Here is a 132,653-nt window from a genome sequence, read left to right as displayed (position 1 = left end):
AGATTACAGACGTGAGCCACCACGCTTGGCCAGTCCAGAGTATATTTTCTAAAGTGGGAAGCCTGGGAGGGGAATTACAACAAAATCCTTACGCACATTGATTTTTAAAGTGACGAAAGTGGATGACAGACCTTTGAGTCACCTCCCATCTCTTGATTCTACTGTCTCTCTTCTGCACCAAAGAGGAACAGGTGTGTATGTCGGTTAAAGGGTTGGTGGTGGCCTGAATGGAGTCAAGAGGGTGGGGCAGGGCAGGACCTCGTGTGGATCCTGATGTCTTGGTACAAGTGACTGTCCTCAGCCAACAAGGGACGAGTTCAGAAACTAAGTCTCAGTCTAAAAAGCCACATTGTTTCCTGCTTTGAAATGCTCTTAATTTAATAATCTAATTTAAAGACAGGGCAGGGCATCGGGGCTCACATCGGGAATCCCAGCACTTCGGGAAGCTGAGGTGGGAGGATCACTGGAGCCCAGGAGTTGAAGACCAGCCTGGTCAACATAGTGAGACCCCCATCTCTACACAAAAAGTACAAACAAATTAGCAGAGTGTGATGGCACACGCTATGGTCCCAGCTATTCGGGAGGCTGAGGTGGGAAGCACTTGAGTCTGGAATGTCGAGGTGGCAGTGAGCTGTGACTGCGCCACTGCACTCTAGCCTCTAGCCTCAGAACAGGGCAAAACCCTGTCGGAAAAAAAAAAAGTGTGTCAGTGCACATGAGTGTGTGCCTATTCCAATCGTGCACCTGTGCACCTGTGAGTGCAGGGGCTTAAGTTACAAATTCAGCATTGTCACTCAGTTACCAAAACACCCTCACACTCATTGCCCCTCTCAGCAGAAGAAAATACTCTAGGGAAAGCTTTTGCCTTCACGCTGGTACAGACTGAGAAAGCACTGTCAATATCTGGGTGGAAAATCCCAACATTCCTAGGCCTGGAGCAGGTCTCTGCTGGAATCCTGAGAACAGGCTTTGTTCCTGCATCTGGCCGGCTGCCCAAACACTGACAGTCTACTATTCTAAAATCCTCAGGTATCGCGAGGCTCTGGGTGATCAGCAGGAGTGCTCTCAGAGTTTGAGATCCCCAAAAAGGGGGCAATAAGGTCTCTTTGCAGGGCCCAGACCTGAGCACCCAGGATCCCACCAGGGCCTCCAGGCTCTCTGCTCATCCAATCCGGGCTCCACCTCCACCCTAATAGGGGAGGGCTCCTTCCCATCTCCTGGAGGTCCTGTTGCCTCCTGGTCTTACCTGCCCTCTGGCAGAGTCCTGGAGGAAAAGCCAGGAGCAGCAGTTGGGGAGGCCGAGTGCCTCCGCAGAAAACTGCAGTTGGCCTGGTGCGGTGGCTCACTCCTATAATCCCAGCACTTTGGGAGGCCAAGGCGGGTGGATCACCTGAGGTCAGGAGTTCAAGGCCAGCCTGACCAACATGGTGAAACCCTGTCTGTACCAAAAATACAAAAATTAGCCGGGCGTGGTGGTGGACGCCTGTAGTCCCAGCTATTCAGGAGACTGAGGCAGGAGAATCGCTTGAACCCAGAAGGTAGAGGTTGCAGTGGGCCAAGATAGCACCATTGTACTCCAGCTTGGGCAACAAGACCGAGACTCTGTCTCAAACAAACAAACAAACAAACAAACAAAAAACAGCAGTCATAGCAGGCAGCACCAGGAGCTGGTAGTTTGTTCCTTAAACCCAGGCAGCTCAGGGGAAGTCTGGCTCTCCAAAAGGAAGGGATTCAACATTCATTCATTCTTCCATTCTTTCATTCATTGAACACCTACTGTGTGCCAGATACTCTGGTAGCTGCTTGTATAACAGTAAATACAATTTTTTTTTTTAATGTAAAATTGGCCAAGCTCAGTGGCTCAAGCCTGTAATCCCCACACTTTGGGAGGCTGAGGCAGGCAAATCACCTGAGGTCAGGAATTTGAGACAAGCCTGGCCAACATGATGAAACCCTGTTTCTATTGAAAATACAAAAAATTAGCCGGGTATGGTGACGGGTGCCTGTAATCCCAGCTACTCTGGAGTCTGAGGCAGGAAATCTCTTGAACCCGAGAGGCAGAGGTTGCAGTGAGCCAAGATCGCACCATTGCATTCCAGCCTGGGCAACAAGAGTGAAACTGTCTCAAAAAAAAAAAAAAATTAAAATTTTCCCTGATACCAAAAGTGAAAGAGAACTTTCCTCTAGAAAACATGAAATTTTTTTCCTCTAAAAAACATGTAATTTCAGCATTTTGGGAGGCTGAACCAGGTAGATCCCTTGATACTAGGTGTTCGAGACCAACCTGGGCATCAAGATGAAACACTGTCGCTGCAAAAATTAGCCTGGTTTGGTGGTGCATACCTGTAATCCCAGCTACTCAGGAGGCTAAAGTTGGAGGACAGATCGAGCCTCAGAGGTTGAGGCTGCAGTGAGGCAAGATCGCACCATTGCACTCCAGCCTGGGCAACAGAGTGTGAGACCTTGTCTCCAGAAAAGAAAAAAAAAAAAAAAAAAAAGCCAGGTACGGTGACTCATGCCTGTAATTCCAGCACTTTAGGAGGCCGAAGCCGGTGGATCACGAGGTCAGGAGTTCAAGACTAGCCTGACCAACATGGTGAAACCCTGTCTCTACTAAAAATACAAAAATTAGCCAGGTGTGGTGGCGCATGCCTATTATCCCAGCTACTCAGGAGGCTGAGGCAGGGAAATCGCTTGAACCCGGGAGGTGGAGGTTGCAGTGAGCCAAGATTGCGCCACTGCATTCCAGCCTGGGTGACAGAACGAGACTCTGTGTCAAAAAAAAAAAAAAGTAAAGAAACACGATTGGAATGCTTTCTCTGTCTCTTTGAGGTGCATGTAAATCTCTTTTATTTTATTTTATTTTATTTTATTTTACTTTGAGATGGAGTATTGCTGTTGCCCAGGCTGGAGTGCAGTGGCGCGATCTTGGCTCACTTCAACCTCTACCTCCCGGGTTCAAGCGAATCTCGTTCCTCAGCCTCCTGAGTAGCTGGGATTATAGGTGTGCCCTACCATGTCCAGCTAATTTTTTTGTATTTTTAGTAGAGATGGGGTATCACCATGTTGACCATGCTGTTCTCAAATTCCTGGCCTCAAGTGATCTGCCTGCATCAGCCTCCCAAAGTGCTGGGGTTACAGGCATGAGCCACAGTGCCCAGTCTTTGTAAATCTTTTTAAAAGCCAAAAATGTAGGCCGGGCACGGTGTCTCATGCCTGTAATCCCAGCACTTTGGGAGGCTGAGGCAGGTAGAAAACACGGTGCTTTCTACCTTGCTATCTAACGTGTAGAATAACTTTATCAAAAACAGAATTTGGCTTCTGACTTCACAATTCCTTTGCCCATTCTTTAATTGGGTTGTCTTTTTTTTTTTTTTTTTTTTGAGACGGAGTCTCGCTCTGTCGCCCAGGCTGGAGTGCAGTGGCCAGATCTCAGCTCACTGCAAGCTCCGCCTCCCGGGTTCCCGCCATTCTCCTGCCTCAGCCTCCCGGGTAGCTGGGACCACAGGCGCCGCCACCTCGCCCGGCTAATTTTTTTTGTGTTTTTAGTAGAGACGGGGTTTCGCCGTGTTAGCCAGGATGGTCTCGATCTCCTGACCTTGTGATCCGCCCGTCTCGGCCTCCCAAAGTGCTGGGATTACAGGCTTGAGCCACCGCGCCCGGCCTGGGTTGTCTTTTTATTACTGAATTTAAAGAGTTCATTACATATTCTAGATTCTGGTCCCTTATCACATATATAATTTTCAAATATTTTCTCCCACCAGTTGGTTGTTTTTTCCTTTCTTGTTGGTATCATGAATGCTTTTAATTTGATAAAGTCCAATTTACCTATTTTTTCTTTGGTTGCTTGTGCTTTTGGTATCATACCTAAGAAACCACTCCCAAATCCAAGGTGGCAAAGATTTACCTCTAAGGTTTTTTTTTTTCCCCTAAGAATTTGTTTTAGGCCAGGTGTGGTGGTTCATGTCTGTGATCCCAGCACTTTGGGAGGCCGAAGTGGGTGGATCACTTAGGTTAGGAGTTTGAGACCGGCCTGGCCAACATGGTGAAACTCCGTCTCTACTAAAAATACAAAAATTGGCCAGGCAGGGTGGCGGGCACCTGTAATTCCAGTTACTCAGGAGGCTGAGGCAGGAGAATTGCTTGAGCCCGGGAGGCAGAGGTTGCAGTGAGCCAAGATGGCACCATTGCACTCTGGCCTGGGTGACAGAGCGAGATGCTGTCTCAAAAAAAAAAAAAAAAGAATTTGTTTTAGCTCTTACATTTTGGTCTATAATAGCTCTTACAATTAGCTTTTTGAGCTAATTTTTGTAGATGGTATGAGGAAGGTATACAACTTTATTATTATATTTTACATGTAGATATCCAGTTGTCCCAGTGCCATCTGTTGAAAAAAATATTCTTTCCCTCGCTGTTTTGGAACCCTTATCAAAAATCAATGAACTGTAAATGTGAGGGTTGATTTCTGGGTTCTTCCGTTCGATTCCACTGATCTTTATGTCCAACCTTATGCCACTACCACAATTTTGCTTACTGTTGCTTTTTAGTAAGTTTTGAAATCAGGAAGTGTGACTCCTCCAACTGTCTTCTTCTTCAGGATTGTTTTGGCTGCTGGATTATTTGATTGCTGTTGGTAACTCTGGGGACCTTGAGTTTCCACATGCATTTTAGGAGCAGCTTGTCTATTTCTGCAAAGAACCCAGCCAGAATTCTGACGGGGACTGCACTGAATCTGTAGATCAGTTTGGGGAGTCTTTCCATTTTAACGATAGTTAGGTCTTCTGATCTATGAACATAAGGTGTCTTTCCATTTATTTACATCTTTTAAATGTCCACAATATTTTGTAGTTTTAAGAGCATACATTTTTCACCTCTGTTTTTAAATTTATTCCTAGGCTTTTTTTTTTCTTTTTTTGAGATGGAGTCTCGCTCTGTCGCCCAGGATGGAGTGCAGTGAGTGGCGTGATCTCGGCTCACTGCAACCTTTGCCTCTGCCTCCCAGGTTCAAGTGATTCTCCTGCCTCAGCCTCCCAAGTAGCTGGGATTACAGGTGCCCACCACCACACCTGGCTAATTTTTGTATTTTTAGTAGAGACAGGGTTTCACCATGTTGGCCAGGCTGGTCTCGGCATTTTATTTTTTTCTTGCTATAAATGAAATCACTTGCATAATTTCATTTTCAGATTTTAGATCACAGGTGTGTAGAAATATAACTGATTTTGTATACTGATCCTGCAACTTTGCATCCTTTCACCTTGCTGAGCATGTTTTTTAGTTCTAAGAGTGTGCCATGTGTTTTTAACACTATGTATATAGAGAAGCACTGTGAGGTTGAGAAAGCTTTCTCAACCCACTTCATTCTGAAAGTTCAAGAAAATGAATTTTGTATAAAAAATGGGGAATACAAAGTACCAACATCAAATCACATCCAAGTGTCTGTGAGAATGAAAGAAAATATAGAGCAGAATAACATCCATACAATGAGTAAAACTATACTAACGATTTCAAATAAAGAAAAAAGACCTTAAAAGTATCAGAACTGGAAAAACGAAGAAATGAGATGATGGCAGCTGGGACAGATTTTGAAATAAAATGAAAAATGATTTCAGATATAAATATTAAATTAGAAGACACATAAGTGATTCAAATGATGCTTCATGAGAAACAGAATGTGAAAAGGGGGAAATTTTTTAAATAAAAAAGAAATGAACACACATAAGGAATTCAAGAAAAAAATGACAAATACTGGAAATGGTCAAAGAAAATCCAACACGTAGATAACAGGAGTCCCTGAAAATGAAAATCAAAGCAAGAGAACAGGAAAAAAAAATACTAAAAGCTATCATTTTAGGAAACTCTCTTGAAATTAAAAGGAGAAATTTTAAAAAATTTTGATACCACATTGCATTACTCAGGATCTATTCAGGAGAGAGAAACCACAAAGTAATTTGAAAGATGAATGTTTAATATAAAGAATTACTGCCAGGTACAGTGGCTTATGCCTATAATCCCAGCACTTTGGGAAGCCGAAACAGGTGGATCACCTGAGGTCAGGAGTTCGAGACCAGCCTGACCAACATGGTGAAATCCTGTCTCTACTAAAAAAATACAAAAATTAGCCAGGCATGGTGGTACACGCCTATAATTCCAGCTACTTGGGAGGAGAATCACTTGAATCTGGGAGGCAGAGGTTGCAGTGAGCTGAGATCACCCCACTGCACTTCAGCCTGGGTGACATATCGAGACTCTGTCTAAAAAAAAAAAAAAGAGAGAGAGAGAGAAAAGAACAGAACAGAACAGTATGATGAATTCATGGTTATTCTGTCTATCATTCTATGTTTGTTATTTCTGTCCACTGAAAAGGCTTCGAAACAATGACCAACCCAGTAACAGTGAGCATCCCTGGAGTTCACATGTGGTCATGAAATGTCCTTTCCACTGACAGGGCTGCAGGAAAAAACATACAAAAGGAGCTTGGAACATCTTGATTACATGATGGCACAGGAACCATCATTCTCTACTGGGCTTGTGTCAAAAGAGACAACCCAAAGAGGAGCCGGGCTTGGTGGCTCATGCCTGTAATCATGGCTCAGCATGTCAGGAGGCTGAGGCAGGTGGACCACTTGAGGTCAGGAGTTTGAGACCAGCCTGGCTAACATGGTGAAACCCCATCCCTACCAAAAAATATAAAAATTAGCCAGGCATGGTGGTATGTGCCTGTGGTCCCAGCTACTTGGGAGGCTGAGGCAGAGGAATTGCTTGAACCCAGGAGGTGGAGGTTGCAGTGAGCTGAGATCTCACCACTGGACTCCAGCCTGGGCAATAGAGTGAGACCCTGTCTCAAAAAAAAAAAAAAAAAAAAAAAAAAAGCCAACCCAAAGAGGCTTCCATTGACCAAAGACAGGACAATTTGAGCTCTGAAACAAACTGAAATCAAATATACTTAAATACATGAGTTCATAATGATATTTAGAAAAATGAATTGGTTGCCTCCAGAGGATTATAAAGAGCCAGTATATTATTTTGCAAGCTGGTAAATGTAGGGACAGAAGGAGGCATTTATCCTGCCTCTCCTATGTGAGCAGTACCACTGTGCAATCTCATTGATGAAAAGAAGCATCTGTTTATAAAGAATTCCAGCAAATAAATGAAAAAAAAAATGGAACTAAAATATCATCATTTGGTAGTGGTGGCGGCTGCAGCTCTTTCCATTACCTTATGTAAAACACTGGAGCCATCTCACTAATGTTGCCATCATCTGTCTAGCACCCGTAGTCTATTTTCTCAGTCTATTTACTTACAAATTGTGTGGAATGACAAAATTAAGAAGCAATAAAATCTGAATCATGGCACAATGAAAAAAAATATGTCACTATTTTGCAACTCCCAGTAAATTAATGGACCTAGGTATTGAGCATTGATAGTGAGAACACCACAAAAGGAAAAGCAGCTGGAAATTATGCCTCCTCAGTGAAGGAACACGTCACCACCCAGAGCTTGGCCAAAGACGTGGAAGCGGAGTCTGATCAAGCTTCTAGATCCAGCTGACACGAGCAGGAAATACAGAGAAAGGAGCATAAGTGGGCGTGAGTGGGCAGTCAGCAAAATACAGCAGAAACACCACAGTCAAATGGCCCAGGTTCTTCAACAGATAAACTGAAAGGAAAAGAAAACAATGAAGGGAGAACCCGTGGATTAACAGAGAGGTAAAAGATATATTTTCAATGGGAGGCTGAGGCGGACGGATCACCTGAGGTCAAGAGTTCGAGATCAGCCTGGCCAACATAGTGAAACCCTATCTCTACTAAAAATGCAAAAATCAGCCAGGTGGGATGACGGGTGCCTGTAGTCCCAGCTGCCGGGGAGGCTAAGGCAGAAGAATTGCTTGAACCTGGGAGGCGGAGGTTGCAGTGAGCCGAGATTGCACCACTGTATTCCAACCTGGGCGACAGAGCGAGACTCCTTCCAAAAAAAAAAAAGATATATTTTCTATATTTTCAACGTGGCAAGACTGAACTAGAGTATCTAGGGATGCCCACTTGGGTGATGAAACACAAGTAAGGAAGTGGTTACCGTGTCAGCCAGGCAGTAGTTGCTTTTGCAGGGAGGGAGGAGGCTGTGATGGGGACAAAGAACTCTCTGGCTCTTGGGCTTGGGGTGTTTGCCTTGTAATATTTATACTACTACTTTCAGCATTACATCTTCTGTATGTTTTCTGTCTTTATTTTATAATAAAAATATTTTTTAAATAAGAAATGCTTAAAAATATATATATAAATTAATGTACACTTATACATGTCTATTAAAAGAAACTATGTCACATACCACAGTAATACACATGGCATACTTTGAGTAACATTGACCTTTTCCTACACCTGAGTATCATAGGACACTAGAAGTCACCTTGGCCCAGTTCTCTCTACAGAAACCTCTGTGCCCACCTGGAATGGAAGAACTTCATGGTGGGAGTAGGGAACAGTGTGGGAATAAACTGATGTCTGTGCTGGACAGCTTGAGGACACAAGCCAGTGGGCATGGGTAGGTACAGGGCTCCTGTATAAGTACATTCTAAGCCCTACCCAGTGTATGCAGCTGCAACCCAGGAGGCTGCTTCAACCACAGCATTTCCTTGGCCGACCCCTGGGCCCCCTACAGACATGCACCAGGCCAGTAAAGACGGCTAGAGAAGCATGACCAGCTGAATGGTCTGAGGCACCTGGCAATCACAGCAGCACAGTGTCTTGGAGCCACAAACCGTTAACAGCAGTGGTGGAGACATCCTGAGATATCTGTCCAGCCATCATTACCCTCATGTGAGAACTGCACCCCCATTCCAGTAGACTTGCCTGTACTACACGATCCTGCCCTTCTTGTCGCAGCTGATTTGTTCAGCAAGGGACATATGCTGGAAAGGATACCTGTGGTTTGCCGTCCAACATCTATTTCCCCTCCATTCTGCTAATAGTACCTCAAATTTCTTTTCGGAAGCCTCCCCTCTCTCACATGGTCAGAGTGGGACAACCCCACCTCCAGCCTGAGATGAGAGTATGCCAACAAATTACCCCTGCCGCCTGAAGTTCCTGGAGACGTTGGGAGTCCAGACATGTGTCAATCAAAGTATCTCACTTTGTCTGTGATTGGTTGAGAGATGGGCACTTGACCCAGGCTGGTCCAATCACAGTGAAACTCAGGACTCCTCTAAGGAAGAACGAGAGCCCCTCCCCTGCTCCCTCTCTTGTTCTGTGGTATGTGGAGTGAAGGTGAAAGGTCCCGAATTGCCATAGTAAGTGTTGGGATCTTGAGGGAAGGGAGACCCTGAGGATAGAGTCAAAACTCAGAGGCAGGCAGAGCCATGGAAACTGCAGAGAAATGGAGCACATTCTCTGATGACCTCCTAAGCCCCTGGGGTCAGTCTGGTCATGCCTCCGAATTTTATGACATGAACCAGTCTTCCTTCCCCTCCTTTTTTATTTAAAATTGATCCAGTTTGCATTTGGTCTCTGCTCCTTGCAACTGGGTTATGTTAGGAATGTTATGGCTACAAGTAACAGAAAATCCAACTAATGATGATTTAAACAACATGAGTACACTTTTTGCTCAAACAAGAAGTCCAAAAGACGATGCCCAGGACTGCTCACATAGCTTAGCAGTATCAATAAGGATGCTAGCACTTTCCATTCTTTCACTCTACCATCCTCAACATGTTGGCTTCTTGTCCCTATGGTTGTCACGTTGTAATGTCATAGCTGCTGTAGCTCCAGAAATCACATCTGATATTAAGAAACTGAGACCTTTTCCAGGAGGCCCCCAGTAGGAACACACTGATGCCTCCTTTACCAGGACCGAATCACACAGTTGCACGGAGGCTGTGGAATCAAGTATCTGGCAAAAACAATAGAAAATAAGATTGTCTTAGACCATCACAGTCAATCACCTGGGGTGGGGCACACTGGTTGGCACCTGAAACAAAACTGGAGTTTTTCTTGACAAGAACGAAGGGGCAGGTGACTTTTAAGCAGGCAACCAGGACTGTCTGCCAGTTAGATTTCTCTCCCAAAAATGTGGAATTGGGACTCAAGGACACTAGTCAGTGGTGCAGTTAAATGCCTCTGACAAGCCCAAGGCTGGTGTCCCAGTGAAGTTAGCTTTAGGCTTGGCAGCCTGTGCCTGGAGAAGCTGGGAAGGGACCTACAGAGAGAGAAAGAGAAGACGCAGATGGACAGGAAACTGAGAGGGAAGAATAAATGGCCTCCGAGAGAATGCAAGAGACCGAGATACTTCAGTTCTGAGGTCCACCACCCCAGTTACTGGTCCTAGCCCTAGGAGGACTGCTGCACACTATGCGTAGGAGTTTCATGGGACGCATCTGTATCCTCCAAATCCTCCTCTCCCCTGCCACTCTGCCACAACTCCTCCCCTACTTTTTTTTCTCACATTAGTTGTAGAGGGTCTTGTCAATGGCAACCAAAAGTGCTTTGAGGCCAGACGCAGTGGCTCACACCTATAATCCCGGCACTTTGGGAGGCCGAGGCTGGTGGATCACTTAAGGTCAGGAGTTCGAGACCAGCCTGGCCAACATGGTGAAACCCAGTCTCTACTAAAAATACAAAAACTAGCTGGGCACGGTGGCAGATGCCTATAATCCCAGCTACTCAAGAGGCTGAGGCAGGGGAATCGCTTGAACCCAAAGGTGGAGGTTGCAGTGAGCCAAGATCACGCCACTGCACTCCAGCCTGGGTAACAGAGTGAGACTCCATCACACACACACAAAAAAAGGCCAGGCGCGGTGGCTCATGCCTATAATCCCAGCACTTTGGGAGGCCGAGGAGGGCAGATAACCTGAGGTCGGGAGTTCGGGACCAGCCTGACCAACATGGAGAAACCCAGTCTCTACTAAAAATACAAAATTAGCTGGGCGTGGTGGCACATGCCTGTAATCCCAGCTACTTGGGAGGCTGAGGCAGGAGAATCACTTGAACCTGGTGGAGGTTGCGGTGAGCTGAGATCGCATCATTGCACTCCAGCCTGGGCAACAAGAGTGAAAATCTGTCTCAAAAAAAAAAAAAAAAAAAAAGTGTTTTGAATAAGACAATGATGTCCTGAGATGCAAGAAGATCTCCAGGATAGGTCCCAGAACTATGGGGAGACCACAGACCCTGACTCTGGCTCCCTTGGGAGATAGGAACCCTGAAACTCAGATCTCCCCCAGCAGATCTGCAGAGCCATATTTTTCCTGGACAAAAGCTAATGAAGATGGTTCCAGGCCACACATGGCTTCAGCTCTGGTGCCTGGCCCCCACTCCATCAGGTCTGATCACGAGTTCTAGGTCAAGTCCCAGTTTCAGCACACTCAATTCAAGGCCTTCATGTGCAAATCCACTCGTCTGCTGCCCACCCCCTTAGACCAGTGTAATCAGATACGGAACCCACAGGGCTGCCTGATCTTCAGCCAGGATACCAGGGTCACCTGACTTCCAGGGGTGTTCACTGTAAGTAACCATGGATTGCGGTACCATTATTAGAATAATAGCAGCTAGCATTTATTTAGTACTTAGTATGTGCTATGTACTATGCTGATATGGTCAAATTGTGTCCCCCTCCTAACCCCCCTACCTCAGAATGTAACCTTATTTGGAGATAGAGTCCTTACACAGGTGATCAAGTAAAAGTGGGGTCATTAGGGTGGGCCCTAATCCAGTCTGATGGGGTCCTTATAAAAGGGGACAATCTGGACACAGAGGAAAGACGAAATGAAGATACAGGGGGAAAACCATGTGAGCATAAAGACAGCCATCCACAGGCCAGCAAGAGGCCTCCAACAGATCCTTCCCTCCAGCTCTCACAAGGAACTGACCCTCACAACACCCTGATTTTTGACTTCTAATCTCCAGAACTGTGAGACGGTAAGGTTATTTTAAGCCATCCATTTGGTGGTACAGTAAGTCCTCATTTATCGTCAGTGGGTCTTATAAACTGTGACTTCAAGTGAAACAACTTATAACGAAACCAATTTTACCACAGGCTAACTGATACAAACAAGAATTAAGTTCCTACAGCATATTTCTGGTCACAAAAGCATCACCAAACTTCAAAATAAAGACCCCAGGCACTTCTAATATTAAAAACAGAGATAGGCTGGGTGCCTTGGCTCACACCTGTAATTCCAGCACTTTGGGAGGCCAAAGGCGTGTGGATCACCTGAGGTCAGGAGTTCGAGACCAGCTTGACCAACATGGTGAAACCCCATCTCTACTAAAAATACAACATTATGCCCAGTGTGATGGCTCACACCTGTAATCCTAGCACTTTGGGAGGCCGAGGAGGACAGACCACCTGAGGTCAGGAGTTCAAGATCAGCCTGGTCAACATGGTGAAACATTGTCTCTACTAAAACTACAAAAATTAGCCAGGAGGGCCGGGCACGGTGGCTCATGCCTTTAATCCCAGCACTTTGGGAGACCAAGGTGGGCGTGTAATGAGGTCAGGAGATCGAGACCATCCTGGCTAACAAGATGAAACCCCATCTTTACTAAAAATACAAAGTATTAGCTGAGCGTGGTGGCAGGCGCCTGTAGTCCCAGCTACTCGGGAGGCTGAGGCAGAAGAATGGCGTGAACCCGGGAGGCGGAGTTTGCAGTGAGCTGAGATCTTGACACTGCACTCCAGCCAGGGCGACAGAGCGAGACTCTGTCTCAGGAAAAAAAAAAAAAAAAAAATTAGGAGTGGTGGCATGCACCTGTAGTCCCAGTTACTCAGGAGGCTGAGGCAGGAGAACCGCTTGAACCTGGGAGGTGGAGGTTGCAGTGAGCCAAGATCACGCCACGGCACTCCAGCCTGGGCTACAGAGCAAGACTCTGTCTCAAAAAATAAATAAAGAAAGAAAGAAGAAAAGAAAAAGACAAAAGAAAATTAGCTGGGCATGGCTCACGTCTGTAATCCCAGCACTTTGGGAGGCCGAGGCAGGCGGATCATGAGGTCAGGAGATCGAGATCATCCTGGCTAACATGGTGAAACCCCATCTCCACTAAAAATACATAAAACAAATTAGCCGGGCGTGGTGGCGGGCGCCTGTAGTCCCGGTTACTCAGGAGGCTGAGGCAGGAGAATGGTGTGAACCCGGGAGGCGGAGCTTGCAGTGAGCCGAGATCGCACCACTGCACTCCAGCCTGGGCAACAGAGCGAGACTCTGTCTCAAAAAAAAAAAAAAAAAAATTAGCTGGGCGTGGTGGTGTGCACCTGTAATCCGAGATACTCAGGAGGCTGAGGCAGGAGAATTGCTTGAACCCAGGAAGCAGAGGTTGCAGTGAGCCGAGACTGTACCATTGCACTCCAGCCTGGGCGACAGGAGCGAAACTCTGTCCCAAAAAATAAAATAAAATAAATGTGAGCCACACATATCTTTAAGAAAAATTAATGAAAACAAGTAAGACAATTTTCCCGTTTCTGGTTAGTCAGTGAGTGATGGTGGTCCCAGTCATGGGGGTTAAATCAAGGAATAAATGTCTGCAAAGCAAACATTGGAAGGAGCACCTCCTATCACCATGTAGTTCAGAAACAAACAATCCTGTACACCGTGAGCTCAATGGGCCCTTTCCTACCGCATCTGCTATGGCAGTGCATCTCTATGATTATTGCAGATTTTATTAATTGTTTTCTTGAGACGGAGTCGCGCTCTGTTGCCCAGACTGGAGTGCAGTGGCATGATCTAGGCGCACCGCAATCTCCACCTCCTGGGTTCAAGCGATTCTCCTGCCTCAGCCTCCCAAGTAGCTGGGATTACAGACACACACCACTACACCCAGGTAATTATTGTTTTTATTATAGAGACAAGGTTTCACCATGTTGGCCAGGCTGGCCTCAAATTCCTGGCCTCAAGTGATCCACCCACCTCAGCCTCCCAAAGTGCTGGGATTACAGGTGTCAGCCACTGTACCCGGACGATTTTATTAATTTTTATTTCACAATCAGTTGCATTCATTCATCCTTTCACCCTCCAACCTGCTGATTCTTGTTCAAGGTCTCAGGTGGCTGCAGCTCCCAGCAGCTGAGGACACAGGGCAGGAACTAGCCCTGGACAGGATGCCATCCCATTTCAGGGCCATTCACACACACTCACACTCACTCAGACCGGGGCCATATAGACACGCCCATTCACAGCTTTTGAGGTGTGGGAGGAAAGTGGAAACCCAGAGAAAACCCATGCAGACAGGGGAGGAATGGAGGTTTCTCCCCCTCATCGACATTGTAACGCAGTGACATACAGTGAAGTGACGCCCCTCAGGGACCTGCGTGCTTTGTTATGGCAGCCCTAGCAAACTAAGACACATGCTAAAGTACTTTCATTCATCATCTTAATCTTTACAATGAATCCTTACATCCTGCAGTACTATTATTATGCCCATTTAACAGATATGTGAGCTGACGTTCAGAGAGGTGAAGTAATTTGTCCAAGGTCATGTGGCACATAAATGGTAGAGCCCAGATTTGAACTGCTCTTGACCATTCTACCACCCTACTTTCCAAGACAGCATCTGTCCAGCCAACCCAGAGTAAGCAAACTTTTCTCCTAGCCATGACCTTCCTAAAAAGTCCCCTAAGGAAGTCTGTGTCAGCCAGGTATGGTGGCTCACACCTATAATCCCCGCACTTTGGAAGGGTGAGGTGGAGGGCCACTTAGGCAAGGAGTTTGAAACCAGCCTAGGCAACACAGTGAGACCCTGTCTCTTCCCTGTCTTATAAACATATCCAGGCCTTGTGGTGCACACAGTCCTAGCTACTCAGGAGGCTGAGGCAGGAGGATCACTTGAGCCCAGGAGTTCAGGGTTACAATGAGCCATGATCACACCACTGCATTCCAGCCTAGGCAACAGAGCAGATCACTTGAGCCCAGGAGTTTGGGGTTACAGTGAGCCATTATCATACCACTGCACTCCAGTCTGGGCAACAGAGCAAGACCCTGTCTCAAAAAAAAATTAGAAAAAGGAAGTTTGTACAGAGGAGATACAGTGGGATAAAATGAAGATTTCTCTTCCCATCACAGTCTTTACTCCACATCATGGGGAGCTGGGCAGGGCCCCCAGGAGGGCTCTCATTGCTGAATGTGGCAGGCCACAGGGAGGGGACCCAAATGAGGCCGAGTCTGCATTCCACTGTGTCTAAAGTTGGGGTGCTTTGGTCACTGGTAAAAGACCCAATGCTGGCCAACTTAAGCAAGAGGAAGATTGGGAGGATCCTGGGGACTCCCAGAATTGATGGCTTGAAATTGAGCAAGAAATGAGTGTATCCTGGGCTAGGGTGGGGAAGCCTGGGCCACAGCCTAAGTCCAGGGACACATGGCCACCAAGGTGGTGGCTCTGCATTAGGTCTAAGCCCCACAAGAGCTGTCGAGATGACAGCTCTGTGGCCTCCCTGCCCCATGGGGTGGGCCGAGATGGGTCTGGCTCCTAAGTTTTCAGGCTTTTGCAGCTGGAATTACCCCCTGCAAGAATATATAGATGGAAGAGAGGTAATCCCTGCAGAGGAAAATGGGGTAATGATAGAAAAAGGAGATGTGGGCCTCAGAGCCTACGGCCATGAATGGCCACACAGACTCCAACAGGAAACCTGGGAAGAGACCCATTTTTCCCACCTCAACAAGAGAGGAGCCCAGATAACAGGCAGACAGAAAGAAAAACCATCCCAGTGCACACCACAGCGCTGGTCCCCAACTCCAGCCCCAGGCCTTTCTTTTGGGGAGAGGAAGTGAAGTACCCTAAGGCTCATGCCACCTGGTTATACAGGAGAGGAGAGGACAACCAAAAGGCACGAGGTGGAGGCAGGAAGTGGTGACAGGGACTAAGGGAGATCGGCCTGGCTTTCTCCAAAAAGTGCCCCAACTCATGTGCAGAACTTTGACCAAATTTAGTGAGACATCCACCACTGATTAGTAGCCAAAAAATGTCCAGTGCCAACCATCTACCACTGTCGGCCAACTCTACTACCTTCCCATGATAATTCCATCTGCTTTCCCCACACACACATACTTACTGGACCACCAAGTACGGTCATGACTTGGGAAGCCACTTAGCATTTACAGGAAGTTGGTGCCACCAGGACACCAGCAGGCCACCCTCTGGCAAGCCATGGCTCAGCCATCCTGGCCAGCAAGCTCCCTTGCCAGAAGCACCCAAAGGTCTGGTGCTCGCCTAGTCACATCTGCAGCTCCCAAACCTCCTGCTGGCTCAAGGACTGGTTTCTGGACCTGCCTGGGTTTCTGTGACCAGCCAAGACCTTCCATGCAGACGCATCTCCCATTTCATCACTCCCGTGAAAGCAGAGGGGCGCAAAGAGAACCAGGTTCACTCCTGCTCTGCCACTTGCTGCCGTGTGGCCTCGGGCAGGTTACTTAACATCTTTGAGCCATTGGTGCCTGACACATAGTAATCATTCAACAGAGGCTGATTATGATTTCCTTACACCCAGAGAACACCTGGCACTGCTTGGCAAGAGAATAGGATCTGCTGCTGTTCAGCTTCTTGTAGAATTCACGCCACGCTCCTGAAATCTCAGCACTTTACTGTGGATGCCTTTGAGAATATGATGTGGGCTGTGGATCCCTTGTAAAAATACATATAGGGCCGGGCGTGGTGGCTCACGCCTGTAATCTCAGCACTTTGGGAGGCCGAGGCGGGCAGATCACTGGAGGTCAGGAGTTCAAGACCTACCTGGCCAACGTGGTGAAACCCCATCTCTAATAAAAATACAAAAATTAGCTGTGCGTGGTGGCACACACTTGTAATCCCAGCTACTTGGGAGGCTGAGGCAGGAGAATGGAACCTGGGAGGCAGTGGAGGTTGCGGTGAGCTGAGATCGTGCCATTGCACTCTAGTCAGGGCAACAAGAGCAAAACTCCATTTCAAAAACAAAAAACAAACAAACAAACAAAACCATACAGGTCTGGGCGCAGTGGCTCATACTTGTAATCCCAGCATTTTGGGAGGCTGAGACAGGCAGATCACTTGAGCTCAGGAATTTGAGATCCAGCCTGGCCAACATGGTGAAACCCCATCTCTATAAAAAATTTTTAAAATTAGTTGGGCGTGGTGGTGCACACCTATGGTCCTAGCTACTTGGGAGGCTGATGTGGGAGGATCACTCTAGCCTGGGAGGTGGAGGTTGCAGTGAGCCGAGATCACGCCACTGCACTTCAGCCTGGGCAACAGAGTGAGACCCTATCTCAAAAAAAAAAAAAAAATATATATATATATATATATATAACATTCTTGAAATGACAAGATAATAAGGACAGAGAAGAGATTAGTGATTGCTAGGGGCAGGGACAGGGTGGGGAGGCAAGGGTGGGTGTAAATATTAATATAAAAGGGTAGCATGAGGGATCTTTGGGGTGATGGAACAGTTCTGTATCTTGATTGTTGTGGGAGTTACACAAATCTATACATGTGATAAAACTGCATAGAACTATATGCACACACACACACATAGTGTGTGTAAAACTCTCTAAGTTCAAATAAGGCCTGGATCATACCAATGTCAATTTCCTGGTTTACCTATTGTACTTAAGTAATGTAGATGTTACCATTGGGGGGAACTGGTCAAAAGGCACACAGAGCCTTGCTACTATTTTTACAACTTCTTGTGAATCTATAATTATTTCAAAATTAGTAGTTTTTAAAATAAGCTATATAAGTGCATGCACAATTCTGCATCTGACCCCAGGGACTTCAGAACTCCCCAAGGTTCCTCTGGCTTCCTAGGGTGAAAGGAGGCCCGGGGCTGCATTCTCAGGCCCTTTGCCCACCATAGTCCACATTCCTGCATCACCACCCATGCCCTTTTTATTCAGCTGCCTCAGGTCCCCAGTAAGATGGAGAACTAGACAGCTCTAAGAGAGAGCGTGGCATACAGGAAAGATGATTCAGCTGCTTTTCTGGAGGGCGGGGTAGACATTTGTGCATGCACACACACACTCTGTGTTCTGGGGGGGTGGGCGTTTGCACACACACACACACACTCACACTCACCATGCTCTGGCGGACGGACATTTGCACGCACGCGCACATACACATACACACACACACCCTCTCATCATGCTCTGGCAATAGCCTGGGACTCGTGTGGTGCCCTGTATCTAAGCACTCTCGGAGGTCTCCCCTCAGTCAGACTTCCTCCATGCACTGGGACCACCAGTCTTGACTTTCCCAAGTCTTTTTTTTTTTTTTTTTTTTTTTTTGAGATGGAGTCTTGCTCCGTTGCCCAGGCTGGAGTGCAGTGGCACAATCTCGGCTCACTGCAACCTCTGCCTCCCGGGTTCAAGCGATTATCCTGCCTCAGCATCCTGAGTGGCTGAGATTACAGGCGCACACCACCACACTCAGCTGATTTTTATATTTTTAATACAGATGGGGTTTCACTATGTTGGCCAGGCTGGTCTCGAACTCCTGACCTCAGGTGATCTGTCCACCTTGGCCTCCCAAAGTGCTGGGATTACAGGCATGAGCCACTGCGCCTGGCCCCAAGTCATCTTCTTATTCCTAGTCCACACCATAGACTTTCAGACAACTAACTCCAATTTGGAGAGAAAACTAACCACCTTGTCTGTGTTCTAAATTCCTCCTGAGTCCACTGATGCCAGTGCCCCAGGGCCCAGGCTCTGCCTTTGCCCAGAACATACCACGAAGCCTAAGGTTCCAGCGTCATTCCTTCAGCACGCTAATGTACTGCTGCCACCTGCTGGTCATCTCAGGATAGTACTTAGAAATCAGTATTAGGCCGGGCGCGGTGGTTCAAGCCTGTAATCCCAGCACTTTGGAAGACCAAGGCAGGTGGATCACCTGATGTCAGGAGCTGGAGACTAGCCTGGCCAACATGGTGAAACCCCATCGCTATTAAAAATACCAAAAATTAGCCGGGCGTGGTGGCGGGCGCCTGTAATCCCAGCTACTTGGGAGGCTGGGGCAGGAGAATTGCTTGAACCGGGGAGGAAGAGGTTGCAGTGAGCTAAGATTGTGCCACTGCAGTCCAGACTGTCTCAAAAGGAGAGGAGAGGACAGGGGAAGGACAGGGGAAGGACAGGGGAAGGAGAGGGGAAGGACAGGGGAAGGAGAGGGGAAGGAGAGGGGAAGGAGAGGAGAAGGAGAGGAGAAGGAAGGAAAAGGAAGGGAAATCAGTATTAAAAAGCCACTGAAGCCAGGCTCACACAATGGCTCACACCTGTAATCCCAACACTTTGGGAGGCCAAGGTGGGCGGATCACTTGAGGTCAGGAGTTTGAGACTAGCCTGGCCAACATGGTGAAACCCCATCCCTACTAAAAATACAAAAATGAGTCGGGTGTAGTAGCAGGCACCTGTAATCCCAGCTACTGGGAGGCTGAGGCAGGAGGATCGCTTGAACCTGGGAGGCGGAGGTTGCAGTGAGCCGAGATCGCACACACACACACACACACACAAAAGCCATTGGCCCTAGTGGAAAAATGAGTAAGGGCAAGAACAAGAAAGCCACAAAAGAAGAAATGTAATGGGATAATCAGCACATTAAAAATAATTACCTTCATCAGTAATTTAAAAATTGCAAACTAAAACACCAAGGAAATGCTATTCCCCCTAAATCAGACTGATGAGACAGAAAAGAATGACAACGTCTAGTGCTGTCCTGGGCTGGGGACACATGACCTGTCACAATAGGGCACACAGAGAATGAACACCCAGCAGGGTACCATGGGGTCAATATGAGCCAGTTTCTATGGCCCTGGAGCAAAAAGGAACAACGCTCTTGGCACCTGGAACCCATTGGGGTCCTGATACCCCATTGTGGAAGCTCTGGCTTGCACAGCTGAGGGTAATGTAAGTTGTCTAGGCCTTTTGGAAGAGTAGTTTGGTTCTGTGTACCAACAGCCTTAAAAATTCTAATTAGTTTGACTTTCAAACATTCCATTTTTAGAAACTTTTCCTAAAGAGGTTACCAGACCATTGCAATCAGAGAATGAAATCTTCATACTGCCATCTTCTCAGGCAAGGTATCCCCGTTCTGCTCCCAGAAGCCAACCAAGCAGCCATTTCAAAATCTAAGACAATGCAGACCTGTGTGTAGCCAGAAGCTGACTTGCTTCAAACCCTTTCCCCGCTCCCCTCCACACTCCTAGCAATGGGGCCAGTTTTCAACCATTTTACTCTTCTGTTTTTCTATCTCCCCACTCAAACAAAAGCTCTACAAAGTCAGAGATGGCATCTGTTTTGTTCACGGTGTTTAGAACAGTGCCTGACATTGTAGGCACACAATACTTATTGAATGAATGAATGAATGAGCCTATGGGCTTTAGGCATGGTCTTGAGGCAAGAGGGTGAGTGAGTGATTTGCTGCTCTACATAACAATGGCAGTTGCCATCCATCCTGGAACTCTGTTGGGTTTAGGGGAGTATTTTTCTTTAGTAACAGATCTTGAAACCAACCTAACAGTCGCATAGACAGGGGTCCCAAACCCCCAGGCTGTGGACGGGTAGTGGTCTGTGACCTTTAGAAACTGGGCCGCACTGCCGGACCAGTGGCTCATGCCTATAATCCCAGCACTTTGGAAGGCTGAGGCGGGTGCATCACTTAAGGTCAGGAGTTTGAGATCAGCCTGGCCAACACTGTGAAACCCTGTCTCTACTAAAAATACAAAAATTAGCTGGGCATGGTGGCACACGCCTTTAATCCTAGCTACTCAGGAGGCTGAGGCAGAAGAATCGCTTGAACCCGGGAGGCAGAGGTTGCAGTGAGCTGAGATCGTGCCACTGCACTCCAGCCTGGGTGACAGAGCGAGACTCTGTCTCAGAAAAAAAGAAAGAAAGAAAGAAACTGGGCCGCACAAAAGGTGAGCGGAGGGAGGGTAAGTGACCATTACTGCCTGAGCTCCACCTGCTGTCAGATCAGTGGTGCATTTGACTCTCATAGGAGTACGAACTCTATTGTCAAACTGTGCATGTGAGGTTGTGTGCTCCTTATGAGAATCTAATGCCTGATGATCTGATGGAATAGTTTCATCCCAAATCATCACCTCCCACCCCATCTGTGGAAAAATTGTTTTCCAACAGTCCATGGTGGCAAAAACGTTGGGGACTGCTGCCATAGAGAGTTCTTTTGGATAAACATAGAAATGGGCCCTTCTGGTCTTAAAGCTTGAAACTTACATTTGTTTTCTCTGAGTTCCTTCCTTAGGAAAGGACCAGTAGACCTCTCAAAAAGCATCAAAGAAGTGAAACTCACCAGATCATGGCATCCAGACAATGAGATGCCAGACCCCCGATTTTGTTTCCTTACTCCTCCCTAGGTCCTATTTTCCAATACATTGTTACATTTCTTCTCTACTATGTAAACCCCTAAGTTTAGTTAGTCAGGGAGATGGGTTTGAGACTGATCTCCCATCTCCTCTGCTGCAGCACCCAAATAAACAAAGCCTTCTTCCTTGGCAATACTCATCCTCTCAGTCCCTGGCTTTCTGTGCCGCAAGCAGCAGACCTCACCCGAACCCCCGGTGTTTCAGTAACAATTTTAGGGAGGCAGTGCTGCAGATCAGGTGAGAGCAGAGACCACTTTCTAGCTGTGTCACCTTGGAAAAATCATGTCATCTCTGACCTTCAGTTTCCTCATCGTAAAAGACAGAATGATACATGTTTCCAAGGGTTACTGTGAGAACTGAAGGAAGTGATCCATGTCAAGTGTGAAGCGTGATGCCCTAAACAGAAAAGGCATTCAATGTTAGCTGCTAGTGTGGGAGTGTGTATACAGTTAAAAGAAAAAACTTTCTCCACTCACAATACTTCTGACCCAAATGTGTGGATTTTCTATGCCATAACAATTTTCCAGTTCTTGGTGGAAATCCCAACTGGGTGTCTTACAACTTAATTCAATGCTGACACTAACTACCTGGAGTTAACACAGCTCCTACAGGTTAAGGGCTCAGCCCTACAAAATTGACCCAACTTCAGATGTCAATTTTAAGTAGTGCATCCCCACGTTATCCACACTTCCACATCTGACCTAGCTACAAATTGGGGGCTTCCATATCCCCCTCATTAGGTTTGAAAATTTGCCATAACAGCTCATCTGTGAGCTCAGAGAAACACTTTACTATTACCAGTTTACTAGAAAGGATTTTTTTTTTCTTTTAGTGACAGGGTCTTGCTCTGTTGCCCAAGCTGGTGTGAAGTGGCATGATCATAGTTCACTGCAGCCTTGAAGTCCTGGGCTCCAGCGATCCTCCCACCCGAGCCTCCCACCCAGCAAGTAGCTGGGACTACAGGTGTGCACCACCACACCTGTAGGATATTATAAAGGATATAAATGAACAGCCAGATGAAGAGGTACACAGAGAGAAGAGTGCAGGGGTCCCTAAACAGCAGCTTTTGTCTCCGTGGAGCTGGGGTGCCCACCTTCCCAGCATGTGAATGTACTCACCAATTCAGAAGCTTTCTGAATCCCATCAGTTGGGGGTTTTATGGAGGTTCATTCCATTACACAGACATGATTGATTAAACCTCTGGCCAATGATTAACTCAATTCCCGGCCCCTCTCCCCTCCCTGGAGGCAGGAAAGCTGAAAGTTCCTAATCACATAGTTGATTGCTCTGGTGGCCAATCACCATCCAGAGGTGATTGAAGAGCCACTTTATTAGCATCAACTCAGGTATGTTAGCAAGGGGCTTATAATGAATACAAAAGATGCTCCTTTCACTGCTATTATTCAGGAAAGCCCAAAGGTTTTAGGAACTGTATGCCAGGAACTGGGGATGAAGACTAAATATATATTTCTTACTGTGTCACAATATTACAACAGCTGAGAGTAATAAAGGGGCTCTGCACCTCACCCAGGTAGAAGGACGTCTGAGAAGATGTAGTGTGCGGAGAGCCCTCCAGCCTGGGTCCCCTCAGGATGTCAATCTACAGTAGGGTTTCTCACCCTGGACACTATTTCTATTTTGGAGCAGATTATTCTCTGATGTGGCAGCTGGCCTGTACACTGTAGGGTTTCTAGAGCAGGGTTTCCAGAGCCTGTACACTGTAGGGTTTCTAGAGCAAGGTTTCTCACCCTGGGCACTATTTCTATTTTGGAGAAGATTATTCTCTGATGTGGTGGCTGGCCTGTACACTGTAGGATGTTTAGCAGCATTCCTGGCCTCTACCCACTAGGTGCCAGTAGCAGACCTCTTCCCACCCACCCCATGGTGATAAACAAGTATGTCTCCAGATGTGATAAAGGAATAGTACCCAGAATATATAAAGAACTCTCAAAACTCAACAGTAAATAAACAATCCAATTAGAAAATGAACAAAAGACATAAAGAGTTATTTGACCAAAGACGATTATTTCACCAAAGAGATGACAAATAGGGACATAAGATATTCAACATCATTAGCTACTAGGGAAATGCACATTAAAACTTTAATGAGGTTTTGTGATAGGTACACACCTATCAGACGAGATGTGATATGTTCAAGGTGGTATGGCTGAAGACTACACACCTATCAAATGGCTAAAATACAAAACAGTGATAACACCCAATGCCGGCAAGATGTGGAGAAACGGGATCATTCCTACACAGCTGATGGAAATGTAAGATGACGGTCACTCTGGAAAAGTTGGCAGTTCTTACAAAACTAAACATACAACTACCATACGACCCAGCAATTGCTCGCCTGGGCAATTCTCTCAGAGAAATGAAGACTGTGTTCACACCAAAACCTACACACATGTTTATTGCAGCTTTATTAATAGCCTTAAACTGGAAACCATCCAGATGTCCTTTAACAGGTGAATGGTTAAACACACTGTGGTACATCCATACTGTGGACTACTACTCGGCAACGAAAAGGAGTGAACTACTGATACACACAACCTGGATGAATCTCCAGGGAATTATGCTGAGAGAAAAAAGACAATTCCCAAAGGTGACATGTTGTATAATTCTATTTTTTTTTTTTTTTAATTTTTTGAGATGGAGTCTTGCTCTGTCCCCCAGGCTGTAATGCAGTGGCACCATCTCTGCTCACTGCAAGCTCCGCCTCCCGGGTTCACGCCATTCTCCTGCCTCAGCCTCCCGAGTAGCTGGGACTACAGGCACCCGCCACCACACCCGGCTAATTTTTTTGTATTTTTAGTAGAGACAGGGTTTCACCGTGTTGGCCAGGATGGTCTCAATCTCCTGACCTCGTGATCCGCCCACCTCGGCCTCCCAAAGTGCTGGGATTACAGGCTTGAGCCACCGCGCCCAGCCATATAATTCTATTTATATCATAATGGTGGAATGAAAAAGTCACAGAAATGGACAACTGTTTCGTGGTTGCCAGGATTATGGAGGGGGTGAGGGCAGGAGAGAAGTGGCTGTAGCTATTAAAGAGCAACAAGAGGGAGCCTTGTGGTGATGGGAATGTTCAGTATCTTGACTGTGGCGGAAGCACAAACCTGTGCAGGTGGTAAGATTGCACAGAACTTAACACACATGCACACATACACAAATAAACCAGTATCCTTGTTGTCATATGCTAGTTTTGCAAAATGTTACCATTAAGAGAAACTGAACAAAGTATACAAGGGATCCCTCTGTGTTATTTCTTACTACTGCATATGAATCTACAATTATCTCAATAAAAATTACCAATAAAAAAGTCTCCAAATATTGCCAAAGGTCCCCGCGGCAAAACCGTCCCTGGTTGAAAGCTACTGTTCTAGGCCGGGCATGATGGCTCACACCTGTAATCCCAGCACTTTGGGAGGCTGAGGCAGGCAGATCACTTGAGATCAGGAGTTCAAGACCAGCCTGGCCAACAGAGTAGTCTCTGCTAAAAATACAAAAATCAGCTAGGTGTGGTGACAGGCACCTGTAATCCCAGCTACTCAGGAGACTGAAGCAGGAGACTCGCTTGAATCCAGGAGGCGGAGGTTGCAGTGGAAGTTGCAGTGAGCCAAGATCGTGCCACTACACTCCAGCCTGGGCAAGAGCAAGAGCCCGTTTCAAAAAAAAAAAAAAAGAAAGAAAGAAAGAAAAGCTAGCTACTACTCTAGAGAGTAATCAGACTTTAACCCAGGTCAGGGAAGAGGCTGACCCAGGGTGAAGAGTACTGCACCGAAGAAGACAGTGGTCCAGCAGTTCCAAGGAGTGCCCAGTAGGAGGGGAGTGAGCTGGGGCCTGGAGGGTCCAGGACACTGCTGAGGAGCTGCAGTGCAGAGCTGACCAGCAGTGGACGTGAAACAAGGCTCTGCCCTCCCAACTATGCCAGAGGAAGGTAATAACCCTCAAAACAGCAGGCTGACAACTGGGTTACACATGTGGTAACGTTTATGTGAATTGAGATACTTTTCTCAGGGTTAGGAGAATGGCTGTACAAATTGACACATCCACATGATGGTATTAAAGAGGTAGCACCATTCTTATTGATATCAATTCTAGTTATCTCATGCAGTGTGATAAACTACTCCAAAACGTGTAGCATAAATCAGTAGCAGCGTTTATTTTCCTAAACAATCTGCAATCTAGCGGAGGGGTGGCTGGGCAGGGTTCTTCTCTGTTGTGTTTGACATCATCCTCTATGGCTGGGGCTGGAGTCGCCTGCAGGCCCGCTCACTCCCACTTGGCACCTGTACTGTGAAGATTCCTTGGGCATCTCTCCTCCCCAGCCCAACTGGACTTCTCACAAGTCAGCTCAGGGATCCCAAGTCTGGTCTCGAACTCCTAGCCTCCACTGATCCGCCTGCCTCAGCCTCACAAAGTTCTGGGATTACAGGCGTGAGCCACCCCACTCAACCTACTTTTCTTAAACTTTCTTAAGCTGTATATTTTTTAAACTTCTTTGGCTGCATCCCTAGCATATAATGTGCATGCAAAGAGTATACTGGGCCAGGCACAGTGGCTCACGCCTGTAATCCCAACACTTTGGGAGGCAGAGGTGGATCACTTGAATCCAGGAGTTTGACCCCATCCCTGCAAAAAGTAAAAAATTAGCGCCGGGCATGGTGGCTCATGCCTGTAATCCCAGCACTTTGGGAGGCAGAGGCGGGCAGATCACCTGGGGTTGAGAGTTCAAGACCACCCTGACCAACATGGAGAAACCCCGTCTCTAATAAAAATACAAAATTAGCCGGGAGTGGTGGTGCATGCCTGTAATCCCAGCTACTCAGGAGGCTGAGGCAGGATAATTGCTGGAATCCGGGAGGCAGAGGTTGCCGTGAGCGGAGATTGCACCACTGCACTCTAGCCTAGGCAACAAAAGCGAAATTCTGTCTCAAAAAAAATTTAATTAAAAATTAGCTGGGTTTGGTGATGTGTGCCTGTATTCTTAGCTTCTTGGGAGGCTGAGGTAGGAGGACTGCTTGAGCCTGGAAGGTCGAGGGGCTGCAGCGAGCTATGATCCCACCATTGCACTCCAGCCTGGGCAACAGAGCGAGATCCTGTCTCAAAAGATAAATAAAAATAAAAAGTGTACTGAATGAATAAATTGTCAAATGCTTGAGGTGGCAGAGGAGATGGAAAAAGGATGGGTTCAAACAATAATAAAATACATACACAGCTTGTTTTATTGTGCATCACTTTATTGCCTTTTGCAGATACTGCACTCTACAAATTGAAGGTTTGTGGCAACCCTTAGTCAAGCGAGTCTGTCAGCACCATTTTCCCAACAGCATGTGCTCACTTCATGTCTGTGTCACATTCTGGTAATTCTTGCAATATTTTAAACTTTTTCATTATATCTGTTATGGTGACCATGATCTTTGATGTTACTACAGTAATTGCTTTGGGATGCCTGAACCACCCCACATACGACTGCAAATTTAATCAATAAATGTATGTTTGTTCTGACTGTTCCACCAACCAGCTGTTCCATCTCTCTCCCTCTCCTTGGGCCTCTCTATTCCCTGGGACACAATATTGAAACTAGGCCACTGAATATTGAAACTAGGCCTGCAATGCTTCTACATGTTCAAGCAAAAGGAAGAGTCGCACAACTCTCACTTCAAATCAGAAACTAGAATGATTATCTGCTTAGTGAGGAAGCCATGCTGAAAGCCGAGACAGGCGAAAGCTAGGCCTCTTGCATCAGTTAGCCAAGTTGTGAATATAAAAGTTCCTGAAGTTAATTAGAAGACTACTCCAGTGAACACATGAGTAAGAGAGCAAAACAGTCTTATTGCTGATATGGAGAACGTTTCAGTGGGTCTGGATAGAAGATTAAACTACCCGCAACACTCCCTTAAGCCAAAGCCTAATCTAGGGCAAGACCTTAACTCTCTTTTATTCTACTGAAGGCTGAGAGAGGTGAGGAAGCTACAGAAGAAAAGTCCGAGACTAGTAGAGGTTTAGTTCACGGGGTTTAAGGAAAGAAGCGATCTCTGCAACATAAACAACAGACTTTCAATGGAGATGAAACAGCCTTCTACTAGAAGACAATGCCACTTAGGGCTTTCATCGCTAGAGAGAAGTCAACACTTGGCTTCAAAGCTTCAAAGGACAGGCTGATTCTCTTGTTAGGAGTTAATGCAGCTGGTGACTTTAAGTTGAGGCCAATGCTCATTCATCATTCTGAACATCCTAGGGCTCCTAAGAATTACACTAAATCTCCCCTGCCTGTGCTCTGTGAATGAAACAACAAAGCCTGAATGACAGCACATCTGTTTATAGCATGCTTTACGGAATATTTTAAGACTGCTGTTGAGAACTACTGCTCAGAAAAAGATTCCTTTCAAAATATTACTGGTCACTGACAATGCATCTGGTCATCCAAGAGCTCTGATGGAGATGTACAAAGAGATTAATGTTTTATTTATTTATTTATTCAGACAGTCTCACTCTGTCCCCCCAGGCTGGAGTGCAGTGGCGTGATCTCAGCTCACTGCAACCTCCACTTCCTGGGTTCAAGTGATTCTCGTGCCTCAGCCTCCCAAGTAGTTCGGACTACAGATGCGCACCACCATGCCTGGCTAATTTTTTGTTTTAGTAGAGACAGGGTTTCACCATCTTGCCCAGGCTGGTCTACAACTCCTGAGCTCAAGCAATCCACCCACCTCAGCCTCCCAAAGTGCTAGGATTACAGGTGTGAACCAAACCATGCCTGGCCAGATTAATGTCTTTATGCCTGCTAATACAACACCCATTCTGCAGCCCATGGGTTAAGGAGTAATTTGGACTTTCAAGTCTTATTATTAAGAAATATATTTCAAAGGCTACCGTTGCCATAGTAATTCCTCTGATTAATCTGCACAAAGTAAACTGAACAGCCTTCTGGAAAGGATTCACCATTCTAGATGTCATTAGAAACATTCTTGATTCACAGAAGGAGATAAAAATATAAACATTGGGCCGGACACGGTGGCTCAAGCCTGTAATCCCAGCACTTTGGGAGGCCGAGACGGGTGGATCACGAGGTCAGGAGATCGAGACCATCCTGGCTAACACAGTGAAACCCCGTCTCTACTAAAAAAAAAAAAAAAATACAAAAAACTAGCCGGGCGAGGTGGTGGGCGCCTGTAGTCCCAGCTACTTGGGAGGCTGAGACAGGAGAATGGCATAAACCCGGGAGGCAGAGCTTGCAGTGAGCTGAGATCCGGCCACTACACTCCAGCCTGGGCGACAGAGCGAGACTCTGTCTCAACAACAACAATAACAACAAAAATAAACATTAACAGGAGTTTGAAGGAAACTGATTTCAACTCTCATGGATAACTTCGAACGGTTCAAGACTTTAGTGGAAGTAGTAAACGCAGATATGGTGGAAACAGCAAGAGAACTAGAAGTGGAGCCTGAAGATGTGATTGAATTACTGTAATCTCATGACAAAATTTTAGCAGATGAGGAGTGCTTCTTATGGATGAGCAAAGAAAGTGGTTTCTGGCCTGTCGCAGTGGCTCGTGCCTGTACTCCTAGTACTTTGGGAGACCGAGATGTGCGGATCACTTGAGGTCAAGAGTTTGAGACCACCCTGGCCAACAGGGTGAAACCCCCTCTCTACTAAAAATACAAAAATTAGTCAGGCATGGTAGTGGGTGCCTGTAATCCAGGCTACTTGGGAGGCTGAGGCAGGAGAATCGCTGAAACCTAGGAGGCAGAGGTTGCAGTGAACCGAGATGGTGCCACTGCACCTCAGCCTGGGTGACAAGAGCAAAACTCCATCTCAAAAAAAAAAAAAAAGTAGTTTCTTAAGATGGGATCTACTCCTGGTGAAGATGCTGTGAACACTGTTGAAATGACAGCAAAGGATTTAGAATATTATACAAACTTAGTTGATAAAGCAGCAGCAGGGTTTGAGAAGACTCCAATTTTGAAATAAGTTCTACTGTGGGTAAAATGCATCAAACAGCATTACATGCTACAGAGAAATCTTTTGTGAAAGGAAGAGTCAATTAATGTGGCAAACTTCATCACTATCTTATTTTGAGAAATTGCCTCAGTCATCCTTGTCTTCAGCAACCACCACCCTGACTGGTCAGCAGATATCAACATTGAGGCAAGATCCTCCACCAGCAAAAAGATTATGACATGCTGAAGGCTCGTTCGTTAGCATTTTTTAGCAGTAAAGCATTTTCAGTTAACGTACGTACTTTTTTTATATATATAATGCTATTGGGTACTTAATAGGCTACAGTATAAACACAGCTTTTATATGCACTGGGAAATCAAAAACTTCATGTGACTTACTTTACAACACTATTTGCTTTATTGCAGTGGTCTGGAACCAAATCCACAGTATCTCCAAGGTATGCCTGTAGAATGGTCAAGATGTGGTGAATCAGATACACGACAGAGGAGTTAAGGATGAAACCCCAGTTCTTGCTCAGAAAAATGGCTGTTATGAACTGAACTGTCTCTCTCCCAAAACTCACTGTTCAAGTCCTAACCCCCAATGTGACTGTATTTAGTGACAGGGCCTTTAAAGAGGCAATTCAGGTTAAATGAGGTCCTAAGGGTGGGGCCCTAATCCAATAGGACCAATGTCCTTATAAGCCGAAGAGACACCAGACGGATGTGTGCAGAGTGAAGAGGCCTGGCCTGGTGCAGTGGCTCATGCCTATAATCCCAGCACTTTGGGAGGCCAAGGCAGGCAGATTGCTTGAGCTCAGGAGTTCCAAACCAGCCTGGGCAACATGGTGAAACCCCATCTCTACCAAAAATACAAAAAATTAGCCAGGCATGATGGCATGCACCTGTAGTCCCAGCTACTTGAGAGGCTGAGCTGGAAGGAATCGCTTGAGCCCAGGAGGTTGAAGGGGCAGTGAGCTGTCATTGTGCCACTGCACTCCAGCCTGGGTGACAGAGCAAGACCCCGTCTCACAAAAAAAAAAAAAAAGAGAGAGAGAGAGAAAAGGCCATGTGAGGACACAGCAAGACAGCCATCTGCGAGCCAAGGAGAGAGGCCTCAGGAGAAATCAAACCTCCTGACACTGTGATCTTAGACTTCAAGCCTCTAGAACTGTGAGAAAAGAAATTTCTGTTGCTTTGGCCTAGTCTGTGGCATCTTGTTATGGTAGACTTAGCAAACTAATATACTTGGTGAATGGTGGGCACCGATTACTGACTACAGGAGTGGACCTGGGAGATGGCAAGCAGAAATGTCCAGGTGGCTGCTGACTATTCATGTTGGCAGAATAAGCCAGAGGTAGAGATTTGGGCATTATAAATGAAAGTGAAACCATGGCAGTGAATCATATAACTTCTGGAGATCTATAAAAGTAAAATGAGAAGGTCACAACGGAACCGTAGAAACACCTCTGACTCCAAAGGAAGAGATGCCCCTGAAGAAATTTTAAAATAGGCCAAGGAAGACAGGAAAATCCAGAGAGACTGGAGCCATGAAAACTAAGAGAACACTTAAAGAAGTGGGCCCAACAGTGCCAAGTGTAACACAAAGATCAAGCCAGATAAAAACTAAGGATAGCAAGTTGGAGATTAATGGTCCCCTTGACAAGAAAATGATCAGCGGCTGGGTAGCAGTAGACGTCACATGTCAGTGAAGGAGAAGAGAGGGACAGAAAGGGTAGACAATTCTCAAGAAGCATGGTCATTAAAGATGAAAAAGGCAGTGGCTGGAAAGGGACATAAGGTTCAGGGAGGGTCCCTTTAAGTGTGAAATTATTCATCACCTACATCCATTAGAGGAGAGGCTAAAGACACATAAGTGAAAACTTTGGGGAGAAAAGGGTAGACTGAAAAACAGAAAACGAAATGGCACAGGGGAATGACTGATACTCACATGGAAGGACAGACGTCTTTTTCTCCCCGAGGAGGTAAGGACAGATGCAGATGAGTCTGTAGGTGGAAGATGACAAACTGAGGGTTTCTGCTTTCACCAGGAAGAAAGGATAGTCATCCAGTGAACATGAGAGGGTATGATATGGCAAACTATTTTAAGAAAATAGTGAAACTTTTTAAATGTTTTTGTTACGTTTTGTTTTTTTTTTTTCAGCAAGTCAAACCAGAGAAAATGATGAAACTTTTAACAGTGACAGCTGACTCGAGACAGATGGCCCTACAGCTGAGGACCCAGGTCAGGTTAGATGATGAATGTGTAGCGGCACCACTCCGCAGCTCTGAAACTTCTCCAGAAGTTGTTCAAGGAGGAAAGAGAAGTCATTAGAGCAGCCCACAGCGGTGTCTGCTGAGGTAAAGTCGCAGACCAATGCAAGGATGGCATAAACAACCCCAAGAAGAGCTGGGCTGCCGCCTGTCTCTGCATCCCCATCACTTCTTTCCTTGTTGGTTTCATCCTTAACCACGAAGAGCAGTTCTCACCCTTAATACTAACTCAACACTTCCTTTTGATAATAAATACTTGCTTAGCATCTACCTTTACTGCCCGACAAGTCACAGACAATCTACTTAACAGACATAAGTTTAAAAGACCCACTGAATGCTCTAAGGGTAATATAAGCTAGATATAAAATGAAATTTACAATAAAATATGCGTTTCCATCTGCATATCCCAAGCATAACTGCAAGAAACATGGAATGAAGCAGTGAGATGCTCCTGGCTATGTGCAGAATCCAGGAAGAAACAGGTACAATCACAGACTACTCAAGCCATGCTAGACTTGAAACTCAGATACCACGGGTAGTGTGATAGGTCCTTCGGGACCACCAAAAGTCAACCAATTGCCACATTTTTAAAACAGTGAAGTCTCAGTCTGCCAGAAAAACAACTTTAGTACACAAACCAAAACACTTTGGTTTCAGGCAACCCAGCACCTCAGAGGTGGAGAAAACAACAAACATGTACACATATCACCAGCAGTTTATCACTTGAGCTTGTTTGGTCGCCACCCCATTTCCTGTGACTGAAGTGGGGAGAAGAGAATCTTACTATCAATGATGACCATCTTGGATTAGGACCACAGGAACGGGCTGTCCTGGGGGCTTTGACCACCTCCCTAATGTTACCCAAATAGGAACCATAACGCCTCTCATCTGAACAGAAAGAGCAAAAAGGGTTGGAGGAGGCAGAAAGTTCAGAGGTAAAGAATGTGGCTTAAGCAAGCCCACAGGCACTGCCATCGAGGTAATTCTCTTTAATACTGTGGTGTCTCCTTCCCTAAGATGTCTCACTGTTGATGAGGACATCTCTTTGGAATGTTCTAGTTATGTATAAAACACTTCTGCACATTTTAGACCTGAGCCCAGCTGCCAGGATGCCAGACAGGAAACTGCAGAGCTTGAAGGCCAAGCCTCCCACCAGAGTCCCAGCGGAGCAATGAATATCTGGCTGGGCCACTATTCCCACAATTTCTGGAGGTCTCTATCCTATACTCTCTGCTTCCTTATTAAGTGGCTGGGTAGGTTTGGCAAGTAGAAATGAGGTGTGTGAAAAGCGAGATGGCTGCAGGGACTGGGCCCTGGCATGTCAGGTTCCAAGTTGGGGCTCTATCTGCAGCAAGAGCGCCCCCACTACAACCTCCATCACTGCCTTCACCACCTCCAAAGGGGGCCGAGTCCTAGATGTTGGCTTCGGCATGGCCACAAGAACATGGAAGGTGCAGGAGGTCTCCAACCAGGAACACTGGATCATGGAGTACAATGACAGCATCTTCCAGTGGCTCCAAGACTGGGCCGAGCAGCAGACACACAAGGTCATCCCCTTGAAAGTCCTGTGGAAGGAGGTGGCACTCACCCTGCCAGGTGGTCGCTTTGATGGGATCCTGTATGACGTGTACCCACTGTAGAAGGAGACCTGGCACACACACCAGCTCAACTTCATCGAGAACCACACTTTTCACCTGCTGAAGCTGAAAGGGGTATTGTCCTCACCTACTGCTACCTCACCTCCTAGGGGCAGCTGATGAAGTCCAAGTACTCAGATGTCACCACCATCCGAGAAGCAGGTGTCTGTGCTATTGGAGGCAGACTTCCGGGGGAAGAACATTCTCAGGGCAGTGATGGCATTGGTCCTGCATATGATTATGTTGTCCCTGGTCACCAAGCCTTCAGACCACCCAGACCTGGCCAAACAACCCTCTGCCACCCCTCCTTAGTGGCTGGGAGCCCCGGCTCTGGCCTGTCACGGCTCCATGACTGATCCTGGCTGTGTCACTGTGCAGCTTTTCTGGCCTCTACAATGGGAACACTGCTGCTTCCCTGCCAGGGTCCTTGAGAGCAAAATCAACACTAACACTGGTCTTGCCCCTCCCTCCCTCAAAATAAGGGCAAGATGAACTCTCAGAGGAACAGCAGCAGGTAGAGGGGTAGCAAGGGTCAAGTGTGGATAGCAGACTGTAGATGAGAATGTAACAGAGCAGATGACAGGATGTGCAAGTCACGAGATCTAAGAGTTCTCATTTTGCCACTTACCACCGGGACACTTCAAATCTTTGGGACTGTCTTCTCATATGCAAAGCGAGGATGGTTGCCCTTACCCACCTCAGAAGACTGTTTGGGTGGAAGGGACTGAATGACTTATTGTATGCAAACATACTTTGTAAAGCACTTTAGAGACAAGTTACTATTGTTGCCATCATTATTTTTAAGGAAGCTGAATCATGGAGAGGACCCTTAGGGCCTTGGGGCAATCAAATAAGGAATGGCCACAGACTTCATACAAGTCAAACCATGTCTCCTAGTCTACTTGCCAGTGGGAAAAACAAGGATGAAAGAAAACTTGCTGAGAGTGACTGTGCCTGTTTGAAGTCTAGAAAGAATAGCTGGGAAAACCTTTAAGGTTGAAAGGTGTTTCGTTTCTCTTAGGGTTTTTATCTTTTTCTTAGGGTTTTTATCTGTAGCAGAGACGGGATCTCACTATGTTGTGTGGGCTGGCCACAAATTCTCGGGCTCAAACGATCCTCCCACCTCAGCTTCCCAAAGTGCTGGGATTATGGGCATGAGTCACTGCACCCAGCGCTCTTAGGCTTTTTAGGAAATATACTTACCCCAAAATTTTCCTAAGATTTGTTCCACCTAGATATCACCCAAAAGGATTTGGTGGTGAAATCGGTATGGGTACAGGCTTCTTCACCAAGGAATGCTTGGACACCTGAGTAATGAATTTCCAGTGAGGACATGGGATGCAGGAAGTGCCACATTTATTTCATAACAGAACCCCTTTTCCACAGAGTATCTGACAGGAGGTTTCATGAAACATATTTTGGAAATTAAAGTGAACTCTCCACTTGGGCATAATGTTATATGGGCACATGGATTGGCTTAAAAAGGAAACAAGAATACTTCAACATTTGATCAACAGTAGGCAGTTGCTGGACATTTTAGAAAAAGGAGAAATCCATTGTTTGACCATGGCTAAACATGGGGAAACAGTATCACATTTTCCTGAACCACCCTAATCCCAGCCCTTCAAGATCTTATGCACCCCAAACCCCAGTCACATACATTAAATCTACACTTTATTTGTTTGTTGTAAAATGTGCTTTTTCCTCAATGAACTTTAATTTCAGTCCAGGATCTCCACCTCCCCTTACACACACACACACACACACACACGCACGCACGCACACGCCACCCTCCAACCATGTGAAAAATCCCCGGCGATTAGTCTATAACAAATATTGACACGAGGAGGGACAAAACCATGTTGAAATGTATTAGAATCAGAACCTGTACAAAAAAAAAATTAAAATATAACCTGAAACTGTTCAAGTTCAGAAGTCTAGTTAAGTCCTTTTCTCTTGCCAGGAGAATGCCATCATCAGAGGGCTCTGGGTCATCAGCCAAGGAGGGGTGAAAAGACAGAAGCAGCAACAGGTCCTTCAGCAGACAGAGGGGCATCGGTGCCACCATCCCTACCCAGGTGCAGCCAGGAGGAGTTAAAGATCTCGGGAGAGCAAGCATTAGCCAGCAGTTCCAGTGGGCAGCTGGGGCCTACACACCGAAAACAAGGCTGAGTAGTCAGAGGCAGCAGGAGGAGCGGCCAGAAGAGAACGCCACGCTGGAAGGAACCATTTCTGCCACCCAGCAGACCCACAGCACCCTCTGTCTGTGCTCAGATACCAGAGGTTAGTCAACCCAGCGCTCCCAACTAATTGGAGATCGGAGCTGGGCTTAAGAGGCTGAAAACCCGTGGGTTTAGTAAACATAGCCCAGCATCACGTCCCTCCACGGCCTGAACTGGAGCTGCCAAAAAAGGATGAGGCAAGAGACGGAAAGCAGCGCATATTGACGCCTGGCTAGAGATCGCTGCACCATCGTGAGGACTGTGGTACGAGGGGCTGGAGAGGAGCGCCCCCTCCTCACAAGGGGAGGGGCCTCCTTCACAATCATCCCTGGGGGCTGGTTAAAGCTGCCTCCAGCTTATAACCAGCCTGACAAAATGACATGGAGCAAAAGAAAAACTGGGAGGGACACAAGCCCTTACACAGAGACAAGAACCTCCTGGAGGGAAGCTGGGCAGTGTCTGACCCTGTTGGGATGGCATCGGTGGAGCCCCTGAGTCTGAAGGGAACAACTGGGGAAGGAGGGAGTGGGTGAGGGGGAGTTAACAGTTTTTCTGGAACAGTACCAACAGGGTGGGGAGGCGCTGGTGAGGGGACGGGCAGGTCTGGAACTCACTGTAGGTAGAGAGGGGAGGAAATGGGCCCTTGGTGTCCCCTCCCCACCTGACCCAGGCCTGGTGAGTGCCAGCTGCCCCAGCCGGCCCTAGTGGCGGCTGGAGACCAGACCTTTCACTTTGGACATCTTCTTGGTGGGCTGCCTCTGCTCAGCGTGAGGCGGACACTCCCGTTCAGCCAGCTGCTGCTCCATCTCCTGAGCCGAGGAGGATGCGGTGGCTTTGAGTGTCTTCTTGATGTTGGTAACCTGGTGGGGAGACAGAGAATTGGAGTGCTCAGCCTGTATGTGCTCACCAAAACTTGTTCTCACTATGTCTTCACTTCAGACAGGAAGCTAAAATCCTCTACAAGAAAACCTGAAATTCTCTTCAGAAATCCAGATGAGGAGAAACAAGCCTGGGCTACTCACAGCAGATCTGTGGAAATGAATCAAGCAAAAAAGTGGGACTAATGCTCTCCTGGTTGAAACAAATGGAAGGGGACCATTTAGCAAAGAGGCACAATACCAACAGTGAAACAAAGTCATGATTAAAATGTCCTCAGAAAAAGAAAGAGAGACCCAAGAATTCTGCACTCCGCTGTTATTCATGTATAAAACCACAAATAGTTTCATAAAAACTTTGGGAATACAGCTCCATGAACCCTTCTTGAATAAACCAGTAGAGGATGAACTTCAGCCAACTAAGCGAGAAATGAAGAAAATGTAATAAAAGTACTAGCAAAATGCTATGACACTACTGTGTGCAGTATACGTATCTTTCACTTAACGAAGTACAGACTGGAAATACTTAAGCAGCTCTTGAACATTTTTCCACGTCAGAACAGATATCCTCTGTGACATGTGAATCCTATTCTACTGGGAGGGTTCTCCGGTTTTTTGAATTGGTTCCTAGTTTGGGTTTCAGTGCTACTCTGAACAGCCCTCTATGTTTACGTTTGCATACTTCTGTGAACATCTATGGAAGATACTCCTAGAAGTGAGCTTTCCAGATCAAAGTGGATTTACATTTTACATTTGAATCAGTACTGCTATATTGCCTGCTGAAAGGTGGCTGCTCCAAACCTTTGCTCCTCAGTTCGTTGAGAGGAAGAAACAGCAGGAAGAGGATGGTGGTGGTAGGGAAGAACTGTGCAGTCAAATAAGTAATAGCTGTTTTAGTCTTTTTTTTTTTTTTTTTTTTGGAGACAGAGTCTTACACCGTTGTTCTGGATGGAGTATGGTGGCGCAATCACAGCTCACTGTAGCCTCAACTGCCCTGCTTAAGTGATCCTCCCACCTCAGCCTCCTGAGCAGCTTGGACCACAGGTGCTTGCCACCATGCCTGGCTAATTTTTAAAAAATTATTTGTAGAGACAAGGTTTCACCATGTTGTCCAGGCTGTTCTCAAACTCCCAGGGTCAACTGACCCTCCTACCTCAGCCTCCCAAAGTGCTGGGATTACAGGCATGAGCCACCACACCCAGCCAGTTTTCCACACAGTGAAAAGGAGCTGTCAGGGTCAAAACTTCTGAACAGTCAGAATATCTCATGAGCTTGAGAGTAAGAGACAGCCCAAATGGAAAGACAAAACAATGCTATGAGAGTGAGACAAAAATTGGGTTCCTGGAGGAGAGCCATCATCTACAGAATCCACCTTAACTAGATCATAAATTATTTTCTGTTGTCACTATTTGGAGACGGGGGGAAGAGCCATGCCCCAAACTTCTGTAACCTCAATCAACACTGTAGCCTTTCTGAAGAGAGAGTGACAGAGGACTGTGGGCTGGAACAGTCATTACAGAGGGCAGGCTGGGCATGGTGGCTCACACCTATAATCCTAGCACTTTGGGAGGCTGAGCAAAGAGGATTGCTCAAGAGCAGGTGTTCAAGACCAGCCTGGGCAACATAGTGGGAACCTTAAAAAAAAATATATATATATATATACACACACACACACACACACACACACATACACACACACATATATAATTAGCTAGGTATGGTGGCATGCACCTGTAGTCCCAGCTACTCAAGTGGCTGAGGCAGGAGGATCGCTTAAGCCCAGGAGGTAGAGGCCACAGTGAGCCATGTCTGCACCACTGCACTCCAGCCTAGGTGACATTCAAGTGAGACCTTATCTCAACAACAACAAAAAGAAATTAAAGACAAAAACAATTAGCCTGGTGTGGTGGCACACGCTTATAGTCCTAACTATTCAGCAGGCTGAGGCAGGAGGATCACTTACATCCAGGAGTTTGAGGCTGCAGTGAGCTATGATTACACCACTGTACTCCAGCCTGGGTAACACAGCAAGACCCAGTGCCTAGAAATAAATATATATATAAAATAAACAGAGAGGGGAGTCATCTCTGGGTTTATCCAGTGTCCTGCCAGACAAGAAAACACCATCTGGGAACCCAGAATCTGAGGCATCTCGCCCTCCCAGCGGCTCACTGCTGCTTTGGTGTATCTTATTCAGTGAGTCACCTGGCAAGGTGGTGAGTGAATGATCTGGAGCAAGTCAATGGCTTATCTCTTTCTCTGATAAAAGAGATATTATTTGTTTTACTTTAAGGCATTTTTTTTTAATAGAAATAGGATCTTGCTATGTTGCCCAGGCCGGCCTTAAACTTCTGGGCTCAACCAATTTGCCTACCTCAGCCTCCTAAGTAGCTGGGACTACAGACACATACTGTCATCCCAGCTAAGGCATATTTTTATGACATTGGAGGAAAAATTAAGAAATCTGATTTCTCAGGAAACACCACTTTATAAAATAACATTCTAAGGCTTCTTCAATTTGATATATTTTCGAAATATCCAGAAGATTATACGAGGTTAAAAAGGGCGTGACTTGACTTTATTTGCATGTCAGTTACCTGTGCCTTCCAAAGAAGATCCTGCAATTTAACATTACCGAGGGAATGTGTTTTAAGGTTTCCCCAAAAGCTGACAAAATTTTAATCAAGACAGACATTAGAAAACTAACAAGTTTTTGTTTCAAGGACTGTATTTCCAAAACGGTATCTTTCCAAGCAAATAATTACCTTTCCCATTTGGCAAAACAGCTTTATTAGAAATTTAAAAACAAAACCAAAAAAAATTCCTAATTTCATCTTGGCTGATAAACACTATTTAGCCTTATTTCCTCAAGTTATTTGTATAATAATTTTTACTAAACAATCAGCTTATACTACAAATAGTTTTCTACATTATTTAACATGTCTTAGATTTACTGACAGTCTCATAACCCCTGCATGAGTAAGGAAAAGACATTAATCCCCAAATAATGGTTATATTTTCAATCTGCTTCACCTGTGTTTTTGTAGCATAAAGTCATTACCGGTCTATCAGAAAGTAACACCGGCATTTATTTCTCTCTTTAGAGTGGCCCAAGGTGATCTGGACTAGGTTTGGACTCAGAGTATCTATGGCTGGGCTGAGTGATGAGTCCCTGACCTGCCAGCCAAGGAGCAAACTCTGCCTGTGGCACATTCACCAAAGGCAATGCTCCGCTGCCAGCCTCTCAGCAACTGACCAGTTCAACCGACCCCCAAAGGCTTTGCTGTTTTACTCTTTTTCTTTTCAAAGCTCGACACTTCCAATGCCTCTCCTTCACAAAGCCACGAACTCACCATTCTCACTCTGGTCCCGAGGGAGCCTGCGCATCACCCTTCTGCAGTCACAGAAGGGTAAGCCTTCTTCTTTTCTGTACTGCCACTCCTTACCATAACGCAGCCTCCCTCTCTCATGGTGACTCGATTCTGTTTAAAAGCCTTTGAGATTCAAGATCCTGTCAAAAGCTTTTGAGCAAATAAGTAGACAGAAGCATGGACGCTTTCCCCTGTCATTCAGATGCCTATTTACTTCCTCAAGCAATTTTGTCCTGTACAAACTGCTCTCTCATTCAGCTTTTTTAGGTGTCAGTAACCCTGATATGCAATAAAAAGAAATAAGACTTGGCTCAGGGAAAAACTCGGTTTTTTCTCCAATTCTGAAATACCAAGATCAGGTACCTTCCTTCCTACTCCTCAACACATGCCCCGCACTCAAGCCATCTCAGCCACACTCGTCCCCCACACCACACTTGGAAGCAGTCATTCCCCCTATGCCCTTCTGTTTTTATGTACCCTGTGGGGGGTGTTCTGCTCCTCCCCAGGTCGCCCCTCTGATCCTGCCTGGAGAGTTGAGCACCAGGTCCACACAACCTGCCCTGACTGCTGCAGCCCACACTGATCTGCCACCCTTCAACCTGTACTTGCCTGGCAGTGCCTCTCACTCTTCGATGGCCTCCCACACCACTGCATCTCCTTCGTGTTTCAGATGCATACACCTCATTCCTCCAATAAGACTGCTGACAAATCTAAGTCCTCTACAGTTGTTACCACTTTGAGGCAAAATGTAAACATCCTGCAGAGGAAAGGAGGGCTTCTTGGGCAAGTCTCTAAGCCTAGGAAATGAGCTCTTTATCCTCCACAAAGGCCCGGCCTGGGCCGGGGCAGGGCCATGGCCCTCACACTGGGATCCATTACAGAGACACTTTGCTCAAGTCAGCTTTACCGCTGCATTTATAACACACAACTCATAAATGAGACTTCTGAAGCACTGACAGACTCTCCTAGCGAAAGGGGATCTTAAAAGTCAACTAGCTTCGGGCCGGGCGCGGTGGCTCACGCCTGAAATCCCAGCACTTTGGGAGATGGGCGGATCACGAGGTCAGGAGATCGAGACCATCCTGGCTAACACGGTGAAACCCCGTCTCTACTAAAAATACAAAAAATTAGCCGGGTGCAGTGGCGGGCGCCTGTAGTCCCAGCTACATGGGAGGCTGAGCAGGAGAATGGCGTGAACCTGGGAGGCGGAGCTTGCAGTCAGCCGAGATTGCGCCACTGCACTCCAGCCTGGGCGACAGAGTGAAGACTCCGTCTCAAACACACAAAAAAAACAAAAAACAACAACAAAAAAAAGTCAACTAGTTTCTTCCAGTAGCTGGGCAGTTGTAAGTGCAGACAGCTCCTTCTAGGACTCCAAATTGGCCACTCCGGTAGGTCAACCAATTAAACGCATTTTGGCCTTGTGGACTTTCTTAAGAATTCCAATTCCTCTTCCACAGAGCCACCCTTCAACTGACAACAAATATCATCCCCACAGACTTGTCTTCTTTTATCTAAATTTGGTAGAGTCCTTAATGACTTTCTTCCTCCAGTGGCCTAGCTTACAGGCTCCTCAAAACATGAACCTCAGAAATTTTCAAGTAGGATTGCACTGCTAGCAAAAATGCAGCCTAGTTCCATCAGAGACCTTAAATATTTAGGCAAAAGGAGAAAGAGGTTCCTGTGACAGGAAACCTTCCTTCAGTTGAGGCACAAAGAAAGGCAGATGAGAGGAAATGCAGTGCACAGTTGGAAAAGTGCTACAAAGAAAAAGAGAACTGGGTGATGGAGAGAGCATCCCTCTCCAAGAGGCACCAGGAAGCATACTTTTGGTGCACTGTATAAACCTCAAGATTGTCACTAACTCCTAGGGGATTTTCTACATAATGGAAAACAGAGCTTACTTTGTCCAGTTACACTTTACAAACTCCATGACTGGAATATAGCCTACTTTGTAAACGTAGCAATAGTTATAAATTAACATTCCATATAACATCAGACATAGGCACATCCAAATATAAAGAAAAATGAGGCCGGGCGCGGTGGCTCACGCCTGTAATCCCTGCACTTTGGGAGGCCGAGGCGGGCGGATCACGAGGTCAGGAGATCGAGACCATCCTGGCTAACACGGTGAAACCCCGTCTCTACTAAAATACAAAAAATTAGCCGGGCGCGGTGGCGGGCGCCTGTAGTCCCAGCTACTCGGAAGGCTGAGGCAGGAGAATGGCGCGAACCTGGGAGGCGGAGCTTGCAGTGAGCCGAGATGGTGCCACTGCACTCCAGCCTGGGCGACAGAGTGAAGACTCCGCCTCAAAAAAAAAAAGAAAAAGAAAAAGAAAAATGAGGCCAGGTGCAGTGGTTCAGGCCTGTAATCCCAGCACTTTGGGAAGCCAAGGCAGGCGGATCACTTGAGGTCAGGAAATTAAGAACAACCTGGCCAACATGGCGAAACGCTGTCTCTACTAAAAATACAAAAATTAGCTGGGCGTGGTGGCAGGTGCCTGTAATCCCAGCTACTCAGGAGGCTGAGGCATGAGAATTGCTTGAACCCAGGAGATGGAGGTTGCAGTAGTGAGCCAAGATCATGCCACTGCACTCCACCCTAGGCAACAGAGTGAAACTCCATCTCAAAAAAAAAAAAAAAAAAAAAAAGAAAAGTGGGTTTGGCATGGTGGCTCACGCCTGTAATCCCAACAAAGAGGGAGCCAGAGGTCGGAGGATAGTTTGAGGTGAGGCGTTCAAGACCAGCCTGAACAACACAGCAAAACCCAGTTCTCCATAAAAAAAAAGAAAAGAAAAGAAAAGAAAAGAAAAGAAAAGAAAAGAAAAGAAAAATATCAGCCAGGTGTGGTAGCATACACCTGTAGTCCTAGCAACTTGGGAGGCTGAGGTGGAAAGACTGCTTGAGCCCAGGAGGTTGAGGGTGCGGCGAGCTGTGTGTGCACCACTGCACTCCAAGCACTCCAGCCTGGGTGATAGACTGAGACAGTCTCTCAAAAAGAAAATACTTTCCAAAATCAAATTTAAATGTGGAAGTGCTTTGTAATGGTCTAAGTATTACCTCCCCACCACAGTGCTTTCTCAGAAATAATGAAACAGCTCATAATGGTCCCCCAGGTATGCTGGAACTAGAACTAACATGGGTTTCCACAAAAGCCTAAACGGAGAGAATATTCTTCCACAGTCTGCAATAGGGCTGACTTCAGTAAGGAGGGCTCTTAAAGCTACAACTCACCAGAAGAAAGCTGTTGTTATAAGATTCAGGAGGGGGACTTCACGTTTTTCCCTCTGAAAACAAGCAATCTAATTTAACGACAAATAAAGAAAAGATCACCAATCAGTTGACAAAATCGGCTTTTAAAAGTTAGGCCAAGGGTAACAGAAGCATAAATACAAACAGAATACGACAGAATCACCCTGGTGCTTCGTAGACTTCTTTTTCTTTCAAGTCAGTAGCTATTTGGTGAGTACCTTCCGTGTGCCTCAAGTAGGTGGCAAGCAGCCTCCACCACTTAGCAGCGAGATCATGCATTTGCTAAATGGGAAAAATGACAAGGCCCTAAGCTTTGGCCATGCTCAGGGAACAGACCATACTGGTCTGGTTCAGATTTTCTAAAAGATTATTACGTCAATAGATTGTTTTAATTGGTGGTGGAGGTGGCCTTGGCCTTTTCCTCAGATTTCTTTTTCTCAAACTTAAATCCTTACCGCCACCTGCTAGCAGCACTAGGCTCTGCTAGTGCACACACCCATCCTCTGTGTTTAAATAACCAAAATTTAAAGAGTCTACACTGTTGTGTAACTACACGGTGTGCCTCAAACTTTAGTCAGTGTCTCAAACTTTAGCCAAGTGTCTACAATAGCTCTGTGCACACCCACCTTTCTTTTGTTGGATGCTATTTATCATGAAAATAAACGTGAACAGTTCACATTCTAAAACTAGTATCATTCACCTTCGTTAATGACCTTGATACCAAATATTCGGTAGTGTGGTTAGCCTCCCAACCTCACTTTGTACAGAGTTTGATTTATAGGGAAGAATAAACAGAAAGGAGAGAGTGGTCAGCCCTTCCTACTTTGTTCAGACCTCAATCCCAAGAGAAAAGGCACCATCATCAAGAGGGTGGTTGCACAGCTTATTAGAAAAACAGCAGGCTGATTTTCCTAATTGTCTTTGCTTTGGGCTGTTAAATGTAGTTCATACTTCCTTGCCCAGGCTGGTCTCGAACTCCTGGACTCAAGCAATCCTTCCTCCTCGGTCTCTCAAAGTGTTGGGATTACAGGTGTGAGTTACTACACCCAGCCTCATACTTCCTTGGCCAGTAGGATTAAACATGGTCTATGAATTGAACATCCACAGAGTATACGTATATAGGGTGGTGTGTGTGTGTATTCAAAAAAATTAGCTCAAGTTCATGAAAAGCAGAGTGCAGCAGTCCACTGACACACTTTCATGGTGTGCCAGAAATAGTCAGTTGAACATCTGAGTACCTACTATGGGTTAGGCATGGGACCAGAAGCTCGCCTTACAAATAGGATACAGGTTTTATTTTCAAGAAGTGCATATAACAGTACAGGGAATCACTCCAAATTTCACAAATCCCCCTTTGAAAGGCACATCTACTCATCTCTTATGCTTCTTAGCTGCAATTTCGGGTCCCACTCTGCCATACTCTTAGACACCTGATTTTCAAAATTCATTAAGCATCATTAATACTTCAAACCCCATCCACCCTAGAAAAGAACTTCCAATGCTACGGAAAATCAGTGCTTCTGATCTTCAGGGCTCCAAATAAATTCTGAAGTGAGGTCACTTCATGTGTCAGGTTACACGTACACAAATGCCCATAACGCAAAGGCTGGGGCCTACATCTGTCCAAGAAGCTAAAAGTTTCCTCAACAGCCAGGTGTCATAAAACCACACTTACATCCTTTTAACTTCACTTGCAGCTCATCTGCCAAATTTTATCCCTTTCTTCTTTCCATATGAAATATGTCACGCATTTTACACATTTATAATATATATGTACAGTTCAGACAAAAAGAATAAAATGAAACTAGGTGCCCACCACGCAACTTAAGAAGCAGAACATTCCCAGGGCCTTGAAGCCCCACATGCCCCTGCCCAGCTGTACCCCTCCCTCCACTCTACCTGGTAACTTATCACCATCCTTCTATCCATTTTTAAGATCCAGCCCCAAACTCATTTTCTTTTGCTCTACAGCTGCAAAGTACATGTGTACTGAAACTACAACATTCTCTGTTCTCAAAGCCTGATCGATCACCCTATGCTGACCAGGAATCGGAAAAAACAGAGAACACCAAGAGTAGGAGCCGTGTCACACTCATCCCTGTACCCCAGCACCTAACCCAGGCCCATTTGTTGGTGACTGCTCGTTTCATCTACAACAAGACTCGCAAAACAAAAACATAAACACTGCAAAGGAATAAACAGGTATGCCCTGGAGAGAGAAACAAACGTTCCTTTCCTTCCTTACCTCTGCTTCTACCTGCTGCTGAGTTCGGTTATGGTTCTCTTTGTACTGGTTGGCTCTCAGAACTTGCTGCTCGATGCCCAGCAGAACTGCTTCACAGCCATCACACCTACAACGGAGAACACCAGCCCTGAGCTGCAGAATGGCCTGGGAAGTCTCTTCCAGGCTCCGAAATCTTCCTCCCCAATAGCTCTCCCCAGTATCTTACAGGGACCTCCTTTAATACTCCCTCTGCCACATCTCTTGCCCATTCACACGCGCCCAAAGACAAGTACTTCTAAATACATAATGCAGGACATTAGGAGACAAATATGGTAGTCTGGGGCTAGTTTCTTAGAATACAGCTTTAATTCTCAACTGTGTATCTCATGGAAGATGGTTGTGTAGCACATACAATTAAAGAAGGTAGGACAGGCCGGGGGTAGTGGCTCCCACCTGTAATCCCAGCACTTTGGGAGGCCAGCGGAGGCGGGGGAGTGGATCACCAGGTCAGGAGTTCAAGACCAGCCTGGCCAACACAGTGAAGCCCCATCTCTACTAAAAATACAAAAATCAGCCAGGTGTGGTGGCAGGCGCCTGTAATCCCAGCTACTTGGGAGGCTGAGGCGGGAAAATCGCTTGAACCCGGGAGGCAGAGGTTGCAGTGAGCCAAGACCACACCACTACCACACTCCGGCCTGAGTGACAGAGTGAAACGCCATCTCAAAAAAAAAAAAAAAAGGTAGAATAGATTTTATAGATGGCACTGAGTAGTCCTTTTCTCAACAGTTTTCTCAACAGAAAAAAAAGATTTTCTAAAAGCATCCTGTTTTGAAGTTTCCTCCTTTTCTCAGAAGTTTAAGTTGCTTCCTAATTGCCATAACCCTATTTTATCTTCTCCACTATTAATTTTTTTAAAAACGAAAAAGTTGAAAGACTACAATGAATATCCCCATTCCCTCCACTTAAGATCCAACAGTATGAGCATTTTGCCATATATGTGGTACCCCTCAGCCTATCAATTTTGTTTCAATCTACCTCCAGCGCCTAAACATGAGTTGTAAGAGTCTCTACTAGTAAACATCCTGTGGTAACCAGTTAGTCTGGCACCTCCATGTCAAACATTTTGGGGGCTTAAAAACAGGAAACCAGACTATGGACATAAAAAGCTGTGTCAGCCATGTCAAAAACAGAATAGGACAGCCAATTTTTTGGCAGGTTCAGAAACTAGATTTCGTGTGCCAGACCATTTTCGTGTTGGGGTATTTCTAAGTTTATTTCTTATTTATCCTAAGTTTTGTAACCTATTGAAAACTTCCGCTTGTGTCAGATGTTGTACAGAGGTGTTTGGGGCTACACTTGAGACAGAAATTGGGGTGAGGAGTGAGCAACACATGTCCTGGGGTGTAAGAGTAGCTGAAGTGAGGGAAACTCAGGGGGCATCAGGCCCCAAGGAGTCAAAGTGGCACTGCTCCTCTCTGGATATGCTTCCTCGGGGATAAGCAGAGATTCTCTCTCTCCCAAACCTGTGCATGAAGCTCGCTGGCTCTGCTTCACAGCTCCCAACATGCCATGTGCATGCCTGGGAACACACTCTCCTCACCTCCAGGTATACTCTAACCCTGGTACTCCTTCAAAACTGAGCTAAAACTTCTCCAATCAGTTCATCTGACTTTATAAGCCCCAAATAATTTAAATCATTCCACAGTAAATCCTCATAGAACGTGTGACAGCTCTTGTAAATATCAAATTCCATTAAAACAGAGAAAACGCAAATGTCCCAATGCTTTTTATATACCAGAATATAGTTATCAAATATTCTTTGTATGAGTTGTATTCCAAGTTAAAATGACCTACTCCTTGTCTTCCATGTCCCTCATGGTGTTTCACAAACATTAGCCCAATATGTTATTGATTTTGAACATAAGTTCTTTTATCCAAAGAATCTTATAAACATGTTAACTTCAACAGGGATAGAAAAAATAATAATAAAAACAAAGAATTTTACAAACACTAGCCTTCCTGAGTTTGGTCAAACCTGAGTGTGAGTTTGGAAAGGGCAGGACTAGCCTCACACAGCTAGGACACACAGACTCCACCTGCTAACCCTGGGCGTTTTATAGCCCACTTTTAAATAGCTCCCAGTTGCATTTAAGGCAAGAACTATTTCACAACCAAGGCACCAGGAGGCCTGAAATGACTCCTGTTGTTGCACAGCTGTGATCACAAATGTAGCCCCACTCTCTGGCTCACTAAGCCCCAGCTCCCAGGTAGCCACAGGCCCACCCCAAACCCTCAGCTGACACCAGGAAATCACATTTTTGCAAGGAGAGGCACAAAAGACATGCTAGGTATCTCCCTCCTCCTTTCAGCCTCACCATTCATGCAGGGTCTTGACAATATTATTGATATCCTTCTTTCGGATGTCACGGCCAATGCAGAAATCCACTTCCAGCAGCTGGTTTCGCTGGTCCAGCTTGCCCTGGATGATGTCAGTGTAGACAGCCTCAATGATGAGGTCTTCTAGTTCCCGAAGATTCCGCATTTCCAGGTCTTTCAGCAACACGGAGTAGGGGATACACTGTAGATAAGGCCATGTGATCATTATAAAAACCATCTGGCAAGCATTCGCGAAAATGCAGGTATTATTCACATAGCCAACAGCTGCCTCTAGGCTCGGGAAATGCAGACTAGTGGTAATTATTAATAGCTAGGGCAACAAGAGGTGGATAAATGAACCATGAGACCTAGAAGACCCAACGACATCTAAGAAAGCAACCTCCTGGTTCTCTGCCTCCTTGGCTTTCCCCAGCCTTCAGATTTCACATGCTGCAGCATACTTGCAGAGATCCTAAAAACTTGTACCAGCGGAGAGAAAGGGAACTACTGAGTATATGCCACTCTGCCACCTTCTGGAATCTTTCAGACTTTGTCAGATCACCATAAATCTCCAGCAGATCCCAGTCACTGGAAAGAACTGGCTACTTGCCCAGCAGAGTGCAAAAACAAAAAAAAAACTTGCAGGCCAGCACATCTACCTATAGGTGGCCAACAGGTACTGCCAGCTCAGACATCATCCTGAAGTTTGTATCTGTTTTCTCAGACACTTACAACCAATACGAATTCCCCAACAATAGTTCTTTATTGGGCTGTACCAACATTCTACATGACTCCAAGACTCCAGTTTTCTGCAAATCCTTTGCCACATCACTACTAGTTTGAACATTAACACAATGATCAAATCTGTAGAAACAAACACGAGGAAGATACATACAGAGAAGAGAGCAAATATACCTAGAAGGGTTTTCTATGGCTAAAGGCACAGATATCCATGGGCGGTGGGTGGACTTACAATGACAGGTTGCAGAAATGAGGAAAAGGGTCACTATTACTTCTTTACTACACTTGAGAAGTCCACAATCAGGACAAGAAAAAAGGTCAGGTCCTCATTTCCCAACAAAATAGCCCTCCCACCTGAAATGCTAGGCTGAGAATCAGAAATGTGTCATTAGATCAGATAAAATGATTTCAGCAACCGAAATTGCAATCCAAGAACAAGACAGACCAAGTGCAGTGGCTCACACCTGTAATCCCAACACTTTGGGAGGCTGAGATGGGAGGATCACTTGAAGTCAGGAGTCTGATACCAGCCTAGGCAACATGGTGAGACCCGTGTCTCAATTTAAAATTTTTTTTTAAGTTAAAAAGGCCGGGTAGGTGGCTCATGCCTATAATCCCCACACTTTGGGAGGCCAAGGCAGGCAGATCACCTGAGGTCAGGAGTTTGAGACCAGCCTGGCCAATATAGTAAAACCCCGTCTCTACTAAAAATACAAAACTTAGCCGGGCATGGTGGCAGGTGCCTGTAATCCCAGCTACTCGGGAGGCTGAGGCAGAAGAATCGCCTGAACCCAGGAGGCAGAGGTTGCAGTGAGCCAAGATCACGCCACTGCACTCCAGCCTGGGTAATAAGAGCAAAACTCTGTCTTCCCAAAAAAAGAAAGAAAGAAAGAAAGAAATATATTTATCTCTGAAGCTCAATCATGGAGGGGAAATGCTAAAACCAAATTTTTTAAAAGGCATAGTCCCACAGAAACTTAGACACTTAGACTGGGATTAGGCAGAGAGCCAAAATCAACTATAAATTAACTAAATCTGGACCTTCATTATTAATGGCTATGAGCAGCTGGCTGTAAAGCTTCTTCTAAATCAACTGTGGGAGAGGACTTAAAGGTATAGGGGAGTGGTTGGTATCTTATACAAGGTTAGGGTCTAAAGTTAGCATATGAGGCAAAATTCCAATTAGTGTAATAAACCCTTGAAAATCCCAGAGAAAAGCAGTATATTAAAAATCTAACTGGGCATGGTGGCTCATGCTTGTAATCTCAGCACTTTGGGAGGCTGAAGTGGGTGGATCACCTGCAGTCAGGAGTTCAAGACCAGCCTGGCCAACGTGATGAAACCCTGACTCTACTAAAAAATATAAAAATTAGCTGGGCATGGTGGCAGATGCCTGTAATTCCAGCTACTCGGGAGGCTGAGGCAGGAGAATTGCTTGAACCTGGGAGGTGTAGGCTGCAGTAAGCCTAGGTTGCACCACTGCCCTCCAGCACGGGTGACAGAGCAACACACTGTCTCAAAAAAAAAAAAAAAAAAATTTAGCTGGGCAGGGTGGCCCATGCCTGTAATCCCAGCTACTTGGGGCTGAGTAGGGGAATTGTTCAAACCTGGGAGGCAGAGGTTGCAGTGAGCTGAGATCACGCCACTGCATTCCAGCCTGGGTGACAGAGTGAGACTCCATCTCAAAAAAAAAAAAAAAAAAAAAATTCTAGCTAGTCCAATATAGCAAGTTTTTCCTCCAGGATGGGCAGTTCACTGTGCACTGAGCAAGAGATAAAGTTATTAACTTGCCTTGAGATGCCTTGCTATTTGAAAAATGTATATCTTTACCAGCAGTCTCCCCTTAATATGGCAAAATGCTCATGCCACATGCAGCACCATAGCATGCCAGGACTGAGACCTGCTGAGTCAATCACTGCTGGGCATACTTTTCCTGTATGGAATGGAGAGTACTTGTCTACACTATTTTATCTTTTCCTCTGTTGAGCAAATCTTACGCATTTATGATGTGACTCTCCTATGTGCAGCTGGGACTTCCCTCATTGATGCCAATGAGACAGCTGACTTGGGATAAGGAGGAAGACAAGCGAGGGCTCAGGACCGTACCTTCATTCTTGATGCCAAGCTCACGATGGTAAGATGCTTCAGCTTGTTCTGCTGAGCTGTGCTCAGTTCTGGCAGGCTCTTCTTGTTGGCTGCTCAGTCCCACCCACCACAAAAATCAAGACACAAAATAAAATTAGGATTTCTTTTATGGAATAAGCTCAACAACTCCCCAAACCAAATCTACTACTGAATCACTATCATGACTTTGCACTTATTCATTTGGCAAATATTTCTGCCTTCTTTGGAAGATTATGTACTTCCAAAGAAGAAAAGACTCAGTTTCTACAAACACAGAGTTTAGTCTCCTAAAAAGCAAACAAGCAAAAGGATGTGGCAATTATCTTAACGGAGTACTATTTGTGCCCCTTGTGACATTCAGCTAAGTTAAACATATCTTCATCGAGCATCTGTTGTGTGCATACTCTGTCCTGAGAAGAAGCAAGGATGAGTAAGATGGGCTTTGCCAGTGTTGCTGCATGGCACAGCTCCAGGGCCACCAACCACCTAGAGGTGTGCAACTTCATGGCCCTGGACTTGTCCTCGGTCTTACAACCAGATGTTTCAATAGCTACAAATGCAAAGCAGAACTACCAGAAGAAAGGTACAAGCTACCAGAAGAAAGGAGAGGGAGGAGGTAGGGGTAAGAGAAAGAGATGAAAGGGGAGGGGGAGAGAGAAAGAGAACAGTATCATTTGGGAGGTACGGGAGATAGAATTCATGGACAAGATGGAGTTTGAGTTGAGCCTCGAGGAAGAGACAAAATTTCAATAGTAACCATAAATGATAGTAACAGCAAGGGCAGCAGCTGCAGCAGCTAACATAAATAGCAAGCTTTACATCTTATGGATCACATAGGTCCACACATACATACACACATCCAGTTCATCTTAACAACCACCCCACAAAATTCCAAGTGTCCTCAATTCCTTAACCATAATTCTGGATTCCAACAAACTAAATACAAACTGATTTTTTTTCCTTAAGCATGGTGCTGAAATTCACCTGGTGAGAATTTTGGACCTGAAGGGAGACAGGCTTTTTATCCCACTTGTTTCCACATTCCTCTGAAAATGTTACATAAAAAGGCATGCGCATATTACCTTTTTAAAGTCCCAAAAATTCTAAATTCTGAAACATGTAGCTTTGAGGAATGTAGGTAAGGAATAACGGACTTGTATTGTTACTCCCATTTTACAGACGAGGAAATTGAGCTGCATAAGGTTACTTAATTTGTCAATGAACACACAACTAGTAGAAGTGGAGCCAGGCTGGCTACACGCAGTCTGGTAACAGAGTTTGCAATGCTGCCTCTTTAGTAAGCGAGGACAGAAAAACAGAACACACTCCCTGGAACAAAGGGAAGGTCAGAAAAAAATGTGGTGTACCAGGAAGTGGCAAACTGTCTAGTCTGAGAGCCGCACAAAGTAGAAGTGACCAGGGAGAAAGAAGAAGTCAGGGATATCATAGAGAAGACCCTGAGTATCAGGCTACTGTCATACCATTAAAAAAGGGTAGGAAAGCCAGAAAAAAAAAGTTTGGGTAGAAGGTAAGTTAGTGTTTGGACACACAAATACCTCATCCTAATATTTAAGATTCTAATTTAAAATGACTCAAATGCCCTACAACAGAAAATGGGCTAAGTAGATTATGAAATATTAGGTTGTGAAATATTAAAAATATTACAAAGACTTAAAATATGGATAAATGTCTATAAGTGGGAAACAAGCAAGACATAAAACTATATACATAGTTATACCTATGTAATACAAAACACAAACTTAAGGGGCACAAAAAAGTCCAGCATCCAAATGTCTGATGGAAATACAACTATGAGTGACATTTATTTGTTTGTTTGTTTGACAGAGTCTTGCTCTGTTGCCCAGACTGGAGTACAGCGGTGCGATCTCAGCTTACCACAATCTCTGTCTCTCAGGTTCAAGTAATTCTGCTGCCTCAGCCTCCAGAGTGGCTGGGATTACAGGTGCCCACCACCACACCCAGCTAATTTTTGTATTTTTAGTAGAGACAGGGTTTCACCATGTTGGCCAGGCTGGTGTCAAACTCCTCACCTGAAGTGATCTGCCTGCCTCAGCCTCCCAAAGCGCTGGGACTACAGGCATGAGCCACCGCGTCCAGCCTATGAGTGACTTTTTAAAAATCTATTTTCCAAATTTTCTTCAATATGCTGGTATTATTTTGATAATATTTAAAATGTTGAAATATTCTACAGGTGGGTATTCTGACACTTCATGGCACTCCAAGAGCCCTACAAACACCAGTCCTCAAGAATCTCGTCTGGAAAATAAACAAGGGCTACATTTGTGGATGAGCACACACAGTCCCCATTTTACCCACTAGAATATAAAAGGTGAGAAGGAAAATTCCCTTTGTGAGGTCACCTACCAGGCACAGCAAAATGGGAGGCAGCCAGGTCAAGAAGTCTCCCCACTACCCCATGCTTTATATCTCAAACCTTGATGGTCTTCCAAACTGAGCAACATAATTAAGACAAGTCTTTTGAAGGATCTTCACCAACTCACCTATGTAATCTGGGTATGTCCCATAGGCAAACAGGTTCAACAACTGCAAATAAGCAGCATTAGCTCCTTCCGCAAGCTGAGGAGGGAAAAAAAAGTTCACCACAGACCAAACTGTCTACCAATCACTGTAGTGTTCAAACAGAGGACGGGTGAGCATGTGTCAAAGATGCCATGGCTGTTTATTCTGTACTATTTGATTACTTGGCCCCTGGGGTCTCTCTTCCAACTCTGATTCTTTGGGAAAAAATAAACAAGATTATTAAAGCCCCAAATTTAATATCTCTCCCTCAGGAATGTTTTACTTTCTACACAGCATGCCCAAGGAACTGCTTTTCTCTCTCACACACATACAAAGCATTAAGCATTGGAAGGAGTTCAAATCTTCTCAAGATTCTATTTGCATTAAAACAAAGACTGCAGCAGCCATATCTACATACTAGCTTGGTAGGTATGGCATGAGCCACCACTAACCCAAAGTGAACAAAGCTCAGGGTTGCTTCCAAGTTTCAGGACTACATGTGGACTATGAACCCTGGGAGAGACCAGCACATCACAGGGCATGACAGAAAGCCAGGCTGGGACAGAAAACCAGTGTATCAGTCTGCTCCAAATCAAAATGTTCATTAAAATTACTTACTCTTCACTGATGCTGATGGCAAAAAGCCATGTGTAGAAGAAAAACGAAAGAGCCACTGTTCTGCCTGTAACTTCTCTGCTGTCAATTACGTTAACTGGTGAGTTTTTTGTTTTTTTTTTTAAATCACAAACGTGCTCCTGTTACCCTTCCAACTTACCAAGCCCAGTAACCTCTAAACAGGAATAGCGGTACTACTCAATTTTAGCCTTTAAAAAAATAAAGATTCCAAGAAATGCATCTATAATTTCAGATCACTGAAAGGCAACCAGCTTATTCTCAGCTCACATAAGGAAAAACGCAATGTATGGAGAGATAAAGGCGGTCTGCCAAGCACCCTATGGAGAACTCCAGCATCCTAATACCTCAGGCTACTTTCTCAGGTTACCACAAACCTCCTGAAGTCCCTGAATCAGAAGGGGAAGAAACCTGGTAAAGACCATCCAATCTAGCCCCCACTTTTCAGACACATAAAACTAGCCGGAAAAGAGTATTTTCTCCAGAGCAGATACTCCAACACTTCTCCCCCTGGCCTAAATCAATAAAGCCTTTCTGGCTTTACTTTCCAACCATCTCCTCTTAGCCAATCTTCCACAGTTACAAAACAACTACTTGGCATATTCATGCAGGCTTTTCATGAACCTGAAGGAACATATTACCCTTTGGTCATCTCTTGTGTTGAAAAACGAACCCAGTTCTCTCAAATTTTCTTCATAAAACTCATTTTCCACTTCTGGCAAATTAAATTTTTATTGAAAACCTACTGTGTGTCAGGCTATGTATTCAGCTCTAAAGAAACAATGTTGAGCACTACAGACCTCCTCACAGAGATTACAGTTTGGCAAGCAAGCCTGAAATTAAATAAAAATTTACAATGAAAAAGTAAAAGTGGCTCTTCTCATCTCTGACCATCACAGGTAGAGGAGTCATAAGTGGGCACCTGAAATGGCTGCGCTGTGGGGAACTGCTGCAGTTTCCCCATCAAGAGGAACAGGAGGACACACAGCTCCGAATCCAACAACCTGAAGGCCGGCAACTCCTTTTGTTAAAACTGACTGTGGATGTGGAGCCAACAGCAAAGGTGTTGTAGTGGTCATGAAGGTGATAAACTGCCTAACAAAAGCAAACCACCTCCTATATGCAAATCGCCACCACCAAGAACTGCAGGGCCACTCTCAACAGCATCCGGCACATGCTCCACAAGAGGTACCACCACCCAGATCGGTGCGTGGCAGCCTTCCACAGAGCCAGCACCAGCCTGCAAAGCCAGAAGCCTGTGAGGATGAAGAGGAAGGGGACCTGCCCCACCGATCCACCAAAAGCTCCTGAGTATGACCCTCCACCCTACAAAGCAATAAAGATGCTCACAGACTTTTCTCAAGTAAGTGAATATAAACAAAAATGTTCAAAGTGGGAAGTAGAGGTGGAGAAGTATAGATTGCTTTACATCTCTTTGTTCCTTCTGTTCAATGGATCTTCTCATTTTTGAGGCACAATGACCAAAACTGGATACCCAAGGTTTTAATAACAAGCAAGCAAACACGTAAAATGAACTACGTCCTAGCTTTTCATGTCATATCTAACACATTTAGCATAGCACTGTCCTTTTCCACAAGAAAAATACACTCCTATTCATGTCCATTTTATGTTCAATAGCAGTAAGTTTCTGCTGTGTGTCCCTGACCAATCCTCCTTATCGATAATGCACTGGAGGTTTCTGGTCCCTAAGAATGCCTGAATCTACCCCTATTAAACATCAGCCCATGCTTATAGCACTTTTCTAATTTATCAGGATCAACTTGACTTTTTTACTATCTTTTAGATTATTATTAGCAACAATCTAATTTTACCCAAGTTGAGATAAAAATACTGGATAAAAGGACACAAGGATATCCTCTCAATCTCTTCCTCTGCCCCACCAATTCCCATCCCTCTCTCAATAGGGTACCTCACAGGTTCACAATACTTCAGCATTGAAATTCTTTGGAAACCTGGAGAATTACAGAGAGTCTCAGAACAAAGACAGAGAAATTGTTTGAAAACCGTTCTTACCTCCTGCACGTTGGCCAGCTCCAGAAGTTCTCCAAAGACATACACTCCAGGAGCCTCTAAGACCTGGCTTATGAGAGCAGTGAGGGCTGAGCCACTGGTACCTTTGGCTAATAAAATAAACTGCTCCAGGAGGTTACTTGAGGGTTTCTGTTCCCCTGCCATTCTCTGGCCTTGAAATCTGTCCAAAAGAAAATTGTGTCATTCTTCCTTCTCCTTTGCAAAGTCTATGCCTATTTAGTGCTGAATCAAACACCAGAATACTTTAATTTTATAGTGTTGATAAAGAAAAACCAGGCCAGGTGCAATGGCTCATGCCTGTAATTCCAGCACTTTGGGCGGCTGAGGTGGGTGGATCACCTGAGGTGAGGAGTTCGAGACCAACATGGCCAACATGGCAAAACCCCATCTCTACTAAAAATACAAAAATTAGCCAGGCTGGTGGCAGATGCCTGTAGTCCCAGTTACCCGGGAGGCTGCGGCACAAGAATTGCTTGAACCCAGGAGGTGGAGGTTGCAGTGAGCCAAGATCGCGCCACTGCACTCCAGACTGGGCAATAGAGCGAGACTGTCTTTTAAAAAACAAAACAAAACAAAAAACCAGTTCCTGAGTCCAGATGCAATTACCACCTTGGGAGATGGGTGGAGTTCAACCTGGAGTTAAAAGGATCTTTTACTAAATTCTGGTGTTTGAAACACACTCTGTAAAAGTCATTTCACTTCCACCTGCCCCTCCTCCAGAGGCAACACCTTCTAAGTCCTTAAACCTGACCAGGAGCTAAAGAAAAACACAGGAGTTTCTCAGCAGCTGTTTTATATCCACCTCGTTTACACATTCTGGTTAAGAAATAAAGGATACTGCCTATACCCAGAGGCACCAGATGTAAGCAAAAGCAATCAGTTACAGCTCCCACTGTGTCATCAGAATCCCATCTACAGCCAGAGAGATAAGGAAAACAAAAAACCAAACAAGAAAGATGTCTCATTTAATCAAGTCAGGTAAGCACAGGTAGAGGGAGACATCATTTTGAAAGAAAAACAGCGACATACCCAAACTAAGAACATGCATGCTGTGTAAGACCATGGGGGAAAATCCCTGTATTCGGCCTCCTCCTGATACGACATTTTAACCAAACGTGACTTCAGAATGTGTAAAAAGAACTCAAGAAAACAATAAAAAGATTTGGGAAAACAGTGAAAATATTCTATAAGCGCTCCGAAGACATTAAGTACAGGAGGGTCCCTCAACTGTGTAATCTTAAAGCTGAGTGTACAGGAGTTCCAGGTAAGATTTCTCCTCTAAGAATGATACATATTACAGCAGCGTGACAAAATGAACGAAAGACGGTATAGTAGAGTGGAGCAAAGAACAATTCGAAGAATAGTTTGGTGAAAGAGAAACTAAGTTTTGTGTTGGCAGGCACACATAATAGTTAACCTTCCACAGTATTACAGAAACAAGTATGTCGCCTCACTCAGGGTTACCTAAGAAGGTCCGGTCAGACACAGAAAAAAAAAGTGACGTGCTGGGGAACAACGGGTTTTGAGGAGGGAAGGGAAAGGGAAAAGAGAAGAGGAGAGGATATGAGGCAGAAGGGAAGGAATAGGTAAGAAAGGAGGGTCGGTGATGGTCAAGAGAGGAGGAGCGAAAAGGTCCTTCCAGGAGGACCCGTGTGAAGAGACAGATAGGGATCTCTGCCAAGAGACTGAATGTTAGGAGGTGGGGGTGGAGAGCGGGTAGGGAAATGGAGAGAAACTTGTCCCTTCAAAAGATCTCGGCTTAAGGAGCAAAGCCTGTGGGCGCAGAGAATGTAAAGAGATAGAGACAGTCGCTTTCTTCTAGAGTGGGAGGGCCAGAGGCTAGGCACAGAGCGGAGATAAATTCCCGTCAGGGGAGGGCGCTATTTGGATGGACCGGAGTGGGGCAAACGGGCAGCCTTTGGGGATGGGAAAGCGAAGACAGCCACAGCACTGATGCTGAGGGTCGCAAGCTGCAGCAGACCTCGCCGCGGGCGGTATGCTCCAAGCAGGGCCGCAGGCGTGGAGTGAGGAGCCGCGGGGCGCGCTCCCCAAGGCGGGGGCGGGGCGGGCACGGCCGCGGGCTTCCTTGGCGGCGGGCACTAAGCCGGATCGTCGGGCCGAGCCTGGAGCGCCGGCCCCGCTCGGCCCACCCTCTCGCTAGCTCCTACCTGTCCGAGCCACCTCTCGGTCCTCTTAGTCGCTGGCTCGGCCTGCCGGCGAATGCCCGCAGGTTGTCAAGCGTCCATGATCACCCCGGCGTCCGGCGCTTTTCTGCCTCCGCCGACCCGTCGCCCGTGCAGCTCCCCCGGAAGCCTCCCACCGCTGCACTCGCGTTCCGCCCACACAAGGTTCCACCCGCCGCGTTTACCCCCTTAGACCTCCGGTGGGGAAGTGGGGGTGAGGGGGCGGAGAAGAGGCTGCAGCCCGGGAACCAGGCGGGGACGGGGTGGCTAGGCGCCCGAGGAGACGAATGCGGCCTAGTCGATACTGCAGCCCAACCGTCGCCATCGCCCTCCGGGGCCCCAAATCCTCCCCTTAGGCTGCGTTTTGTCTCTCAGGAGCTCCCCATGGTTATTGCGCTACCCCTGGGCACGGAGATACATTAAGTCTACTAACTACCACTTATTGAGCATTTTTCCATGTGCCAGGTGCAGTACATGCATTATCTCGTTGAATTCTCATAACTATGGCTTGTATTATTGTTCCCATTTTTCAGGTGAATTAACTACGTCCTAAAGTCAGAAAGTGACAAAGCTTGCTTTGGAACCCAGGCTATTTGAGGCCGAAGACCATGTTCTTTACCTCTATTCAGAAAATGTTTTAAAATAAGCAAGAGATGGGTTAAGCCAACAAGGTTCTATGACCAAAATGTCATTGATAGCGTTGCATCTGGTGCTTACCAACTCCCCGGGGAAGATGGCTAAGAAATGCCACATCATTGAACACTTAAACTGATTCCTGTATACATTCCAGTCTTTCAGGTCTTGAAAATGAGAGAGAAAAACAGCCCTATTTGCCTGTCGTGCATTAGAATGCAGAAATTAGGACAAAAGCAAAGGAGCCTAGCACCAACTAATTCATTCATTTATTCAAAAACATTTCTTTAGCACCTATTATGTCCTGGAAAGTTATATGAAGATAAAACGAAGTTCTTCCCCTCAAAAGCTCCAATGTGTTAAATGCTATGAGGAAGATATGACAACACTTTGGAAGCACAGAAGACAAGAGGTTGGGGAGGAAAAAACAGGCAAAAAGGGGAGTAGTGCCCATTGTCACAGAGGTTTGCACTGTGCAGCATATACTGATGTCAAAAAGAAACCCAGAGTGGTTTGACCCCAGGGTTTTCAAGAGTGAGAAATGAGGGGTACAGAGCTGGAGTCAGATCATCAAGGGTCTTGGAATCCACATGCCAGGTACTGGGGAACTACTTAGGCTTTTTAAGCTAAGAAGAGGTATGAATAATTAATTGCCTTTTTAGAGTGATCATGCTAGGTGCTTTAGGAATGGATTGGATGTGGAGAGAATTGGAGGCAGGGAAAACCTCCAGTGAGGGGACCGATTTATTCTAGATAAGACATTGTGAGATCTCGAACAAACGTAGTGGCAATTGCTGGGCGCGGTGGCTCACGCCTGTAATCCCAGCACTTTGGGAGGCCAAAGCGGGCAGATCACCTGAGGTCAGGAGTTCGAGACCAGTCTGGCCAACATGGCGAAACTCCGTCTCTACTAAAAATACAAAAATTAGCCGGGCATGGTGATGCACTACTAATCTCAGCTACTCTGGAGGCTGAGGCATGAGAATTGCTTGAACCCAGGAGGCAGAGGTTGCAGTGAGCCAAAATTGTGCCACTGCACTCCAGCCTGGGTGACAGATTGAGACTCCATCTCAAAAAGACAAACAAAAACAAAGGGAGTAGCAATTGGGGTTGAAAAAGAAGGGACACTGTTGGAGACATTTAGACTGTAGAATTTATAAGACTTGGTGACCAGCTGAATATAAGGAGAGGGAGGGAGCATAACACCCAGGATTCTGTCCTGGGAGACCAGAGCTGTCTGGAACTGGTGTTAAGTGAACAGGGCTATGGACGAGGAGGGACAAATATGGGATTGAGAGGAAGACAACAGAGTTTAGTTTGACTTCATAGAAATTCCAGCAATGCCTCTACTTCCTCCAGAATAATGTCCAGACTCCATGGCTGCAATTTGGACTTAGTATTTTGGGTTTTTTCCCTTAAGAGACGCAGTCTTACTCTGTCACCCAGGCTGGAGTGCAGTGGCACTATCATAGCTCACCTCAGCCTTGAACTTCTGGGCTCAAGGGATCCTACCACCTCCACCTTCCAAGTAGCTAGGACTACAGGTGCAGGCCACCACACCTGGCAAATTTATTCTTTTTTTTTTTTTTTAGAGATGGGGTCTCTCTATGTTGCTGAAGCTGCTCTTCCCTGATCTCAAGTGATCCTCCCACCTTGGCTCCCAGAATGCTGGGATTACAGGTGTGAGCCACCACACCCAGCCCATGGCTGCAGTGAAAGCCCTTCCAAGTGTGCCTCCCTCCTAAGTCCTCTAGCTTTGTCGCACCCCACCCCCTTCACAGTCCAAACTCCCATGCCCGGCACAACTTATACCATCCCTCTCAGACACCAGGCCTATGCTCAAGCTTGCTCTTTTTTGGAATGCTCTTTTATTAGCCTGTAAAAAACCTACCAACTCTAAAAGCAAGGATTTCTGAAATCCAATGCAAAAAACACTAACCATAATAGAAAACATGGAACTATTGCACTATGTTAAAATTAAGAATTTCTGCTTGGCAGATGCAGTGGAGTACACCTAAAGTCTTACTATAGCTACTTGGGAGGCGGAGACAGGAGGATCACTTGATCCCAGGAGTTCGAGGTTGTAGTGGGCAATGCTGGTGCCTGTGAATAGCCACTGCATTCCAGCCTGGGCAACATAGCAGAGACCCCATCCCTCAAAAATATAATTTGTTTCAAAAGTCACCAGTAAGAGAGTGAAAAGACAAGCCACGCCTTGGAAAAGATATCTGCAAAGCATGTATCAAGGAACTCTATATCCAGACGGTAAAGAACTACAAATCAATAAGAAGACAGCCCAATTTTTTAAAGTTGGGAAAAGAATAGGCACTTCAGGAAAGACAACGTTCAACTAGCCAACAAGCATATTGAAAGGCGCTCAACATAAGGAAAAATGTAAATAAATACCTTAATGAGATACCACATTCAGCCAGAATGGCTACAATTAAGAAGAATGACAACAAAAATCCTGTGTTGACAAGGATAAGAGGCACCTAGAACTCTTTCATATTGCTGGCAAAGGCGTAAATTGGTACAATCATTTTGAAAAATTGGCAATGTCTACTATCACTGATCATGTGCATAACCTCCCTACACACCGGCAATTCCTCTCCTAGAAATGGGTGCAAGTGTCTACAAAAAGAAACATGTAAGAATGCTCGCTACAGCTTTGCTAGTAATAGTCCAAAAAATAGCAACGCAAATGCCCACCAACAGTGGAAAGGTAAATTGTGGTATATATATACAACAGAATACTATTCAGCAGTTAAAAGGCTACACACAACATGGATGAATTTCACAAAAATATTGATAAAGTAAAAAAGCCAGACACATACTGTACATACTGTATTATTACATTTAACTGGAATTCAAGAACAGACAAAACTGATCTATGGTGATACAGTCAGAAGAGTGATTATCTCAATATGTAAGGAGGTAATACTGATTGGGAAGGAGCACTAGGCGTGCTAGAAATGTTCCATATCTTGATTTGGGTAGTGGGGACAAGGGTGTATACCTATGCAAAAATTGTTCCCATACTGTATGTCACATCTCATTTAAAAAAAAAAAAAAACTTTTTTAACATGGAAAAAAACTTCAAGTCCAAATGCCACCTTCTCCATTAAAGTTTTGCCAGCTGCAATTAACCTTTTCATCAGGGCCTCCTTAGCATTCTGATGTCGTTTCTTTTATGCCATTTTATCACACTCCATCTTGAATCTCAGTGGAGTCTCCTTATTTCCCTAAATAGATGTTTATCTTCCTGGTGGCAGTGACCATGTCCTTCACCTTTTACCCACTCAGTGCCTGACAAATAACAGGCTGAAAAGATATTTATTGAATTACATGGAAGAAAAAATTGGGTGAGTTCCCAGATGGGTGAAAGAGGGGACAGGCAGAGGAAGGAAGGCCAAGAGAAGGACAGAGGAGGTTTCCAAGGAAACCGTGGCTCACACTGCAATTTTACCTACTTCCTGAAATCACATTAAATGTCACCTTGAGTGGCAAAAAACAAAACACCAAGTCCTACCTAGGCTGAAAATAAATATCACACTCCCTCACTTGAAAGAAATCCACCAAATAAATGCTACCTAATTCTGGGTGTTTCAACACTGGATAGGAAAACTGTTCAAGGAGAATAATTCACATTGCTATGCTGCTAAAAATATCACCTCCTTAGTGTGGTGCAAAGAGTCCAGACTGCAAGTCAGCCGACTTAGGGCTGAATTCTAACTCTGCCCGAACTTGCTGTGATCTGTGGCCAATCCCTTCGCCTCTCTGGGCCTCAATTTCCTCATACGTAACAACGGGGTAGATTAGCAAAGTCCCTTTATGTTTTGATATTCTGAGTATACAATCCATAGCTCTCCCGGTCCAAAGCAGGAATACAGCAAAAACCCCTGAAAAACACGTAAAAGGCGCCTCAGACCAACAAGCACGATTTGAAGAAGTCATTTTGTTATCTTTCACGGTTTAATCAGTGTTTTTGTTTGTTGTTAGCAGCCTTACCATGATTTGCAGAAGATGTCTGAGTTCCATGTAAACAGAAGTTAACTCTCTGCGGGCTGTCATCTTCTTTTGACGGTGAGAAGGGTCTTCCCGCTGGGTTTCAAGTCTCGGGATTCCGAAACCACCAACTCAGCGGGCGGGTTTGTGAATTTGCGCACACTGCGCGGCACACTGGAGTCTAAGTTACAGAGGAACCGAGTGCAGAGGATGCTGGGATTTGTAGTCTCCGGACCTCTTTGTGGTGCGCTGGGATCTGTAGTCCCCCGAGTGCGCCGCTGGAATGCTGGGAAATGTAGTCTCTGTCGCGTAGCACAGTGCAACCAGCTGCCGTCTCGAATGGCTAGTGTGCTCAGCTGCGGGAGCAGGTCCCTAAAGCCTCTGCAGATCCGAAGCCAACACTCCGCTGGGACAAACTCTAGGCAATAACACCAGATGAATATTGTGTCCTATGGGACTTCCCGGGGAGGGCCCTTCCCATTGACGTTAACAGTCCCCCTGCGAAGGCGCAGCGCGCTCCTACTGGCTGGTTGGGATGCCAATCACCAAAGCTGGCTTTCCATTGGTTCCAGGGGGGCACTGCGAGGCTAGGGGGAAGGAGAAGGGATCAGGAGCGGGAGCTGAGGGGAGAGAGAGGCCGGTCCTGGTCTGGCCGCTGCGGCTGCTCGCCCGAGGTCTCCAAGCCGGGCTGCGGCTCCATCCTCGGCTCCTGGGCACCGTCTGCGAGGCTCCGCCGACCAGAGTGAGAAAGCCGCGGGCGGCTAGCGCCGCATCATGTCAGCCAAGGACGAGCGGGCCAGGGAGATCCTGAGGGGCTTCAAACTGTATCCGCCCGGGAGCGGGGCGGGGCCGGGAGGACTTGGGAGGCGGCCGCTCACTGAGGAGACTGGCCGGGGGCGGGGGCCGCGCCAGGTGGGCCCCGCGGAAGAAGGGCTGCGGGAGGGGAGAGGAAAGGAAAAGCGTGCCGTGCACCCGGCGGGACCAGGCGCGAGAAGCGCCCCCAGGGGCGTCCTGAGGGAGGAAGGGGACGTTGACGGGAGCCACAGGGGGTGGCGGGTGGGGACGGAAGAGCTTGGGGTACTGGGCTGCGAGAGGTGCCGGGCGTCGCAAACGCTATCGGAGAGACCGGCTGGGTTCCAATCCCCGGCCGGGACCCAGAGGCCGGGAGGGGGCTGCGGCCCGCAGGGAAGGGCTGAGGGGGCGCGGTGGGCTGATCTTAAAGTCTAGAAGCCTCTTTGGCTATAAGCCTACCCGAGGAGCGGGGAACAGTGACTTGGAGCGGGCGACCTTGTGTGGGACAAATACCAGTGCTTTTAAAACTCTCTCAGGGCCCCCACCGCACCGCACCCCACCCCCGTCTGGTTTCCACAACTTCTCTTCCAAACTTGTGGCTTCTTCCAGGGCTAGAGTAGTTGGGGGAGGTGGGGAAAGAGAAGTCCAAGATCAACCTCGTCTTAACACTCTTGGTCTTCTGAGGCATTGGTCACTGCTTCCCCCTCAGCGCCTCAGTTTCCTTTCCAGCAACACGAGGACCATAGGCTTAGGTGTGGGGTGCCTCGCGCTGGGGCTCCTAGCCGAGGTGTCTTTGCTCGCTCCTGTTGGTGCGGTTAATGCCTAGCTGTGGTGGAGCTGTCCAGCAATAGTGTGATGTCGCTGGGGCCACGGTAGGATAGTGGGGTAGAGAAATCATTGCCTCGGGCCTGTTGTGATGCCGCTCTTGCAGCCTCTCCTTAATGTGGTAAGGAAGCTTTGTGTTTTCGTGGAGTGTGTTAGTCTGTCACCATATGATGCAGATGAAAAAATGCAAACTTGTATATTCAAATTTTCCATTCTCCTGCCGGCTTTAATCTCTGCATACATCCTGTCTGTAATCTATAGTACGGAACGTTCTTAAACTGCTCCCTCAGTGAAAAGGTAGTCACCGCTTTAGGACTCCTCCCTTGGAGGTTTAGTAAAGCACTGTTTTCTTGATATTCTGTTGTGTTTTCACAATGTCCATGTCACCCTTGCAAAATTTAATTGCTTTGCTATAATCAGAAACCAAGTTGGTAATACATTTTAGACCACAGTGCAAAAAGGAAGTTTTGGATGTACAAGTGAGATTTTTCAAGTGAAAATTGATCTAGGCTTTTAAAAAAACCTAAAGGCTGTATCACCTTTGCATACTACCATTCAGGATAAAGTTTCAGTACTTTCATGTAGTGATTTAGTAGCAGCCTCTTTAGAGCTCCATGTGCCTTTCTGTGTTTCTCTCCATAATGGATCATATAGGTATATAGGGATGACTGAAGTGCTGGAAAAGCTATGACATGAATTTTATTTTTCCCTCAAGTAATTTGTATTATTACTTAACATATAACAATGTAATAATATTGTTACTTAACATGCTGTGTAAGCAGTAAACCAGAAACTATGGAGAACTGAGAGATTTCAGAAGCAACGTTTTCATCTGATTGGAAATACCATATTGCTGAAAAGAAGAAATACCTTTTTAATGGCTTTTGAACAAAGCAGAAAAGTTTGAGCTTCTCACCTTCAGTCTTGGCTCTTGAACCTGTTAAGAAAGAGGATAAGAGACAAATACGGAAAAGAGTTTCAGAAAGCAGAATCTGTGTCAGCCCACTAGAAGGAAAAGCGAATCAACCAATTCAGTGATGTTAGTGCATCCAGAAACAGGCTTTCGGGGAAAGCTTGACCTGAGCTGATTAAATCCTGAAGCACCAGGGAAGCAGCCACATCAAAAAGTTAGCATGAGAGCAGTGGCGTGCTCATCCTCTGGTAGCCTTTATTGGGCATTTGTGGAGTAAGAGGGAAAAGAAAAGCAGGAATGTTAAGATATGCTACTACCTTCAGGAAAAAGTAAAATTAATGTTTTAGTAAGAAACTGACTATTGTCTACCTTTTATTGGGTAAATAGATTTTCCGAACTTTCTTTCAGAGTATCTGTTTCTGTAAGAATAGTTTATCACTACAAAAAGAGCACCATTATGTTCTCCCACCAACAGTGTTGATAGTACTCAGTTTTCCACATTGACTAGGTCGGTCTTTTTTGTTTGCCAGTTTAGATAACAAATGATATATTGTTTTAATTGGTATTCTCCTGGGATCCCTACATCCATGAAAAGGTAATGTAGCATAGTGGTTAAGAGCTATACTGGACTATGTCGCTATACTGCCTGCATTGGAATTCCAGCCCTGCACTCCTAGTTGTGTGTCCCTGAGCAACTGCTTTAACCTTGCCTCAATTTTCTTATCTGTAAAATGCAGAAAATAATAGTATACTACCTATCGCATGGGGCTTTGAGAGTAAATGAGTTGATATCTAAAGCATTTAGAAAAGCACCTGATCTACAGTAAGCATTATGCTTTAGCTAGTGTTATTCTTGTTGTTATTAGATAAGTTGCACATCTCTATTTGGCCATTTCTTTTTCTTCTGTAAATTGTTAATTTTGTTTTTGCCCATTTTACTATTAAATTGTTTATTTTTCTTATTTGTAGATGTTCTTTACATATTGTAATATCAATCCTTTGCCTATTATATATTTTGCAAATATTTTCTTTCAATGTATTGTCTCCTTTTTTGTTGAACAGAATTCTAAAATTGTCATTTCAAATTTATTTTATTTGTTTGAGATGAAGTCTCGGTCTGTTGCCCACATTGGAGTGCAGTGGCACAATCTTGGCTCACTGCAACCTCCGCTTCCCAGGTTCAAGCAATTCTCCTGCCTCAGCCTCCTGAGTAGCTGGGATTACAGGCACATGCCACCATGCCCGGCTAATTTTTGTATTTTTAGTAGAGACGGGTTTCACCATGTTGGCAAAGCTGTCCTCAAACTCGTGACCTCGTGATCCGCCTGACCTCTGCTTCCCAAAGTGCTGGGACTATAGGCGTGAGCCACCGTGCCTGGCCTCAAGTTTATTAATATTTGCCGTCTGGCTTTTGCATTTTGTATCTTGTTTAAAAAGATCTTTCTTATCCCAAGATTAACTAAATATCCTATCTTTTCTTCTCTTTTTAATGTTTAGCTCTTTAATCCACCTGGAACGTATTTATACATTTGGTATAGGGTAGATATCTAAGTACTTCTGCTGTTTGAATAGCCAGTAGTTCCAGTACTAAGTACTAAGTCCGTCTTTTCCTCACTGTTTTGAAATGCCATCCTTGTCATATACTAAATTTTCATAAGACGTAGGTTTATTTTTTGATTATTTCTCTTTCATTGATCTATTTGTCTCTTCTTGTGCCTATACACATTTGGTTGAATTATTATAGCTTTATGATGTGATTTAGTACAGTTTACAATAGGATTGGTCTGTGACTAACATAATATGTGTGTTTAAGGTCCCTATAAATATTTATGCCCCTTTTATTCACATAGAAGCTTGCCATATGCCCATAGTAGATAGAAACATGAGGACTTGGCTGGGCATGGTGCTCACACCTGTAATCCCAGCACTTTGGGAGGCCTAGGTGGGAGGATGGCTCAAGGCTAGGAGTTCAAGACCAACCTGGCCAACATAGTGAGACCCCCAACTCTAAAAAAAAAAAAATTTAAAGATACTCCGTAAGAGTGATGCATAAATCAGGCATGGTCTGAGTGAATTCAGTATAAGCCTTTGTATTTGCCATCAGTTGTTTCAAAAACAAAATCTTACAAGATTTTATTCTCATATCACCTTCACCCCATCTCACCCTACCTCTTTCAGAGTATCTGTTTTTGTGAGAAGAGTTTATCACTACAAAAAGAGCACCATTATGATCTCCCACCAACAGTGTTGATAGTACTCAGTTTTCCACGTTGACTAGGTCAATCTTTTTTATTTTTGCCAGTTTGGACAACACATGATACCTTGTTTGAATTTGTATTTTCCTGGATCCCTAGATCCATAAAAGGTAATATAGCATAGTGGTTTAAGAGCTATACTGGACTGTGGCGCTATACTACCTCTCAAGAAATGCAAGGCTCTCATACACATTAAGAACCTTACATTTCTTTCTTGTTTGTTAAAAGCATAACATTTCCTAATTGTAAATTAATGTTATGAATGAAATGTTACTTGGGGAACAATATGATTCTCCTGCAAATATTTTGGATTTGATTTTAAGCAGCTGACATAGAGATTGATGTTTGTAAATCCCACGTTTCCCGTTTCTTTTCTTCAACAAAGGTCTGTTGGGTGACTGTTATGTATAGGGCACTCTACACTTAAAGGATACAAAAATGAATGACTTACAGTCCCTTCTTTCCAGAAGCTTAACCAGCTTTATGTCTGTGTAAAAGGAATATCTTCAAAAGCAATGCATTTTTTAAAATTCTATTTAATTTTCCTATTACAAACTCCAGCTACCTAGAGTCACTTTTGTAAGTATTATTTAATATAGCCTTCTAATGTAGCTAATTTTTAATGTGTTTTTTATAAAAACGGAATAGTAAATATCACTTTGTAACTTACTTTGTTCACTTAATAATAGATTTACCATGTTTATGATTTCCAAAGATAATTACTTTCAGTTATTTTCACTGACAGATTTGTCACAGTACTCTTTTTTTTTTTTTTTTTTTTTTTTTTTTTGAGATGGAGTCTCACTGTTGTTGCCCAGGCTGGAGTGCAATGATGCAATGTCGACTCACTGTAACTTCTGCCTTCCGGGTTCAAGCGATTCTCCCGCCTCAGCCTCCCAAGTAGCAGGGATTACAGGCATCCACCACCACGCCCGGCTAATTTTTGTATTTTTAGTAGAGACGGGGTTTCTCCATGTTGGCCAGACTAGTCTCAAACTCCTGACCTCAGGCCTCCCAAAGTGCTGGGATTACAGGCGTGAGCCACTGCGCCCAGCATTTGTCACAGTACTCTTATACCAGCTTTCTAGTATGGTCTGTATCCACTGTTTTGCCTATTTGAATAGCTTTTTCATCAACATAAAAATATTACTTTATTAAATTAACAAGAAACTGACAGACTTCCATGAGAAGGAATTATGCTTTTATGATTTCATTATCTTTAATCCATCTGGAATTTTCTTTGGTATAAGATATAGAGTAGTAATGTAGCTTTTTTTAAATATTAGCTTATTGTCTCCATTTATTTATTTAATTCATTTATTTATACTTCAGATATTATAATATCCAGAATATAAATGGCTTGGCTGCCTACAAATCAATACGATAAGCATTTAACTCAAAATGGACAAAGGATATGAACAAGCAGTTCCTAGAAGAAAAAAGCAGATGACCAATGAATAAATGAGGAAATGCTCAACCTTGTTAAAATAATAGACTATCTGCCAGGTGCAGTGGCTCATGCCTGTAATCCCAGCACTTTGGGAGGCCGAGGTGGCGGATAGCTTGAGCCTAGAAGTTTGAGACCAGCCTGGGCAACATGGCAAGAGCCTGCCTCTACAAAAAAAAAAAAAAAAAAAAAAAGCGCACACAAAAATTAGCCAGGTGTGGTGGCGCATACTTGTGGTCCCAGCTACTGGGAGGCTGAGGTGAGGGGATCACCTGAGCCTGGGAGGTGGAGGTCGCAGTGAGCCAAGATTGTGCCCCACTGCATTCCAACCAGGGTAACAGAGTGAGACCTTGTCTAAAATAATAATAATAATAGACTATCTCTTTATTCCCAATTAATTGACACAAATTTAAAAGATTGATAATATATATATCCTGAGAGTGGCACTGTATGAAAATAAAATTAAAAAAAAAAAATAGGCCAGGCACAGTGGTTCATGCCTGTAATCCCAATACTTTTGGGAGGTCATGGTGGGCAGATCACTTGAGGCCGAGAGTTTGAGACCAGCCTGCCCAACATAGCAAAACCCCCTCTCTATTAAAAATACAAAAAATTAGCCAAACATAGTGGCACACGCCTGTAATCCCAGCTACTCAAGAGGCAGAGGCAAGACAATCGCTTGAACCCAGAAGGCAGGAGTTGCAGTGAGCTGAGATCACACCACTGCACTCCAGCCTGGGCTACAGAGTGAAACTGTCTCAAAAAAAAATACATAAAAATTTATTTAAAAAAAAAAGATGCCAGGCACAGTGGCTCACACCTGTAATCCCAGCACTTTGGGAGGCCAAGGTGGGCAGATTACTTGAGGTCAGGGGTTCGAGGCCAGCCTGGCCAATGTGAGGAAACCTCATCTCTACTAAAAATACAAAAAATAGCTGGGCATGGTGTGGACAGCTGTAATCCCAGCTATTAGGGTGTCTGAGGCAGAAGAATCACTTGAACCTGGGAGGCCAAGGTTGCAATGAGCCGAGATTGCACCACTGCACTCTAGCCTGGGTGACAGAGAGAGACTCAGTCTCAAAAAGAAAATAAATAAATAAGAATATTCAGTGTTCACAACATTGAAGGAAAAGGGCACTCTCATTTGGTTTATATGTGTGTATAGTGTCTATAGAACGTAATTGGTATCTATCAAATGTTTACACATAACTGCAGTAGAGCATATAGCATGATGGTTTAGAGTATGGGCTCACTTCCAAGGTTTAGACTCTGAGCCTCAGCATCTGTATCTCATATCATCAGAGGGTTGTTTTGAGAATTAAATGAAACTGCATAAAAAATGTTTGGTTCAGTGCCTGGCATATAGTAATATCTGCCGCCATTCATTTTATTAATAATTACTAATAATAATGACAGGCTGGGTATGGTGGCTTATGCCTGTAATCCCAGCTCTTTGGGAGGCTGAGGCGGGTGGATCACCTGAGTTTGGGTGTTCAAGACCAGGCTGGCCAACATGGTGAAATCCCGTCTCTACTAAAAATACAAAATTAGTCAGGCATAGTGGTGTGCACCTGTAATCCCAGCTACTCGGGAGGCTGAGGCAGGAGAATCGCTGGAACCTGGGAGGTGGAGGTTGCAGTGAGCCGAGATCACACCACTGCACTCCAGCCTGGGCAACAGAGACTCCATCTCAATAATAATAATAATAATGACAATAGTGTTAATATGATTGTAAAGCCACTTATTTCTCTGAGATATAACTGATGACTTCATTCTAGTTATATTTTCCTACTGAAAAAAACTATGGTATTCCCGTTTTGCCTCTGAATAAATGATTCAATAGGCATTGATGTGTACCTCATGTTTATCTTGTCTAGAAAATGAATCTCATTCTAATTTATGGCAGGTTAGTAAAAAGAGTTTGGGCTCAGAAGGTTTCTGAAAGCACCTTTCACTTGTGTTCTTACATTTCTTCTCCCATAGTTGGGTCCTGGAATCCCTGTATCTTCTTTCTCATAGTACCTTGATCCTTGACTTTGCTTCCAACCAAAAACTAGTTGGCTTTACATCTTCTATTTACTCACTTAAAATAAAGAATAAGAATGGTCGACTTATTAAGAAAAGTCGACTGTAGAACTTCTCTTGAATGTCAGTATTCCCTAGTACAGTTGCCTGGGCCAAACATCAAAAATGAATTTGAGGTTTATTATTTCCCATAATATAGTTTTTGTCTATCAACCCAAAGTCTTGGAAAGCAACCAGATATACCACTCATATAGCCCAATTTCATGTAGATTGTGATTGGTAGCTTGTTTCCTCATGCATGGACTCTTGAGAGTTTGATTGTTATCTTGAATGGATTAAATGAATATAATGTCCTATTGATTATCTTAGGATTCTTTTTTTTGTGTGTGACAGGGTCTCACTGTCACCCAGGCTGGTGCTATCATAGCCCACTGCAGCCTTGACCTCCCAGACTCAGGTGATCCTCTGCCTCACCCTCCTGAGTATCTGGGACCACAGTTGTGCACCACTATACCCAGCTAATTTTCATATTTTTTCTTTGTAGAGAAAGGGTTTCACTACATTGCCCAGGCTGCTCTCGAACTTCTGGGATCAAGTGATCTGCCCACCTTGGCTTCCCAAAGTGCTAGGATTACAGACATGAGCCTCCATACCTGGTCTTACTTAGGATTCTTTTTTTTTTTTTTTTTTTTTTTGAGATGGAGTCTCGCTCTGTTGCCCAACGTGGAGTGCAGCAGCGCGATCTCGGCTCACGCCACTCTCCTGCCTCAGCCTCCCGAGTAGCTGGGACTACAGGCACCCACCACCACACCCGGCTAATTTTGTGTGTGTGTGTATTTTTAATAGAGACAGGGTTTTACCATGTTAGCCAGGATAGTCTCAATCTCCTGACCTTGTGATCCACCCGCCTCGGCCTCCCAAAGTGCTGGGATTACAGGCATGAGCCACCGCACCCAGCCCTTAGGATTCTTAAACAGGCATTCCTGCTTTTGCTTTTTGGAAGGAAGTTAGAGTATAATTAGATATTTATGTAGTCTTCTACTGACCTTCTAAGTTTCTTCCCAGGGTTGTGTATATGGTTTATAATGAAACATTATGGTAACTTCTGGAGAAATGGGACAGAACACGGTAAAACTCTCATGAAGAATTCCAGTTGTAATTATCACTACATTTGATAAAGGACTAGCAGTGGTTCTGAGGCTTGGAAGCTCTAGGTTCTTACTAGGGTTGACCTCAGTTTTGCCTCCCAGGCCTCACTTGTCAGCATTCTGCATCCACAAATCCTCATGTTATGAGAGGATTTGACTTATAGATCTATCCCTCCCTATTCCTGAGCTAAAGCCTAGCATCATAAGAAGGAATTTTAAAGGCCATCTTCTCCAGCAGCCTATTCTAATAATTGCTTGAATGCGTAAAACTCAAATTGTCAAAGTTTTGAGAGCAGCATTCTTTCTTGCTTTTGACCTGCTTATAATTTTGGAGCTGGGAAGAAAAGCAAATATATTTTCTTACAGTCCAGTATCCACAAAGATTTCAATGGATTGGATTAAAGCACACTGTTTATGGCAAAGAAGGTGATGGTCTCACTGTAGGACACATGGGAGCTTGTTTAGTCTATAGCAAAGGGAGGCAGGGAAAAGTGGAGCTGGTGCAAAGGAGGGCCACTTGAAACATGCCATACATTCAATAATGGGGGAACTGAAGGAAGTTTAGCCTAAAGATGAAAAGAGTTGGACAAGGGACATGAGTGTTCTCTTCTAAAGTTAAAAAAAAAAAAACAAAAACAAAAAAAAAACTGTTCTTGAAGAATTAAATGTTGCTGTGTAGCTCTCAGAGGAAGTACAAGATTTGGAGGGTAGAAATTACAGGTGACAGAGTTTAGGCCAGTTTTTAACAATTAGTAGAGTTACCTGAAAAAAGATATTTTCCAGAAAGTGTTTTAAGCAGCAGATGGATGCCTGTCTGTCGAGTGTTGCAGAGGGAAATTTTGTATGTATCAAATGTGTATTACGGTAGATGATCTCCAGAAATACTCAAATCGTTTTCCAGCACTACAATTCTTTGATTTGGTGACAGCCTCTCTTACTTTACAAGTACTCTTTTCAACAAATGTTTATATTGAGATGTGTTCTACACCTAAAATAGGCAAAACGTTTTTTTGTTACCTGATTATTTCTTTTTTGTTTTTGACACAACTCTTAGACACTCAGTATTGAAGTGTTTGGTTTAGTGCATTGTGGATACAACTGATTCAGAATCAAGGAGAGCAATTATTGCCTTTGAATTTAGATAACATTTAGAGAATGAAACCTGAATAGCTCTAATATAAATTAACACTGTAAATATAGCCACAAGAAGCAAGGGGGTGGTCTAGTAATATCTCATAATTCTATACTGCTTTTCGGTTTTTAAAGAACTTTGATATATTACTGCGTTATCACAACAACCCTATTCATTGGTAGCCTCACTTTATAGATTAAGGAATTGAGGATCGATGAGGCAGTGACTTAAATGAAGGCAGAACCTTAATTTAAGCCTTGTTTTGTCTTTTAAAAGTCCATCTTTTCTACAGTATACCATGGTGCCTCTCTGGAGAATTTATTCTTTTGTTGTTGTATTATTAATTTTGAGTTTTAAATTTTTCTCAGCTTGGCTGAGTGAGGTGTCTTATGCCTGTAATCCCAGCACTTTGGGAGGCCTAGGTGGGCAGATCACTTGAGGTCAGGAGTTCAAGACCAGCCTGGCCAACATGGCAAACCCCACAGAAGCTATTTGGGAGGCTGAGGCACAAGAATCACTTGAACCCAGGAGGCAGAAGTTGTGCAAAAAAAAAAAAATTTCTCAGCTCACTGCAGCTTTAACCTCCTAGGCTCAAGTGATCCTCCCACCTCAGCCTCTCAGATAACTGGGACTACAGGCGCACACTATCATGCCTGGCTAATTTTTGTGGGTTTTTTTTTTTTTTTGAAACAAAGTCTCGCTCTTGTCACCCGGGCTGGAATGCAATGGCGCGATCTCAACTCACTGCAACCTCCGCCTCCCAGGTTCAAGCAATTCTCCTGCCTCAGCCTCCTGAGTACCTGGGATTACAGGCACCTGCCACCACACCCGGCTAATTTTTGTATTTTTAGTAGAGATGGGGTTTCACCATGTTGGCCAGACTGGTCTCGAACTCCTGACCTCAGGCAATCCACCCATCTCGGCTTTTCAAAGTGCTGGGATTACAGGAGTGAGCCACCACGCCCAGCCAATTTTTGTTATTTTTTTAGAGACCAGATTTTGCCATGTTGCCCAGGCTGGTCTTGAACTCTTGGGCTTAAGTGATCTGACTGCCTTGGCCTCCCAAAGTGCTGGAATTAACAGGCATAAGCCACCATGCCCAGCCCTTTTCTCAGTGTTTAAGTCACAGCCACATTTATTTTTCAGTTGAAAATTATCCTCTTCTAATGTGGTCATGTCCCCTATATTATTTTTTTCCCTCAATTCACCAGACACAGGGGCCAGGGTTAAGCCCAAGATAATGAATTTTTTAACAATTAAGAGTTACCAGAGGAAAAAAATACATTTTCCAGAAAATACTTAAGCAGCAGGTGGATATATTCTTGTTTTCATATTTTTTTCATCTTAAGCACAGTCCTCTTAAACATCGGCCTCTGTAGTCAAGAGATGGCTACTCATAGGGGTCTGATTAGCAACTTCAGTGATGATCAAGCATAGGAGGTTGTTACTCAAGTCTGATAAGCACAAGATTGTGTCCATATAGTTTTATCCCATAAAGTAACACAAAATTTATCCCATGGTGAAGTTGTTTTCAGATGAGCAATTCAGATAATCTCGTTAATAGAAAAAAAAAAAGTGAAAAAGTCTTGGATACTAACATGGATAAGCAAACATTTCCTGGCATTGTTCAGAATACACAAGGCTACCTTGTGACCAGCTTATTTCAGTTTCATCCTGAAACCTTTTCCTTAAACATCTGTGAAAAATATCAGGTGAAAGTATATTGTGGGTAGCTTATAGAACCAACTCGAGGATTCCTGTTACAGAGTGTTATTATGCATTTGGGGTTTATTTAAAAGGTCCATTAAGTATTTGTGGATTGAGATAAGAATCTAACAGACCATTTCCTTTTCTGTGATTCTCTGTTAAAAAATGTGGTCCCATCTGTGGTCCCAGCTATTCAGGAGGCTGAGGCAGGAGGACCACTTGAGCTCAGGAATTTGAGGCTACAGTGAGCTATTATTGTGTCTCTTCATTCCAGCCTGGGCAACGGAGCAAGACCCCATCTCTACAAACTATATATATGTGTGTGTGTATGTCTATATATACATATCTGTGTGTGTATATATGTATGTATCTGTGTGTATATATATATGTGTGTGTGCGTGTGTGAAAGAGAGCAAATTGTAGGATAGTCATAACTATGCCATGTGTGGCACTGCTACCTACGTGACTACTCTTTGTGAAAAGTATAGTTCTTCACCAGGTCACTGATAAAGATTAAGAAAAAGGGACTAAATCTGAGATTCAGCATTTTCATGAAATAGGAAGTGAGAAATGTAACTGTAAGCCTTCATTTCTTTTGAGCCATCTTCTGCCTAAGAAGCAAAGACAAGGGAACCAGAAGAGCTGCGTTCTGGTCATAGTGCTGCCACTTGCCATTCATTCAGACATTTGTTAACAGAATCTGTACGTGGTATATCATCTGCTAAACCAAAGAGATAGAAAATAATAAACCAGGCCAGGCGCAGTGGCTTACGCCTGTAATCCCAGCATTTTGGGAGGCCAAGGCGGGTGGATCACCTGAGGTCAGGAGTTGGAGACCAGCCTGACCAATAGGATGAAACCCTGTCACCACTAAAAATACAAAAATGAGCCGGGCATGGTAGCATGTGCCTGTAATCCCAGCTACTCGGGAGGCTGAGACAGAATCGCTTAAACCCGGGAGGAAGAGGTTGCAGTGAGCTGAGATCATGCCATTGCACTCTAGCCTGGGCAACAAAAGTGAAACTCCGTCTCAAAAAAAGAAAATGATAAACCAGTTTCCATGACCAAATAACTTATATAAGGGAGAGAGAAAGAGACCATAACAATCAGAATACAATGTGTGAAGTGCCTAGTAGTATCAAGTGCTGTGGAAACTCAGAGAAAGGATGACTACTACTAGGGGTGTTGTGGAAGACTTCAAGAATTATCACTTGAGGTTGGGCGCAGTGGCTCATGCCCGTAATCCCAGAACTTTGGGAGGCCGAGGCGGGCGGATCACTTGAAGTCAGGAGTTGGAAACCAGCCTGGCCAAAATGGTGAAACCGTGTCTCTACTAAAAATACAAAAATTATCTGGGTGTGGTGTTGCACGCTTGTAATCCAAGCTACTCGAGAGGCTGAGGCAGGAAAATCGCTTGAACCCAGGTGGAGGTTGCAGTGAGCCGAGATCATGCCACCGCACTCCAGCGTGTACGACAGAGGGAGACTCCATCTCAACAACAACAACAACAACAAAGGATTATCACTTGAATAGGATCTTAAAAGATGAGGTGGTGCCTAGTTTAATCTTTATGATAGTACGGAGTAACAAAGAGGAAGGAAAGTATTTCAAGAGTGAGTTGGAGTCAGGAATAAGGAAGGATAAGGACCAAACAAATCCTTGGAATTCATCAAAATTTTATTCATTAATGATATTTAAGAATCAGCTGAGAGTCCTATGATACCTTATAGGTCATTGTGAAAACAATAATAGATAGTGGCAGGGTACAGTGGCTCACACCTGTAATCCCAACACTTTGGGAGGCTAAGGTGTATGGATCCCTTGAGCTCAGGAGTTTGAGACCAGCCTGGGCAACATAGTGAAACCCTGTCTCTACCAAAAATACAAAAATTAGCCAGGCATGCTAGCATGTGCCTGTAGTCCCACCTACTCGGGAGGCTGGGGTAGGAGTATCGTTTGAGCCCAGGAGGCAGAGGTTGCAGTGAGCCAAGATTGTGCCACTGGCTACTGCACTCCATCCTGGGCCACAGAGCAAGACCCTGTCTGGAAAAAAAAAAAAAAGAATAAAGAAACAAAAGTATAATCTTTCAAGATTGGAAAATGAATAAAATATATGAGGAAATAAAGTCAGCAAGAATAGATTACTCTTTCAAGAAATCTGGTGACCTAAGAAAGCAGATATTAGGGGAGCAGCTTGAGTGGGTAGATAGAATTCATTACATAATGGAAATCACTTATTTAAGCCATCTAACTTTGTACAAGTCACTTAATAGCTGTAAAACAAGGATAATGCAGCCAGGCGCCGTGGCTCACGCCATAATCCCAGCACTTTGGGAGGCCAAGTAGGATGGATCATGAGGTCAGGAGATGGAAACCATCCTGGCTAACACGGTGAAACCCCGTCTCTACTAAAAATACAAAAAATTAGCCGAGCATGGTGGCGGGCGCCTGTAGTCCCAGCTACTCAGGAGGCTGAGGCAAGAGAATGGCGTGAACCTGGGAGGTGGAGCTTGCAGTGAGCCGAGATCGCATCACTGCACTCCAGCCTAGGCGACAGAGTGAGACTCCGTCTCAAAAAAAAAAGCAAGGATAATGCATGCTGTTTGATGGAGATGTTATGAAATTTGAATGAAATAATACATGCCAACTCAATTTAAAAACCATAGCTCTTCAAATTCACTATGCTTGCTATTACATTATTACAATCATTATTTACCTTTGCTTTAAGGTTTAGCATTGCAATCTGTTTTGTAAATTTATAGATTTCATGTTTCAGGATATCAGAAAAGTCAGAGCCTTAGTGATTGTTTTTTACTTCAGCTTAGATACCTGAAAGCCCTTTTTCATAATTCTGGGAATTAATTGTGGCTCTTGGAGTGACAACAGAAGAAACCCCCCAGATGACACTTATTAGCTGGAAAACCAAAATCATCTTTGACTTTGCTTTTTTTTTTTTTTTTTTTTTTTTTGAGACGGAGTCTTGCTCTGTTGCCCAGGCTGGAGTAGTGCAGTGGCGTGATCTCGGCTCCCTGCAACCTCCACCTCCCGGATTCCAGCAATCTCCTGCCGCAGCCTCCCGAGTAGCTAGGATCACAGGTGTGTGCTACCACGCCCAACTGATTTTTGTATTTTTAGTAGAGACAGTGTTTCAGTTGGCCAAACTGGTCTCAAACTCCTGACCTCAGGTGATCTGCCCTTCTCGGCCTTCCAAAGTGCTGGGATTACAGGCATGAGCCACCCTGTCCAGCCAGCTTTTATTTTTTTAAGGGTTATAATTTGAAGGAGTTGAGTTTCTTCCCAATACTATAGCATTTTTTAAAAACTGGGTGAAATTCAGGCGTCTCTGGATGTAGATTTTGATAGGATTCAAGGCAATATCCCTGTGCCTCCAAATAACCTGAAAGAAACAGTGGCCCTTTTGAGAACATGCCCTTGGGAAAAGGCCTTGTATTATCTCTTCTTCAATCAGGAGGTGCTGGGAAGCAAATAAAAGTGCAAAGGGACCTCTAAGAATCTCTTTGGATATGTCTCTTCTAGCTTGCTTCTGACCAGTTCCAGGCACATAACTGTACCTGTCAGTAGGATAATGGGCTGACTAAAAGAGAGGTTTGTTTTATTGTTTGACTTTGCTAGGGAGAAGACTGTGTTGTGTTTCATAATACTGATCTTTTTCTCATTACTAAATTACTTGCCTCCACTGTTTCCCAGGCCAGTTTGAATTTTGATGGTATACTTTCCAAGCACAGTAACTTTGCCAGCACAAGAGTATTATTTCACAGGGATACCACCACTGATTACAATGCTGCATATTATGTTTCAAGGATACTGAAACCTGGGTTCTCAGAGATCCATTTATATTTTCTCACCTTATCCCCCATAAATGGGAAAATCACTGGGAAATTATTGGGTGGAGAAATGCATTTAAATGGCCGTGAATTAGAATTGGTCATTAAGAAGGTACTAAAGGCAGAATGCTCTGTATAACCAACACTAAGGCAGAAGCATAAGAGGGCTCTGACTAAGTGGTATTTAAGAATTAATGAAGAAAGTGGGAGTAAGAGAAGGAAATGAGTTCAGAAAGGAAACAAGGAGGAGAGAGTTTGAGAAGGGAGAGATCATAAAGGCAGAGTGTGAAAAGATAGAGAACAGGAAGAAAAAAGCCACAACCAAAAACTATGAAAACAGAGTAAAGACAGACAGCCCTGTAATGAAAATGCTCAGGATACCACCAAATAGAAACTCCGTTTGTTTACTGCTAGTCATTGCAGCTGCTTCCACCCCAAAGTAATGAGAAGGGAGAGGTTTTTCTTTATGCCTGTGACCTTGATTTTGAAGCTTTGCCTCATATTGCTCTGGTCTGCCATAGTAGACATTAGCATATATCATTATATGCTTAGTCAGCCATTTTGTCTGAAAAATATACTTACCTTGAAATTACTCAGAGCCACATGCCCATATATAATTTATGAGTACTCTGTCAAGTCATGAATTCAAACTTAATGCAGAATGGGTTTTTAAATTCTAATATATTGTTACTTGCAATTCAGCTGACTGACTTAGTTGTTCTCCTTAGGGAGAGTGGAGGTTTTTTGGTTGGTTGGTGGGTTGGTTTTGCTTTTTTTTTTTCTTTCTGAGTTGCAGGTTTAAGTAGTTGCCCCCCTCCCACTTTTTTTTTTTTTTTTTTTTTTTTCTTTTGGAGATAGGATCTTGCTTTGCCACCCAGGCTGAAGTGCGGTGGTAAGATCATGGCTCACTGCAGCCTTGAAATCCTGGGCTCAAGCAGTCCTCCTGCCTCAGCTTTCCGAGTAGCTGGGACTACAGACACGCACCACTAATTGGTGGTGCGTGTCTGGACTACAGCCACGCACCACAAATTATGGCTAATTTGTCTTTTCTTTTTTCTTTTTTTCCTTTGGTAGAGATGGAATCTCACTATGTTGCCCAGGCTGCTCTTGGATTCCTGGGCTCAAGCAGTCTTCCTGCTTTGGCCTCCCAAAGTGTTGGTGTTACAGGCATCTGCCACTGCGCCCCAGCCTAAATTGCCCTTTCTGCAGTCTACTAGACCCTTAAAGCATCTCTTCTGGTTGCTCAGCCTGAAGAGAATTCTTATGAACTTGCCCTCTATTGCTTAGTGTGGTTCAACACATATTTGAGTGCCAGTTACATGCTGAGCACTGAGAAGAGAAAGATAAATAATATATTTATTTGACTTGCAACTTGTAGAATTTGACTTGCAAACTAATATATTCATGGTACTCTCCAAAAAGTACTATGACACAGGTATAAACAAGTGGCCATAGGAGGTGATGCTATAACAAACAACACTTTGGAGAATGGAATGTATGGCAGAGACTGGACTCAGTGTCTTCCTCCAGTAAGCCTTGATTTGCCCTCTTGACTTCTTCACCTGAGGCATATAGCAATTTGTTATACCTGCTGGCCTCCTGGTTGCCGGTTGATTTCCTGTTCTTTATTAAACTATCCTTTCTGTTGACAGCCTTTCTTATCTCACCCTTCTCTGTTGTCCTTTTAACCTATTAATAGCTCATTAGAAAAAAAGTAATATTCCCCAGACCTATTTACAAAGCCTAAACTTCCTGTGTTCCTCAAAAATGTGTATGGGGATGGAAAGAGTTTTTGTTGTTGGAGGCAGGGTCTCACTCTGTTGCACAGGCTGTAGTGCGGTGGCACAGTCTTGCCCTCAGCCTCCCAAGTAGCTGGGATTAAAGGCACACACCACCACATGTAGCTAATTTTTGTTGTTGTTGTTGAGACACAGTCTCACTATATTGCCCAGGCTGGTATCAAACTCCTGGGTTCAAGCGATCCTCCTACCTTGGCCTCCTAAAGTGCTGGGATTACAAGCTTGAGCCACTACACCTGGCAAGACTTTTTATTGAACACTCACACAAGACTAAGACCTTGTCAAGAGCAAAAGTCTTATCTTACTCTTCCTGTTTCCTAGAACAATGATGCTTAAACTATAGCTGGCAAAGAATTGGGTTTTTACTTCTAATCCTTCATAGACCAATATTTTGGTAAAATATAGTGAGATTCATTATTAGAAAAATAACATAAAACCAGGCCTGTGTGGCTCAAGCTTGTAATCCCAGCACTTTGGGAGGCCAAAGTGGGAGGATCACTTGAGCCCAGGAATTCAGGACCAGCCTGAGCAACACAGACTCTGTCTCAACCAAAAAAAAAAAAAAAAAATTAAAAATTATCCAGGCATGGTGGCACATGCCTGTAGTCCCAGCTACTCAGGAGGCTGAAGCAGGAAGATCATTTGAGCCCAGGAGTATGGGGTTACAGTGAGCTGTGATCACATCACTGCACCCCAGCCTAGGCAACAGAGTGAGACCCTGTCTCTAAAAAAAAAAAAAAAAAAAAAAGGTTTTAAAAAATGACATAAAAGTTTTTAAAAATTATTATTGAAATCAACAAATAAATTATTCTGCTGTATTGTTACTAAAAACTTTAAACACGTGTCACAGGCTGGTAGCAAATGGATTTACAGACCAGGACCAGTCTGTGGGCCACATTCTGAGTGGTACAGCTGTGGAATCCCCAATATTTGCACCCGATACACAGTACCTCAATACATGTTTGTGCAATAAATACGTGAATGAGACAATTGGAATGGTTATAGTAGTAGGCAAGGAAAAAAGGAGAATAGAAGCTCTCTTTGGAGAGTTGTAGGGAAATGATTAAGTGAGAAACTCAAGATTACTGCAATAATGCTGTCCTCCACATAAAACAAACTTTTTGTCATCATTCACTGTGAATACTGTTCCTTTGGCTCCCTAGCAAGACAGATAAATACTAATAAATCCCCTGTCTGAATTTATGCAAAATATAGTTTTGATCATGCTGAATATGTAAAACTTGCTCTAAATGACTGCACAAAGATGTCAACCTATTTATTTAAACTAGCTCTCATGAGCAGATCTATAGTCAGCTAGGATTAATTTCAAATATTGACAACTGCTCTTAGAACCAGTGCATTTTTCCATGTTGCGGTACGGACCATACCGCCAAATGCTTTCTCTGCCTGCGATTTTCTTTTTTCTTCTTTTTTTTTTTTTTTTTAGTAGAGATGAGGTCTCACTACGTTTCGCAGTCTGGTCTTGAACTCCTGGGCTCAGGTGATCCTCCTAGCTTGGCCTCCCAAAGTGCTGGGATTACAGGTGTGAGCCACTGCACCTAAGATCTCTGTCTGAGATTTTCTTGTTTCCTCTGTGTCCTCTCAGAAGATTAGCTGAATAGGGTAAGAAATATTTTTATGAAAAACTTTGAAACAAGCCTTCTGTGTCCATTAAGATAAGTTTGGGTTGCTTACAACACTACAAGTCTTCAGTTCTTAAAACCAAATTGTTAGGCGAGGCGCAGTGGCTCACACCTGTAATCCCGGCACTTTGAGAGGCCAAGGCAGGTGAATCACTTGAGGTCAGGAGTTCGAGACCAGCCTGGCCAACAGGGTGAAACCTTGTCCCTACTAAAAATACAAAAATTAGCTGGGCATGGTGGTGCCCACCTGTAATCCCAGCTATTCGGGAGGCTGAGGCAGGAGAATCACTTGAACCCAGGAGGCAGAGGTTGCAGTGAGCTGAGATTACACTATTGCACTCCAGCCTGGGCAACAGAGCAAGACTGTGTCTAAAAAGGAAAAAAAAAAAAGTTAGTCCTTGAGTCTGCTTCAGATTAAAAAATATATATCATAGTTTCATTCAAGGAATAGAAAAGAGGAGGTCTACTTTTTAATAGCCACACATATAGCTATACTCAATGGAGATCATTATTTTGAAATATTTAAGCTCACAACTTTTTTTTTTTTTTTTGAGACGGAGTCTCGCTGTGTCGCCCAGGCTGGAGTGCAGTGGTGCGATCTCGGCTCACTGCAAGCTTCGCCTCCCGGGTTCACGCCATTCTCCCGCCTCAGCCTCCGAGTAGCTGGGACAACAGGCGCCCGCCACCACACCCGGCTAGTTTTTTTTTTTTTTTGTATTTTTAGTAGAGACGGGGTTTCACCATGTTAGCCAGGATGGTCTCGATCTCCTGACCTCGTGATCCACCTGCCTCGGCCTCCCAAAGTGCTGGGATTACAGGCTTGAGCCACCGCGCCCGACAAGCTCACAATATTTAAGTGCAAGTTACAACAGGGAAGTTTTGTTGTAAATGGAATTTTGTTTTCAATGTGGATCAGTACAAAGTCAATAACTCAATACATCATCTTCCTTCTCTACTAAGCATATCCCCAAGAGAACATTGTTAGGAAGGGCAAAAGGGCCATTTCCATGGTATGTTTGAGGGAGTCTGCTTGTCTTTTTCACACTCTCATCAGTTCTCTCAGCTCTTCTAGCCCTGGAAGAATGTCGTCACAAAGGCACCCAGGACTCTGCAGTTCCCTGGAGCCTTTCTGTTCCCAAGGGTATGTAGTGTGAACAGACCTCTGCCTGAATGTTAGCTATATTATTTAGCAGCTGTGAATTCCTGAGAAAGATACTTGACTGCTGGGAGCACCACTATTTTATGTGGGTATGAGTATTAAATAAGATTGAAAAATAAAAAAGAGGGGCTGTTAGCACAGCACGTGACATATATATTGAAAGTGGGTACTCAAATATTAGCTCTTTTACCCCGCCTCTTCTTTCTTTGAGGACTACCTTTAAACTATGAATATAGCTAAATGCCAGATAAGGCTGGAAATATTGTTCACCTTTGCCCTGGCCTTATACTGTCTGCAGTTAAGTTAAACAAGACTGTTAGAAAGCTAGCCCTGAGAAATGCAAAATAGTTAAGACTTTATCTGTCTGCATTGATTATGAACCATAGGTTAAGAAGTATTGATTTATAGCCGTTGTTGGGCTAATACAATGAATGTGATTTCCCTTTAGCCTTTGGAGATTTTATAGAAATGGTCTCAGAAGAGAGACCACAACCTTAGTCTTAGACTCATTTCTGTCTCCATTCTAATGTATTCATGGACCAAGTTATCAGGCAACACTCTATCACTTGAATATGGAAGAGATCATTCTCTCAACTGATATTAGATCCATTAGCTGGACATTGTTATAGCTTTATCCCCTTTATTATATAAATTGATGTGGTTCAGTAATTTCTGGAAAACTTGCCTGAGCTAGAAAATAGTGTCAGTAGGCTTGCAGCATGTCCTTTTTATAAATATGCCTTTTAACCACTAAGGGTATATTAAAAAGTTTAAAAATCAAGGGCCCCAAAAGTATAGGGGTTTTGACCTGTGGAATACACTAGCAGCATAATCTGATCTGGCATCTTGTATCCTGGAGCATTTGGAAATGCCTTTCTAATCTCATGTCCTAGAGGAACTACTTGTCTTGTACCATAAGTGTAGGGATCATGACTTATTCATCTTATATCCCTCAGTCTCTCCCTGGTACAAATTGGTTATGCAGGATAGTTGGAGGTGTCATATAAAGTTAAAAATCATGGATGTTAGAATCAGGCAGTCAAAAACCAACTTGACCACTTATTGGCTTTGTGACCTTTGAGCAATGAAATGAAGCAAAAACTTACCATCCTCAAACCACAGATTCCTCATCCATGTAAGAGCTATAATAATAATGCCTATTTCATAGGGTTATGTGGATTAATTTATACGTGAATAATATCTAAATTATTAGGACAGTATCTAGTACTCAGTACATCTTAGCCATCATCATTGTACAGTAAATAGATACTGAATGTGAAGACTGCATACATTTCTGCCAGAGTTTCGTATACCTAAGTGATGTGTAACACAAATCATGTGACAACAGAATTCTTTCCATATCTTGGTAAAGTCTTTCCCTTACTTTCTTGTATTGATTTAAACAGAAATTTACTTGGATGTGACCCCTTTGATAAGGACTAGCTGATAAAGTATACCAGCTGATTCAAATAATTGCTCCAGCTAATTTACATGAAGGTTTTCCTGTTTTATTGTTCTTAGAAATTATTTTGAAGGTATGAAAGTCTGGTAGTGACTTATGAATATCTTTACATTAAATGTTTACCTTATTGTTCTAAGAAATACTAAACATTTCTCATTTCTACGTGAAGGCCCTCAGGAGAAAAACACTTTTTTCCCCTGTTTTGGGGGCTATATCTCTAGCCTGCCTGTAAGTTTAGAAATTCCCAGAAGGATATTGCCAAGAATCTGCAAAGGGATGCCATGTTTGAGCTTCTTGCCATTCTCATTGCTTACAAAGAGAAGCATTTGGGCAGTAATTCACTGTTTGTTGTTAGTTCCTAAAGCACTGCCAGGGGAGACTTATACTCCTGGGGTCTCTTCATGTCCCCAGGAGGGAGTTGATGGAAGTTGGTTATTAATCTACACCAACTTCAGTTTATTAGCTTTTCTGCTTCCCAAACATGTTTTTGGCAGAGAAGTAGATTCCACAGATCCCTTTATAGTGCTTCTCTATCCCTTTCCAGCACTGTAGCCAAGGGTTTATTTTTTCCATAACAATTTTTTAGACATTTGATCTTTTTCTCTCACTGCCTACTCCTCTTCTCCCCCATGTTTGCTTGCTTTCCTTTGTACACACGAATACATAAGCTCCAATGGCTGTTTTTCCCCCTAAAAAATGTGTTGTTCCAAACCTTTCCAATCTCCAAAATCTTATTTCCTAGAAATATCTTTTTCCCTTTTTTTCCCTTTAAAATTGCTTTTTTTTTTTTTTTTTCATTTTGAGACAGGGTCTCACTGTGTCGCCTAGGCTGGAATGCAGTGGCATGAACCCAGCTCACTGCAGCCTTGACAACTGGGCTCATGCAATCCTCCCACCTCAGTTTCCCAAGTAGCTGGGACTACAGGCATGCACCATCATGCGCAGCTAATTTTTTTTATTTTTATTTTTTTTAATAGAGATGAGGTCTCCCTATGTTACCCAGGCTGGTCTCGAACTCCTGGCCTCAAGCAGTCTTCCTGCCTCAGCCTCCCAAAGTGCTGGGACTACAAGCATGAGCCACCATGCCTGGCCTAGAAACATCTTTTAATTCCCAGCCTTAACCCTCTGTTCATCTATTGTGGACCACCCCTCCCTGTGTGCTTGTGTAGAGTATGGGCTTTAGTGGCTATAATTTTTTTTCTTTTCACTCTTTATGAGAGTTTTCTTTTCTAGTAGCCTAAAACTACTCAAAGGATGGTCCCTGGGGCAGTAGCATTGCCACCATCTGGGAGCTGGTTAGAAATGCAGAATCTCAGGTCCCAACCCAACCTACTGAACCAGAATCTGTGTTTTAACAAGATCTCCAGATGATTGGTATGCAAATAAAAATTTAAGAAATCCCTGTTGTAAATCACCTTTTGCTCAAGGGTCAGGGATTAGGGGACACTTTGTCAAGTAGTGGTTCTCCACCCTGGCTTCAGTGGAATCACTTGGGGAACTCTGAAAAATAGTGATGCCTGGGTTCCATCTCCAGAGATTCTAATTGGTCTGAAAGGTCAGGTCCGGGAATCAGGAGTTTTAGAAGTTCCCCCCAAGTGATTCTGATAGTCAGCCAAGGCTGAGAACCACTATTGTATGTGATTCTTATAATTTGCCCTAGCTTCTTAGAATACAAGGTATATATAAGTTGATGTGGCCAGATGCAGTGGCTCGTGCCTATAATCCCAGCACTTTGGGAGGCCAAGGTAGGGGCATCACTTGAGCCCAGGAATTTGAGACCTGCCTAGGCAACATAGTGAGACCTTGTCTCTACAAAAAAAAAAAATTAGCTGGGGGTGCCTGTAGTCCTAGCTACTCAGGGGGCCAAGCCAGGAGGATCCCTCGAACCCAACAGTTTGAAGCTACAGTAAGCCATGTGCACTACTGCACCGTCTAACTACCTATCTGTCTGTCTATCTAAGATGCCGTTTTAGACAGACAGACAGGTAGGTAGGTAGGTAGATAGGCAAAGCTAATAACTAAAAAACTCCTTTACAGTTACATTTATTGGGGAGAAGTATATTTGCATTAAAAATTAGAAATATGGCTGGGCACGGTGGCTCAAGCCTGTAATCCCAGCACTTTGGGAGGCCTAGACTGGCTTATCACGAGGTCGGGAGATCGAGACCATCCTGGCTAACATGGTGAAACCCTGTCTGTACTAAAAAGTACAAAAAACTAGCCGGGCGAGGTGGCGGGCGCCTGTAGTCCCAGCCATTTGGGAGGCGGAGGCAGGAGAATGGCCTAAACCCAGGAGGCAGAGCCTGCAGTGAGCTGAGATCCGGCTACTGCACTCCAGCCTGGGCGACAGAGCGAGACTCCGTCTCAAAAAAAAAAAAAAAAAAAATTAGAAATATATACATCAAAATATTAAACCCAGTAATCTCTGGGTTATAAGATTACAGTTATTTCTGTTTTGTCCTTTGTTTTCTTTTTTTTAAGGGGCCATGCTTATCTTCTCTGTATCATTCCAATTTTAGTGTATGTGCTGCCCAAGCAAGCACTGTCCTCTATTTTCCAAACTTTCTATAACAGTCATTCCTTTGGTAAAGGAAATATATGTGTAAATATAATTTTTAATAACTGTGATCACATTTTACATGTTTTGTAAACTGCTTTTTAATTAAAAAAGATTCTTCCTGTTCACATATCAATACATTATGAACATACCATTAAACATTATTAATTAGGCTTTTATATTGTTTAAAGTGAATCCTGACCCAGGATAACTGAATTTTTACCTTAATTTTATTTACATACTGATATGAGGTTTTTAAGAAATTGACTGTTTAGCCAGGAGCAGTGGCTCACACCTGTAACCCCAGTACTTTGGGAGGCTGAGGCGGGCAGATCACCTGAGGTCAGGTGATCGAGACTAGCCTGGCCAAGATGGTGAAACCCTGTCTCTACTAAAAATACAAAAATTAGCTGGGCGTGGTCGCACGCCCCCATAATGCCACCTACTGGGGAGGCTGAGGCAGGAGAATTGCTTGAACCTGGGAGGCGGAGGTTGCAGTGAGCCTAGATCATGCCATTTGTACTCCAGGAGCCTGGGCAACAAAAGCAAAACTCCATCTAAAGAAAAAAAATAAATTGTTTAATTCTTGAAACTTTCAGTGTTTGGAAATTGTCCTGGTCCGCAGGAGGGGACATGTTTAAAAGGAGATGTCTGTTGGGAGGCCGAGTTGCTTGAGCCCAGGAGTTCAAAACCAGCCTGGGCAACATGGCGAAACCCTGTCTCTACTAAATATATAAAAAATTAGCCAGGTGTGGTGGTGCACATCTGTAGTCCCACATACTCAGGAGGCTGAGGTGGGAGGATCACCTGAGCCTAGGAAGTTGAGGTTGCAGTGAGCTGTGATCGTACCACTGTACTCCAACCTGGGCAATGGGAGTGAGACCCTGTCTCAAAAAAAGAAAAGATATCTGGAAGTGAGGTTAGATCAGCCCTTCTCTAAGGCTTTTACAACAATAGTAAATTGAATACTATCTTTTTTTTTTTTTTTTTTTTTTTGAGCACTTAAACCTAACACACAAGCTTGACTTCACTTTCTCAGAAGATGCTTCACCACAGGGAATTCTTAATGATGTTTGGATTGCAACCTGTGGCTGGAATTATATTTCTAAACTTTCTCTTTAAATCTTTGGTTTAGGGCCAGGTGTGGTGGCTCATGCCTATAATCTCAACACTTTGGGAGGCCAAGGTAGGTGGATCACTTGAGGCCAGGAGATAAGAGATCAGCCTAGAACAACGGAGGGAGACCCTGTCTCTCAAAAAAACAAAACAAAACAAAAAAAAACAAGCTGGGTGTAGTAGTTTGCACCCGTGGTCCTAGCTTCCCAAGAAGCTGAGGTGGGAAGAATCGCTGGCACCCAGGAGTTCAAAGCTGCAGTGAGCTTCATTTGTGCCATTGCACTCCAGCCTGGGCGACAGAGTGAGACCCTGTCTTTAATAAATAAAGGAACCATTGATTTGGTTGGAATTGTACTTCAAGACACCAGTATATCTTTACAGTTTGAGTTTCCTCTGCATTAATGTGTACATTATGATATGGAAAGCTGGAAAATCCTTAGAGCAACATCTTGTAAACCTCAGTGGTGTATGATGGCCAAGCTATGTTGTAATCAAATAAAGTCAAGTATATCTTCTTTCCCAAACCTTTGGGAATAAATACCACTCCAACAACTTCAACAAAAGAAATGATCTGCCCCCAAAACTGTTCTGTTCTTGCCCCAGTCTGCTTGCATTATAGGGGAAGAGAGTAATTTTGCTAATGGTCTCTTTATGATGAAAAGGAAAGAGAGATGTTCTTTAATTAGGGAACTTTTATAAAGATACACAGTGGCTTATTCTGCAGGAGAAAAGCTCTGTCGTCATATTTTTACCTCTTTTAAACATTTCTCTACCAGAATCTGTATATAAAAGTTTCAGAAATGCACAGGTTTTATTTTCAGAGAAATAGGCTTTATATATGTTTTTTTTTTGTTTTTTTTTTTGGTTTTTTTTTGAGATGGAGTTTTGCTCTTGTTGCCCAGGCTGGAGTGCAATGGCACGATCTCGGCTCACTGCAACCTCTGCCTCCCAGATTCAAGTGGTTCTCCTGCCTCAGCCTCCTGAGTAGCTGGGATTACAGGCATGCGCCACCAGCTGATTTTGTATTTTTAGTAGAGACGGGGTTTCTCCATGTTGGTCAGGCTGGTCTCAAACTCCTGACCTCAGGTGATCCACCCGCCTCAGCTTCCCAAAGTGCTGGGATTACAGGTGTGAGCCACCACACCGGGCCTAGGCCTAATATTTTATTTACAGAGTTGAATTCTAACTGAGCTTTTAAACTTAGCATTCTTGAGAAGAAAGATTACAAGGCACGTCATGACCTAAAGTCTTCAGAAGTTGTACCTATTGGTACCTAAAGGATGTAGGTTCCTTTGAGTAGTGTTTGATCTGAGTTTGTGCCTTAACCTGAGACTATGGCCCCATTGACTTTGGCTATCTTGTCTGGGTATGCAAATCGGGAAGAGATGAGACACCTGGGTGTGGCACAGTGCTGAAAAATGATATAAGTTAGTGAGTGGATATTCAGCTTCAGAAGCATGTTTTAGACACTGATATTTATCTTATCTCACAAGGCCTTCGCAAGCTGAAGATGGTACTTTGTACAAGCCTGCATTATAGATAGTCCTTCTCATATTGCATTGCAATTATTCTTTTACCTGGTGGTTTCCCTACCTGGAGAAGAACTCCAGGGACCAGTGCAGGAACCGTGTCTTATTAATCATAGTATATCCTGGCCCTGAGCCTAACACTCATAAGTGTTCAGTAAATGTTGGGCAAATGAAATGTCCAATTCAGCTTTCTTATAATCTAAAACGGTCATATACAAATCCAGATTAATTTGACCTTTGTTTTTTCTTTTATACCAATTATGTGATGATCATTACTTAATATCAATAAGTCTTTACACTACTGTACTTAACTAGTCTTTTTTTAAAAGTGTAGAACAACTGTGAAGTTGGTAACTATTCTGCAGGAAAGATGGAGGAAAATAATTAAGAAACTTTAAACCTAAAATTATATCAAAATTTGAGGACTAGATTTTTTTTTTTTTTTTTTTTTTTTTTGAGACAGGGTCTCATGCTGTGGCCCAGGCTGGAGTACAGTGGTGCATTCTCGGCTTCAGTCTTTGCCTCCTGGGCTCAAGCAGTCCTCCCACCTCAGCCTCCCAAGTAACTGGGACTACAAGCGCATGCTACTATGCCAGGCTAATTTTTGTGTTTTTTGTAGAGATGGAGTTTCATCATGTTGTCCAGGCTGGTCTTGAATTCCTGAGCTCAAGGAATTCACCCTCCTTGGCCTCCCAAAGTGCTGGAATGATAGGCATCAACCACCATGCCCAGCCAGATTTTTTAATTTTTTTTATTTTTAGAGACAGGGTCTCACTCTGCCACCCATACTGGTGGGCAGTGGCACTATCATAGCTCAGTGCAGCTGTGGAACTCTGAGACTCAAGCAATCCTTCCACCTCGGCCTTCCAAAGTGCTGGAATTACAGGCATAAACCACTGTACCTACCCAAGGATTAGATTTTTAGACTTGATTTATCTGACGATGTGTGTATACTATACTGCCTGTCAGGATAGTACCTTGACTCTTAAATAAGATATGAAAACACAAAATTAAAGAATATTTCTCGGGCTGGGCACAATGGCTCACACCTGAAATCCCAGCACTTTGGGAGGCTGAGCCAAGTGGATCACAAGGTCAAGAGTTCGAGACCAGCCGGGCCAACATGGTGAAACCCCATTTCTACTAAAAACACAAAAATTAGCTGGGCATGGTGGTGCATGCCTGTAATCCCAGCTACTCTGGAGGCTGAGGCAGGAGAGTCTCTTGAACCCAGGAGGCAGAGGTTGCAGTGAGCCAAGATCACACCATTGCACTCCAGCCTGGGCGACAGAGCAAGACTCCGTCTCAGAAAAAAAAATAATAATAATATGTCTCTGGGCCTGGTGTGGTGGCTCACACCTGTAATCCCAGCACTTTGGGAGGCCAGGACAGAGGATCCCTTGAGGTCAAGAGATCAAACCCAGCGTGGGAAACATAGCAAGACTCTCTGTTTTTTATATATATATATATATATATATATATATATATTTCACTGGCCACAAATGCTAATATATTCAGTAAATTAAATGAGTGAGATACATGTTTCATTTTTGGATACGTAGCAAAGTTATTGCCCTAGAGTTTTATTTTGGTTTCTTAACCATTAGTCAAAAACTATCTGTAGTTGTCAGCTTGGAATTTGTTCATCCTAAGTAATAGTTTTTTTATTTTTAAAAAGTGAGGCTGGGCAAGGTGGCCCATGCCTATAATTCCAATGCTTTGGGGAGGTCAAGGTAGGAGGATCGCTTTAGCCTAGGAGTTTGAGACCAGCCTGGACAACATAGTAAGATCCTGTCTCTACAACAAATTGGGTGCAGTAGCACATGCTTGTAGCCCCAGCTACTCAGGAGGCTAAGGTGGAAGATCGCTTGAGCCCAAGAGTCCAAGGCTGCAGTGAGCTGGGATCACACTACTGCACTCCAGCCTAGGTGACAGTGTGAGACCTGTCTCAAAAAATACATATGTATACGATTTAAGATTGGTTCAGAATATATACTACATTTCAGTATGTGCCAAATTGCTATTTAAAATGAGTTCCAGCCAGGCACCGTAGCTCCCGCCTATAATCCCAGCACTTTGGGAGACTGAGGCAGGTGAACTGCTTGAGCTCAGGAGTTTGCAACCAGCGTGGGCAACATGGCAAAACCCCATCTCTACCAAAAAAACAAAAAACAAAAAAAATTTTTTTTAAGATGGAGTCTCGCTCTGTTGCCCAGGCTGGAGTGCAGTGGCACAATCTCAGCTCACTGCAACCTCCGCCTCCCGGGTTCAAGCAGTTCTTGTGCCTCAGCCTCCCAAGTAGCTTGGATCACAGGCATCTGCTACCACGCCCAGCTATTTTTGTATTTTTAGTAGAGATGGGGTTTCACCATGTTGATTAGGCTGGTCTCGAACTCCTGACCTCAGGTAATCCACCCGCCTCAGCCTCCCAAAGTGCTGGAATTACAGGCATGAGCCACTGCACCCAGCCAAAAAAAATTTTTTTAAAAGATCAAGGGGCCACACATGTCCAGGCTGGATATAATGGCTGACGCCTGTAATCCCAGCACTTCGGGAGGCCAAGACAGGTAGATCATCTGAGGTCAGGAGTTCAAGACCAGCCTGGCCAGCATGGCAAAACTCCATCTCTACCAAAAATACAAAAATGAGCTGGGCATGGTGGCAGGGGTTGTAATCCCACCTACTTAGGAGGCTGAGGCAGGAGAATCGCTTCAGCCTGGGAGGCAGAGGTTACAGTGAGCTGAGATCACACCACTGCATTCCAGCCTAGGTGACAGAGTGAGATTCCATCTCAAAAAAAAAAAAAAAAAAAAACCAGCAGAAAAAAAAAAGTCAACCAAAAGTATTGCCTGCATCTTTATCCCACTATTTCCCAGCTCTTTAATATTAAGGTTTTTAATATCTGTAAAACTTAGTTTTCTCATCCAGAAAATGAAGTAATAGATGTAATGAGACCCAATTCACAGGATTTTATATATGTAAAGCCCCTAATACAGGGCTTGGCACACTGACTGTAATGACATGAAGTCAAGTATGAGGAAACAACACCTAAATATTAAAAGTTTAAATGTAAGAGAAAAATAATAGTGCACAAAAGCTAGTAAGAAAGCCTATATAATCAGAGAAAAGAGTACATTTGGACAATATTAATACTAATCTAGTGAGTACTTACTGTGTTCCAGATGTTCTGTTATTTTTATACATGGCATCTTATTGAATCTTCACAAAAAATCATGTCTTTATTACATTACAGAGTTGAGGCAAACTAAGCCATAAGAAAGCCCACGACCACTTAACTGTTTTTTTGGTTTTTTGTTTTTTTGTTTTTTTTTTTTGAGACGGAGTCTCGCTGTGTCTCCCAGACTGGAGTGCAGTGGCACGATCTCGGCTCACTGCAAGCTCCACATCCTGGGTTCACGCCATTCTCCTGCCTCAGCCTCCCGAGTAGCTGTGACTACAGGCGCCTGCCACCATGCCCGGCTAATTTTTTGTATTTTTAGTAGAGACGGGGTTTCACCGTGTTAGCAAGGATGGTCTCGATCTCCTGACCTCGTGATCCACCCGCCTCGGCCTCCCAAAGTGCTGGGATTACAGGCGTGAGCCACTGCACCCGGCCAATTTTGGTTTTTTAAGAGGTTCACTATCTAAATGGGGTATGATCTTTAGAAGCTATCACCTAACATGACTCAAACTCTTTCCTGTCACAATGAAGCCCCTGACCAATAATGGATGTGCTATACCTTAAAAATTCCAGTGAATAGCTGGGCTCGGTATCTCATGCCTGTAATCCCAGCACTTTGGGGAGGCTGAGGCAGGTGGATTGCTTGAGCTTAGGAGCTCAAGACCAGCCTCGACAACATGGTAAAACCCCATCTCTACAAAAAATACAAAAATTAGCTGGGTGTGATGGTGTGCGCCTGTAGTCCCAGCTACCTGGGAGGCTGAGGTGAGAGGATCACCTGAGCCTGGGGAGGTAGAGGCTGCAGTGAGCCCTGATGGTACCACTGCACACCAGCCTGGGTGACAGAGTGAGACCCTGTCTCAAAAAAAAAAAATTAAAGGAATTCCATGGCCGGGTGCAGTGGCTCATGCCTGTGGTTGATTTTTTTTCTTCTTCTTCTTTTTTTGAGATAGAGTCTCACTCTGTCGCCCAGGCTGGAGTGCAGTGGCATGATCTCAGCTCACTGCAACCTTTGCCTCCCTGGTTCAGGTGATTCTCCCACCTCAGCCTCCCGAGTAGCTGGGATTGCAGGCACCCACCATCATCATGCCTGGCTAATTTTTGTGTTTTCATAGAGATGGGGTTTCACCATGTTGACCAAGCTGATCTTGAACTCCTGACCTCAAGTGATCCCGCCCACCTCTGCCTCCCAAACTGCTGGGATTGCAGACTGGGCGTGAATCACTTTCATAAGCATTCAGCTTCCCCAGAATTGGGAGCCTGTGACTGAAATCAGAATTGTCATTGGTTTGAGCACTTTGGTGCTTATAGAAGTGCTTAAGACTTAGTTTTTCTGGGTCTTTTTACAAATAAGTTGTTCTTTATTTCATTACCAAAAAAAAGCACTGTAATTTTTAAAATTTATAATAGCGATATCTTTGTCATTTCGGGCTGCTGTAACAAAGTGCCAAAGACTGGGTGGCTTATATACAACAGAAACATTTCTCACAGTTCTGGAGGTTAGAAGTCTGAGATCAGGGTACCAGCATGTTCAGGTTTTGGTGGGAGCCTTCTTCCAGGTTGCAGACTATTGTTTTCTCATATCCTCATGTGGTTCAAAGAGAAGAGAAAGCTCTCTAGGGTCCCTTTTGTAGGGCAGTGATCCCATTCATGAAGGTTCCACCCTCATGGCCTCATCACCTCCCAAAGCCCCACCTCCTAATACCATCACATTGGGGGTTAGGATTTCATGTATGAATTCGGAGGGGACATAAACATTTAGTTCATTGTAAGAAATAAGGGTAAAATTTAGTCTTTGGAAGAAAGGATAAGGTGATAGCAGAGCAAAAAGAAGATTATCCTTTTATTGTTGCTCTGTAACCTTGGCCAGGGCACTTAACTAGTCTATTATCTTTCTCTTAGTCTCATTACACAATGAGAAACTGCCATTCTTTGGAATAAGTTTTGCTGCATGGCATTAATGGCGTTCTCATATGAAAAAAAGACAAAAGCAGGCTGGGCGTGGTGGCTCATGCCTGTGATGCCAACACTTTGGGAGGCCAAGGCAGGTGGATCATTTGAGGTCAGGAGTTCAAGACTAGCCTGGCCAACATGGTGAAACCCTGTCTCTACTAAAAATACCAAAAAAAAAAAAAAAAAAAAAAGCCTGGCGTGGTCGCGGGTACCTGTAACCCCAGCCACTCAGGAGGCTGAGACAGGAGAATCACTTGAACTTGGGAGGCGGAGGTTGCAGTGAGCTGAGATCGCACCACTGCACTCCAGCCTGGGCAACAGAGGGAGACTCTGTCTGAGAAAAAAAAAAAAAAAAGCAAAAGCCGTTTTCTTCTCACAGCAATGGAAGTGAAGGCTATAGAGATGATGTATTTTAGAGAGATTCTCTTGGGGTGATATGGCTGGCTTTACTCTGCAGTTGGTACATCTGGGGCAATTGTAGCCAGCCTCTGAAAACAATAATTGCTCTCTTTGTTACTCCCATTTTCCTCTGTCATGGTTACCTCCACAGGGATCCTCTAAGTTAGGGAAAAGTTTATTCCTCCCTCCTTTATCATCTTTGCCTGATGTGGTCCTATGGTCATCATAACACTTGATTGGGTCCCTGAAAGGCCACTCAACTCTTTTGATGTTGCTGATGTTTGAAGCCTTATAAGAGGCTGGATTCACTGTGCCTGGTTGAGAATGGGTGTAGGAAGGTGTGTAAAACAGAAGGGGAAACGAGAGAGATCTTGAGCCACAATGTAAACTTTCAATACTAAGCTAAGAAGTTAGCACTTTTCTCTGAACAGTGAAAACCTATTGAAGGTTTTTGAAGAGGAGGTAATTTTATGATCCAGTTTGTATTTTAGGACTGGCACTCTTGTCACAGTGTATTAGATTGTAAAAGCCAGATTAGAGGGGTTTCTTAAGTTTTTTATTTGTTATTTAATGTATTTCCATGCAAAAGCTCATCTATGTGAAAGCTGGTGGTTTTTTATATTTTTATTTTTTATTATTTATTTTTTATTTATTTATTTTTGAGACAGAGTTTTCTCCCGCCTCAGCCTCCCAAGTAGCTGGGACTACAGGTGTGTGCCGCTACGTCCAACTAATTTTTTTTTTTTTTTTTTTTTTTTTTTTAGTAGAGACGGGTGTCACTGTGTTAGCCAGGATGGTTTCGATCTCCTGACCTCATGATCCGCCCTCCTCGGCCTCCCAAAGTGCTGGGATTACAGGCGTGAGCCACCGCACCCGACCGAAACAGCATTTTTAACAAGGTCATGGAACCACCCTTTGAGAAACAATGGACCAGAGACTGAAGGAGAAAAATTAGTTGGGAGGCTGTTGGACCAATAATATAAAAGAGAAGGCTGGACGCGGTGGCTCACTCCTGTAATCCCAGCACTTTGGGAGGCCGAGGCGGGCGGATCACGAAGTCAGGAGATTGAGACCATCCTGGCTAACACAGTGAAACCCTGTCTCTACTCAAAATACAAAAAATTAGCCAGGCGTGGTGGCGGGTGCCTGTGGTCCCAGCTACTCGGGATGCTGAGGCAGGAGAATGGTGTGAACCAGGAGGTGAAGCTTGCAGGCGAAGCTTGCAGTGAGCTGAGATTGCCTCACTGCACTCCAGCCTGGGCGACAGAGTGAGACTCCGTCTCAAAAAAAAAAAAAAAAAAAACCTCAAATCTCTCAAATGCAATTTCTGCTCTGTATATATCTAATATTTAATATATATAATACAAGTATAAAAGTAGACTCAGGCCTTATCTCTAACACAGAATAGGATGAGCAAAGAGATGAAGATTAATATATGAGCAGCACAAAAGATTGCAGCAGGTTTTCCAGGAATTACAAGGTTTTGAGTGAATAAAACTCAAGTCAAACATTAATTAATACAAATAAGCTTTCAGTCGTGTTTTCCTTTTTGAAGATTTTAGAGAAAGAATAAGATAATAATATATGCTTTTATTAGAGAATTTGAAGTTGTTCATAAAAAGTTACTTCCATAATTTGCCTCTTTCAATCCTGAAGAATTATGGTATAATAATGTCCTACACTTGCTTATATCATGTTTTATAATCTCTAAACCATTTTTGTAGGCATTTCATATAATCCTGGAACAACCGTAAGGCCTTCATATTATCTGTTGTTTACACATTAAATCTCAGGCAGGTTAAATGACTGATCTAAGATCACAGCTGCTACATGATAGAACTTGGACTCCAAAGCAGGTGTTCTGCTCTAAACCAACTGTATTTTCCCCTCTCGCAGCTTTTTCTTCTGACTATAAACTAACATGCCCTATGGTTTCTATCTTCCCCCATAACTCAAATGAATTCCTGAGATTTACATATAAGTATCTCAAATAAATATTTTTAAGCAGATTTCTTAGTGTTGAAATACTTTCATCTTGGCGATAAAAATTTAGGTATCAGAGCAGTCATTTTATTAAAAAAAAACCAACTGGACTGATATAAATAAATGATTGAATAAAACAAATGCGGAGAGAAGATAAATCTCCAGTATATAATTCCAAGTAATTCATATAGTTATTTATCCCTCAAGGAAGTAGAGCATAATTCACCACCCCTTAAGATGTGCCGGGCATAGTAACTCCCTTCCAAAGGGGACAGGGTGGAAAGGAGAGGAAAAGAGTAACTTCACAATGGAAGAAACTGACAAAGACTACCCTCACCCAGGTGATGAAGGTTAACGTCAGCATCTATCAGTCATGTTGATAGCATGTATCCTTGATATTGATGTGATAAAAATGATGCTACCTCTGTGGTCTTCCTCCCAAAAAACCCATAACTCCAATCTAATCATAAGAAAAACATCAAATACCAGTTTATGGATTTTCTACAGGATACCTGACCAGTTCTCAAAACTGTCAAGGTCATCAAAAACAAGGAAAGTCTGAGAATCTCTTACATCCAAGAGAAGCAATAACATCAATATTGGTTCATTAGTTGTGACAAATGTAAGATGTTAATAATAGAGTAAACTGGGTGTGCGATAAATGAGAACTCTACTATTTTGCAACTTTTCTATAAATCTGAAACTGTTCTTGCCTGGGCACAGTGCTCATGCCTGTAATCCCAGTATTTTGGGAAGCCAAGGTGGGAGGATCACTTGAGACCAGCCTGAACAACATAGTGAGGCCCCATCTCTACAAAAAATGTTTTTACAAAATTAGCCAGACAATGTGGTAAGTGCCTGTAGTCCAGCTACTCAGGAGGCTGAAGTAGGAGGATCGACTGAGCCTGGAAGGTCAAGGCTGCAGTGAGCAGTGATTGCAACACTGCATTCCAGCCTGGGCAATGAAGCAAGACCCTGTCTCAAAAAAAAAAGAAAGAAAAAGAAAAAACTGTTCTAAAATAAAAGGTTTATTTAAAAAAAAAAAGAATAGAATTAACACCCGATAAAACAATTTATTTCTTGGTGAATTGTTATGAATTGAAATGTTTTAGATTTTCTATCCCTAGATTGGTAATGAGGATTTGGGGTAACATCATTAGAGGATTATCTCAGTATCATTAATAAGTGTCCAACTTGCATATGAACTGTTTTGAAGGAGATGAGTAAATAAGTTATTTGATTCTAACTGGAAGGAACCCATAAAATTATGAGAATAATGTCCATATATAAGGTAACCCTGAATATAATGCAATCTCTTATCTTTCCAGTGAAAAAATATTTTTAAAAAGTGATGTGAGGCCAGGCATGGTGGCTCACTCCTGTAATTCCAACACTTTGGAAGGCCAAGATGGGCAGATCACTTGAGCTCAGGAGTTCGAGACCAGCCTGGCCAACACAGTGAAACCCAGTCTGTGCTAAAAAAAAAAAAAAAAAAAAAAAAGGTTAGATGGTCATGGTGGCACATGCCTGTAATCCCAGCTGCTTGGGAGGCTGAGGCAGTAGAATCTCTTGAACCCGGGAGGAAGTTGCAGTGAGCTGAGATCACACTTCCACCTGCGCGACAGAGCAAGTGAGTGAGACAGAGTGAGTGAGACTCTAAAAAAAAAAAAAAAAAGTGATGTGGATGAAATAGATATATATTTTCACATATATAACTAAAACCATAAATTTTATCAAATAATATATGAATTTAAAAATATTGTCCCCTCTATACTACCTGTCATTTTAAGTGAAACATTGCCCAAAATTTTTAGATGCAACTTTGACATTAATACCGGTACATAGTAGGTTATATTAGTTTGTTTTAATGCTGCTGATAAAGACATACCTGAAACTGAGGGGAAAAAAGGTTTAATTGGACTTACAGTTCCACATGGCTGGGGTGGCCTCAGAATCATGGCGGGAGGCGAAAGGCTCTTACATGACAGCGGCAAGAGAAAATGAGGAAGAAGCAAAAGCAGAAACCCCTGATAATCCCATCAGATCTCCTGAGACTTATTCACTATCACAAAAATAGCATGGGAAAGACCAGCCCCCATGATTCAATTACCTCCCCCTAAATCCCTCCCACAACACATGGGAATTCTGGGAGATACAATTCAAGTTGAGATTTTGGTGGAGACATAGCCAAACCATATCATTCTGCCCCTGGCCTCTCCAAATCTCATGTCCTCATATTTCAAAACCAGTCATGCCTTTCCCATAGTCCCCCAAAGTCTTAACTCATTTCTACATTAACCCAAAGGTCCACAGTCCAAAGTCTCATCTGAGGCCAGGCATGGTGGCTCACACCTGTAATCCCAGCACTTTGAGAGGCCGAGGCAGGTGGATCACCTGAGGTCAGGAGTTTAAGACCAGCCTGCCCAATATGGCAAAACCCCATCTCTACTAAAAAATACAAAAAACTACCCGGGCGTGGTGGCAGGTGCCTGTAATCTCAGCTACTCGAGAGGCTGAGGCAGAAGAATCGCTTGAACCCGGGAGGCAGAGATTGCAGTGAGCTGAGATCACACCACTGCACTCCAGCCTGGGCAACAGAGTGAGACTCCATCTCAAAGAAAAAAAAAAAAAAAAAAGTCTCTTCTGAGACTTTGCCTTGCCTTGGCAAGTCCCATCCACCTATGAGCCTGTAAAATCAAAAGCAAACTAATTACTTCCTAGATACAGTGGGGGTACAGGTATTGAGTAAATACAGCCATTCCAAATGGGAGAAATTGGCCAAAACAAAGGGGTTACAGGGCCCATGCAAGTCTGAAATCCAGCGGGGCAGTCAAATTTTAAAGCTCCAAAATGAGCTCCTTTGACTCCAAGTCTCACAAACAGGTCATGGTGATGCAAGAGGACAGGTTCCCATGGTCTTGGGCAGCTCCGCCCCTGTGGCTTTGCAGGGAACAGCCTCCCTCCTGGCTGCTTTCACCAGCTGGCGTTGAGTGTCTGTGGCTTTTCCAGGCACATGGTGCAAGTTGTCGGTGGATCTACCATTCTGGGGTCTGGAGGAGAGTGGACCTCTTCTTGCAGCTCCACTAGGCAGTGCCCCAGTAGGTACTCTGTGTGGGGGCTCCGGCCCCACATTTCCCTTAATCACTGCCCTAGCAGAGGCTCTTTATGAGGGCCCTGCCCCTGCAGCAAACTTTTGTGTGGGCATCCAGGCGTTTCCATACATCTAAAATCTAGGCAGAGGTTCCCAAATCTCAATTCTTGACTTCTGTGCACCTGCATGCTCAACACCACATGGAAGCTGCCAAGGCTTGGGACTTCCACCCTTTGAAGCCACAGCCTGAACTGTACGTTGGCCCCTTTTATCCATGGCTGGAGCAGCTGGGACACAACACCAAGTGGCTGCACACAGCATGGGGAACCTGGGTCCAGCCCATGAAACCACATTTTCCTCCTGGGCCTCTGGGTCTTTGATGGGAGGGGCTGCAGGGACATTCTCTGATATGGCCTGGAGGCACTTTCCCCATGGTCTTGGGGATTAACATTAGGCTCCTTGCTACTTATGCAAATTTCTGCAGCTGGCTTGAATTTCTCCCCAGAAAATTGGTTTTTCTTTTCTATCATATAGACTGCAAATTTTCCAAACTTTTATGCTCTGCTTTCCTTATAAAACTGAATGCCTTTAACAGCACCCAAGTTATCTCTTGAATGCTTTGCTGCTTAGAAATTTCTTTCACTAGGCCGGGCACGGTGGCTCAAGCCTGTAATCCCAGCACTTTGGGAGGCCGAGACGGGCGGATCAAGAGGTCTGGAGATCAAGACCATCCTGGCTAACACGGTGAAACCCCGTCTCTACTAAAAAAATTTTAAAAATAAAAAAAACTAGCCGGGCGAGGTGGTGGACGCCTGTAGTCCCAGCTACTCAGGAGGCTGAGGCAGGAGAATGGCGTAAACCCGGGAGGTGGAGCTTGCAGTGAGCTGAGATCCGGCCACTGCACTCCAGCCTGGGCAGCAGAGCAAGACTCCATCTCAAAAAAAAAAAAAAAAAAAATTCCTTTCACTAGATACCCGAAGCCTCTCTCAAGTTCAAAGTTCCAGAAATCTCTAGGCTAGGGCAGGGGCAAAATGCCACCAGTACCTTTGCTAAAACATAACGAGAGTCACCTTTGCTCCAGTTCCAACACATTCCTCATCTCCATCTGAATTTTATTGTCCATATTGCTATCAGCATTTTGGGCAAAGCCATTCAACAAGTCTCTAGGAAATTCCAAACTTTCCCACATTTTCCTATCTTCTTCTGAGCCCTTCAAACTGTTCCAACCTCTGCCTGTTACCCAGTTTCAAAGTTGCTTCCACATTTTCAGGTATCTTTTCAGCAATGCCCCAATCTACTGGTACCAATTTACTGCATTAGTTTGTTTTCACGCTGCTGATAAAGACATACCCGAAACTGGGAACAACAAAAAAAAGGTTTAATTGCACTTACAGTTCCACATGGTTGGGGAGGCCTCAGAATCATGGCGGGAGGTGAAAGCCTCTTCTTACATGACAGTGGCAAAAGAAAATGAGGAAGAAGCAGTAGTGGAAACCCCTGATAAGCCCATCAGATCTTGTGAGACTTATTCACTATCACAAGAATAGCATGGGAAAGACCAGCCCCCATGATTCAATTACCAACCCATAGGTCCCTCCCATAACACGTGGGAATTCTGGGAGATACAATTCAAGTTGAGATTTTGGTGGGGACACAGCCAAACCATATCATAGGTTGTCAGTAAACATATATTAAATGAATGAATGATAGTTTGAGATCAGATAATGGAGGGCCCTGGATTAGTCTGTGAGGATCCACTGAAAGTCTTTTTTTTTTTTCTTACTTATTTCTATATTTTAAATTTCCTAGTGTATTTTTCAAAATACCCACTTGACATCAGAGAAAGTCTTTGACTAGGAAAGTAATATACCAAAGGTGAAGTAGAATTTAGCCTCTCCTCAGAAGAGACAGAGATACCACAAATTTTCTGCCCGGGGGAGGATAGCCAAGTGTTGGCATGGAGGCACAGAAGGAGCCCCAACTTAGAAGTCAGGCAGATGTGTGCATTCAGAAACCATTGTGGACTCAGTGTTCCCAAGAACCTCTCAGGGGAGGTGCCACTGACACCAGGAACTGAGGCTGTGAAGAATAAGGTCAAGAGTATTCAGGCTTCTTGGCACAGGTGAGAAGAGGTATTAGTGTGTTAGAGAAAGACATAAGAGGCTTTTGTGCCTAGGGCATAGTGATTGAGGGGCCTTGTAGACCATGGAAAGAACTCAATTTTTTTAAGTGCAGAGGAAAGCCAGGGATTGACATCTAACTTACAGTTTTAAAAAACCCCTTCCTTCTATGAAGAGAATGGAGAAGGAGGCAAGAATGGAAGCAAGGAAACCCAGTCAGAATGCTAGATGGGAGATGATAAAGAATTAATTGTCATTGATGATAATGATAATATAATTATAATATAATTATAATAATACTGATAATATAATTGTCACTGATAATAATAATAATAGCTAACACATGGCTTACTAATGCTGAGGACTGTTCTAAGCACATTTTATGAGCCAGGTCATTTAAATGTGCTTTCCGGTTAGCACTCTCATTCTTAGTATCATAGGCCGGGTGTGGTGACTCACGCCTCTAATCCCAGCACTCTGGGAGGCTGAGTCAGGCGGATCACCTGAGGTCAGGAGTTCAAGACCAGTCTGGCCAACATGGTGAAACCCCGTCTCCACTAAAACAAAAATAGCCGGGTGAGGTGGTGCATGCCTGTAATCCCAGCTACTTGGGAGACTGAGACAGGAGAATCGCTTGAACCTGGGAGGCAGAGGTTGCAGTGAGCCGAGGTTGTACCACTGCACTCCCACCTGGGCAACAAAGAGCAAAACTCCATCTCAAAAAAAAAAAAAAGAAAAGAAAGTATCATAGTTTGGATGATAAATTACACGAAACTATGAACCAGCCAATTAACATTTTCAGAGGAGCTTAACACTTGGAATGCTTAGTCTTCCTCCTGTGCTCATCAATTTCAAACTGTCTTATGAAACGCACTAACCCAGACAGCTATACAATATTAAAGTAGGAAGAAAACTGTATGGGATCTTATCTCCAAATTTTCAGAGACTCTTCCTTTTTGTTGCCTTCTGTCCTGGCTCTGTCTCTTGGTTCTCAGTTGTATGTGGGCCTTTCTGTGTTTTTTTCAGTCTTTTTTTCTCCTTCACTCTGTCCCTGTGTCTCTCCGTCTGTGTGTGTCCCCCGTGTTTCTTTTCTCTTTCCGTTTTTTGTCTTCCCCATTCCCTCTCACTCTCTATTCTCTTAGCCTGATTTATGTTTTTTCCTCCTTCAACTGGCCAGTGAGGTATGGGCATGTAGTGTGGATCTGTTTATTATATAAAAAACGATGTTGACTATTTCCATTTAAAATTAATCAAGACTCTCAGAACCAGTGTACTCATTCCAAAATACTCCTACATGATTGTTACAAACTAGTTTAACAGGGGTGTCCAATCTTTTGGCTTCCCTGGGCCACATTGGAAGAAGAATTATCTTGGACCACACGTAAAATACACAAACAGGCCAAGCACTGTGGCTCACGCCTGTAATCCCAGCACTTTTGGGAGGCCGAGGCAGGTGGATTGCTTGAGGTCAGGAGTTCGAGACCAGCCTGGACAACATGGTGAAACCCCATCTCTACTAAAAATACAAAAAATTAGCCAGGCATGGGGGCAGGCACCTGTAATCCCAGCTACTCAGGATGCTGAGGCAGGAGAATTGCTTGAACCTGGAACGTGGAGGTTGCAGTAAGCCAAGATTACACTACTGCACTCCAGCCTGGGCAACAGAGTGAGACTCCGTCTCACAAATAAAATAAAATAAAATAAAATAAAGTAAAAATTAAAAAATAAAATACACTGATGATAGCTGATGAACTAAAAAAAAAAAAAAAGTTTGAAGAAAGTTTACAAATTTGTGTTGGGCCACATGCAGCCCGGAGGCCATGGGCTGGACAAGCTTGGTTCAAATCCTTTTATTATCCTGTTTTCTGCTTTTGCATCTCTCAGGGAAATTTACCTAGTACCCCATTCATCTACTGATTTCTTCTGATCCCCAATCCTTCCCTTCCCATTCTACCACCCACCTCCTTCACTGCCTTCTACACCTCAAGTCTGCCCCCAGCTCCTGCACCGGACTGCATCTAAATCACACCAGGTCACAACTATTCTGTAAGACACAAGAGGATTTGTGTAACCCTGTGTTGAGCCAAGTGTCACCCATTCCTCTATAATATTTATGGAATATTTACTTCCTTTTTTACCTTTCCTAATGCTTAATACTTTGCAAACTATTGGTTTTGTTCTGAAGCTTATTTTTAAGATATTCTTTCTTTTTTTTTTTTTTTTTTTTTTTTTTTTTTTTTGAGACGGAGTCTCGCTCTGTCGCCCAGGCTGGAGTGCAGTGGCGTGATCTCGGCTCACTGCAAGCTCTCTCCTGGGTTTACGCCATTCTCCTGCCTCAGCCTCCTGAGTAGCTGGGACTACAGGCGCCCGCCACTGCGCCCGGCTAATTTTTTGTATTTTTAGTAGAGACGGGGTTTCACCGTGGTCTCGATCTCCTGACCTTGTGATCCGCCCCCAAAGTGCTGAGATTACAGGCGTGAGCCACCGTGCCCGGCCAAGATATTCTTTCTTTTACATACGAGAGTGCTTCTTTATGTTTGCCTTGTTCCAAATGAGAGGGTACCAGGGCCCGATCTCCTCTAAGCAGGAGGCTTCCCATAGGAAAAGAGTGTTCCTTTATGCTCATCCTTCATATAAATCACCAGGGAGCTTTTAAATGAACAAAGACCTGGCTGACCCAGAGGGTAGAATTTATAAATAGTACTCCAGCCCCTCCTTTAAAGCCTGTCCACCTAATCCTCCTCTCAAGATTGGAAGTGACTTGACCTTTGAGTCTTAAAACTTGGGCTCTTTTTCTCTAAAAAATCTGGTTAGCAATAAGCGTTAAAACACATATGTTTTTAGCCAGATGATGACCAATCATCAAAGCTTGCCTTTCATTTCTAGCATTTTTAGTCAAATGTTTCCTTTTTTTTTTTTTTTTTTTTTTTTGGCTCCTCAGAAGTCAACTTGAAGTTTCCTCTTTTGAGGACCAGCTTTTCTTATTGTTATCATTGTAAGACACCTACCTTAATAACTTTTATTTCTCCTTACTAATTGACTATTATGGATTTCCATTTTATAAAGTTGTTCCCAAATTGCTGCATTCTACCATAAACTAAGGGCTTCCTTTTCACCCCTAAAATTACAGAACTTAGAGGGACCCTCAATAGCCTCAATCCCAACATCCTTGGATGGAGCTGTCTTTGTATTTCTCTAATGCTGTATTGAGGATAAAATCTTACAAAATTTGTTAAGGATTAAAATGTTCAAGGATTATAAAATGAAGTACATGATATAGATACTGGTAGATAATTTTTCAGATTAGGGCACATGCAGGAAGTACATAGTTATTGAACTGGCCAAACATATAAATATATTTTACAGAATATATTTTTATGTGATTCCCAAAAAGGTAAGCAATTAGGGCTGGGCACGGTGGTTCACGCCTGTAATCCCAGCATTTTGGGAGGCTGAGGCGGGCAGATCACTTGAGGTTGGGAGTTCGAGACCAGCCTGACCAACATGGAGAAAGCCCGTCTCTACTAAAAATACAAAATTAGCCAAGTGTGGTGGCACATGCCTGTAATCCCAGCTACTCGGGAGGCTGAGGTAGGAGAATCACTTGAACCCAGGAGGCAGAGGTTATGGTGAGGGGAAATCCCGCCACTGCACTCCAGTTTGGGCAACAAAAGCGAAACTCTGTGTCCAAAAAAAAAAAAAAGATAAGCAATTAAGTCCTTAACCTGATTATTTACAGAGAAAAGACACTCATGTTGTGGAAATCAACCATGTATTTTTAGCTACTTCTCTCCCTTGAAATAAGGGGAGCTTAAATTTACTATTCACTAAATATCAGATAGAAGACTAATTTAAAATGTCTTTCTTTTTTATCATTTAATATATAGATTGAAGAGTAAGTCCTGGCCCCAGGCTTTGCTTTTCTGACCTCTGCCAGTCACTGTAGTGCTTCTTCTGGAAGTTCAGTCTGCTCTAGCCGCAGCTTTGTACAGGGACCCTCCGGGGCTTTTCTAGTTTTGCTAGAATGCCTCACCTGCCTGTGAGCCTGGAACCGTAGAAGTCATTTTAGTTTTGTTTAATCTTATTGTTTAATTTAAGAAAGTCTGATGTCCATGTTGCCGTAGTGGGTACATAGGACACTGTCTGCTGTGAAAGAATGGAAAGCTTGTTCAGAGCAGGTCAAATGAGGACTATGTCTTCAGAAAACCTTGGGCTTAGCTGCCTGGGACAGTTTAGATCTTAGCTCAGAGGGGATTGATAGAGCAGTAGTATCTGTTGCTTTCCTTCTGCAGTTGGGAAACTTTCTGTTAATATATAGAGACGCTGGGAGGTGTGAGCATATTTATAGCAATTATAATCGTGAGACATGACCTAAGCAAGTATGTAAACTTGCTTTTGAATTTAGTTGTTTAAAAAAAAAAAAAGTGGAGTATGAAAATATGAACCAGAGGAAGGCAGATCACATAGGTGGAGAGGAACAGCACTGTCTGGAAATGTATTGAGCATAGAAGGACAGTTTGTTAGGAATTGCACACCCTGAGAGGAGAGTAACACAACCAATGTGACCTGAAAGTGACAGTACATTCATGCAGGGGTGCCCACAAGCAGGTTGAGTGCACAGAAAGATCACAATGTGTGACTCCTCATCACATTGCAGGCACTCTGCTGAATAACACTTGGTTATATTTTGAGACTTTTCTTGTATAGCAACAAAACCTAGACAGAATCTCTCCAGAAGGTAAAATATAGTGTTATTACACACATGATGATTCCAGTCAACTATGTTGTTTAGGGTTCTCCCTAACATTGTTTGAATTGCAAGCTATTCAAACAATGGGAAAGGGTATCTGATCTGAGGCTTTTGGAACTGCCTGGAAGTTAAAGGACAGGGTCTGTAGCAAAGACCACACAGTAGGAAAGGGCAGGTTGGCATGCCCCTGCTGCCCCAACCCTGAAGAACTTCCAGCTCCCTTGCAAGTCCTATAGCTTCAGGACCCCAGAACTGGGCAGCAAGTGTCCAAAGCTAGGCCTTCTTGTGCTCACCCCTAATTATACCAGGACTGGGAGAAAAGGATCTGGCTTTTCTAGCTGCTGTAGTGCAGAGCGGTCACTGCCTTCCACAAGGAAGAGAGACTACGGAGTGCTTTGGGAAGAGAGTCTGATTACAAGATAGCAAAAGAAGAAAACCAAAAAAAAGACACATGTAAACTATATCTATATTATACATATATTTTTCTGAAGCTCAGTCTCTGCAAATATTAACAATCTTTTGCAGACTTACCCTCTGTGCTTGCATAATATTTTCTTTTCCTTTAATGGTTTGTCAATTGTATTTTAAAACAAAACAAAACAAAAAAACTTAGCACTCTCTTCTTAAATTTAGTCTTTATTTTTATTAAGTTGTATGTGTTCATAATTTAAAGAATCACAGTCAGCCGGGCGAGGTGGCTCACACCTGTAATCCCAGCACTTTGGGAGACCAAGGCAAGCAGATCACCTGAGGTCAGGAGTTTGAGACCAGCTTGAACAACATGGAGAAACCCTGTCTCTAGTTAAAAATACAAAAATTAGCCAGGCCGTGGTGGTACATGCCTGTAATCCCAGCTACTCAGGAGGCTGAGGCAGGAGAATCACTTGAACCCAGGAGGTGGAGATTGCGGTGAGCCAAGATCGTGCCATTGCACTCTAGTCTGAGCAACAAGAGCGAAACTCCATCTCCAAAAAAAAAAAAAAAAGTCTGCCTAGTTTCTAATGAAGAGCACCACACCCTGTCCCCCTACTTTCTGCTCCCCAGAGAAAACTATTTTCAATTCTTTTTAGCTTATTTATTTGGTATTCATCTTGATATTTCTAAAAAGCATATTGTGGCTATGTCTTAATGTTTCCATTTTAGCATTATTTACCCACTTTCCACTGTGGAAAATGACAGTTTTGTTGTTTCTCAACATTTCATGCCTGACTATCCATACATACTCTTGTTCCCTCATTCTCCCAGGTAATTATACTGGGTATTGGATGTGCTTTCATTGTTATGACCATATCTGCACTACTTGCAATGAAGCCATGAGTTATACTATGACTACTTTTTTCTTCCAGTCCTACCTTAATTTTTCATGATGTCAGTACTTGAATTTTTGTCATTTGCTTAGGTTTTCTGTGCTTCTCATGAATTTGACCCCAAAATCTCCCTCTAATTATATAAATCTCCTTTCCATATAAACACACTAGGTATTCTATGAATTTCATCTTTTTAAGAGAAAATCTCTTTCTGAGCTTTGTGACCTGCTGTAGCCTGGACCCTGGACTAGTCACTCTCCAGACCTGCTAAAGAGCTATTTTCTTGGGATCTTCCTTCACTGTCACTCGGGACTCCCTTCATCTGTTTCTTGCTTGCTATATCCCATGTCATCTTGTCATCCCCTTTCTTGGTTTTTTCTGTCATTTTGATGAAGCCATATTTTCCTTAGTTTCTTAAGAAAGTAAATATTTTTGAGTTTGTTTCAGAAATTGTTTCCCTGAGAATTTTAAAGGCCCTGCTAAATTGTCTCCTATCCTACAGGATTCCTTTTGAATTTGATTTATTCTGATTTTTTTTTTCCCTATTCTGATTTGACCCTTTATATAATGACTTGTTGAACTTCTGGAAGATTTTTGCTTTTCTTTATCTTTGATATTATGTAAATCCACTAATGATGTGACGGGCATTTGCTACATGCCTTTTTTTTTTTTTTTTTTTTTTTTTTTGAGACAGGGTTTCGTTCTTGTTGCCCAGGCTGGAGTGCAATGGTGCGATCTCCCGGGTTCAAGTGATTCTCCTGCCTCAGCCTCCTGAGTAGCTGGGACTACAGGCATGCACTGCCATGCCTGGCTAATTTTGTATTTTTAGTAGAGACGGGGTTTCTCCATGTTAGTCTGGCTGGTCTTGAACTCCCAGCTTCAGGTGATCTGCCCGCCTCAGCCTCCCAAAGTGCTGGGATTACAGGTGTGAGTCACTGTGCCCAGCCTAGACACTTTCAATCTATGAAATTTTCTTGAATTAATTTATTGATGCAATCCTCCCCTCAGTTTTCTCTGTTCTACCTTTCTAGAACTTCTGTTAGTTAGACATTGGAACTCTTGGACTATTCTTGGACTGTAAGTTTTTGTACCTTTACTCTCCTTTTTTTTTGAGACAGGGTCTCCCTCTGTCACCCAGGCTGGAGTGCAATGGCATGATCTCGGCTCACTGCAGCATCAATTTTGTGGGCTCAGGCAATCCTCTCACCTCAGCCTCCAGGGTAGCTGGGACCACAGGCGTGAGCCACCATGACTGGTTAATTTTGTATTTTTGTAGAGATGAGGTTTCACCATGTTTCCCAGGCTAATCTCAAACTCCTGAGCTCAAGGAATCCACCTGCCTCAGCCTCCCAAAGTGCTGGAATTACAGGCGTTGAGCCACCACACTTGGCCTGCTCTCCTGTTCTCTATCCTTGCCTTTTTCATTCTGAAAGCTTTCTTCAATTTTTTCTTTGCATTGAGTTGTTTGGTTCTGCTATCAAAATATATGTGTTTCTAGAGTTCTTTTTTGTTCTCTGAATATTCTTTTTTAAATTGGTATTATTGACTCATTTAATGGATCAAACAATACAGAAACTAGAAAATATAAATACTTACGTTAGAAGGCATTTTCTGACAGAGAACATCAGTTGACCAGCTTCATAAGTTGTAACCTCAAACCAGAGAAATTCACCTAAAATATATAGAATTTGATTGTATTAATTTTTAGTGTCTGTAGAGGTTATGTCATATCTCTCTTTTTTTAATGCTCCTTTTTAAAACTTTATGTCTTTATCTGTAAGCCTCTTTATTCCTCTAAGTTACTTTTTTCTTTTAGTTTGTTTTGGTCTGTCTTTCATAATAAATGCTTTCTTGAATTTCTGGTGATACTTGGCTATCTTCTCATATTTAAAAACAGGGCACTCAGAGGCTGAGGCAGACAGATCACTTGAGGTCAGGAGTTCGAGACCAGCCTGGCCAACATGGTGAAACCCCATATCTATTAAAAATACAAAAATAAGCTGGGCATGATGACACGCTCCTGTAATTCCAGCTACTCAGGAGGCTGAGGCACAAGAATTGTTTGAACCCAGGAGGCAAAGGTTGTAGTGAGCCAAGATTGTGCCACTGCACTCCAGCCTGTGTGACAGAGTGAGACTCTGTCTCAAAAAAAAAAAAAAAAGAGGGGGGGCACTACAAAGCAATTTGAGAGTTCTGTGCTTGTGGGTGAAGTTTATGGGGCTGTGGCCTTCACTATAGAGTGATCTTCATGAGTTGTTTCCTTGGGGTATATCTGATATTTGTTTCTTTAGGTATTTTATCTTGGTTGGTTAGATCCTGTTGGTAAATTTTAAATTTTGCACTGTTCATTTTCTGTCCCTTTCTTGCAATTTCTAGGTGTGTGCAGTCTTAAGATTCTCATAGATAATAATGTCTTCTCAAGGTTTCTGCTGCTTCTTTTAGATGTCTTTTTGACTCTCCTACACATTCTTATCTGCTTCCATAGCAATGAGCAGTTTGACAGACTTTTTAAAAAGTAAACAAGAGTTGGTGGAGTAAACATGAGACACCTAGAGTACAAAGTGGGAGTCACTTTCAGTGCCTTATTTTTCCTTAGTCATATTTGATCAGAAATTGGATGAACCTTCGGGATGCTGAAACAGGGAAGATACTCTGGCAAGGAACAGAAGACCTGTCTGTCCCTGGTGTGGAGCATGAAGGTACTTTCCAACCCTTTGTCTACACAGGGCTGTGACCAATGCCAGACTAGCCCCTGAGCATAAGAGAGCTAAGTTAACACATACTTAATAGGCGGGTGAGCCCCTGAAGACACAGCATGTTAATTCATGTGTTGTTGACATGTTGACAGTTTCAATTACAATTATTTTTTTTTTATTTGAGACATAGTCTTGCTCTGTCACCCAGGCTGGAGTGCAGTGGTGCGATCTCGGCTCACTGCAACCTCCACTTCCCAGGTTCCAGCAATTCTCATGTCTCAGCCTCCCGAGTAGCTGGGATTATAGTCGCGTGCCGCCACACCCATCTAATTTTTATATTTTGAGTAGAGGCAGGGTTTCACCATGTTGGCCACCCTGGTCTTGAACTCCTGACCTCAAGTAATCTGCCCGCCTCAGCCTCCCAAAGTGCTGGGATTACAGGTGTGAGCCACCACACCCAACCCAGTTGCTTTCTTAATGTTTCTTTCTCCCACTTCCCAAAACCCATTTTGTGCTGAAATTTTACCATTAGAACATACCCGAAGATAGAAACTGAGATCTCAACTTTTTTCTCCAAAAGAAAATTTGCGTTTTTATCTCCCTAAAGTAAAGAAGAAGTAAGGGGTTAAAATCACCAGAACAGAGTAGAGAGAAGGTACCCGTGCAGCCCCCTTCCTGATGAGAGTAGCTAGATGAGGCCCTTAGATGCACAAAACCTGGTGTTCCTTGAAGATCTAATATCTTTCAGATATGAGTGACCAATTAGAGTCCTCTGCTTTCAGCCACACAAAGTGTAGTGCACTTACCAAAGCATTATCCAAAATGTAATAAAGTGTTCTCTAAATCAGCTATAAGAAGCTCCCAGAAATTTGAAGCATCATAGTCATGTGGTTTTCATTTAGAATGGCTTCAACATTTGTTTTTCTCTTACCAGCCCGTGTTCCCAAGAAAATCCTCAAGTGCAAGGCCGTGTCTCGAGAACTCAATTTTTCTTCAACAGAACAAATGGAAAAATTCCGCCTGGAACAAAAAATTTACTTCAAAGGGCAATGCCTAGAAGGTATTCTGCTGCCTGCATGCCTGAAATCAGGGCTTAGGGGGACCAGGACAAAAGGCAACAATACCCAGTGAACTAAAGCAGTGCTTTGATAACATTCCTTTTACAACTCAGTTTGTGGTAGGATTCCTACACTCTGCAAGACTGTGAATCCCCAGTGAAAACAAACCAAAACAAAGCTGGCCACTGCAAGGGGCTTTGAGGTCTCTGACACTGGGAGCATGGATGGTGGTACCTGGTTTAGGCACTGACATTGTATTGTGATATGGTCATGGAGGAAGCTGCTATGAGCAGGGCCTAGTACAGTGCTCTACATACAGTATCATACAGATTTGACTGGCCACTCTGCATTGAATTCTCACCATGCAGTATAAGAGGGCACATAAGCCCCTTCAAGCTAGTCCAAGAGAATTGAGCTATGTATCTATGTATAGTTCACATCTAGCCTACCTCTAAGAAAATGCTGCTTATGTTGTGTCCTGGTCACTGGTCCTAGTCCTTTAGACCTCAAAGCATGAGAAGCAAGCCTTTGGTGTAGTTCAGAGGACAACCTGAGGAGGCTTCCCTGTCTTTTTTATGCCTCTGGTCTGAGAGGTTGCTGATAGCTTCCTTCGGTGGTTCTCAGGGTAGGAAGAGGCTCACTCTAGAGGAGGGAGACAAAGAGCCCTTAAACTTTATACTGGGGCACCTGCTCACCCCGGCTTTTCCTTCTTCCTTCAGAATGGTTCTTCGAGTTTGGCTTTGTGATCCCTAACTCCACAAATACCTGGCAGTCCTTGATAGAGGCAGCACCCGAGTCCCAGATGATGCCAGCAAGCGTCTTAACGTGAGTGAGCAGGTCTCAGGAAATTATGAAGTGTGTCTAGAAACAGGCATTCCAGGCAGGTGGGACTCCTGGTGCCACTGAGTGGGCAGAGAGCTCAGTTGAGAAATAGAGTAAAAGAGTATCCGAGGGTGTCTAGGTTTCCAGGTTCCTGACCTTTTTCATATGAAAAAGACAGTATGATAGAGTGGAAAGAATAATTAAAAAAAAAAAAAGAAAAAAAAAAAAACTTTAGATTAGACCAGATTTAAATTCCTGATTCACACTGACTACCTGTGTCATCTTGGGCACTAATATACTTTATCTCTCTGAGCCTTAGTCTTTCATCTCTAAACACAGAAATTAATTCTCTCTTACAGAGGTGTAATGAAGATAAAATGCGATGGCATGGAAGGAGACTGGCATTTAATATATACCGAATCTATGTTAATTTGCTCCTATTCCTGACTACCATACTTCCAGTATCTCTGTATTTTGTTTAGATCACCTTTAACAGAATCTGGCAAAGTCCTATTAATAATTCTGTTTTCAAGGATACTTGGTTACAATTTTTTGGTGAATAGCTTACCATATTAATAGCTTTGGTTCCTGTTCAAAGAACAGTTTGTTTGTGCTTTGTCCAAAAACACTGTCAATAACTTCCCACCTCCCATTGTCTGTGGGAAAGGTGTTAGTCTCTCAAGTGTTATAGTAATAGTACCTTCTAAAGAGTTAGTCCCAGCCGGGCGCGGTGGCTCAAGCCTGTAATCCCAGCACTTTGGGAGGCCGAGACGGGCGGATCACGAGGTCAGGAGATCGAGACCATCCTGGCTAACACGGTGAAACCCCGTCTCTACTAAAAAATACAAAAAACTAGCCGGACGAGGTGGCGGCGCCTGTAGTCCCAGCTACTCGGGAGGCTGAGCCAGGAGAATGGCGGGAACCCGGGAGGCGGAGCTTGCAGTGAGCCGAGATCCGGCCACTGCACTCCAGCCTGGGCGACAGAGCGAGACTCTGTCTCAAAAAAAAAAAAAAAGAGTTAGTCCCAAATTAGCTGGGCATGGTGGCACACACCTGTAATCCCAGCTACTCAAGAGGCTGAGATAGGAGAATTGCTTGAATCAGGGAGGTGGAGGTTGCAGTGAGCCAAGATCATGCCACTGCATTCCAGCCTGGGTAACAGAGCAAGACTCTGTTTCAAAAAAAAAAAAAGAGTTAGTCCCACAGATAATTGTGTAATATTGGATCATCTCTTTCAACAGTTCCTTTATGAAAGCCATATTGAATTTGTTAAAAATTGAGGTTATTTACTTTTAGGTTTTTTGTTTGTTTTGGTTTTGGGTTTTATTTTATTAAAAAAAAAAAAAACCAGGGTCTTGCCATGTTGCCCAGGCTGGACTCCAGCTCCTGGGCTCAAATGATCTTCCTGCCTCAGCCTCCTAAGTAGGTGAGACTACAGGCATGTGCCACTATGCCTGTCTCTACTTTTTAAGGTTTTTTTTTTTTTTTTCTTTGAGACAGAGTCTCTCTCTGTTGCCCAGGCTGGAGTGCAGTGGCACAATATTGGCTCACTGCAACGTCTGCCTCCTGGGTTCAAGTGATTCTCCTGCCTCAGCCTCCTAAGTCACTGGGATTACTGGCACCCACCACCATACCCGGCTAATTTTTTGTATTTTTTAGTAGAGACGGGGTTTTGTCTTGTTGACCAGGCTAGTCTTGAGCTCCTGACCTCAGGTGATCCACTCGTCTTGGCCTCCCAAAGCGCTGAGATTACAGGCATGAGCCACCGTGCCCAGCCCCTTTTTAAGTTTTTAATAGTTTTTTTGCCGGGCGCGGTGGCTCACGCCTGTAATCCCAGCACTTTGGGAGGCCGAGGCGGGCGGATCACAAGGTCAGGAGATCGAGACCACGGTGAAACCCCGTCTCTACTAAAAATACAAAAAATTAGCCGGGCGCGGTTGTGGGCGCCTGTAGTCCCAGCTACTCGGGAGGCTGAGGCAGGAGAATGGCGTGAACCCGGGAGGCGGAGCTTGCAGTGAGCCGAGATCGCGCCACTGCACTCCAGCCTGGGCGACAGAGCGAGACTCCGTCTCAAAAAAAAAAAAAAGTTTTTAATAGTTTTTTTAAGAGCCAGGTGTGGTGACACTTGCCTATAATCCTAGCTACTTGGGAAGCTGATGGGGGAGGGTTGCTTGAGTCCAAGAGTTTGAGACTAGCTTGGGCAACATAGCAAGACCCCATCTAAATTTTGTAACAGAGGCTGGGCGTGATGGCTTACACCTGTAATCCCAGCACTTTGGGAGGCCGAGTTGAGTGGATCACAAGGTCAGGAAACTGAGACCATCCTGGCTAACACAGTAAAACCCCATTTCTACTAAAAATACAAAAAATAGGCCAAGCACAGTGGCTCAAGCCTGTAATCCCAGCACTTTGGGAGGCCGAGACGGGCGGATCACGAGGTCAGGAGATCAAGACCATCCTGGCTAACACGGTGAAACCTCGTCTCCACTAAAAAAGATACAAAAAATTAGCCAGGTGTGGTGGTGGGCGCCTGTAGTCCCAGCTACTTGGGAGGCTGAGACAGGAGAATGATGTAAACCCGAGAGGCAGAGCTTGCAGTGAGCTGAGATCTTGCCACTGCACTCCAGCCTGGACAACAGAGTGAGACTCCGTGTCAAAAAAAAAAAAATTAGCCAGGCATGGTGGCATGCGCCTGTAGTCCCAGCTACTCGGGAGGCTGAGGCAGGAGAATCACTTGAATCCAAGTGCTGGAGGTTGCAGTGAACCGAGATTGTGCCTCTGCACTCCAGCCTGGGCGACAAGGCAAGACTCCATCTCAAAAATAAATAAATAAATAAATACAAATTTGTAATGAATTTTTTAAAGTTTTAGTAGTTTTAAAAATAGATTTTTAATTACAATGGTAGCTATTTTTATATCCTATCAGCCAGTCAGATTTTGAGCACCTTATTTACCTGTTTTATAATTAATTACAAGCAGAAATTTATCTGCTGGTTATTAATTACCCTGGGAAAGTACAGAGTAGTTTAGGAAAGCAGGTTTTTTTTTTTTAGATTTTTTTTTTTTTTTTTTTTTTTTTTTTTTTTGAGACGGAGTCTAGCTCTGTTGCCCAGGCTGGAGTGCAGTGGCCGGATCTCAGCTCACTGCAAGCCCCGCCTCCCGGGTTCACGCCATTCTCCTGCCTCAGCCTCCCGGGAGTACAGGTGCCCGCCACCTCGCCCGGCTAATTTTTTTTGTATTTTAGTAGAGACGGGGTTTCACCGTGTTAGCCAGGATGGTCTCGATCTCCTGAACTCGTGATCCGCCCGTCTCGGCCTCCCAAAGTGCTGGGATTACGGGCTTGAGCCACCGCGCCCGGCCTTTTTTTAGATTTTATTAAACTTCATTTGACTACTTCTTCACCAGGCCTGATTTTTTGTTGCTGTCTTTCTTTTTTTTTTTTTTTTTTTGAGACAGAGTCTCGATCTGTCTCAAACCTACCATAAGATGAAAATATCATAAGTCAAAAATGCATTTAATATCCCCATAAATCCACTAGAAAGTTGAAAGATCATAAGTTGATTCATTGTAAGTAGGGGACCAACTATACTTAACTTTTTAGAACCCCTAAAAACAGTTGCCCTAAACTCAGCTCAAGTGTGATTTGGTAAGGTCATGGTCTCTCCCATTTTACAAATGGGAGCACTGAGATACCCACCAAGAAAAATAAAATTCTTCCCTCACAATACAGGTGCATCATTTAGTGTTCTTTAGTTGTAAGTCATAGAAACAGGCTCTGGCTAATACAAGAGTTGAAAGACTACGGGGGAGACCTGGGGTGGTTTGAAAGATGCAGGTGGGCAGGAATCCCTGGATGGCTTCCTCAAGGAGAAGCTACAGGAAGGATCTTGCTCAAAGGAAAGAGTCTGATGGGCCTAAGTTACATCCTCTGTTCACCCTTTTGCCAGGTGAGTGAGGGGCCACTCACTTGGCACATGGACTGGAGGAAGGGTGGTTCCCAAATGAAGAGCAAGGTGCTGATACCCAAAGGCAGGAAAATAGGTGTGGGCCAGGCCAAAGCTCACCTTTCCACTATAGTGAGTACTGTAGGGAAGGATACTGCCCCTGAGGTCTGCAGGCTTCTATGTATAAACCAGCCAGAGGTGTCCATGAATGCGGTATCAGAAAGTCAGTCGGATCTATAAGCACCCTGTGTGCAGAGCACTCTACTAAAGGCTTTAGAGTGTACCAAGGAGTGGAGACATGCTCTCACTTCTGATTTGGGAGCTTGACAGGGATGAATCTAGCCACATAAATTAAATATCGTGTTAGACTTGTAGCCCTATATAGACAAGGATTTTAATGGCCCCAAGCTAATACTCTGGGTGGGTACATGTCCTTTGGCCCAGGAATCCAGATGGAAACCACTTTGTGGAAATGAAATCTTCTGCCTAACATGCTCACTCTTTTGCCCTCTGTTTCTCTTCTTACTTACAGTGGGAACGTTATCATAGAAACAAAGTTTTTTGACGACGATCTTCTTGTAAGCACATCCAGAGTGAGACTTTTCTATGTTTGAAAGAAGAATGTGTGCGCATGTCAAGAATTTGGGTTTTTTGGAGGGAGGAGGAAACTGTGTTTACTTTTTTCCTCCACACTTTTGATTTTTGACACTTCCACCCCTAATTCCCTCAACAGCAGAACCTACCTGCAGCCACCAGGGGACCAGCTCTGTGTAGGTAACCAGATGGCTCTTTTTCCCAAGCTGCCATCTTCCAGCTGACCAGACTAAACTCCCAACCCCAGACCAGGGCAGGGGACAGGTCTCAAATCCTTCCCTCCCCACACAGGGAACAAACACATACCACAAACCGATAACTCTACCTATCACCCTCCTTGTCTCCTCCTTGGGCCCTGCAGGCTACACATCTACCTTTGGCCCCTGGTTTTGGAAAAATTCCATGTTCCTGACCCATGTTTAGTTTTTTTCCTACCATTTCTATTTCATACATTCTCATACATTTAACTTGTAAAATAGACTGTGATATTATTACATAATGTAATTAAAAATATGAATTAAAATATTCCTACAGTCTTTAGCATGGCACTGCTTTTATCTCCTTTTTCTAGAAAGTGAACCTGGCTGCATAATGGAAAGAAACCAAATATAAGATCAAAACTGTATTTTACTCCAGGAATGGAACTGGTAGATCTTGTTCCCTAGTGCTGCAGTTACTGCTTTCCAAAGTTGTGCAACATACTTGAACCAAGCCCATGACCTTAACATTTGTCTTTTAGACACAATCTTTAATGGTTCTTTTCCACAACATACATGCACCCTTTGTTTGTTTATTATTGTTAATTGTTTCTATTTGCTTACAGTATTCATTTGTTCAAGAAGTTTCCAGAAAGGGCAGTTCTAAGTTGGTAGAGTAGGGACTCTTGTATTCCTAAATGAGACTAGAAGCTACAAAACGAAAAGATCTGCATGGACCTAACTGGAGAACGATGGGAAGGCATCTGGGCTGGGAGGAGGCTGGGAGGCCTTTAAGATTGCTGTCATTGGAAGCCAGCATGGGAGAGAAGGGATTACAACTGGCAGTGCTTTCAGGTCTGACATAAAAGAGAACACCAAAAAGTGTTCTTACCTCTGAGCTACTAGTAGCCTTCAGTGTCTTTTTTTGTTGTTTTGTTCTGCGATAGAGTCTCATTCTTGTTGCCCAGGCTGGAGTGCAATGGCGCAATCTCAGCTCACTGCAACCTCTGCCTCCTGGGTTCAGGCAATTATCCTGCCTCAGCCTCCCGAGTAGCCTGCCACCACACCTAGCTAATTTTTTTGTAATTTTAGTAGAGACAGTGTTTCACCATGTTGGCCAGGCTGGTCTCAAACTTCTGACCTCAGGTGATCCACCCGGCTCGGCCTCCCAAAGTGCTGGGATTACAGGCATAAGCCACCGCTCCTGGCCTGCCTTCACTGTCTTTTTTTTTTTTTTTTTTTTTTTTTGAGACAGAGTCTTGCTTTATCAAAGCCCAGGCTGGAGTGCAGTGGCGCGATCTCGGCTCACTGCAAGCCACTGTCTTTTATAAAATACCAACAATTACATGTTTTCAAGTTACCAAAGCAGTAAGGTCTGAGGCCAGAGGACAGAACACAACAAAGGTATGGCTCTCTTTGGTGTGGCTCTTGCTCTCAGATTCCTCTTTTCCTTTTCTCTCTATTACCTGAATCTCTTTGCATCGGCGGGTGGGGAAGAGAAACGGTACATTTTTAGTGTACTAGCACCATCTTTCAATGACGACTCAATTCCTCATATTAGATCTGTTGTCTTCAAAAGCTATTTTTTATTTTATTTTATTTTATTTTTTTGAGACAGAGTCTCGCTCTGTCACCCAGGCTGGAGTACAGTAACATGATCTCGGCTCACTGCAACCTCCACCTCCCAGGTTCAAGCAATTCTCCTGTCTCAGCCTCCCAAGTATCTGAGATTACAGGCGCGCACCACCATGCCAGTTAATTTTTTTTTTTTTTTTTTTTTGTATTTTTCGTAGAGACAGGGTTTCACCATATTGGTCAGGCTGGTCTCGAACTGCTGACCTCAGGTGATCCACCTGCCTCAGCCTCCCAAAATGCTGGGATTACAGGTGTGAGCCACCGTGCCCGGCCCAAAAGCTATTTTTAAATACCAAAGTTTGGATGGAAAAACAAGTTGGTGTAACCCCAGCACTTTAGGAGGCCAAGGTGGAAGGATCGCTTGAGCCCGGGGGTTCAAGACCAACCTGGAGCAACAATGGTAAAACCCAGTCTCTACAAAAAAAAAAAAAAAACATAGATTATCCAGGCATGGAGGTGTGTGCCTGTAGTCCCAACTATTCGGGAGGATGAAGCAGGAGGATTGCTAGAGCCCAGGAGGCAGAGGTTGCAGTGGGTTGAGATCATGCTGCTGAACATGGGTGGGTGACAAAGCAAGACCCTGTTGGAAGGAAGGAAAAGAAGGAAGGAAGGAAGGAACGAGGGAGGGAGGGAGGGAGGGAGGGAGGGAGGGAGGGAGGGAGGGAGGGAGGGAAGGAAGGAAGGAAGGAAGGAAGGAAGGAAGGAAGGAAGGAAGGAAGGAAGGAAGGAAGGAAGGAAGGAAGGAAGGAAGGAAGGACTAAACAAAATGTAAAGAAAAGAAAAAACAGCCGGGCATGGTGGCGGGTGCCTGTAGTCCCATCTACTCAGGAGGCTGAGGCAGGGAGAACTGCTTGAGCCGGGGAGATGGAGGTTGCAGTGAGCCGAGATCACGCCACTGCACTCCAGCCTGGGCAACAGAGCGAGAGTCCGTCTCAAAAACAAAAAAAAGAAAAGGAAAAAAATAAGCTGAAAATGAATTGCTTTATTGTTTATTTATCTATTTATTTATTATTTTGAGAGACAAAGTCTCTCTCTCTGTCACCCAGGCTGGAGTGCAGTGGCATGATACTAGCTCACAAGAGCCTCAAACTCCTGGACTCAAGAGATCCTCTAACCTTAGCTTCCTGAGTAGCTGGGACTACACATGTGCGCCACCATGCCCAGCTAATTTTTTTTTTTTTTTTTTTTTTTTGAGGCGGAGTCTCGCTCTGTCGCCCAGGCTGGAGTGCAGTGGCGCGATCTCGGCTCACTGCAAGCTCCGCCTCCCGGGTTCCCGCCATTCTCCTGCCTCAGCCTCCCGAGTAGCTGGGACTACAGGCGCCGCCACCACGCCCGGCTAATTTTTTTGTATTTTTAGTGGAGACGGGGTTTCATTGTGTTAGCCAGGATGGTCTCGATCTCCTGACCTCGTGATCCGCCCGTCTCGGCCTCCCAAAGTGCTGGGATTACAGGCTTGAGCCACCGCGCCCGGCCAGCTAATTTTTTTAAACTCTTTTTTTTTTTTTTTTTCTGAGACAGAGTTTTGTTCTGTCACCCAGGCTGGAGTGCAGTGGCGTGATCTCAACTCACTGCAACCTCTGCCTCCCAGATTCAAGCAATTCTCCTGCCTCAGGCTCCTGAGTAGCTAGGATTATAGACACATGCCACCACACCCAGCTAATTTTTGTATTTTTAGTAGAGACGGGATTTTACCATGTTGGTCAGGCTTGTCTCGAACTCCTGACCTCATGATCCACCCCCCCCCCCAGCCTCCCAAAGTGCTGGGATTACAGGCATGAGCCACTGCACCCTGCCTTAAAAACTTTTTTACAGAGATGAGGGTCTCACTGTGTTGTCCAGGCTGGTCTCAAACTCCTGGTCTTGAGAAATTCCTGCCTCAGACCCCCAAAGCACTGGGATTACAGGTGTCAGCCACCGCACCCAGCCTGAATTACCTTCGTAAAATGCCATCTCTTTTTCTAAGAGTGAACCCATCTCCTTCTCTTTGCTAAACCGTATCTGCTCCCCATAATTCCATCAAGGAATGTTCTCATGGGACTGAACACACTGTAGTGGAGAAAGGACTTCTCAGAGAATGCTTCTCCACTCATTCGTCTGTCCAAAACAGTCAGACATGCTTCTTGCTAGCTGCTTTAAGAAAAATAGAAAATGTGTGCTTCAGGGACAGTACTGACTGGGGGCTCCAAGTAGTGTGGGTGGGATTTGAACTGGTGAGGAGGAAGGCTGAATGCTAGGAGGAGGAGGAGGGAATTGGTGCAGGCCTAAGTAAACACAAGCAAAAGGAGAGGACAGGGGAACTGTAGGGACTAGGACCCTTGTGAAGTCAAAGTCAGCTCTTGTATGGCAGGCCTTGATGCAGGCCCAGATGCCTGGAGAAGCAGCTTTTCCTGGATACACTGAAGGCCGCAGAATGTTCCTGGAAAGAGACTCATATAGACCAGGCCTGGCACAGTCTATGGTCACTGATTTTCAAACCAGCAATGGGCATCTCCCCGCCCCACCCAGCTCCCAGAGAGTCTGATCAGTAGGTGTGAGGCCCAGAAACCTGCACCTTAAAGCCGCCAGGTGATTCCGATGCAGGTGGTCTATGGACCATGCTTTGAGAAATACTGGTAGAAGCATTTAATATGTGTTAGAGACATAGATGTGTATATGAGGATGGCTGCAGGACAGACCGAGGTCTCCAAGCAGCTTGCTTAAGGAGCAGAGTCCCATCTCTGACCTGTACAAGCTGAGAGGGAGAGTTCAGCTGCTCAGGGCAATCAAGAGGGGCTTAAGAGTCTGTGTTGGGGAGGAGATGGGGGAAGAATCCCAGTCCACACAGCCTTGGAGAAGGAGACTTGCGAGAAAGAATACAGATTTCTAGTTAGAGAATTTTGGTTAAACTTTGCTGTGTAATATGCAATACACCCTCGCATCTGTACCGCCATTATGTTTCTTGCCAGTGTTTTGAGTATTGGGCTTTTGTGATGGGGAATGTGATGAAGTACTGAGTCTGACCCTAGTTAGACATGAAAGTCTTCCAAAGGGGATATAGCCACATTCAGGCCACACTTATAGGCCTATTATACCCACTAATAAGATGCTGTGCTAGGCACAAGCCTACCTTTACTGAGTTTGTCTCTAGTAGGAGGATACAATAAATAATTATCAGAAATGCCATATGAGGCCTGGAGCGGTGGCTCATGCCTGCAATCCCAGCACTTTGGGAGGCTGAGGCGGGTAGATCACATGAGGTCAGGAGTTTAAGACCAGCCTGGCCAATATGGTGAAACCCCATCTCTACGGAAAAAAAAAAAAAAAAAAAAAAAAAGCTGGGCATGGTGGTGGACACCTATAATCCCAGCTGTTCAGGAGGCTGAGGCAGGAGAATTGCTTGAACCTGGGAGGTGGAGGTTGCAGTGAGCCAAGATCGTACCACTGCACTCCAGCCTGGGTGACAAGAGTGAAACTTCATCTCAAAAAAAAAAAAAAAAAAAAAAAAATGCTGGGTGCAGTGGCTCACGCCTGTAATCCCAACACTTTGGGAGGCCGAGGTGGGCGGATCACGAGGTCAGGAGTTCGAGACCAGCCTGGCCAACACAATGAAACCCCATCTCTACTAAAAAAACAAAAAATTAGCTGGGCATGGTGGTGGGTGCCTATAATCCCAGCTACTTGGGAGGCTGAGACAGGAGAGTAGCTTGAACCCGGGAGGCGGAGGTTACAGTGAGCTGAGATTGTGCCACTGTACTCCAGCCTAGGCGACAGAACTAGACTCCTTCTCAAAAAAAAAAAAAAAAAAGCCATAAGAGAAATTCCAGGCCGGGCGCGGTGGCTCAAGCCTGTAATCCCAGCACTTTGGGAGGCCGAGGCGGGCGGATCACAAGGTCAGGAGATCGAGACCACAGTGAAACCCCGTCTCTACTAAAAATACAAAAAATTAGCCGGGCGTGGTGGCGGGCGCCTGTAGTCCCAGCTACTCAGGAGGCTGAGGCAGGAGAATGGCAGGAACCCGGGAGGCGGAGCTTGCAGTGAGCCGAGATCGCGCCACTGCACTCCAGCCTGGGCGACAGAGCGAGACTCCGCCTCAAAAAAAAAAAAAAAAAAAAAAAAAAAAAAAAAAAGAGAAATTCCAGATAGAAATTTAAAGGAAGAGGAGACTATGCTCAAGACAAAATCAGAAAAGCCTTTTCTCTTCTCCGGACCATCAACCCTCAGCCCACAAAACATGTTCAAATCACCTTAAAAAGTAAATTTCTAAAAATAAGACTTCTCTTCAATCCTGCATGGCCTTCAGCTTCTGCCCTAGTCCTTCTCTTTCTCTGCAGATCCAAACTTGGAATTGTCTTCACTCACGCTTCCCACTCCTCTCATCCACTCCTCAAACACTGCCATCTGGCTCTGGCCCCCACCCCTCTGTCGGGTGCCTTCGAGTCCTTGCTTTCTCTGCTGCATCTGATTCTTCTAATGTCTGCTGGGTTTCTCTTCTCCTTGCATTCTTGGAGCCCCTCTTCTGGGTGTTCTGCTCCTTCCTCATCTGTAGGCTCCTCATTTTCTTCCAGCTGCCTCGTCCCAAAAATATCTTAGATTTTCTTTTTTAGTTGTAGTGTATTGAGAACATGTTGCCGGGCGTGGTGGCTCACGCCTGTAATCCCAGCTCTCAGGGAGGCAGAGGCGGGAGGATAGCTTGAGCCCAGGAGTTCGAGACCTGCCTGGGTAATATAGCGAGACCCCGTTCTCCACAAAAAGGAAAAAAAAAAAAAAAAGAGAACATGCTATGTGCCAATTCTTTAAGCATTATACATGTACTCCACACACATTTACTGAGCATTTTTTATACTCCAGACACTGTTCTAAGTGATGGAGATAACTTACTAGACAAGATGAGTGAAGGCCCTATTTTCCCATTAGATTTTTTTGTTTCTTTGTTTTGAGATGGAGTTTTGCTCTTGTTGTCCAGGCTGGAGTGCAGTGGCGTGGTCTCAGCTTGCTGCAACCTCCACCTCCCGGGTTCAAGCAATCCTCCTGCCTCAGCCTCCCAAGTAGCTGGGATTACAGGCACCCGCCACCACACCTGGCTAATTTTTGTATTTTTAGTAGGGACAGGGTTTCACCGTATTGGCCAGGCTGGTCTTGAACTCCTGACCTCCTGATCCATCCACCTCAGCTTCCCAAAGTGCTGGAATTACAGGCATAAGCCGCCGTGCCCAGCCAATCTCCCATTAGATTTTAATGGGAGGAGACAGAAGGCAAATAATTTCAGATAGTGATCAGTGTTCTGAGGAAAACAAGACAGTACAATGACAGCATCAGTCTGGAGTGACGGGGTGTAGAAACTGAAAGAAGTCAAAGCCAGGCATGGGTGGCTCACAACTGTAATCTCAACACTTTGGGAGGCCAAGGGGGAGGATCACTTGAGGCCAGAAGTTCGAAACCAGCCTGGGCAACATAGCAAGACCCTGTCTCCGTTTTTTGGGGAAAAAAAAAAATGAAAGAAGTCAACATTCAGCAATTGACTTCCAAAACAGGATTTTCTAGTCTCCAGCAAACCAAAAGTCTGGAAAGCCAGGCTTTACTCCAAAAGAAAAGAGTGTTTAAATCCCTTAAACTGACATCAGCATGACAAGAACCAGGTGTACCCTACTTGATTACCTGTTGAATACAGAGAACTCAGGCTACAACGTGAGGGAAATCCCTGCGTTATAGGAGAAGGTGAAAGCCCTCCCCTTGCAGCCTAGTGTATGATGGAGAAGAGAAATGAGGAAAAAGTCGGGCAAAGAGGTCAGGTGTCCTTGCTTTCCATCACTCCCAGTCATGCGTGAGAAGAGTGGCTGGATACATCCACCCAGGGTGTGGGCATGCCCTGTCTCCATTCTCCCTGCCCCACTGCCCCACAGCCCAGTAGACCCTTGCCCATTGACCTCACTTCATAAACATCTTGTTCGTGTCCTCACCATCCCCACGGCCCCCACCTCAGCTCCTGTTACCATCTCAGGACTGCAGCACTGGCCTCCCTTCCTGACTTATTCTCCACGGCACAGCCAGAAAGAACAGACGAAGGTGCAATCTGATCACCAGCCCCGCTAGTTATAATACTGTCCTGTGCCTGTGGGACAGTACTTTAAGCCTATATTGTCAAGTTTATTTTTAGAACTTCTTGCTAATGACCTGGTAATTGTTTCACAGCTTTCAAAACACACTATTAAAATGGTCCTCAAAGTGAAGACATAATCGGGCTTAGCAATTCTATTTGGTTTTATTTGATCTGTAACCAAGCAGCTTCAGCTGTAGCTTTGAATAAACTGAGGGGTGGAGTTGAGTGAGAATCAGGGATTTGGCGAAGATGTTTGGTTCCCAGGGCACTTCCGCAAACTCACAGGAAGGCCGCAGGATTTTTTTAATTTTCAAAGAAAATACAGTGGCACTGAACATCTGTCCTATTAACTCTTAACTATTAGCTCAAGATTGTTAAGTTTCAAATTAGGCCATGCTGCATTCTCTTTGATGAAATGTCTGTGGGAAGCTGAGCTTGCGGAGGTTTGGGTGATAAGATGCAAGAACCCAGAGAAAATCAACGTGAACAGGATATGAGGGTGGTGGCATCCAATTGGATTCCAAGGTACGAAAAGCTGTGCAGTGACTAATAGGCACACACACTCCATTAGTAAGTCATTCATTTTAATTAAAAATGAAATTAGGCCAGACATGGTGGCTCACACCTGTAATCCCCACACTCAAGTGGGTGGATCACTTGAGGCCAGGAGTTCAAGACCAGCCTGGCACAGTGAAACCCCGTCTCTACCAAAAAATACAAAAATTAGCTGGGTGTGGTAGCATATGCCTCTAGTCCCAGCTACTTGGGAGGCTGAGGCAGGAGAATCGATTGAACCTGGGAGGTGGAGGTTACAGTTAGCTGAGATCATGCCACTGCACTTTAGCCTGAGCAACAGAGTGAGCCCGCCTCAAAAAAAAAAAAAAAGAAAATATTTTCTCAATTTATGTGGCTTTTTTTCTCCAAAATAATATGACAAGCTACCAAATTAAGGCAGAAATGCTTCATAAGTTGTCTGAACCTAACTAACTAAAGAGGAGTTAGATAACTTATTTTGGCCTAGGTGCACTAATAAAAGTTACTGAACCACTAAGATTGCTGTGAACAGAGAAAGTTTGGGGACCTCTGTTAAGCTCTTAGTTTAAAGACATATTTGTCTTGAAGGACCAGGCACCATGGCTTACACCTGCAATCCCAGCACTTTGAGAGGCCGAGGCAGGAGGATTGCTTGAGCCCAAGAATACAAGTCCAGCCTGGGGAACAAAGCAAGATTCCCGTCTCTGCAAAACAAAATTTTTTTTTCATTAGCTGGGTGTGGTGACACACACCTGTGGTCCCAGCTACTTGGGAAGCTGAGGCAGGAGGATTACTTGAGCTCAGGAAGTTGAAGCTGCAGTGAGCCATGTTCATGCCACTGCACACCAGCCTAGGCAACAGAGTGAGATTCGTGTCTCAAAAAAATAAAATGTCTTTCAGAGGGTTAAAAACATATAATCAGCTGGGCACGGTGGCTCCCTGCTGTAATCCCAGCACTTTGGGAGGTGGAGGCAGGGGACTGCTTGAGATCAGGAGTTCAAGATGAGCCTGGGCAACATGGTGAAACGCCATCTCTACCAAAAATACAAAACTTAGCTGGGTGTGGTGGTGGACCTGTAGTCCCAGCTACTCAGGAGTCTGAGGTGGGAGCATCGCTTGAGCCTGGGAGGCAGAGGTTGTGGTGAGCCGAGATCATGCCACTTTACCCCAGCCTGGGTGACAGAGTGAAACCCTGTCTCAAGAAAGAAACACACTCATTACCATCACTGGCAGCTGTAGCAACAAATGGGTATTGACCACCCACTTCTGAGCTCTGAAGCAGCTCTTGGTTCAATGGAATGCTTTTGAATTCTTGCACTTATTAAAGGAAATGCATTCAATGGAAAAGGCATCTACTCAGATATCTTAGAAAGACTTCTTAAGTGAACTGACTTGCTCAAATCATCCCCCAAATAATTCTGTTATAAGAGGATAAGCAAAGTTACTGTCACTTGAATGCTTTATATATATTAATTATTTCATTTGCAGCTAAATTATGTGCATTTGAGATATAATATGCTATCTGAATATTTTGTGGGTCACAAGGTGCCCTGGCATAATCAAGTGGAGATGATTGGTCTACTTGTTTACAGAACTTAAAATTACACTTTATTTTATGTTATTAAAGAGGTCAATCATGATCATTTCTTTTCTTTATGATACATTGTTGGCCATGCATATTTTTACTTGAGGTCTAGCTCTTAGGATTAGAATCCAAATAATCTCTACTGGCAAGTATATACCAACTTTTAATTGGCTTATATTCAGCAATAATATTCTTTTTTTTTTTTTTTTTTTTTGAGACGGAGTCTCGCTGTGTCTCCCAGGCTGAAGTGCAGTGGCGTGATCTCGGCTCACTGCAAGCTCCGCCTCCCGGGTTCACGCCATTCTCCCGCCTCAGCCTCCCAAGTAGCTGAGACTACAGGTGCCCGCCACCACGCCCGGCTAGTTTTTTGTATTTTTAGTAGAGACGGGGTTTCACCACGTTAGCCAGGATAGTCTCGATCTCCTGACCTCGTGATCCACCCGCCTCGGCCTCCCAAAGTGCTGGGATTGCAGGCTTGAGCCACCGCGCCCGGCAATAGTCTTTAACAGATATTGAAAATTTTGAATAACTAATATTCATTTGGTAAAATTAGGCTAAGATTATAACCAGTTTTTCTTGGAAGATTCCAAGAAAGTAACAGCAGACTTACTTAAAAGTAGACATTTTCGCCCAGGTGCGGTGGCTCATACCTGTAGTACGAGCACTTTGGGAGACTGAGGCAGGCGGATCACAAGGTCGGGAGTTCAAGACCAGCCTCACCAACATGGTCAAACCCCGTCTCTACTAAAAATACAAAAACTAGCAGGGCGTGGTTGCGCACACCTGTAATCCCAGTTACTCAGGAGGCTGAGGCAGGAGAATTGCTTGAACCCAAGAAGGGGAGGCTGAAGTGAGCTGAGATTGTGCCATTGCACTCCAGCCTGGGCGACAGAGCAATACTCCATCTCAAAAAAAAAAAAAAAAAAAGTAGACATTTTATGATATCAAAATAGTTTTGCAACCAGAGTGATCCTCAAACATTTGTAGGCTACAAATGATGTTATAACACCAAATTCTAGAACCTCAACTGTGGATTTAATGGTATTTCTGGAGGAGATACACAGTGATATTCTAAGGAAAACCATGCCTCTGCACACAGGCATCTCCTTGGCCTCCTACCTGAGGAGGCAAAAAGCCACTGGGATGGCCACATCAAAAACATGTTATTGCACAAGAGGCTACCAGTAAAAGTTAAGTCGCTGTTTTTTATTTATCTTTAATTTTTTAAATGTTTTTAAGAGTCAGGGGTTGCACTGTGTTGCCCAGCTGGTCTCAAACTCCTGGACTCAAGCAGTGCCCCCACCTTGGCCTCCCAAAGTGCTGGGATTATAGGCATGAGCCCACCATGCCCAACCAGTTTGTTATTTTGGTAGGCCCTGGGCAGTCCTACCTCAGTCCCCCACATTCTCCTCCCAGTCCCCCTCCAGTCCCCTCAGTCCCTTCTCTGTATCCCCCTGCTATTGTCTGAATGTTGGTGTCCCCCCAAAAATTCCTATGTCTCCCCAAGAAGACAGTGTTAGGAAGTGGGGCCTTTGGGAGGTGATTAAGCCATGGGGGTGGAGACTTCATGAATGGGATTAGTGCCCTTATAAAAAGAGACCCCAGAGAGCACCCTCCCCCTTTCCACCATGTGAGGACGCAGCAAAGAGGTGTCGTCCATGAAGCACCCTTTTTGTTTTTGTAGACAGTCAGCACCTTTGATCATGAATTTCCCAGCCTCCAGAACTGTGAGAAATAAATATTTGCTGGGGTTTTGTTTTGTTTTGTTTTGGGGATGGAATTTTGCTCGTCGCCCAGGCTGGAGTGCAATGGTACGATCTCAGCTCACTTCAACCTCAGCCTCCTGGGTTCAAGTGATTCTCCTGCCTCAGCCTCCCAAGTAGCTGGGATTCCAGGCACCCATCACCATGCCCAACTAATTTTTGTATTTTTAGTAGAGATGGGGTTTCACCATGTTGGTCAGGCTGGTCTTGAACTCCTGACCTCCGGTGATCTGACCACCTCAGCCTCCCAAAGCGCTGGAATTACAGGCGTGAGCCACCATGCCCAGCCAATATTTGCTGTTTATAAGCCACCCAGTTGAAGGTATTTTGTTACAGCAGCCTGAGCTCACTGAGTCACCCCTTAGTCCCACCCTGCAGTCCCCCTCACATTCCCCCCTCAGACCTCCTCAGTCCCCCACAGACCCCTCAGCTCTTCCAGTGGCTGAGTCCTCTGCTGTATGAGCCTCCTACGCCATAAACAGCTGGAGCTACACCAGTCCCTGTCACATTGTGTCACCTGAGAGCCCTGACCCATCCTGCCTGTAGAAGGGTTGCCAAAATCCCTGTAACCTGCAGTCACTAATCATAATGAACAGTGACACTCGGGGGGCCTGTGTTTGTCCTCATCTGGAGAGGAGCCGAGCTGGTGAGCTCCATTTCAGACATGAGGAGCCCAAAGTCTCATAGGGGAAGTTTCTTGCCTAAAGCCTCCCTCAAGTAGGATCAGAGCCGGGCCTGTCCTGCTCCCAGCATCTTCAGGACAGGGCTGGGCATGAGAGCTGTGAAGGATGTGCCATCCTCTGGTGCTGCCTGTTCCCTGAGAAGTCCTTGGCTGTAATGTCATCTGGTCCCTTCTATGCACCACTTTGACCTGGAGAGCAGATGGCCATTTTTTGGCTGGAGTGACCTCGAGAGCACTGGAAAGCAGGAGTGTTGGGTAAGCCTGGTGACCAGCTATGTGACAAGGTCTCAAGCAGCCACATCCCTCGGACAGCAGCATCTTTCCTCTGCTTGGAAAGGACCCAGAGAGCAGGGATGAGGGTGTAGTTCCTCAGAGGCTGGTGGCTCGGCACCCAAAGACACAGGCATTCTGTGTTGGCATCCACTGAAGGACCTGCATGGTCTTTGGGGCATCGTGTGGCACTAACTGCCAGCCCATGAGGTCACTCATGTCTAAATTGTCTCTCTCTCTCCTGATCCAAGCCCCACTCCTGTCAGGCTTGAAGGGCCCATCCCCTCCCCGTGTAGTCGGCAGGGCCCTTTCTCACTGTCCTCTCCCACTGTGGTCATGTCTCTGAACTTTGGTCCATGATACATAAAAACACATTAGCCCTTTTTACTCCTGAGAGCTTGGTTTCTCATCTCGCTATGAGTAAAGAGAGTCTACTTTGAAACTAAGCTGAGCAGTGTCTTCTTGGCCCAGGCTGCGTCCTTCCCTCAGAGAATGAGACTGAAGCTCCCTGCCTTGCCCTAGTGGTGGAAGAACTATGAGGGGAAGTGAAAGAAGTACTCAGGGGCAATAACAAGGGGAATATTGACATGTGGTTCCACTACCACTGGGTGCAGTCATACTCCAGGTCCACCTGCCCAGGAGCAGGCCCAGGTCACCCTGATTCCATTTTGAATTGTATTGAAATTCCTCAAATACCCACTGACTGGATGTGGAAGACATCAGTTGCTTTCTCCTGCCCAGCCTCCCTCCTATTCATAACACTGATTTTTCATAATGGAAGACCTCCTAATGGAAGGTATCCTACCCCATTCTCACTCTCTGTCCAAGTGCTTCTGTGGGACTGACTTGGGGATGGGGCCAAGTGACCAGATCTGACCAGTGAGAGCCGTCTGCAGGACTTAGGCTGGAGCCATGGGGAAAAAGACTGGTTCCCCTTCGGAGATGCTGGGTCCCAGCAGGCCCCATGAGGAGGGCCTGCAGAGCACAGCCCAATCCCAGCTGAACTAGGAGTCCGGGCGAGGGGCTGCTGGCTTCCCACAGGGCTCATGATGTCTGTTACACTGCTTTCTCAAGTTTCATTAGAAAACCAACTGTCCTGTTAACATACTACCTTTTCAGCCCTCCCACTCCCACCAGCAAGCTAGGTGAAGAAGCTGCGAACAGTAGTCACCATGTTCAATAGTATTATAGCTGTGAAATGGCCAGAAAACAAAACCAATGCCAAAGAAAACAGAACTGACACAGGGCAGGAGGGAGACGCGTTCCTGATGATGTACATGGTTTGAGCACCTGAATCCTGCTGTACCTGAAGCCATGCTATCTCAGGACATCCTAGTGACAACAAACTTCCTTTTTTTCATAAACCAGTTTGAGTTAGGTTTCCATCACCTGCAACTGAAAGAGACGTGATGGATGTGCAGATTGCTGTTTTGCCTTTTTTTCTTTGTTTCCTTTCTTTCTTTTTATTGATTGTTAATTTATTTCCCTGCTGAAGTCTGTGTGTAGAAAATTTACAAAAGAACCTTAAAGAAAAAAAAAATTCTACCACCGAGAGGTGACATTTTGGTGAACTTCATTCTTGACTTTTTTTTTTCTTGATCATTAGATTATACTGTAGACACAATTCTGTATCAACTTTTTTTCTCTTGACATTTTAAAACAAGCTCTTCTCTACATTATTCAAAACTACTCGTAGTTCTGGGGGGAAGGACACACGCTTCACATTAACAGTTAACAGAGGGCTACTGGACCAGACAAGGAGTTGAGGGGGGTCTCACTGTATTCCTCACATAGTACTTTTGTCTAGTGTGAAGGTCATACAGGGGGCCTGGAATGCTTTTATAAATTTAAAAACAATTTTCAAAATTCCTTGTAAACATTGTCATATCCACCAAGTGGTTATACTGTAAGTGACTTGCCTGCTTCCTGATGATCGAGCATTTGGCTTGTCTCTAATTTTTTACTCTTATCAATCAATAATGTTAGGCCAGGCACAGTGGCTCCACCTGTAATCCCAGCTACTCTGGAGGCTGAAGTGAGAGGATGACTTGAGCCCAAGAGGTCAAGGCTACGGTGGGCCCAGATCATGCCACTGCACTCCAGCCTGGCAACAGAGCCAGATCCTATCTCAATAATAAAATAATAATAATAATAATAATAATAATAATGCTGTTATGGACACCTTCAGGTCTAGTGCCTCTGTCTCCCTCAGCAGTTTTTTGTTTTGTTTTGTTTTTGTTTTTGTTTTGTTTT

General features: G+C 44.4%; 2 protein-coding genes, 1 non-coding gene and 1 pseudogene across 12 annotated transcripts; 2 read left to right on the top strand and 2 right to left on the bottom strand.

Annotated features, from left to right (window-relative positions):
* Nucleotides 1–23,547: 23,547 nt before the first annotated feature.
* On the top strand, nt 23,548–33,485 carry LOC100425513 (guanidinoacetate N-methyltransferase pseudogene; annotated as a pseudogene).
* Nucleotides 33,486–34,512: 1,027 nt separating this feature from the next.
* COPS7B (COP9 signalosome subunit 7B) lies at nt 34,513–62,609 on the bottom strand. 9 transcript variants are annotated; one of them, XM_077956488.1, is made up of 9 exons: nt 62,410–62,609; nt 57,754–62,300; nt 55,568–55,745; nt 52,882–52,957; nt 50,342–50,430; nt 47,494–47,696; nt 45,140–45,245; nt 42,877–42,944; nt 34,513–36,255 (listed from the first exon to the last, which is right to left on the bottom strand). In XM_077956488.1, exons 3-9 carry the CDS (start codon nt 55,727–55,729, stop codon nt 36,123–36,125), a joined length of 837 nt encoding a protein of 278 aa, XP_077812614.1. In that variant the 5' UTR covers nt 55,730–55,745; nt 57,754–62,300; nt 62,410–62,609; the 3' UTR covers nt 34,513–36,122.
* A 376-nt stretch (nt 62,610–62,985) lies between these two features.
* PDE6D (phosphodiesterase 6D) lies at nt 62,986–118,206 on the top strand. 2 transcript variants are annotated; one of them, NM_001194606.1, is given in 5 exon segments: nt 62,986–63,230; nt 111,155–111,243; nt 112,175–112,300; nt 113,018–113,123; nt 117,597–118,206. In NM_001194606.1, coding segments are annotated over 5 exon segments (453 nt in total). In that variant the 5' UTR covers nt 62,986–63,180; the 3' UTR covers nt 117,679–118,206.
* LOC114671576 (U6 spliceosomal RNA) lies at nt 86,992–87,101 on the bottom strand. Its single transcript, XR_003721615.2, has one exon. It is a non-coding gene; the product is annotated as a U6 spliceosomal RNA (small nuclear RNA).
* Nucleotides 118,207–132,653: the final 14,447 nt, after the last annotated feature.

This window comes from Macaca mulatta, chromosome 12, assembly GCF_049350105.2.
Source record: "Macaca mulatta isolate MMU2019108-1 chromosome 12, T2T-MMU8v2.0, whole genome shotgun sequence".
Lineage (NCBI taxonomy): Eukaryota > Metazoa > Chordata > Mammalia > Primates > Cercopithecidae > Macaca > Macaca mulatta.
The sequence above is the reverse complement of the archived record's forward strand: the minus strand, read 5'-3'. Positions and strand labels throughout refer to the sequence as shown.

Bases quoted from the DNA above. Each gene is read 5' to 3' on its own strand.
- COPS7B (XM_077956488.1), bottom strand. From the start codon at position 55,729: ATGGCAGGGGAACAGAAACCCTCAAGTAACCTCCTGGAGCAGTTTATT. The intron at 52,958-55,567 runs GTAAGAACGGTT...TTCCCTCCTCAG, and splicing joins AGCTGGCCAACGTGCAGGAG to CTTGCGGAAGGAGCTAATGC. The intron at 47,697-50,341 runs GTACGGTCCTGA...CCTTATCTACAG, and splicing joins GCTTGGCATCAAGAATGAAG to TGTATCCCCTACTCCGTGTT.
- PDE6D (XM_015111249.3), top strand. From the start codon at position 63,181: ATGTCAGCCAAGGACGAGCGGGCCAGGGAGATCCTGAGGGGCTTCAAA. The intron at 63,231-111,154 runs GTATCCGCCCGG...ATATTTGATCAG, and splicing joins ATCCTGAGGGGCTTCAAACT to AAATTGGATGAACCTTCGGG. The intron at 111,244-112,174 runs GTACTTTCCAAC...TTCTCTTACCAG, and splicing joins CCCTGGTGTGGAGCATGAAG to CCCGTGTTCCCAAGAAAATC.